The sequence below is a fragment of the Carcharodon carcharias genome, chromosome 8, assembly GCF_017639515.1.
Source record: "Carcharodon carcharias isolate sCarCar2 chromosome 8, sCarCar2.pri, whole genome shotgun sequence".
In the NCBI taxonomy this organism is placed as follows: domain Eukaryota; kingdom Metazoa; phylum Chordata; class Chondrichthyes; order Lamniformes; family Lamnidae; genus Carcharodon; species Carcharodon carcharias.
The window spans coordinates 103,851,415-103,995,593 of record NC_054474.1 but is presented as its reverse complement, the minus strand read 5'-3'; positions in this window follow the sequence as shown (position 1 = coordinate 103,995,593).

Here is a 144,179-nt window from a genome sequence, read left to right as displayed (position 1 = left end):
CCAACATCAATAATACCAACTCCAACATCAATAATATTAACTCCAACATCCACAATACAAATCCCAACATCAATAATACAAACCCCAACATCAGTAATACCAACCCCAACATCAATAATATTAACTCCAACATCAATAAAACCAACCCCAACATCAATAATACCAACCCTAACATCAATAATATTAACTCCAACATCAATAAAACCAACCCCAACATCAATAATACTTCCCCCAAAATCATTAATATTAAATCCAACATCAGTAATACCAAACGCAACAAAATAATACAAACCCCAACATCAATAATACCAACCGCAAGATCAATAACATTAATTCCAACAACAATAATACCAACCCCAACATCAATAATACCAACAACAACATCAATAATATTAAACCCACATCAATAACATTAAACTCCAAAATCAATAATACCAACTCCAACATCAATAATATTTACTCCAACATCAAAAATACCAACCCCAACATCAATAGTATTAACTCCAAAATCAATAATACCAACCCCAACATCAATAATACCAACCCCAACATCCATAATACTAACTCCAACATCACCAGTACCAACTCCAACATCAATAATATTTACTCCAACATCAATAATACAAACCCCAACATTAATAATACCAACCCCAAAATCAATAATACCAACCCCAACATCAATAATACCAACCCCAACATCAATAATACCAACCCCAACATCAATAATATTAACTCCATCGTCAATAATACCAACACCAACATCAATAATACCAACTCCAACGTCAATAATATTAACTCCAACATCAATAATATTAACTCCAACATCAATAATACAAATCCTACATCAATAATACAATCCCCAACATCAATAATACAAACCCCAACAACAATATTACCATGCCCAAAATCAATAATACCAACCCCAACATCAGTCACTCCAACCCCAACATCAATAATATTAACTCCAACATCAATAATACCAAGCCCAACATCAATAATACCAACCCCAACATCAATAATACCAACCACAACATCAATAATACCAACCACAACATCAATAATACCAACTCCAACATCATTAATATTAACTCCAACATCAATAATACAACCCCAACATCAATAATGCAAACCACAACATCAATAATACAAAACCCAACATCAATAATACCAACCCCAAAATCAATAATAACAACCCCAACATCAGTCATTCCAACCCCAACATCAATAATATTGACTCCAACATCAATAATACCAACCCCAACATCAATAATACCAACCACAACATCTATAATACCAACCACAACATCAATAATACCAACTCCAACATCATTAATATTAACTCCAACATCAATAATACAACCCCAACATCCATAATACAAACCACAACATCAATAATAAAAAACCCAACATCAATAATAACATGCCCAAAATAAATAATACCAACCCCAACCTCAATAATTATGACTCCAACATCAATAATACCACCCCCAACAACAATAATACCAACACCTACATCAATAATACCAACCCGAACATCAATAATATTAACCCCAACATCAATAATATTAACTCCAACATCAATAATACCAACCCCAATATTAATAATACCAACCCCAACATCAAAAATACCCACCCCAACATCAATAATATTAACTCCAACATCAATAATACCCATCCCCAACATCAATAATGCCACATCCAACATCAATAATACCAACCCCAACATCAATAATATTATCCCAACATCAATAATACTAACCCCAACATCAATAATACCAACCGCAACATCAATAATATTAACTCCAACATCAATAATACCAACCCCAACATCAATAATACCAACACCAACATCAAAAATATTAACCCCACATCAATAATATTAAAGTCCAAAATCAATATTACCAGCTCCAACATCAATAATATTTACTCCAACATCAATAATAGCAGCCCCAACATCATTAATACCAACCCCAACATCAATAGTACCAACCACATCATCAATAGTACCAATGCCAACATCAATAATACCAACCCCAACATCAATAATAATAACTCCAAAATCAATAATACCAACCCCAACATCAATAATACCAACCCCAACATCATTAATACCAACCCCAACATCAATAATACCAACCCCAAAATCAATAATACCAACCCCAACATCAAAAATACCAAAACCAACATCAAAAATAGCAACCCCAACATCAAAAATACCAACCCCAACATCAAAATACCAACCACAACATCAAAAATACCAACGCCAACATCAATAATATTAACTCCAACATCAATAATTCGAACGCCAACATCAATAATACTAACTCCAACATCAATAATACCAACCCCAACATCAATAATACAAACCACAACATCAATAATACAAACCCAAACATCAATAATACAAACCCCAACACCAATAATACTAACCCCAACATCAATAATATTAACCCCAACATCAATAATACCAACCCCAACATCAATAATATTAACTCCATCGTCAATAATACCAACACCAACATCAATAATACCAACTCCAACGTCAATAATATTAACTCCAACATCAATAATATTAACTCCAACATCAATAATACAAATCCTACATCAATAATACAATCCCCAACATCAATAATACAAACCCCAACAACAATAATACCATGCCCAAAATCAATAATACCAACCCAAACATCAGTCACTCCAACCCCAACATCAATAATATTAACTCCAACATCAATAATACCAACCACAACATCAATAATACCAACCCCAACATCAATAATACCAACCCCAACATCAATAATACCAACCACAACATCAATAATACCATCCACAACATCAATAATACCAACTCCAACATCATTAATATTAACTCCAACATCAATAATACAACCCCAACATCAATAATGCAAACCACAACATCAATAATACAAAACCCAACATCAATAATACCAACCTCAAAATCAATAATACCAACCCCAACATCAGTCATTCCAACCCCAACATCAATAATATTAACTCCAACATCAATAATACCAACCCCAACATCAATAATACCAACCCCAACATCAATAATACCAACCCCAACATCAATAATACCAACCACAACATCTATAATACCAACCACAACATCTATAATACCAACCACAACATCAATAATACCAACTCCAACATCATTAATATTAACTCCAACATCAATAATACAACCCCAACATCAATAATACAAACCACAACATCAATAATAAAAAACCCAACATCAATAATAACATGCCCAAAATAAATAATACCAACCCCAACCTCAATAATTATGACTCCAACATCAATAATACCACCCCCAACAACAATAATACCAACACCTACATCAATAATACCAACCCGAACATCAATAATATTAACCCCAACATCAATAATATTAACTCCAACATCAATAATACCAACCCCAATATTAATAATACCAACCCCAACATCAAAAATACCCACCCCAACATCAATAATATTAACTCCAACATCAATAATACCCATCCCCAACATCAATAATGCCACATCCAACATCAATAATACCAACCCCAACATCAATAATATTATCCCAACATCAATAATACTAACCCCAACATCAATAATACCAACCGCAACATCAATAATATTAACTCCAACATCAATAATACCAACCCCAACATCAATAATACCAACACCAACATCAAAAATATTAACCCCACATCAATAATATTAAACTCCAAAATCAATATTACCAGCTCCAACATCAATAATATTTACTCCAACATCAATAATAGCAGCCCCAACATCATTAATACCAACCCCAACATCAATAGTACCAACCACATCATCAATAGTACCAATGCCAACATCAATAATACCAACCCCAACATCAATAATAATAACTCCAAAATCAATAATACCAACCCCAACATCAATAATACCAACCCCAACATCATTAATACCAACCCCAACATCAATAATACCAACCCCAAAATCAATAATACCAACCCCAACATCAAAAATACCAAAACCAACATCAAAAATAGCAACCCCAACATCAAAAATACCAACCCCAACATCAAAATACCAACCACAACATCAAAAATACCAACGCCAACATCAATAATATTAACTCCAACATCAATAATTCGAACGCCAACATCAATAATACTAACTCCAACATCAATAATACCAACCCCAACATCAATAATACAAACCACAACATCAATAATACAAACCCCAACATCAATAATACAAACCCCAACACCAATAATACTAACCCCAACATCAATAATATTAACCCCAACATCAATAATACCAACCCCAACATCAATAATATTAACTCCATCGTCAATAATACCAACACCAACATCAATAATACCAACTCCAACGTCAATAATATTAACTCCAACATCAATAATATTAACTCCAACATCAATAATACAAATCCTACATCAATAATACAATCCCCAACATCAATAATACAAACCCCAACAACAATAATACCATGCCCAAAATCAATAATACCAACCCAAACATCAGTCACTCCAACCCCAACATCAATAATATTAACTCCAACATCAATAATACCAACCACAACATCAATAATACCAACCCCAACATCAATAATACCAACCCCAACATCAATAATACCAACCCCAACATCAATAATACCAACCACAACATCAATAATACCATCCACAACATCAATAATACGAACTCCAACATCATTAATATTAACTCCAACATCAATAATACAACCCCAACATCAATAATGCAAACCACAACATCAATAATACAAAACCCAACATCAATAATACCAACCCCAAAATCAATAATACCAACCCCAACATCAGTCATTCCAACCCCAACATCAATAATATTAACTCCAACATCAATAATACCAACCCCAACATCAATAATACCAACCCCAACATCAATAATACAAAACCCAACATCAATAATACCAACCCCAACATCAGTAATACCAACCACAACATCTATAATACCAACCACAACATCAATAATACCAACTCCAACATCATTAATATTAACTCCAACATCAATAATACAACCCCAACATCAATAATACAAACCACAACATCAATAATAAAAAACCCAACATCAATAATAACATGCCCAAAATAAATAATACCAACCCCAACCTCAATAATTATGACTCCAACATCAATAATACCATCCCCAACAACAATAATACCAACACCTACATCAATAATACCAACCCGAACATCAATAATATTAACTCCAACATCAATAATACCAACCCCAATATTAATAATACCAACCCCAACATCAAAAATACCAACCCCAACATCAATAATATTAACTCCAACATCAATAATACCAAACCCCACCATCAATAATGCCAACTCCAACATCAATAATACCAACCCCAACATCAATAATATTATCCCAACATCAATAATACTAACCCCAACATCAATAATACCAACCGCAACATCAATAATATTAACTCCAACATCAATAATACCAAGCCCAACATCAATAATACCAACACCAACATCAATAATATTAACCCCACATCAATAATATTAAACACCAAAATCAATATTACCAGCTCCAACATCAATAATATTTACTCCAACATCAATAATAGCAGCCCCAACATCATTAATACCAACCCCAACATCAATAGTACCAACCACATCATCAATAGTACCAATGCCAACATCAATAATACCAACCCCAACATCAATAATAATAACTCCAAAATCAATAATACCAACCCCAACATCAATAATACCAACCCCAACATCATTAATACCAACCCCAACATCAATAATACCAACCCCAAAATCAATAATACCAACCCCAACATCAAAAATACCAACCCCAACATCAACAATAGCAACCCCAACATCAAAAATACCAACCCCAACATCAAAATACCAACCACAACATCAAAAATACCAACGCCAACATCAATAATATTAACTCCAACATCAATAATTCGAACGCCAACATCAATAATACCAACTCCAACATCAATAATACCAACCCCAACATCAATAATACAAACCACAACATCAATAATACAAACCCCAACATCAATAATACTAACCCCAACACCAATAATACTAACCCCAACATCAATAATATTAACCCCAACATCAATAATACCAACCCCAACATCAATAATATTAACTCCATCGTCAATAATACCAACACCAACATCAATAATACCAACTCCAACGTCAATAATATTAACTCCAACATCAATAATATTAACTCCAACATCAATAATATTAACTCCAACATCAATAATATTAACTCCAACATCAATAATACAAATCCTACATCAATAATACAATCCCCAACATCAATAATACAAACCCCAACAACAATAATACCATGCCCAAAATCAATAAAACCAACCCCAACATCAGTCATTCCAACCCAAACATCAATAATATTAACTCCAACATCAATAATACCAACCCCAACATCAATAATACCAACCCCAACATCAATAATACCAACCCCAACATCAATAATACCAACCACAACATCAATAATACCATCCACAACATCAATAATACCAACTCCAACATCATTAATATTAACTCCAACATCAATAATACAACCCCAACATCAATAATGCAAACCACAACATCAATAATACAAAACCCAAGATCAATAATACCAACCCCAAAATCAATAATACCAACCCCAACATCAGTCATTCCAACCCCAACATCATTAATATTAACTCCAACATCAATAATACCAACCCCAACATCAATAATACCAACCCCAACATCAATAATACCAACCCCAACATCAATAATACCAACCCCAACATCAATAATACCAACCCCAACATCAATAATACCAACCACAACATCTATAATACCAACCACAACATCAATAATACCAACTCCAACATCATTAATATTAACTCCAACATCAATAATACAACCCCAACATCAATAATACAAACCACAACATCAATAATAAAAAACCCAACATCAATAATAACATGCCCAAAATAAATAATACCAACCCCAACCTCAATAATTATGACTCCAACATCAATAATACCACCCCCAACAACAATAATACCAACACCTACATCAATAATACCAACCCGAACATCAATAATATTAACTCCAACATCAATAATACCAACCCCAATATTAATAATACCAACCCCAACATCAAAAATACCAACCCCAACATCAATAATATTAACTCCAACATCAATAATACCCAACTCCAACATCAATAATGCCAACTCCAACATCAATAATACCAATCCCAACATCAATAATATTATCCCAACATCAATAATACTAACCACAACATCAATAATACCAACCGCAACATAAATAATATTAACTCCAACATCAATAATACCAACCCCACCATCAATAATACCAACACCAACATCAATAATATTAACCCCACATCAATAATATTAAACTCCAAAATCAATATTACCAGCTCCAACATCAATAATATTTACTCCAACATCAATAATACCAGCCCCAACATCATTAATACCAACCCCAACATCAATAGTACCAACCACATCATCAATAGTACCAATGCCAACATCAATAATACCAACCCCAACATCAATAATAATAACTACAAAATCAATAATACCAACCCCAACATCAATAATACCAACCCCAACATCATTAATGCCAACCCCTACATCAATAATACCAACCCCAACATCAATAATACCAACCCCAACATCAATAATACCAACCCCAACATCAAAAATACCAACCCCAACATCAAAAATAGCAACCCCAACATCAAAAATACCAACCCCAACATCAAAATACCAACCACAACATCAAAAATACCAACGCCAACAGCAATAATATTAACTCCAACATCAATAATTCGAACGCCAACATCAATAATACCAACTCCAACATCAATAATACCAACCCCAACATCAATAATACAAACCACAACATCAATAATACAAACCCCAACATCAATAATACTAACCCCAACACCAATAATACTAACCCCAACATCAATAATATTAACACCAACATCAATAATACCAACTCCAACATCAATAATACCAATTAAAACATCAATAATACTAACTCCAACATCAATAATACCAACCCCAACATCAATAATACCAACTCCAACGTCAATAATACCAACCACAACATCAATAATACCAACCCCAACATTAATAATACCAACCACAAAATCAATAATATTAACTCCAACATTAATAATACCAACCCCAACATCAATAATACCAACCCCTTATCAATAAAATTAACTCCAACATCAAAAATATTAACTCCAACATCAATAATAACAACCCCAAAATCAATAATACCAACACCAACATCAATAATACTAACCCCAACACCAATAATACTAACCCCAACATCAATAATATTAACACCAACATCAATAATACCAACTCCAACATCAATAATACCAATTAAAACATCAATAATACTAACTCCAACATCAATAATACCAGCCCCAACATCAATAATACCAACTCCAACGTCAATAATACCAACCACAACATCAATAATACCAACCCCAACATTAATAATACCAACCACAAAATCAATAATATTAACTCCAACATTAATAATACCAACCCCAACATCAATAATACCAACCCCTTATCAATAAAATTAACTCCAACATCAAAAATATTAACTCCAACATCAATAATAAAAACCCCAAAATCAATAATACCAACACCAACATCAATAATATTAACCCCACATCAATAACATTAATTCCAACATCAATAATACCAACTCAAACATCAATAATATTTACTCCAACATCAATAATATTTACTCCAACTTCAATAATACCAACCCCAACATCAATAGTACCAACCCCAACATCAATAGTACCAAAGCCAACATCAATAATACCAACCCCAACATCAATAATACCAACAACAACATCAATAATATTAAACCCACATCAATAACATTAAACTCCAAAATCAATAATACCAACTCCAACATCAATAATACTTACTCCAACATCAATAATACCAACCCCAACATCAATAATATTAACTCCAAAATCAATAATACCAAACCCAACATCAATAATACCAACCCCAACATCCATAATACTAACTCCAACATCACCAGTACCAACTCCAACATCAATAATATTTACTCCAACATCAATAGTACAAACCCCAACATTAATAATACCAACCCCAACATCAATAATACCAACCCCAACATCAATAATACCAACCCCAACATCAATAATACCAACCCCAACATCAATAATATTAACACCATCGTCAATAATACCAACACCAACATCAATAATACCAACTCCAACGTCAATAATATTAACTCCAACATCATTAATATTAACTCCAACATCAATAATACAAATCCTACATCAATAATCCAATCCCCAACATCAATAATACCAACCCCAACATCAATAATACTATGCCCAAAATCAATAATACCAACCCCAACATCATTAATATTAACTCCAACATCAATAATACCAACCCCAACCTCAATAATGCCAACCCGAACATCAACTATACAAACCCCAACATCAATAATATTAACTGCAACATCAATAATACCAAACCCAACATCAATAATACCAACCCCAACATCCATAATACTAACTCCAACATCACCAGTACCAACTCCAACATCAATAATATTTACTCCAACATCAATAGTACAAACCCCAACATTAATAATATTAACTCCAACATCAATAATACCAACCCCAACATCAATAATGCAAACCCCAACATCAATAATACCAACCCCAACATCAATAATACCAACCCCAACATCAATAATACAATCCGCAACATCAATAATATTAACTCCAACATCAATAATTCCCAACCCCAACATCAATAATACCAACTCCAACATCAATAATATTAACTCCAACATCCACAATACAAATCCCAACATCAATAATACAAACCCCAACATCAGTAATACCAACCCCAACATCAATAATATTAACTCCAACATCAATAAAACCAACCCCAACATCAATAATACCAACCCCAACATCAATAATACTTCCCCCAAAATCATTAATATTAAATCCAACATCAATAATACCAAACGCAACAAAATAATACAAACCCCAACATCAATAATACCAACCGCAAGATCAATAACATTAATTCCAACAACAATAATACCAACCCCAACATCAATAATACCAACAACAACATCAATAATATTAAACCCACATCAATAACATTAAACTCCAAAATCAATAATACCAACTCCAACATCAATAATATTTACTCCAACATCAAAAATACCAACCCCAACATCAATAGTATTAACTCCAAAATCAATAATACCAACCCCAACATCAATAATACCAACCCCAACATCCATAATACTAACTCCAACATCACCAGTACCAACTCCAACATCAATAATATTTACTCCAACATCAATAATACAAACCCCAACATTAATAATACCAACCCCAACATCAATAATACCAACCCCAACATCAATAATACCAACCCCAACATCAATAATACCATGCCCAAAATCAATAATACCAACCCCAACATCATTAATATTAACTCCAACATCAATAATACCAACCCCAACCTCAATAATCCCAACCCGAACATCAACTATACAAACCCCAACATCAATAATATTAACTGCAACATCAATAATACCAAACCCAACATCAATAATACCAACCCCAACATCCATAATACTAACTCCAACATCACCAGTACCAACTCCAACATCAATAATATTTACTCCAACATCAATAGTACAAACCCCAACATTAATAATATTAACTCCAACATCAATAATATTTACTCCAACATCAATAATACAAACCCCAACATTAATAATACCAACCCCAACATCAATAATACCAACCCCAACATCAATAATACCAACCCCAACATCAATAATATTAACTCCATCGTCAATAATACCAACACCAACATCAATAATACCAACTCCAACGTCAATAATATTAACTCCAACATCATTAATATTAACTCCAACATCAATAATACAAATCCTACATCAATAATCCAATCCCCAACATCAATAATACCAACCCCAACATCAATAATACCATGCCCAAAATCAATAATACCAACCCCAACATCATTAATATTAACTCCAACATCAATAATACCAACCCCAACCTCAATAATCCCAACCCGAACATCAACTATACAAACCCCAACATCAATAATATTAACTGCAACATCAATAATACCAAACCCAACATCAATAATACCAAACCCAACATCCAAAATACTAACTCCAACATCACCAGTACCAATTCCAACATCAATAATATTTACTCCAACATCAATAGTACAAACCCCAACATTAATAATATTAACTCCAACATCAATAATACCAACCCCAACATCAATAATGCAAACCCCAACATCAATAATACCAACCCCAACATCAATAATACCAACCCCAACATCAATAATACAATCCGCAACATCAATAATATTAACTCCAACATCAATAATTCCCAACCCCAACATCAATAATACCAACTCCAACATCAATAATATTAACTCCAACATCCACAATACAAATCCCAACATCAATAATACAAACCCCAACATCAATAATACCATGCCCAAAATCAATAATACCAACCCCAACATCATTAATATTAACTCCAACATCAATAATACCAACCCCAACCTCAATAATCCCAACCCGAACATCAACTATACAAACCCCAACATCAATAATATTAACTGCAACATCAATAATACCAAACCCAACATCAATAATACAACCCCAACATCCAAAATACTAACTCCAACATCACCAGTACCAACTCCAACATCAATAATATTTACTCCAACATCAATAATACAAACCCCAACATTAATAATACCAACCCCAAAATCAATAATACCAACCCCAACATCAATAATACCAACCCCAACATCAATAATACCAACCCCAACATCAATAATACCAATTAAAACATCAATAATACTAACTCCAACATCAATACTACCAACCCCAACATCAATAATACCAACTCCAACGTCAATAATACCAACCACAACATCAATAATACCAACCCCAACATTAATAATACCAACCACAAAATCAATAATATTAACTCCAACATTAATAATACCAACCCCAACATCAATAATACCAACCCCTTATCAATAAAATTAACTCCAACATCAAAAATATTAACTCCAACATCAATAATAACAACCCCAAAATCAATAATACCAACACCAACATCAATAATACTAACCCCAACACCAATAATACTAACCCCAACATCAATAATATTAACACCAACATCAATAATACCAACTCCAACATCAATAATACCAATTAAAACATCAATAATACTAACTCCAACATCAATAATACCAGCCCCAACATCAATAATACCAACTCCAACGTCAATAATACCAACCACAACATCAATAATACCAACCCCAACATTAATAATACCAACCACAAAATCAATAATATTAACTCCAACATTAATAATACCAACCCCAACATCAATAATACCAACCCCTTATCAATAAAATTAACTCCAACATCAAAAATATTAACTCCAACATCAATAATAAAAACCCCAAAATCAATAATACCAACACCAACATCAATAATATTAACCCCACATCAATAACATTAATTCCAACATCAATAATACCAACTCAAACATCAATAATATTTACTCCAACATCAATAATATTTACTCCAACTTCAATAATACCAACCCCAACATCAATAGTACCAACCCCAACATCAATAGTACCAAAGCCAACATCAATAATACCAACCCCAACATCAATAATACCAACAACAACATCAATAATATTAAACCCACATCAATAACATTAAACTCCAAAATCAATAATACCAACTCCAACATCAATAATACTTACTCCAACATCAATAATACCAACCCCAACATCAATAATATTAACTCCAAAATCAATAATACCAAACCCAACATCAATAATACCAACCCCAACATCCATAATACTAACTCCAACATCACCAGTACCAACTCCAACATCAATAATATTTACTCCAACATCAATAGTACAAACCCCAACATTAATAATACCAACCCCAACATCAATAATACCAACCCCAACATCAATAATACCAACCCCAACATCAATAATACCAACCCCAACATCAATAATATTAACACCATCGTCAATAATACCAACACCAACATCAATAATACCAACTCCAACGTCAATAATATTAACTCCAACATCATTAATATTAACTCCAACATCAATAATACAAATCCTACATCAATAATCCAATCCCCAACATCAATAATACCAACCCCAACATCAATAATACTATGCCCAAAATCAATAATACCAACCCCAACATCATTAATATTAACTCCAACATCAATAATACCAACCCCAACCTCAATAATGCCAACCCGAACATCAACTATACAAACCCCAACATCAATAATATTAACTGCAACATCAATAATACCAAACCCAACATCAATAATACCAACCCCAACATCCATAATACTAACTCCAACATCACCAGTACCAACTCCAACATCAATAATATTTACTCCAACATCAATAGTACAAACCCCAACATTAATAATATTAACTCCAACATCAATAATACCAACCCCAACATCAATAATGCAAACCCCAACATCAATAATACCAACCCCAACATCAATAATACCAACCCCAACATCAATAATACAATCCGCAACATCAATAATATTAACTCCAACATCAATAATTCCCAACCCCAACATCAATAATACCAACTCCAACATCAATAATATTAACTCCAACATCCACAATACAAATCCCAACATCAATAATACAAACCCCAACATCAGTAATACCAACCCCAACATCAATAATATTAACTCCAACATCAATAAAACCAACCCCAACATCAATAATACCAACCCCAACATCAATAATACTTCCCCCAAAATCATTAATATTAAATCCAACATCAATAATACCAAACGCAACAAAATAATACAAACCCCAACATCAATAATACCAACCGCAAGATCAATAACATTAATTCCAACAACAATAATACCAACCCCAACATCAATAATACCAACAACAACATCAATAATATTAAACCCACATCAATAACATTAAACTCCAAAATCAATAATACCAACTCCAACATCAATAATATTTACTCCAACATCAAAAATACCAACCCCAACATCAATAGTATTAACTCCAAAATCAATAATACCAACCCCAACATCAATAATACCAACCCCAACATCCATAATACCAACCCCAACATCCATAATACTAACTCCAACATCACCAGTACCAACTCCAACATCAATAATATTTACTCCAACATCAATAATACAAACCCCAACATTAATAATACCAACCCCAACATCAATAATACCAACCCCAACATCAATAATACCAACCCCAACATCAATAATACCATGCCCAAAATCAATAATACCAACCCCAACATCATTAATATTAACTCCAACATCAATAATACCAACCCCAACCTCAATAATCCCAACCCGAACATCAACTATACAAACCCCAACATCAATAATATTAACTGCAACATCAATAATACCAAACCCAACATCAATAATACCAACCCCAACATCCATAATACTAACTCCAACATCACCAGTACCAACTCCAACATCAATAATATTTACTCCAACATCAATAGTACAAACCCCAACATTAATAATATTAACTCCAACATCAATAATATTTACTCCAACATCAATAATACAAACCCCAACATTAATAATACCAACCCCAACATCAATAATACCAACCCCAACATCAATAATACCAACCCCAACATCAATAATATTAACTCCATCGTCAATAATACCAACACCAACATCAATAATACCAACTCCAACGTCAATAATATTAACTCCAACATCATTAATATTAACTCCAACATCAATAATACAAATCCTACATCAATAATCCAATCCCCAACATCAATAATACCAACCCCAACATCAATAATACCATGCCCAAAATCAATAATACCAACCCCAACATCATTAATATTAACTCCAACATCAATAATACCAACCCCAACCTCAATAATCCCAACCCGAACATCAACTATACAAACCCCAACATCAATAATATTAACTGCAACATCAATAATACCAAACCCAACATCAATAATACCAAACCCAACATCCAAAATACTAACTCCAACATCACCAGTACCAATTCCAACATCAATAATATTTACTCCAACATCAATAGTACAAACCCCAACATTAATAATATTAACTCCAACATCAATAATACCAACCCCAACATCAATAATGCAAACCCCAACATCAATAATACCAACCCCAACATCAATAATACCAACCCCAACATCAATAATACAATCCGCAACATCAATAATATTAACTCCAACATCAATAATTCCCAACCCCAACATCAATAATACCAACTCCAACATCAATAATATTAACTCAAACATCCACAATACAAATCCCAACATCAATAATACAAACCCCAACATCAATAATACCATGCCCAAAATCAATAATACCAACCCCAACATCATTAATATTAACTCCAACATCAATAATACCAACCCCAACCTCAATAATCCCAACCCGAACATCAACTATACAAACCCCAACATCAATAATATTAACTGCAACATAAATAATACCAAACCCAACATCAATAATACAACCCCAACATCCAAAATACTAACTCCAACATCACCAGTACCAACTCCAACATCAATAATATTTACTCCAACATCAATAGTACAAACCCCAACATTAATAATATTAACTCCAACATCAATAATACCAACCCCAACATCAATAATGCAAACCCCAACATCAATAATACCAACCCCAACATCAATAATACCAACCCCAACATCAATAATACAATCCGCAACATCAATAATATTAACTCCAACATCAATAATTCCCAACCCCAACATCAATAATACCAACTCCAACATCAATAATATTAACTCCAACATCCACAATACAAATCCCAACATCAATAATACAAACCCCAACATCAATAATACCAACCCCAACATCAATAATATTAACTCCAACATCAATAAAACCAACCCCAACATCAATAATACCAACCCTAACATCAATAATATTAACTCCAACATCAATAATACCAACCCCAACATCAATAATACTTCCCCCAAAATCATTAATATTAAATCCAACATCAATAATACCAAATGCAACAAAATAATACAAACCCCAACATCAATAATACCAACCGCAAGATCAATAACATTAATTCCAACAACAATAATACCAACCCCAACATCAATAATACCAACAACAACATCAATAATATTAAACCCACATCAATAACATTAAACTCCAAAATCAATAATACCAACTCCAACATCAATAATATTTACTCCAACATCAAAAATACCAAACCAACATCAATAGTATTAACTCCAAAATCAATAATACCAACCCCAACATCAATAATACCAACCCCAACATCCATAATACCAACACCAACATCAATAATATTACCCCCACATCAATAATATTAAACTCCAAAATCAATATTACCAGCTCCAACACCAACATCAATAATATTTACTCCAACATCAATAATACCAGCCCCAACATCAATAATACCAACCCCAACATCAACAGTACCAACCACAACAGCAATAGTACCAACCCCAACATCAATAATAATAACTCCAAAATCAATAATACCAACCCCAACATCAATAATACCAACACCAACATCATTAATACCTACCCCAACATCAATAATACCAACCCCAACATCAATAATACCAACCCCAACATCAAAAATACCAACCCCAACATCAAAAATACCAAAGCCAACATCAAAAATAGCAACCCCAACATCAAAAATACCAACCCCAACATCAAAATACCAACCCCAACATCAAAAATACCAATGCCAACATCAATAATATTAACTCCAACATCAATAATTCGAACCCCAACATCAATAATATTAACCCCAACATCAATAATATTAACACCAACATCAATAATACCAACCCCAACATCAATAATACCAATTAAAACATCAATAATAATAACTCCAACATCAATAATACCAACCCCAACATCAATAATACCAACTCCAACATCAATAATACCAACCCCAACATCAATAATACCAACCCCAACATCAATAATACCAAACCCAAATCTATAAAATTAACTCCAACATCAATAATATTAACTCCAACATCAATAATACCAACCCCAAAATCAATAATACCAACACCAACATCAATAATATTAACCCCACATCAATAACATTAATTCCAACATCAATAATACCAACTCCAACATCAATAATATTTACTCCAACATCAATAATATTTACTCCAACTTCAATAATACCAACCCCAACATCAATAGTACCAACCCCAACATCAATAGTACCAAAGCCAACATCAATAAAACCAACCCCAACATCAATAATAATAACTCCTAAATCAATAATACCAACCCCAACATCAATAATACCAACCACAACATCATTAATACCAACCCCAACATGAATAATAACAACCCCAACATCAATAATACCAACCGCAACATCAATAATACCAACCCCAACATCAAAAATACCAACCCCAACATCAAAAATACCAACCCCAACATCAAAAATACCAACCCCAACATTAAAATACCAACCACAACATCAAAACTACCAACGCCAACATCAATAATATTAACTCCAACATCAATAATTCGAACACCAACATCAATAATACCAAATGCAACATCAATAATACCAACCCCAACATCAATAATACAAAACCCAACATCAATAATACAAACCCCAACATCAGTAATACTAACTCCAACACCAATAATACTAACCCCAACATCAATAATATTAAACCCAACATCAATAGTACCAACCCCAACATCAATAATACCAACCCCAAATCAATAAAATTAACTCCAACATCAATAATATTAACTCCAACATCAATAATACCAACCCCAACATCAATAATACCAGCACCAACATCAATAATATTAACCCCACATCAATAACATTAACTCCAACATCAATAATACCAACTCCAACATCAATAATATTTACTCCAACTTCAATAATACCAACCCCAACATCAATAATACCAACCCCAACATCAATAATACCAACCCCAACATCAATAATACCAACCCCAACATCATTAATATTAACTCCAACATCAATACTACCAACCCCAACCTCAATAATACCAACCCGAACATCAACTATAGTTCTGTCGAAGGGTCATGAGGACTCGAAACGTCAACTCTTTTCTTCTCCGCCGATGCTGCCAGACCTGCTGAGTTTTTCCAGGTAATTCTGTTTTTGTTTTGGATTTCCAGCATCCGCAGTTTTTTTGTTTTTATCAACTATACAAACCCCAACATCAATAATATTAACTGCAACATCAATAATACCAACCCCAATATTAATAATACCAACCCCATCATCAATAATACAAACCCCAACATCAATAATAATAACTCCTAAATCAATAATACCAACCCCAACATCAATAATACCAACCACAACATCATTAATACCAACCCCAACATGAATAATAACAACCCCAACATCAATAATACCAACCGCAACATCAATAATACCAACCCCAACATCAAAAATACCAACCCCAACATCAAAAATACCAACCCCAACATCAAAATTACCAACCCCAACATTAAAATACCAACCACAACATCAAAACTACCAACGCCAACATCAATAATATTAACTCCAACATCAATTATATTAACACCGACATCAATAATACCAACCCCAACATCAATAATACCAACCTCAACATCAATAATAAAATCCCCAACATCAATAATATTAACTCAAATATCAATAATACCAACTCCAATATTAATAATACCAACCCCAAAATTAATAATACCAACCCCAACATCAATACTACCAACACCAACATCACTAATATTAACTCCAACACCAATAATTCAAACCACAACATCAATAATACCAACCCCAACATCAATAATACAATCCGCAACATCAATAATATTAACTCCAACATCAATAAAACCAACCCCAACATCAATAATACCAACCCTAACATCAATAATACCAACCCTAACATCAATAATATTAACTCCAACATCAATAATACCAACCCCAACATCAATAATACTAACCCCAAAATCATTAATATTAATTCCAACATCAATAATACCAAACGCAACATCAATAATAACAAGCCCAACATCAATAATACCAACCGCAACATCAACAACATTAATTCCAACATCAATAATACCAACCCCAACATCAATAATACCAACAACAACATCAATAATATTAAACCCACATCAATAATATTAAACTCCAAAATCAATAATACCAACTCCAACATCAATAATACCAACCCCAACATCAATAATATTAACTCCAACATCAATAATATCAACACCGACATCAATAATACCAACCCCAACATCAATAATACCAACCTCAACATCAATAATAAAATCCCCAACATCAATAATATTAACTCAAATATCAATAATACCAACCCCAATATTAATAATACCAACCCCAAAATTAATAATACCAACCCCAACATCCATACTACCAACACCAACATCACTAATATTAACTCCAACACCAATAATTCAAACCACAACATCAATAATACCAACCTCAACATCAATAATACAATCCGCAACATCAATAATATTAACTCCAACATCAATAATTCCCAACCCCAACATCAATAATACCAACTCCAACGTCAATAATATTAACACCAACATCCACAATACAAATCCCAACATCAATAATACAATCCCCAACATCAACAATACCAACCCCAACATCAATAATATTAACTCCAACATCAATAAAACCAACCCCAACATGAATAATACCAACCCTAACATCAATAATACCAACCCTAACATCAATAATATTAACTCCAACATCAATAATACCAACCCCAACATCAATAATACTAACCCCAAAATCATTAATATTAATTCCAACATCAATAATACCAAACGCAACATCAATAATAAAAACCCCAACATCAATAATACCAACCGCAACATCAACAACATTAATTCCAACATCAATAATACCAACCCCAACATCAATAATACCAACAACAACATCAATAATATTAAACCCACATCAATAATATTAAACTCCAAAATTAATAATACCAACTCCAACATCAATAATATTTACTCCAACATCAATAATACCAACCCCAACATCAATAATATTAACTCCAAAATCAATAATACCAACCCCAACATTAATAATACCGAACCCAACATCAATAATACCAACCCCAACATCAATAATATTAACTCCATCGTCAATAATACCAACCCCAACATCAATAATACCAATTCCAACGTCAATAATACCAACTCCAACGTCAATAATATTAACTCCAACATCAATAATACAAATCCAACATCAATAATACAATCCCCAAAATCAATAATACCAACCCCAACATCAGTAATTTAATCCCCAACATCAATAATATTAACTCCAACATCAATAATACCAACCCCAACATCAATAATACCAAACCCAACATCAATAATACCAACTCCAACAACATTAATATTAACTCCAACATCAATAATACAACCCCAACATCAATAATACAAACCCCAACATCAATAATACAAAACCCAACATCAATAATACCATGCCCAAAATCAATAATACCAACCCCAAACTCAATAATATTGAGTCCAACATCAATAATACCACCCCCAACAACAATAATACCAACACCTACATCAATAATACCAACCCGAACATCAATAATACAAACCCCAACATCAATAATATTAACTCCAACATCAATAATATTAACTCCAACATCAATAATACCAACCCCAATATTAATAATACCAACCCAACATCAATAATACCAACCCCAACATCAATAATATTAACTCCAACATCAATAATACCCAACCCCAACATCAATAATGCCAACTCCAACATCAATAATACAAAAACCAACATCAATAATAGTAACCCCAACATCAATAATACTAACCCCAACATCAATAATACCAACCGCAACATCAATAATATTAACTCCAACATCAATAATACCAACCCCAACATCAATAATACCAACACCAACATCAATAATACCAACACCAACATCAATAATATTAACCCCACATCAATAATATTAAACTCCAAAATCAATAATACCAGCTCCAACATCAATAATATTTACTCCAACATCAATAATACCAGCCCCAACATCAATAATACCAACCCCAACATCAATAATACCAACCCCAACATCAATAGTACCAACACAAAGATCAATAGTACCAACGCCAACATCAATAATACCAACCCCAACATCAATAATAATAACTCCAAAATCAATAATAGCAACCCCAACATCAATAATATTAATTCCAACATCAATAATACCAACCCCAACATCAATAATACCAACCCCAACATCAATAATACCAACCCCAACATCAAAAATACCAACCCCAACATCAAAAATACCAACCCCATCATCAAAAATACCAACCCCAACATCAAAATACCATCCCCAACATCAAAATACCAACCCCAACATCAAAAATACCAACGCCAACATCAATAATATTAACTCCAACATCAATAATACAAACCCCAACATCAATAATACCAACCCCAACATCAATAATACCAACCCCAACATCAATAATACCAACCACAACATCAATAATACCAACCACAACATCAATAATACCAACTCCAACATCATTAATATTAACTCCAACATCAATAATACAACCCCAACATCAATAATACAAACCACAACATCAATAATACAAAACCCAACATCAATAATACCATGCCCAAAATAAATAATACCAACCCCAACCTCAATAATTATGACTCCAACATCAATAATACCACCCCCAACAACAATAATACCAACAAATACATCAATAATACCAACCCGAACATCAATAATACCAACCCCAACATCAAAAATACCAAACCCAACGTCAATAATATTAACTCCAACATCATTAATACCCAACTCCAACATCAATAATGCCAACTCCAACATTAATAATATGAACCCCAACATCAATAATATTATCCAAACATCAATAATACTAAGATAAAAACAAAAAAACTGCGGATGCTGGAAATCCAAAACAAAAACAGAATTACCTGGAAAAACTCAGCAGGTCTGGCAGCATCGGAAACTGGGCGACCGCTTTGCAGAACACCTGCGGTCTGTCCGCAAGAATGACCCAAACCTCCCTGTCGCTTGCCATTTTAACACTCCACCCTGCTCTCTTGCCCACATGTCTGTCCTTGGCTTGCTGCATTGTTCCAGTGAAGCCCAACGCAAACTGGAGGAACAACACCTCATCTTCCGACTAGGGACTTTACAGCCTTCCGGACTGAATATTGAATTCAACAACTTTAGGTCGTGAGTCCCCTCCCCCATCCCCACCCCCTTTCTGTTTCCCCCTTCTCTTTTTTTTCCCAATAAATTATAAAGATTTTCCTTTTCCCACCTATTTCCATTATATAAAATAAAAAAAAAAAACCCACTAGAGCTATACCTTGAGTGCCCTACCATCCATTCTTAATTAGCACATTCGTTTAGATAATATCACCAACTTTATCTTTAACACCTATGTGTTCTATTGTACTATTGTTGTTGACATCTTTTGATATTCTGCTTCTATCACTGCTTGTTTGTCGCTACAACCACACCAACCCCCTCCACCTCTCTGTCTCTCTATCTCTCCGCCCCCCACACACACACCTTAAACCAGCTTATATTTCAGCTCTTTCCTGGACTCGAACTCAAGTTCTGTCGAAGGGTCATGAGGACTCGAAACGTCAACTCTTTTCTTCTCCGCAGATGCTGCCAGACCTGCTGAGTTTTTCCAGGTAATTCTGTTTTTGTTATCAATAATACTAACCCCAACATCAATAATACCAACCGCAACATCAATAATATTAACTCCAACATCAATAATACCAACCCCAACATCAATAATACCAACACCAACATCAACAATATTAACCCCATATCAATAATATTAAACTCCAAAATCAATATTACCAGCTCCAACACCAACATCAATAATATTTACTCCAACATCAATAATACCAGCCCCAACATCAATAATACCAACCCCAACATCAATAGTACCAACCACAACATCAATAGTACCAATGCCAACATCAATAATACCAACACCAACATCAATAATAATAACACCAAAATCAATAATACCAACCCCAACATCAATAATACCAACACCAACATCATTAATACCAACCCCAACATCAATAATACCAACCCCAACATCAATAATACCAACCCCAACATCAAAATTACCAACCCCAACATCCAAAATACCAACCCCAACATCAAAAATAGCAACCCCAACATCAAAAATACCAACCCCAACATCAAAATACCAACCCCAACATCAAAAATACCAATGCCAACATCAATAATATTAACTCCAACATCAATAATTCGAACCCCAACATCAATAATACCAACTCCAACATCAATAATACCAACCCCAACATCAATAATACAAACCCCAACATCAATAATACAAACCCCAACATCAATAATACTAACCCCAACATCAATAATACTAACCCCAACACCAATAATACTAACCCCAACATCAATAATATTAACCCCAACATCAATAATACCAACCCCAACATCAATAATACCAATTAAAACATCAATAATACTAACTCCAACATCAATATTACCAACCCCAACATCAATAATACCAACTCCAACATCAATAATACCAACCCCAACATCAATAATACCAACCCCAACATCAATAATACCAACCCCAAATCTATAAAATTAACTCCAACATCAATAATATTAACTCCAACATCAATAATACCAACCCCAAAATCAATAATACCAACACCAACATCAATAATATTAACCCCACATCAATAACATTAATTCCAACATCAATAATACCAACTCCAACATCAATAATATTTACTCCAACATCAATAATATTTACTCCAACTTCAATAATACCAACCCCAACATCAATAGTACCAACCCCAACATCAATAGTACCAAAGCCAACATCAATAGAACCAACCCCAACATCAATAATAATAACTCCTAAATCAATAATACCAACCCCAACATCAATAATACCAACCACAACATCATTAATACCAACCCCAACAACAATAATACCAACCCCAACATCAATAATACCAACCGCAACATCAATAATACCAACCCCAACATCAAAAATACCAACCCCAACATCAAAAATACCAACCCCAACATCAAAAATACCAACCCCAACATCAAAAATACCAACCCCAACATCAAAATACCAACCACAACATCAAAAATACCAACGCCAACATCAATATTATTAACTCCAACATCAATAATTCGAACACCAACATCAATAATACCAACTGCAACATCAATAATACCAACCCCAACGTCAATAATACAAACCCCAACATCAATAATACAAACCCCAACATCAATAATACTAACCCCAACACCAATAATACTAACCCCAACATCAATAATATTAACCCCAACATCAATAGTACCAACCCCAACATCAATAATACCAACCCCAAATCAATAAAATTAACTCCAACATCAATAATATTAACTCCAACATCAATAATACCAACCCCAACATCAATAATACCAACACCAACATCAATAATATTAACCCCACATCAATAACATTAACTCCAACATCAATAATACCAACTCCAACATCAATAATATTTACTCCAACTTCAATAATACCAACCCCAACATCAATAATACCAACCCCAACATCAATAATACCAACCCCAACATCATTAATATTAACTCCAACATCAATACTACCAACCCCAACCTCAATAATACCAACCCGAACATCAACTATACAAACCCCAACATCAATAATATTAACTGCAACATCAATAATACCAACCCCAATATTAATAATACCAACCCCATCATCAATAATACAAACACCAACATCAATATTATTAACTCCAATATCAATAAAACCAACCCCAACATCAATAATACCAACCCCAACATCAATAATATTAACTCCAACATCCATAATACCAACACCAACATCAATAATACCAACCCCAACATCAATAATATTATCTCCAACATCAATATTACCAACCCCAACATCAATAATACCATCTCCAATATAAATAATTTTAACTCCAACATCATTAATACCTACCCTAACATCAATAATACCAAACCCAACATCAATAATGCCAACCACCACATCAATAATATTAACCCCAACATCAATAATACCAACCCCAACATCAACAATATTAACTCCAACTTCAATAACACCAACCCCAACATCAATAATACCAACCCCAACATCAATAATACCAACCACAACATCAATAATATTAACCCCAACATCAATAATACCAACCCCAACATCAATAATACCAACCACAACATCAATAATATTAACCCCAACATCAAAAATACCTACCCCAACATCAATAATATTAACTCCAACATCAATAATACCAACCCCATCATCAATAATACCAACTCCAACATCCATAATATTAACTCCAACCTCAATAATACCAACCCCAACATCAATAATATAAACCCAACATCATTTATAGCAACCCCAACATCAATAATATTAACCCCAACATCAATAATATTAACTCCAACATCAATAATACCAACCGCAACATAAATCATGAGAATAGAAGAAAGAGAAGCAGTAGTTGGCTATTGAGCCCATCGATCCTGCTTTGCATTTCTATAACATTATGGCTGATCTGTTTGTGGCCTTAACTCCACTTTCCTGCCTGCCTCCCATAGCTGTCAACTCCCTTGTCGATCAAAAATCTGTCTAACTTGCCCTTGAATATATTCAATGACCCAGCCCCCACTGCTCTCTGTGGAAGTGAACTCCACAGGCTAACAACCCTCTGAGAGAAAACATTTCTCCTCCTCTTACTCTTAAAAGAAACTGTGTCCCCCAGTTCTAGATTTCCCCCCAAGGAGAAACATCCTCTCAGCATCCACCCTGTCCAGCCCTCTCAAAATCCAATATGTTTCAATAAGATCACCCTTCGTTCTTCTAAACTCCAATAAGCACAGGCCTGATCTGCTTTGCCTTTCCTCATAGGTCAACCACTTCAAGCCAGGAAACATTAAAACCTCCCCAGAAAAGAAAGCCAGCAATTGTTTGAACTCAGAGGCATGCCAGTGATCATCAAATAACTAGCAGTTAACTCGCAGCCGAAATCTCTTGGACAGGCAACAGTATTGGAAAAACACGGACAACTGTTGTTTGGAAATGGTACATCATGCTAACAAAACCAATTCATGAGGTGACTGAAGACTTCCTGGCCAGGAGTTTGCTGTGGCAGACCAACCATCAGTTTAGTTAGACTCAGCTCTGCTGGTTTTATAGCAACACTATTTTGCACTGCAAGTTGCTGTGAGAGATGGAAAAAGCACAGTGGCTTCTGAGGAGTATCTGGGTTCTGAATAAATAAACATATGTGCCTGTTTAAGCAATCAGACTGAAGCATTGTGACGTATTGAATAGGAAGTGTAAATTAGAGTGGACGAACTCAACATCAAATCTGACAGAAGGAGAAATAAAGAGAAAGAAAGATTGGATTGAGAGACAAGAGAGACTAAAAGGAAAAGTAGGACAAAAATGACATTTTTAAAATCTCCATGAACAATTGAAACTTGAAAACATGGGATTCCACAATTATAATGGTTAATTTTCAGTGTCAAAGAGGTTGATTGGCAATAATTAACACATATCATATTAAAAGGTACTTTGACCTGAAATGACAACTTTCTGTGCTAAGCTGAGTTTGCATCTAATTTGCAAGTACAGTAACTTCAATCTGCTCTATATGGAACAGTGAAACAGACAGCCAGATGTTGATTTTGCATAGCTCAGATGCAACTTTGCAATTTTTTGTCTATAACTACATATCTGCCTGAAGTTGCTGTATGATTTGTATCTAAAGTTGAGCAGTATTTGGAAGTGCCACTTCACACGCTGTTCATTGGCTGTATTCATCAGCAAGGGCACACGATATTGCTCGTGGCTAGCAATAATTAAAAGCAACATGCACCACTTAAAGGGGAGATACTTTATGGCAACAAAAGATGGTGAGTATGTTTTGAACATTGAATGTGTGGCGTGCCATTTTTGAGGAATGGCTGAACACGTGTATAAGAGAAGATACACTGGAGCTTCTGATGTAAGGGATGAGGAGGAGAGGTCCTGCATCCACAGGAGAGCAGGAGGCCCTGCATGCTCAGGGAGCGATGAGAACAGCAGTAAAACACAAGTAAAACAATCATAGCAAACTGGAAAAAACATGTTTAAAATATGTCTCAATGCAGACACCTGGATGACATATTGGGATCAGAGACAAATAGAGAAATAGAAATTAAAGAAATTATCATCCACAACCACCAACCCTCAATTAAACACGAAGGCACAATGCACAGAGGCAGTGTCAACTTCCTCAATACTACAGGATTTCAACTGTCACAAAAAAAAACAGCAGCCATGTTAACAGTATTGGAATATATCAAAGACATGCACGCACACACACATACCCACACACACAGAGATGCACACACATACATGCACACACACGCGCACACGTACCCACACACACAGAGATGCACACACAGACATGCACACACATGCGCACACGCACCCACACACACACAGATGCACACATAGACTTCCACGCACACACACATACACCTACACACACAGATAGGCACAAACACACCCACCCATGCAGAGATGCACACACACTCACACACACACACACACATACACAGAGAAATGCACATGCACAAACCTAGACGCACACAAACAGGTATGTTCACACACACACACTTCCACAAACATAAGGTTGTGGATTCAAGTCCCACTCTAGAACTTGAGCACAAAAATCTAGGCTAACATTCCAGTGCAGTGCTGAGGGAGCGCTGCACTGCTGGAGGAGCTGACCTCATAGATGAGGTGTTAAACCAAGGACCCACCTGCATTCTCAGGTGGAAAGAAAAGATCCCATGGCATGATTTTGAAGAAGAGCAGGGAGTTCTCCTTACTGTCCTGACCAATATTTAATCCCTAAATCAACATCACAAAAATCAGATGATCTGGGATGTGGGAACTTGCAGTGCACAAATTGCCTGGCATGTATTACAATGCTGACTTTACTTGTTTCTCTCCCCACAGATGCTGTTAGACCTGCTGAGTATTTTCAATTTTCTGTTTTCATTTCCAAATAGAACATCTTTGTCTGTCAAGCACTTTGGAGCGTCCTGAGTTTGTGAAAGATGCAATAGAATTACAAGTCTTCCTTTCTCAAAAAATAACATCACGTCACACAAGTGTCAGGCAATGACCATCTCCAACAAGAGAGAATCCAACCACCGCCCCTTGACATTCAATGGCATTACCATCACTGAATCCCCCACTATCAACATCCTGGGTTACCATTGACCTGAAACGGAACTGAACTAGCCATATAAATACTATGGCTACAAGAGCAGGTGAGAGGCTGGGAATCCTGCGATGTGAAACTCACCTCCTGACTCCCCAAAGCCTGTCCACCATCTACAAGGCACAAGTGTGATGGAATACTCTCCATTTATCTGGATGAGTGCAGCTCCAACAACACTTAAGAAGTTCAGCCTCATCCAGGACGAAGCAGCCGCTTGATTGGCACCACATCCATAAACATTCACTCCCTCCACCACCAACGCACAGTGGCAGCAGTGTGTACTATCTACAGGATGCACTGCAGGAGTTCACCTGCGCCTTCCAAACCCACAACCACTATCATCTAGAAAGACAAGGGCAGCCGATAGATGGGAACACAACCACCCGGAAGTTCCCCTCCAAGTCACTCACCATCCTGACTTGGAAACATATCACCGGTCCTTCACTGTCGCTGGGTCAAAATCCTGGAACTCTCTCCCTAACAGCACCATGTACCTACACCACATGGACTGCAGAGGCTCAAGAAGGCAGCTCATCACCACCTTCTCAAGGGCAATTAGGAATGGGCTTGCCAGCGATGTTTTTATCCAATGAAAGAATGAAAAAGTATTTTCTGAAACAGCAGTTTAAATTTTATGTTATTGACCCTCTACCCCACATGATCCCGTGTAGGTGTCCCCAATTCATAAGGTCCATTGATATCCAATTCTAACAGGTTCCTGTTCCAAATTTCCAATTCCCCTTGTCAGTCTACCTTGGCTTAGGTTTGCGAGACCACTTCATACTCTCCCAGACCATATTCCCAGTGCTCAACAAATCTAGAATGGGCCCTACATCTCACAGGATCTCAATGTCCCTCTCCAACTCTCCAGGATATTAGAACCTCACATTGCAGCTCTCCTATAAACTAAGAAGATCCACACAAACAATTGCTGACCCTGACCCCTCCCTTTCCATCTCTCCCTGGCCCTTCCCTCTCCAACACTCCCTGACCCTAACCCCTCCCTCACCAACACTCCCTGACTGACCCCTCCCTCTCCAACACTCCCTGACCCTGACCCCTCCCTCTCCAACACTCCCTGACCCTGACCCCTCCCTCTCCAACACTCCCTGACCCTGACCCCTCCCTCTCCAACACTCCTTGAGACCTCCTTCTCCAATACTCCCTGAGCCCTTCCTCTCCAACACTCCTTGGGCCCTCCTTCTCTAACACTCCTTGGGCCCTCCTTCTCTAACACTCCCTAAACCCTCCCTCTCCAACATTTCCAGACCCCGACCTCTCCAAGCTTAGGATATGATTCCTATTCACTCCAGTTTTGCTTAGGCTCCTTGGTGTTCTGCTCGGTGAAATGCTGCCTTTCTGTCAAGGGCAGTCACTCTCACCTCAACCTCTGTCCATGTTTGAACCAAGGCTGCAATGAGGTCAGGAGTTGAGTGACCCTGGTGGAACTCAAACTGAGCATCAGTGAGCAGGTTATTGCTAAGCAAGTGCCACTTGATAGCACTGTTGATAACCCCTTCCATTATTTCACTGATGATCGAGAGTAGACAGATGGGGTGGTGATTGGCCGGGTTCGAATTGTCCTGCTTTTTGTGTACAGGACGTATCTGGGCAATTTCCCACATGTCTGGGTAGATGCCAGTGTTGCAGCTATACTGGAACAACTTGTCTAGGAGTGCAGCAAGTTGTGGAAGACAAGCCCCCAGTACCACAGTCAGGGCCCGTAGCCTTTGCAGTGACCAATGTCTTCAGCTGCTTCTTGATATTACGTGGAGTGAATCAAATTGGCTAAAGACTGGCACCTGAGCTTCAGTGACGTTTCACTATTACCATGCTTTCTCATCTTCCCGAGCCTTGAGGAAGCTTTGTTCCCTTTGGACAGACTTGAGATTGTTGGTATAGTTTAACTTCAAACAATTTATTGAGAATAATATACAAAGACCTCAGAGTAAGCACACAGTATTCAGGACACTGTAGTGATTGTAAGTTGTAAGTAAAACCTTTCATACTGTTTCGGGGATTATGTGACTATACAGACGAATCAGCCCTAAGTGCAGGTAACATTAGGGGTGGAGCTTTCTAACCTTGGTCTTGGTTTAAGTATGTAACTTCATCAGGAGCTCTGTAATTAAAGTTTACTATTTCTAACAAGAAACCTGCCCAGTACTCCAAGTTTATTACAATTGGCGATGAAGATAAATAGCTCTGACACTGTACCTCGCCTCATGAAGTGAGTATTTTGATTCTTAAAGGAAAAAAGAAAAGTATACGCACCAGTCATGCCACTCTTCAGCAGAATCGACCCATATGTCTCATCCATGGAAAACTGGAGGCAGTACATAGACTGCCTAGGTTCCTACTTTGTGGCAAACGAAATAACGGTGGAGGAGAAACAGAAAGCAATTCTTCTAAGTGTCTGTGGCAGCAACGCAAATAACCTCATCCGTGGTCTGCCAGCCCTGAACACACCAAATCCCAGATCCTTTAATGAGCTAGTAAACCTCATGAAGGTACATTTTCAGCCTAAGCCATTGGTGATCATATCAAGATTCAAGTTTAACTCTAGAGTAAGGGCCCCAGGTGAGTCAATCACAATGAAAACTGTGAATTTAAAACAGCTAATGGAGCACTGTGACTTCGGAGATACTCTCAATGACGTGTTGCAAGATCAGTTGGTTTGCGGTGTACACGATGGTGCTATTCAGCGCTGGTTACTTGCAGAAGTTAATAGTGACTTGAAGAGTGCCATGGAAATAGCACTAGCAATGGAGAGTGGTGAGAGCGACTTGCAGGCTTTGCAGAGTGTGCAACATGGCACTTTTCTCTAGTTGGGGTGGGAACCTACTGTCGGGCATGGTGCAAAAAACCAGGGAAACAACTGCAAAATGGGACACAGTCCCTACCACTCGAAACATAAAAAGAAATAATGGAAGCAGCTCACCAGTGATTCAGAAATTAATTTGTCACCGATGTGGGGGTAAACATGTATCAGAAACCTCCAGATTTAAAGAGGCAGAATGCCACCACTGTCACAAAAAGGGATGTGTTATAAAACAATGCAGGGTGAAATCAAGACAGCCAATCAGACAGCAGGCTAAGTTGAATGAAGTGCACAATATAAATTAACCAGAAGCTGCTGATAATGATCTATTCCCTATACAATCTCAAGGCCAGGAAAACTGACCCAATCACTGTTACCCTTCAAGTAAATGGGAAGTCATGGAGGTTGACACAGGAGCATTGACCACAGTGGTGGGGGAACACACCTTTAAATACCTCAGAGCCATTGAATCTGGAGCAAACCACAGCTCAGCTGAAAATGTACACTGGAGAGGGAACACAGGTGAAAGGCATTGCCTCTGTACCTGTATCCACCAGGCAACAGGCAGCCCAGCTGCCAGTGAGTGTTGTAACAGGTGAAGGACCTAGCTTTCTAGGCCGTGATTGGATGAAAGAAATTAAACTCAACTGGTCAGAAATTTTTCAAGTCAGAACAGGAGGAATTCCTGAGTTGTTAAAAAAAGTATGACAGAGTATTCCGAGCTGAGTTGGGGAAAATAAAAGGCCTGCAAGCTAAAATACACATGGATTCGGAGGCATCACCCCAGTTTTTAAGGCCAGACCTGTGTCATATGCCCTGAAGGAGAAGGTGGATTGGAATTGTGCTGTTTGGAGAAGTTAGGAATAATCCAGCTGGTCCAATTTTCAGAATGGGCAGCACCCATAGTCCCTGTGATGAAACCAGATCAAACCATTTGCATCTGTGGCGATTACCAATTAACTGTGAACAAGGCTGTGAAATTAGGCAAATACCCAATTCCAAGGATTGAAAATCTGTACGTTAAACCTGCAGGAGGAAAATCCTACACCAAACTGAACATGAGCCATGCATACCAACAGCTAGAGCTAGACAGCACAGCTAGAGAGTATTTAACCATCCACACGCACAAGGGCCTATACCAATATACACCCCTACCTTTTGGTGTGTCATCTGCCTGTGTGATTTTCCAAAGAACCATGGAAAGCCTACTACATGGACTTCCCCTAGTTATTGTGTACCTGGATGATGTCCTGATCACAGGATCAATGGAAGCTGAACCTAGAAGAGGTTTTGGGGAGATTTTTGGAGACTGGTGTACGTTTGAAAAAAGAGGAGTGTACTTTCCAAGCGGCTGAAGTCATGTATTTGGGTCATCAAGTGGATGCCCAGGGACTGCATCCATTAGAGGAGAAAGTCAGGGCAATCAAGGAAGCTCCCTCTCTTACCAACGTCACAGAGCTCAAGTCTTTTTTAGTCATGGTAAATTATTACGGTTGCTTCTTGTATAATTTATCTACAGTGTTAGCCCCTTTACATTTATTATCGAAGAAGAACCACAGATGGTCCTGGAAGGCACAGCAAGAGAAAATCTTCATAAAAGTCAAGAAGCTTTTACACTTGTCAAGTCTGCTAGTGCACCATGACCCATCAAATGAATTAATACGCACTTGTGATGCATCTCCCTACAGAGTGCGGGCGGTATTCTCACACAGGATGGAGGATGGATCTGAAAGACCAATAGACTGTGTCTCCAGAGCCCTCGCTGTAGCCGAGAAGAGTTACTCACAAATTGAAAAAGAAGGTTTATCCGTAATATTTGAAGTAAAGATGTACCATCAATCTTTTGCATGGTGGATATTTCACCCTCGTGTCAGATCACAAATTACAAACAGGTTTGTTTAGTGAAGATAAGGCAAAGACGCCAATAACCTCTGCCAGAATTCAACGATGGGCTTTTATTTTGTCAGAATATGAGCACGCTTTTTGCACCGTCCAGGTGTGTATATGGCAAATGCAGATGCCCTCAGTCATGTTCCTTTGCCAGAATTTCTTGGACTCCTTGCCAGTCTGCGCAAAGCAAATATAGAATTGGACAAACTGAAATCTAATTTTATCAAGAGTCCGAGGCAGGCAGTGCAAGGATGGTCAAATGCCCAAGCCTCTGAAGTATTAAAACCATTCTATGCTTGTAAATCTGAATTAAGTTATTAAGATGGAATCTTGTTGTGGGGAGCAAGAGTCATCATCCCTACGCAAGGAACAGAACCACTATTTACAGAGCTTCACAGTGCGCATCCAGGCATTTCAAAATGAAGATGCTCACACAAAGTTATATCTGGTGACCAGGCATAGACAGTGATAAAGAAAAAAACGGTCAAGCACTGTCTCCAGTGTCAGCAACAACAGAAGTTGCTCGTTTCAGCTCCACTGCACCCCTGGCAGTGGCCTAGTTGACCCTGGGTTAGATTACATAGAGACTATGTTGGTCCTTTTCTAGATACCATGTCTTTAGTGATCATCGACGTGCTTTCTAAGTGGATGAATGTGTATAAAGTGAGATCACAAAATTATGTGCAACTACTGAAAAGCTGTGCCAATGGTTTAGTGTACATGGCCTACCAGAAATCATCATTTCAGATAATGGTACTGCTTTCACTAGTACAAAATTCCAGAAATTCATGAACTTAAATAGGATTAAACATGTCAAAACAGCACCATATCCTTTGTCATCCAATGGGTTAGCAGAAAGAGCAGTACAAACTCAGACATGAAGAAATTATCCTAAGGAATGTTAGAAACATGAATTTCACAATTTGTTATCGCATGGCTCCTCTTGTGACTACGGGTTCAACACCATCTGAATTATTAATGACAAGGTTAAGGTTAAGTCTAGTATCCCCTAACTTAGAGGGGAAGGTGAAGAATAACCAGAGTGGTCAGAAAGTGAAACAGGATGCTCGCAGTAAATGTTGAAAATTCACTCTGAGAGAGACAGTTTTTGTGCGAAATTTTAGAAATGGACCAAGATGGATCCCTGGTATAATTGTCTCTGAAACAGGATCTTTGTCATACCAAGCAGAAGTGGAAAACCAGATTGTTAGGAAACACATGGATCAACTCAGAAGTCGAGACACACTCCAACAAAGTTACTCCACCTGAAATTGAAATTGAGCCTTTGATCCAAGAGGTGCCAGATCGACAAAGAATAGACAAAGCTGATGTCTCTGTTGAAGTAAATAATTCTGAACTGCCATTGACTAAGGATGTCTCTGATGCTGAAGTTCCTGATCCAGTCAATCCAGTGGAAGAACCTCAAGTTGTAGAGTTACGTCGCTCTACCCGAATCAGAAAACCATCTCAAAGACTTAATCTATAATTGCATGAACTGTATATATTTGTATTATGTGATGGGTTAAGATATTCTTGTAAATATTCTTGCCGATTGTTATAAAAACCCATCTGGGTTGATGTCCTTTTGGGAAGGAAATCTGTCGTCCTTACCTGGTCTGGCCTACATGTAACTCCACACCCACAGCAGTGCGGTTGATTCTTAAATGCCCTCTGAACAAGCGCAATTAGGGATGGGCAATAAATGCTAGCCTAGCCAGTGATGCCCACATCCCATGAACAATTTTTTAAAAAGGGTGAAATATAATAAAAGGGGAGGAGTGTAGTGATTGTAAGTAAAACCTTTCATACTGTTTTGAGGATCACGTGACTGTACAGGCGAATCAGCCCTAAGCACAGGTAATCTTAGCAGCGGAGTTTTCTCGTCAAGGACCTGGTCCAAGCGTGTAGCTTCATGAGGGGCTCTGTAAATAAAGTTTACTGTTTCTAACAAAAAACCTGTCCAGTACACCAAGTTTATTCCAGACAAAGTCTGAGCTGAGCCTATCTCTTTCGGAACCTCTCAGTCATCATCTGATCTCTGCTGTCAGTTACATCATTGCCATTGTCATGGTCTTATTAACATATCCATTAACCCATTACTCGACCTCTCCCTCCAAGTATAATCTCAAACTGTTACGTTCACTTGTTAAACTATTTACATTACATTTCCCAATGCCTGTAACCCTTCTGTACTGTTTATAGTGTCCATTCAACCCCTACCTTTCCCCCCTCTCCAGGTCACTGTCATAGAATGCTTCAACCTCGAACAGTATTCTCAGCTCTCTCAGAGGATGCTGTGGACACATGCAACCACTTGTCTTTCTCCTGGAAGATAAGCACATTGGCAGAGTGGGATGGCAGTTGGTAGCTGGGCTGTGATCTCTATGGCGACTTGGCTGTAAAAGTTATGAAACCCATTCAAGAAAAAGCTGATCGAAAAGACAAAGCTTCAGGACATGGATGATCGTCCTCTCTTGAATAGGAAGAGAACAAGCCAACATTCTTTCTGGAATCTTCTGTTCCCTTTTTTGTTCACTGAGGAAAAGCCTGAGAAAATGAAGTGTCATCAAATTTGACGTATAATTCACTGCTGTATGGTCAACAAAAGAAATATTCAATACCTGAGATTTGAATAAATCTGGAAGACGAGAAGATGAATGTCAAACACCCTGAAGACATTGCAGGTTATGAAGAAAAGAATGACTTCCCTATTACATCTAGGGTACTCCTTGCGCTTTCTGTAGGCAGTAGTATCATTTCCATAATTGTTTCAGTATGAGACTGCTCCGCTGTCGACAATGGGATGACAATGTCAATGAAAAGATACAACTACACCATCTTCAACAATGGAATAAACTTCCAAACTTCCTTTATAGGATTCTTTAACTGTAGAGATTCTGCTGCTTGGGTCTCTGTTTTGTCACTGAAAGACAACTTAGGTGTACGCAGGAGTTGCTAATGAGGTTGAAGAGAGGACAGCAATTTACTTCTGCTCCAGAAAGTGAGCTCTGCACTATCTCTAATGGTATGATCCAACTTAGAATCAAGCATTTCATTCTCTCTGGATAGCTCACAGTGATCAGTCAACAATTTACAATGCATCTGACTGATGGGTCCAGTGGAAGAAATAGACAAACTCAGGCCTTCAGCAGCTTCTTCAACTGACTCCTCAAAAAAGACAACAAGAGAACTCATCTGGATCAACAGTGGAGTCAAAGAATGTAATGAGATCTAGAAGCTTGTCTTTCAATGGATCAACTGTTTCTGCCTCCTTCTTATGAATTTCGTCAAGAAAGAGTCAACTCAGGTCTAGAGGCTGCTCCAGCAGATGGTCATCATCTTATTCAGTGTCTTCTATTTCTTTGCCTTCTAGCCTGTTTGCAAAAGCAGTGAGATTTGCGATATCTTCCTGTGGTCCAGTGGATGGTGCTTCTACAATAAAAAATGACTCACTGCATAATGAACAACTTCAAATATTGCTGTGGAACTGAAGCCCAACATTTCTTTAACCAAAACAAAAACAGAATTACCTGGAAAAACTCAGCAGGTCTGGCAGCATCAGCGGAGAAGAAAAGAGTTGATGTTTCGAGTCCTCATGACCCTTCAACAGAACTAGTTTTGTTCCAATGGTCAAATCCCATTTTAATTGCAAATGTTCCAACAGTGTATCATCGAGCATGCTATCAATACTGTGATCGTGAATGAATTTGTGTTTTAAGGCTCTATAACTGCAGGTACTTTGCCAATCAATATAAATCATTAATAAAGAAATCATTGGGCTCCCCTGGCTTTGGCTCCTTAGATTGAATTTTGCTCTTTCTACAACCAAATTCTTTTTGGGGATGAAATGTTTCTCAAAGGCTCCAATTACTTCATTGTATGATGCCAAGGCTTCCTCAGTACCTTGCTGAGCAAGGATATCATCTGGTATATTTCCCACAGCATATAAAAGTGTAGAGACCTGGTGTTTTTGAATTTTCCCTTGTAGACCCGAAGTCGTTAGTACCTTTTGAACTGTCTTTTCCAGAGCTCCCATTGCTATCCTTGCTGCAGACCCTCGGTGTGTTGGAAAGGCAGTGCAAGTAGTGGTGGCTGCTCAGTGCCTATCGACATCATTTCTCTCACAGTTCCCTCATCGCAGTAATTTTTGGTTCTGATCTTCATCACCACAAATTCAATTTGTTCACTGGTTGTCACTTACAGGTTGCTGATCTGCAGCCGCAGTTTGCTAGGCTGTGGCTTCCAGCACTGTCACTATGTTTTGATGTGTTGCCGAGCTTCAGTGAGGTTTCACTATTACCAAGCTTTCTCATCTTACTGAGCCTTGATGAGGCTTTGCTCCCTTCAGACAGACTTAAGATAGTTGGTATAGTTTAACTTCAAACAATTTATTGAAAAAGATATACAAAGTCCTCAGGGTAAGCACATAATATTCTGGACACAGCCTGTGCTGTGTCTATCTCTCTCGGAGCCTCTCAGTCATCATCTGACTCCTGATGTCACACTTACATCATTACCACCTCCATGGTCTCACTGACTTATCCATTAACCCATTACTCAACATCTGTGATGCTGGAATCTCTGGAGGAGGCCGAGATAGATCATCCATTCACCACTTCTGTCTGAAGATTGTTGCGAGTGATTCAGCCTTATCTGTTGCATTGATGTGCTGGGCTCCTCCATTACTGAGGATGGGGGTATTTGTGGAGCCTCCTCCTCCAGTGAGTTGCTTAATTGTCCACCACCATTCATGACTGGATGTGGCAGGACTGCAGAGTTTAGATCTGGTGGTTGTGGAATCGCTTAGTTTTGTCTATCACTTGCTGCTTATGCTGTTTGACACACAAGTAGCCCTGTGTTATAGTTTCACCAGGTTGACATCTCATTTTTAGGTATGCCTGGTGCTGTTCCTGGCATGCCCTCCTGCACTCTTCATTGAATCAGGGTTGATCCCCTGGCTTGATGGTATTGGTAGAGTGGATATGCCGGGCCATGAGGTTACAGATTATGTTCAATTACAATTCTGCTGCTGCTGATGGCCCTCAGCGCCTCATGGATGCCCAGTTTTGACTTGAATGGCCTGTTTGAAATCTAACCCATTTAGCACGGTGGTAGTGCCACACAACATGGTGGAGGGTGTCCTCAATGTGAAGGCAGGACTTCATCTCCACAGATGCAGTGGGCACTCCAGTCGATACATCTATGACAGGCAGATTGGGGAGGATGAGGTCAATTATGTTTTTCCCTCTTGCTGGTTCCGTCACCACCTGCCACAGATCCAGTCTAGCAGCTATGTTCACGTTGTGTCCTTGTTTCAATTAAAATGTTGCTTTACTGATCAAAGATGGTTTACAGAGCATTTTAATTGCATTTTCATTCCTTTTTGGGGGAAAATAATCCATACTCGTGAAGCAATCTTTGTCCCTGGAACCAAACCATAACTGGCGCTGATCAGAGTGCTGTGAGGAGTTGGCCATGTCAGTGAACGAATGTTTCACGGGAGAAGAATTATTCATAGCTTAAATGAGAGCAGCTTCAGAATCACAGAATGACACAGTGCAGAAGAGGCCATCCGGCCCATTGAGTCTGCACCGACACATGAGAAACAACTGACCTACCTGCCTAATCCCATTTACCAGCACTTGGCCCGTAGCCTTGAACGCTATGATGTGCCAAGTGCTCATCAAGGTACTTTTTAAAGGATGTGAGGCAACCCGCCTCAACCACCCTCCCAGACAGCGCATTCCAGACCGTCACAACCCTCTGGGTAAAAGAGTTTTTCCTCACATCCCCCCTAAACTTCCTGCCCCTCACTTGGAACTTATGTCCCCTTGTGACTGACCCTTCAACTAAGTGGAACGGCTGCTCCTATCCACCCTGTCTATGCCCTTCATAATCTTGTACACCTAGATCAGGTCACCCCTCAGTCTTCTCTGCTCCAATGAAAATAACCCAGATCTATTCAACCTTTCTTCATAACTTAAATGTTTAATCCCAGGCAACATCCTGGTGAATCTCCTCTGCACCCCCTCCAGTGCAATCACATCCTTCCTATAATGTGGTGACCAGAACTGCACATAGTACTCCAGTTGTGGCCTCACCAAGGTTCTATACAACTCCAACATGATCTCCCTACTTTTGTAAGCTGTGTCTCGATTGATAAAGGCAAGTGTCCCATATGCCTTTTTCACCACCCGACTAACATGCCCCTCCGCCTTCAGAGATCTATGGACACATACGCCAAGGTCCCTTTGTTCCTCAGAACTTCCTAGTGCCATACCGCTCATTGAATACATCCTTGTCAAATTACTCCTTCCAAAGTGTACTCCCTCACACTTTTCAGGGTTAAATTTCATCTGCCACTTATCTGCCCATTTGACCATCCCATCTATATCTTCCTGTAGCCCAAGACACTCAACCTCACTGTTAACCACCCAGCCAATTTTAGTGTCATCTGCAAACTTACTAATCCTACCCCCCACATAGTCATCTATGTCATTTATATGAATGACAAATAACAGGGGACCCAGCACAGATCCCTGTGGTACGCCACTGGACACTGGCTTCCAGTCACTAAAGCATCCTTCTGTCATCGCCTCTGCCTCCTACAACTAAGCCAATTTTGAATCCACCTTATCAAATTACACTGTATCCCATGTGCATTTTCCTTCTTTATAAGTCTCCCATGTGGGACCTTGTCCAAGCCTATGCTGAAATCCATAGAAACTACATCAGCTGCACAACCCTCATCTATACTCCAGGTCAAATTCAAAACCATGCTGACTATCCTTGATCAAACCTTGCATCTCCAAGTGGAGATAGATTCTCTCCTTCAAAGTTTTCTCCAATAGTTTCCTTACCACTGACATGAGACTAACTGGCCACTAATGCCTCTGCTGATTTGCTTCCCTTGTACCTGCTAAAAATCTCTCTTTTCCTTCTCATCGTATCCTGAATATCTCTGGTCATCCAGTTCTCTGGGCTTGTTACTCGTTCCTATCACCCCACGGGAAAATGTTGAGCCTGTACTCTCCTCATTTCCTTTTTGAACACCCCCTACTGTTCCTCTGTAGAGTTCCCCACGGTAACTGTTCCCAGTCTAGCTTGGCCAGATCCTGCCTTGTTTTACTAAAATTCACTCTCCCCCAATCCAAAACATTGGGGGAACAGGTCTCTGAGAATTTACCCTTCAGCTTGAAAAATCTTTTGGAGAAACCTCTTAAACCCCTTCACCCCGCACCGCCCCCACCCCTCTTAAATTCGCGAAACCATGCTGAATCACCAAAACAAAAACCGAAACAGAAATAACTGTTTCAGTTTTTGTTTTGGATTTCCAGCATCCGCAGTTTTTTGTTTTTATCATGCTGAGTTACCCCTTCACACTCCATGTGATTGGAAGCTACCTGAATTTTGTTTTGTCACAACTTGTAATGTAATTATGTGTCAGGCCGGGTATTTATAACTTAAAGTCAACACATGGTAATTAATAATCATATAATATTTGTCCAGTGAATTGTGGCACCAATCCCTCTGTTGAACAGAACATTCATAACTATACAAGGCATCAACATTCACAACTCAGCAAATCATCAGGAGAGCGGGTTAATCACGAGGTACTGACCACAGTTATTTACACATGGACAGAATTTTCTGCCTGTCAGGTGGGTGGGCACAGGTGGATAAAACTGTGCCAACAAAGACACTGGCTTTCCAACTTTTATCCCTACTTCTCATTATTCTGGAATTCCTTATTTGGAAATAGTCCAAATTCATCTCTCCCATTGGCTTAGGGTACAGATCATCTGGTGTCATCCAGCCTCTGTAACTATAGTCATGGGGAAGCATTTTCCCGTCGGTGAGCAGGGGGCTGGGCCTGCTCACCGACTCGTAAAATGGCGGTGCAACCTCGAGCGGGAGTGCCGATCAGGTTCACGCCCGCACCCACCCCGCCCCCGCCCACCCCTGCACAATTCCCCCAATGGGGGGAAATTTCTGGCCATGTAGACTGAAGACAAATGTCCATCCTTTGTTCCCTGGCCTCTCAGAGTTTACATTCCATTGTGAACAAATGACATATACTTGTAGATGCAGAACAGTTACAAAGTTACATGCTCTTCACTGTATTTTAAACCCAAATCCCACGGATACTTGAGGAAGGAAGGGAACAGGTGACCACCAGGCAGCCCAAGAGAAACAGGCAGGTAGTTCAGGAGTCCCCTGGGATCCTGGTCACAAATCGGTATTCCATTTTGGAGGCTGATGAGGGTGCTGGTTCCTCCAGGGAGTGCAGACAGAGCCAAGCTTCTGGCAGCACAAGCAGCCTATCTGTACAGGAGGGGAAGAAGAGAGGAAGAGCAATAGTAGTAGGGGATTCTATAGTCAGTGGAACAGATGGGCGCTACTGTGGCTGTCAACGTGACTCCAGGATGGTATGTTGCCTCCCTGGTGCCAGGGTCCAGGAGTCACTGAACGGCTGCAGGGCATCCTGAAGGGGGAGGGTGATATGGCAGAGGTCATGGTACATGTTGATACCAATGACAAAGGTAGAAAGAGGGATGAGGTCTTGCATCAAGAATTCAGGGACTTAGGCAGTAGACTAAAAAGCAAGACCTCTCGGGTTGTAATCTCTGGATTACTCCCAGTGCCAAGTGCTAGCGAGCTCAGAAATAGGAGAATAGCGCAGATGAATATGTGGCTTAACAGTTGGTGCAGGAGGGAGGGTTTTAGATTCCTGGATCACTGGGAATGTTTCTGGGGAAGGTGGGACCTGTACAAGTGGGACAGTCTACATCTGAACCAGAGTGGGACTAACTTCCTTGCAGGTGGGTTTGCTAGTGCTGTTCGGAGGAGTTTAAAACTAATTCGGCAGGGGAGGGGACACAGAATGTTAGCAGAATAGGGACACATCATAATATAGTAAAACAATCAAGTAAGAGAGAAAACAGCTGCATTAAGCTTCAAGGGAGTAAGGAAAGGCTGGATGGCCTCTACTTTAATGCCAGGAGTATTACAAGTAAAACGGATGAGTTAAGGGTGAGGATTTACATGTGGAATTGTGATATAGTAGCCATCACTGAGACATGGTTGAGGGAGGGGCAGGATTGGCAGCTTAACATTCTGGAATATAGAATCTTCAGGCAAAACAGGGGAGGGGGTAAAAGAGGAGGAGGCATTGCATTATTAGTTAAGAAGTCAGTTACTGCAGTAAGGAGAGATGATATCTTGGAGGGGGCATCGAATGAAGTTTTGTGGGTATAGGAATAAAAAAGGGGCATCCACATTATTAGGTGTTTATTATAGACCCCCAGATAGTCAGCAGGAAATTGAGGAGCAAATATGTGCACAATTTGTGGAGGTGTGTATAAACAAGAACAATAGGGTAATTATATTAGGCGATTTCAAATTTCCCAACATTAATTGGAATAGACATAGTGTTAAGGACTTGGATGGAGTGGATTTCTTGAAATGGGTACAGGAGAACTTTTTAGGTCAATATGTAGAGGGTCCAACAAGGGACAGTGCAGTGCTGGACCTAATTCTGGGGAATGAAGCCGGTCAGGTAGCTGAGGTGGTGGTGGGGGAGCATTTTAATGATAGCGACCACAACATGGTACAGTTTAAGTTTGTTATGGACAAAGAAATCAACAAGTTACAAAAAATTGTTTTGGATTGAGGGAGAGTGGATTTTAGTAAAATAAGGTAGGATGTGGCCAAGGTAGACTGGGAACAGCTACTTGTGGGGAAATCTACAGAGGAACAGTGGGGTGTGCTCAGAAAGGAAATGGGGAGGGTCAGGCTCAACATGTTCCCTCTAGGGTGACAGGAAGGAGTAACAAGCCCAGGGAACCATGGATAACCAGAGATATTCAGGTTACAATCAGAGGAAAAGAGAGGCTTTCAGCAGGTACAAGGGAAGTAAATCAGCAGAGGCATTAGTGGAGTACAGACAGTGCGGGTTGAGCTTAAGAAAGCAATTAGGAGAGCAAAGAGGGGATATAAGAATGCTCTGGCTGGTAAACATAGGGAAAATCCCAAGATATTTTATAAGTATATCAATGGGAAGAGGATAACCAGGGAAAGAGTAGGGCCCATAAGGGACCAAGGGGGCAATCTATGGGTGGAGCCAGAGGACATTGCTAGAGTGTTGAATGAATACTTCACGTCCATCTTCAACCAAGAGAATGAGGATGAAGGTGTTGAACTCGGGGAGAGAGACTGCGAGGTTCTTAAGCAAATTGATATAGGGAGTAACAAGGTATTGGAGGTGTTGGCAGGTTTAAAAGTGGACAAATCTCCAGGTCCGGATGATTTGTGTCCCAGAATGCTGATGGAGGCAAGGGAGAAGATCACAGGGGCTCTGAACCAAATTTTTAATTCCTCTCTGGCCACGGGGGAGGTGCCAGAGGACTGGAGAACAGCTAATGTGGTTCCGCTATTTAAGAAGGGTTGTAAAGATAAGCCAGGAACTACAGGCCAGTGAAACCCACATCAGTGGTAGGGAAACTATTGGAGAAATTTCTGAAGGAGAGTATCTATCTCCACTGGGAGAGCAAGGTTTGATCAGGGATAGTCAGCATGGCTTTGTCAGAGGGAGGTCATGCCTAACAAATTTGATTGAATTTTTTGAGGAGGTGACCAGGTGTGTAGATGAGGGTAGTGCAGTTGATGTAGTTTATTTGGATTTCAGCAAAGCCTTTGACAAGGTCCCACATGGGAGACTTATAAAGAAGGCAAAGGCACATGGATACAGTGTAATTTGATAAGGTGGATTCAAAATTGGCTTAGTTGTAGGAGGCAGAGGGCGATGACAGAAGGATGCTTTTATGACTGGAAGCCAGTGTCCAGTGGCGTACCACAGGGATCTGTGCTGGGTCCCCTGTTATTTGTCATTTATATAAATGACATAGATGACTATGTGGGGGGTAGGATTAGTAAGTTTGCGGATGACACAAAGATTGGCCGGGTGGTTAACAGTGAGGTTGAGTGTCATGGGCTACAGGAAGATATGGATGAGATGGTCAAATGGGCAAATAAGTGGCAGATGGAATTTAACCCTGAAAAGTGTGAGGTGATACACTTTGGAAGGAGTAATTTGGTAAGGAAGTATTCAATGAACGGCATGACACTAGGAAGTTCTGAGGAACAAAGGGACCTTGGCCTGTGTGTCCATAGATCCCTGAAGGAGGAGGGGCATGTTAGTGGGGTGGTGAAAAAGGCATATGGGACACTTGCCTTTATCAATCAAGGCATAGATTACAAAAGTAGGGAGGTCATGTTGGAGTTCTATAGAACCTTGGTGAGGCTGCAGCTGGAGTACTGTGTGCAGTTCTGGTCACCACATTATAGGAAGGATGTGATTGCACTGGAGGGGAGCAGAGGAGATTCACCAGGATGTTGCCTGGGATGAAACATTTAAGTTACGAAGAGAGGTTGGACAGACTTGGGTTGTTTTCGTTGGAGCAGAGAAGACTGAGGGGCGACCTGATCGAGGTGTACAAGATTATGAGGGGCATGGACAGGGTGGATAGGGAGCGGCTGTTCCCCTTAGTTGAAAAGTCAGTCACAAGGGGGTATAAGTTCAAAGTGAGGTGCAGGAGGTTTAGGGGGGATGTGAGGAAAACCTTTTTTACCCAGAGGGTGGTGACGGTCTGGAATGCGCTGCCTGGGAGGGTGATGGAGGCGGGTTGCCTCACATCCTTTAAAAAGTATCTTGATGAGCACTTGGCATGTCGTAACATTCAAGGCTATGGGCCAAGTGCTGGTAAATGGGATTAGGCAGGTAGGTAAGGTGTTTCTCATGTGTCGTTGCAGACTCGATGGGCCGAAGGGCCTCTTCTGCACTGTAATTCTGTGATTCTGTGATTAAGAACAAATGCTAAAAACACTTCCTACCATAATGTTAAAAAAGGAATGTTTTCCTCTAATACAGATGATGTGTCCTGCAGATATGGTTATTCAATTAAACTAATAGATGGGGCTGAATCTTCTGACTCTCACTCGAGTGGAGGTGCCCGCATACCAGTGCTTAAAATGTCACGTGCTGACGTCGCGCGAGCGTCCCAATGTCAGCACGTGGCATCGCACTATTTCAGTTGGCGGGTATGCTATGTAGCGGGACGCGCGCCCGCCATTAATTAAAGGCCTTGACCAGGGTTTTGAGGGGCCCGTGCGAACTTCAGGTCGGCGCACAGGCCCAATGGGCAGGTGGGTAAGTGATTTTTTTACAAAACATATCCAGTGGTGGGATGAGGTTTGACAGCGTTTTTAAAAACGTTTAATAAAGTGTTTGCATTCTTCACTAACATGTCCCATCTCGTGTGACATGTTAATGATTTTTTAATTTCTCTATTTCTAGAGTTTCACAGCCTTTCCATGATCTCTCTGAGGCAACACTTTGCCTCAGAGAGATGTGTGCTCTTTCGTGCGCATATGCGTAGAAGCGCACTCTGACAGTTGGGGAATCCCTCCCCCCCTCACACAGGGAGCGCATAGTGCTTCCTGTCGGGCAGCCCACTGGGCAGGCCTTAATTGGCCCGCACACTCAAAATGGCAGTAGGGCCTGTTTCGGCAGTGGCGATTGGCTGCCTGCCCACCGTTGAGCTGTTGGAGTCCGCCCGCCCATCAATGGCAAAATTTTGCCCATGGTTTTGTTTAAAGATAAGGTGTCATCCTATTAAGTTCAACCCTTTTAATTATTCCTTCAAAGCTGACATAAAAGCTCTTAATTGCACCTTTAAAGTCATAAAATTCACTATGTGTAGTTTCTCACAAGTAACAGCCTTCCTGTTCCCTGCCTTAACTGTAAAGTGTCTCACTAGCAGAAATTCAAACTGAACTATTTTAAAAATGGTTAAAATAAAATCTATAGATGTTACTTCAGACCAACATAGAACCCCAAGTTAATTGAAATCTCAGATCTTCAATGTCTTTTTAATCTTCAAAACAGCAGTCGATGACACAGCCGTGAAAGTCTTCCCTGGAGTTGAAGATCATTCCTCTTCTGAAGCTTCTTCCCAGAGTCCTTCGAGGGAGCAACAAGTTTCCTGATTCTTTTCTTCTAGTCCCAAAGAGTCTAAAGGTTGCTTCTCTTCAGTCTTCTCTTTTGGGTCAGTCTTTTGTTGTAAAGTCTTTGTTGTCCTTGTAGTTCAGACATCCTACAACCTATTCTCAGCTTCCCAGCCATGCTGACAGCAATGCTGATAAACTGCTGTCCTATTCTGCAGATCATGATGTCCTACCAGATGCTGGGAAAAGCCCTCAAGTCACCAAGATGTCTTCACAAAGGGCTGAGAATACTGAAGGAGATTGAATCCCCCAGGACTGTGACTCGGGGAGGGGAAGAGTAGGAGTTGGAGTTGGGTAGAATCGTAGTTGTGAAAAGGGAGGTACAGAAATGCAATGTAAATCATTAAAACCATAGTTTTATGTTGTTGAAAATAGGATAGCATACTTGGGGGGTGGGGGGGAGGTGTAGTATAAGGTGTTGACAGCTGGGATATGCTAATGTATGATGTAGATGATGATGTATCACTAACCCACTGACACTAGTCAGTCATGTGTTAGACTCTTAAGAGAGAGGTTGGAATCATGCTTAAGAGCGACATGCCTACTCAGTGACCTGTTTAGATGTAGTACTAATAAACAAGTGTTAAGCAGATACCAGAGTATATCTACAGTCTAAGAACCAAGTCCAACATCTAGAGTCCAGGACAGAAGGACCCAAAGTCAGAACATGTGCCAGGGACTATGGTATCAGTAATAGCTGGACTTGTCTGAATTATATTGCGAGAGTTTTCTGCAGTTGGTGTGCATGATAGATGGTTCTCTCATTCTGCACGAGTTGTCTCCCTAAAGGCAAGATTTAGGTGATTATTCACTGAGCCACTTCAGAGTGCTGTAGTTTTAAACTAGGGGTAAGATGTGAAGGCAGGCCTGGTGGCTACCTCAGCCAGAACGGGGAAACTGAACCACATGCTGTTGCCCTTAATCTGACCCACACATTAACCATTTGGCCAACTGAGCGAACTTCATCCTCCCCCCTCCTTTCACTCTACAGCTAAACAAATATATTGAAGTTACTGATCCTGTCAGCCAGTTGGAGGGATGGAGCAGAGTAAAGGATACAGCTCGGACTCACACAGTAAGAAATAGCAGTGAGAATATAGCCACTCAATCACACCTGAACCCTGCAAGGCTCAACACATGTAATAACAACGCATTTTAAACTACTGCAACTCCTTGAAAGTAATACAATGTGTGTTTGGGATCGCAACAGGGCTTAAGGCCAGAGTATATTAAGAGGTCTTGAAATGCTAGCTGCGCAGGTTAGTGAGAGGCTCTTGTTAGGAATGCATTGCTGATGATATTACCATCAGCAATTTAAGGTGGTAGGGCAGACTCCTTCCAATCGATATGTGCAAACTCCCTATTCAAACAATTCTACTCAGTGCACATCAAGTGACAAGGGTAGGAACTGGCCATTATCTCAGGTACTAGGGAACAAACCCAACGTGAACTCATGACAAAATCACAGGAGGACAGACATGGGTAGAAAAGACATGCCGTAATCCAAGTATATTCCTCAGACATCACAATTCAACTCTTAGAAATTCAACTGCCTAAGCCAGGCAATGGAAAATTAATAAATGGTAGACAGGTGCAGCTAGTACTATTGCCCTAGGGATTGCTGCTGGAACTGTGCAGCCGGAGCTTGAATCTGTACATTCGGAGCCCGAGGCCAACTGCTGCTCAAAATCTCATTCATGCTTCTGTCAGAGAGATGAATAATCAGGAAAACCTCATTGCTGCAAAGCACCATGGAAGAACTGATACCACGAAAAGGACAATATCAATACAAATGCTTTTATTTTCTAACATTTCCATACACTGGCGACCTTTTAATAAATTGTGCTCACACAAAAATATTGATGGCGAAAAGAAAATTACTGGAAGGTGAGACAGCCACACAAGAGGAGTCAGTTAAATCAATGGGAGTCAGACTGAGAACAAATTGTAATATTGATGGGAGTTAGCATGAGAATAGTCTGTTATACTGATGGGAATTAGAGTGAGAATAATCCATAATATCAATGAGAGTTAGAGTGAGAATAGTCTGTTAGATCAATGGGAGTTAGATTGAGAATAATCCATAATGTCATTGGGAGTTAGAGTGAGAATAATCTGTTGCATCGATGGGAGTTAGAGAGAAAATAATCTGTTATATTGCTGGGATTAGAGTGAGATTAAACTGTTACATTGATGGAAGCCAGACTAAGAATAGTCCATTATATCGATGGGATTTAGAGTGATAATAATCCATTTATTGATGGGCATTTGAGTGAGAATAACCTGTTATATCAATGGGAGTTAAAGTGAGAATAATCTGTTTATTCATGGGAGTTAGAGTGAGAATACTCTGTTATACTGATGGCAGTTAGACTGAGAATAATTTGTTACATCAATGGGAAATAGACTGAGAATAATCTGTTATATGGATGGGAGATGGACTGCGGATAATCTGTTATATCGATGGGAGTTAGATTAAGAATAATCTGTTATTTTGATGGGAGTTAGAGTGAGAATAATCTGTTATATCGATGGGAGATAGACTGAGAATAGTCTGTTATATCGATTATTAATTCACAGAATGAATTGTTGAGAATTTTGCACTATTTTGGGTGACACTGGAAGAACGGTTTAGATGCCAAGGCCAGAATTTTCTGCTTTTCAATTATTCCCCCAAATCAAGCTCAAAATTCTATCCTGTTTTATTTGTATAATTGAAACTTCTAAAGTCAGAGAATGCTTCAGAATGTTGACTGTTGTAAAAACCCACCTGGATCACTAATGTCCTTTAGGGAAGGAAATCTACCGTCCTTACCTGGTCTGGCCTACATGTGATTCCAGGCCCACAGCAATGTGGTTGACTCTAACATGCCCTAATAAAATAGGATGGCCCACCCAGCATCAACCTAGGCACCATAAATTTGATATCAAGAAATGGCTGAAGACACTGGAAGTGTCAAAGGTTATGGGCCCTGGCAATATTCCAGCAATAGTACTGAAGCCCTGCACTCAAGGACTTGCTGCACCTCTAGCCAAGCTGTTCCAGTACAGCTACAACACTAGCATCTACCCGGCAATGTTGGAAGTTGGCGTCATACCTATCACAAAGGAAGATGGTTGTGGCTGTTGGAGGTCAGTTATCTCAGTCCCACTGCATCGCTGCAGGAGTTCCTCAGGATAGTGTCCTCAGCCCAACCATCTTCAGTTGCTTCATCAATGACCTTCCTTCCATCTTAAGGTCAGAAGTGGGGATGTTCACTGATGATTGCACAATGTTCAGCACCATCGCGAGTCCTCACATACTGAAGCAGTCCATGTCCAAATGCAGCAAGACTTGGACAAATGGCAAGTAACATTCTCACCGCACAAGTGTCAGGCAATGACCATCTCCAAAAAGTGAGAATCAAACCATCACCCCTTGATGTTCAATGACATTAACATCACTGAATCCCCCACTATCAACATCCTGGGGGTTACCATTGACCAGAAACTGAATAATGAAAATACTGTGGCTTCAAGAGCAGGTCAGAGGCTAGGAATCCTGCGGAGTAACTCACCTCCTGACTCCCCAAAGCCTGTCCACCATCTACAAGGCACAAGTCAGGAATGTGATGGAATACTCCCCACTTGCCTGGATGAGTGCAGCTCCCACAGTACTCAAGAAAGGCCTGACACCATCCAGGACAAAGCAGCCCGCTTGATCGGCACCACATCCACATTCACTCCCTCCACCACCGACGCACTGCAGCAGCAGTGTGTACCATCCACAAGATGCACTGTAGGAATTCACCAAGGCTCCTTTGACAGCACCTTCCAAACCCACAATCACTATCATCTAGAAGGACAAGGGCAGCAGATAGATGGAAACATAACCACCTGGAAGTTCCCCTCCAAATCACTTGCCATCATCACTTGGAAATATATCGTTGTTCCTTCACTATCGCTGGGTCAAAATCCTGGAACTCCCTCCCTAACAGCACTGTGGGTGTACCTATACCACATGGACTGCAGTGGTTCAAGAAGGCAGCTCATCACCACCTTCTCAAGGGCAATTAGGGATGGGCAATAAATGCTGGCCCAGCCAGTGAAGCCTGCATCCCTGGATGAATAAAAAAAATTATTTTGTCTGTCCCTCTGCTCACTCCTGCTGCACATCCCCTGTTATTTACACCCTCCCGGAGAGGTGGCACCCACACTCTGTTCAAACCAAGAATTATTTCATCATCTCAGACTTTCAGAACTTCAACAGTATGCCTTTGCTCACCTCCTCAATCATCAGATATAATATTAAAGCAAGTCTGGATACATGCACCTTCCATTGTTTTAAGTTATTCAGTGCTTTCAAGGTGATTCTTGTAACACACTGATCTGTTCCGGACCAAATGGAACTCAGTGCAGGCCAATGCAAAGCACTCATTCTGGGAGCAAAACCAGGAGGGGATCCACTCTGGATGTGGGATAGAATTTATCAAAAAGAGAGAGAGAAAGAGCTAAGTGTCAGCCACCGTTCATTGTGAAACAGCAGGTGTGTGTTCAGCCCCAATCCACAAGACTTCAACACAGAATCCAGGTTGAAACTTCCAGTGCAGTATTGAGGGAGAGCTGCACTCTCAGAGATGCTGGCTTTCAGATGAGACATTTTACTGAGGCCCTCTCTGCCCTCTCCGGTAGATGTCAAAGATCCCCCGGCACTACTAAGAGCAGGGCAACACTCTCCAGTGCCCCAGCCAATTGATCTTTAAACAGAGTTCCCCTCACACCATGTCTGGTAGCATCGGCGGAGAAGAAAAGAGTTGAGGTTTCGAGTCCTCATAACCCGTCAACAGAACTAGGTGAATCCAAGGAAGGGGTGAAATATAAGCTGGTTTAAGGTGTGTATGGGGGGGGGGGGTGGGTGGTGGTGGGGTTGGATGGGGGGAGAGAAGTGGAGGGGGGTGGTGTGGTTGTAGGGACAAGCAAGCAGTGATAGAAGCAGATCATCAAAAGATGTCACAGACAAAAGAACAAAAGAACACATAGGTGTTGAAGTTGGTGATATTATCTAAACGAATGTGCTAATTAAGAATGGATGCTAGGGCACTCAAGGTATAGCTCTAGTGGAGGTGGGGGGAGCATAAAAGATTTAAAAATATTTTAAAATAATGGAAATAAGTGGGAAAAGAAAAATCTATATTATTTATTGGAAAAAACAAAAGGAAGGGGGTCCCCCCTGTCCTCACTTATCACCCCACCAGCCTCCGCATTCAAAGGATCATCCTCCGCCATTTCCGCCAACTCCAGCATGATGCCACCACCAAACACATTTTCCCTTCACCCCTCCCTGTCGGCATTCCATAGGGATCGTTCCCTCCTGGACACCCTGGTCCACTCCTCCATCACCCCCTACTCCTCAACCCCCACATATGGCACCTCCCCATGCCCACGCAAAAGATGTAACACCTGCCCCTTCACTTCCTCTCTCCTCACCGTCCAAGGGCCCAAACACTCCTTTCAAGTGAAGCAGCATTTCACTTGCATTTCTCCCAACTTAGTCTACTGTATTCGTTGCTCCCAATGCGGTCTCCTCTACATTGGAGAGACCAAACGTAAACTGGGCGACCGCTTTGCAGAACAACTGCGGTCTGTCCGCAAGAATGACCCAAACCTCCCTGTCGCTTGCCATTTTAACACTCCACCCTGCTCTCTTGCCCACATGTCTGTCCTTGGCTTGCTGCATTGTTCCAGTGAATCCCAACGCAAACTGGAGGAACAGCACCTCATCTTCCGACTAGGCACTTTACAGCCTTCCGGACTGGATATTGAATCCAACAACTTTAGGTCTTGAGTTCTCTCCTCCATCCCCACCTCCTTTCTGTTCCTTCCCCCTTCCTTTTGTTTTTTCCAATAAATTATATAGATTTTTCTTTTCCCACCTATTTCCATCATTTTTAAATATTTTTAAATCTTTTATGCTCCCCCCGCCCCCACTAGAGCTATACCTTGAGCGCCCTACCATCCATTCTTAATTAGCACATTCATTTAGATATATATCACCAACTTCAACACCTATGTGTTCTTTTGTTCTTTTGTCTGTGACATCTTTTGATGATCTGCTTCTATCACTGCTTGCTTGTCCCTACAACCACACCACCCCCCTCCACTTCTCTCCCCCCACCCAACCCCCCCCCACCCTCCACCTTCACCCCCCCACACACACCTTAAACCAGCTTATATTTCACCCCTTCCTTGGATTCACCTAGTTCTGTTGAAGGGTCATGAGGACTCAAAACGTCAACTCTTTTCTTCTCCGCCGATGCTGCCAGACCTGCTGAGTTTTTCCAGGTAATTCTGTTTTTGTTTTGGATTTCCAGCATCCGCAATTTTTTGTTTTTATCCTCTCACACCATTGCTGTTCCACTGGAGGTCACATCAAACACTGTACTCAATGGCAATATACAATCTGCCAAGTTGAACTGTGTTCAGTGACTGTTCAACAGGGATGTGCAGATACTCTGAAACTGTAAGAGGAGCAAAAGCTAACCTCCCCTTTCCAAGCCAAATGAAGCACCACTTCACCATACACCCCAGCAGCATTCATCAGCAGGGCCTGTGCTTTAACTTCCCGATGAATGAGCAATGTGCAGTGTGGACGTGTCCACCAGTGGTGGGGATGGGCCAGGGTTGGGAGTGCTGATGTTCACTAGAAAACATCTCGCGGGATCCTTGTGATCGGGGAGAGACTCGGCTTGTGGGATTCCAGTGATGGGTCGATCCTGAGCTCCCACCTGCTAACCCTTGGTAACAAGACACACATGTCCACACTGCACATTGCTCATTCATCGGGAAGTTAAAGCACAGGCCCTGCTGATGACTGATGCTGGAGTGTATGGTGAAGTGGAGCTTTGTGTTTAATACAGAGGTTTCCTGATTAATTAAAACCTATGGGATGCAGCAGGCTAATTAGAACATTCCCTCTGTGCCTTAATACATGGAGTAATAATCATTACAAACTAATCCTCTCTCTTCCCGGAAATAAATCCTTTCCTCTCCTGCATTCCCAGGAGTCCAGGCATCTGGAGGTTGTGAGTTTTCATACTGCCTACTTCAAACAGTTCTCCCTATGCACAGTCAGTGTGGCTGTTTGCAGCCCGAAGCAAGGAAAGCCACGATGGGAACCACCTAGTCCTAGTGCCCCATAGTTCCTATGCATATTCAGTAAGAATGTGTGTTTGACTGGGCTCCAGGGGACATCTGGGAATCAGGTACCCCCATGGCTGAACCCCATTGGTCACCCTCTGCTGGAGAGGGGGTCAGTGAGGTAAGCAGCATATCATTATTTCAGCTGATGGGCCCTAGCTTTACTTCATCATGTGTCAGATGACCATCAACCAGGGAAGAAGCCAGCCCTATCAGGGATGGGTCTGTTCAGGACAAACCCTACCCTTCATTGACTCCAACCCTGTAGCTCTCAATGACTTTGTGCGAAAGATCTAGGCGGAACTGTTTCCCCACTCTGGCCTTGATTAGAAATGTAGAGTCCACATCCACCAACAAGCACTCTGCAGCGCCACAGGTCACTCATGCAGAGTGTTTAACCACGCACTACTGTCCACACAGAGTGAGGATCACAGATCATTCTACACACTGGACACCACAGTCCACACAGAGTGAGGATGACAGGTCACTCTACACACTCAACACCACTGTACACAGAGAGTGAGGGTCATAGGTCACTCTATACATCGGACACCACTGTCCACACAGAGTGAGGATAACGGTCACTCTACACAATCTACAACACTGTCCAGGAGAGTGTGGGTCACAGGTCATCCTACACAGCGGACACCACTGACTACACAGAATATCTCAGCTCAGTCTACACACCAGGCACCACTGTCCGCACAGAGTGAGGATCACAGCTCACTCATCACACTGGTTACCACTGTTCACACAGGGTGACAACCACAGGTCACTCTACACACCGGCAACACTGTCCACACAGAATGAGGATCACAGTTCACTCTAAACAACAGAAACAATGTCCACAGAGAGTGAGGGTCACAGGTCACTCTACACACTGAAAACCACTGTCCACACAGAGTGAGGATCACAGCTCACTCTACACAATGGACACCACTATCCACACAGATTGAGGGTAACAGGTCAAACTACACACAGCACACCGCTGTCCACATAGAGTGAGGATCACATGTCACTCTACACACTCAACACCACTGTCCACAGACAGTGAGGGTCACAGTTCACTCTACAAAGTAGAAACAACTATTCACACAGAGTGAGGATCACAGTTACTCTACACACCAGACATCACTGTCCACACAAAGTGAAGATCTCAGGTCACTCTACACACCAGGCACCACTTCTCAGACAGTGTGAGGGTCACAGGTCACTCTAAACATCAGAAACAATGTCCACAGAGAGTGAGGGTGACAGGCCACTCTACACACTGGAAACCACTGTCCACACAGAGTGAAGATGACAGGTCACTCTACACACTCAACACCCCTGCACACAGATAGTGAGGGTCACAGGTCACACTAGACATCGGACACCACTGTCCACACAGAGTGAGGATCACAGGTCACTCTAAACTATCTACACCACTGTCCACAGCGTGTGTGGCCCACAGGTCATTCTGAACAGAGGAAACCACTATTCAAAGAGAGTGAGAATCACAGGTCACTTGACGCACTGGGCACCACTGTCCACACAGAGGGAGGATCACAGGGAACTCTACACACCAGACACCACTGTCCACACAGAGTGAGGGTCACAGGTCACACATCACACCGGACACTAATGACCACACAGAGTGAGGGTAACAGGTCAAACTACACACAGCACACCGCAGTCCACAAAGAGTGAGGGTCACAGGTCACTCTACACACCTTAGACTAATGACCACATAGAGTGTGGGTAACAGGGCACACTACAAACCGCACTCCGCTGTTCACACAGTGTGAGGGTCACAGGTCATTCTACACACCGGACACCACTGATCACACAGAATGAGGATCACAGGTCATTCTACACACTGGGCACCACTGTCCACACAGAGTGAGGATCACAGGTCACTCTACACGTGGGACACTACTGTCCACACAGAGTGAGGATCACAGATCGTTCTACACACTGGACACCACAGTCCACACAGAGTGAGGATGACAGGTCACTCTACACACCGGGCACCATGGTCCACACAGAGTGAGGATCACAGGTCACTCTACACACCGGGCACCACGGTCCACACAGAGTGAGGATCACAGGTCACTCTACACACCGGGCACCACGGTCCACACAGAGTGAGGATCACAGGTTACTCTACACACCAGACATCACTGTCCACACAAAGTGAAGATCTCAGGTCACTCTACACACCAGGCACCACTTCTCAGACAGTGTGAGGGTCACAGGTCACTCTAAACATCAGAAACAATGTCCACAGAGAGTGAGGGTGACAGGCCACTCTACACACTGGAAACCACTGTCCACACAGAGTGAAGATGACAGGTCACTCTACACACTCAACACCCCTGCACACAGATAGTGAGGGTCACAGGTCACACTAGACATCGGACACCACTGTCCACACAGAGTGAGGATCACAGGTCACTCTAAACTATCTACACCACTGTCCACAGCGTGTGTGGCCCACAGGTCATTCTGAACAGAGGAAACCACTATTCAAAGAGAGTGAGAATCACAGGTCACTTGACGCACTGGGCACCACTGTCCACACAGAGGGAGGATCACAGGGAACTCTACACACCAGACACCACTGTCCACACAGAGTGAGGGTCACAGGTCACACATCACACCGGACACCAATGACCACACAGAGTGAGGGTAACAGGTCAAACTACACACAGCACACCGCAGTCCACAAAGAGTGAGGGTCACAGGTCACTCTACACACCTTAGACTAATGACCACATAGAGTGTGGGTAACAGGGCACACTACAAACCGCACTCCGCTGTTCACACAGTGTGAGGGTCACAGGTCATTCTACACACCGGACACCACTGATCACACAGAATGAGGATCACAGGTCATTCTACACACTGGGCACCACTGTCCACACAGAGTGAGGATCACAGGTCACTCTACACGTGGGACACTACTGTCCACACAGAGTGAGGATCACAGATCGTTCTACACACTGGACACCACAGTCCACACAGAGTGAGGATGACAGGTCACTCTACACACCGGGCACCATGGTCCACACAGAGTGAGGATCACAGGTCACTCTACACACCGGGCACCACGGTCCACACAGAGTGAGGATCACAGGTCACTCTACACACCGGGCACCACGGTCCACACAGAGTGAGGATCACAGGTGACTCTACACACCGGACACCACTGTCCACACAGAGTGAGGATCACAGGTTACTCTACACACCGGGCACAACTATGCACACAGAGTGAGGATAAAAGTTCACTATCCATACTGGACACAACTGTCCACGCAGAGTGAGGATCACAGATCACTCTACAAACCTGAAACCACTGTCCACACAGAGTGAGGGTCACAGGTCCCTCCTCACACTGGAAACCAATTTTCAAACAGAGTGAAGATTACAGGTCACTCTACACACCAGACACCACTGTCCACACAGAGTGAGGATCACAGGTCACACTACACACTAGGAACAACTGAGCACACAGAATGAGGATCATAGGACATTCTTCACACTGGATGCCACATTACACACAGAGTGAGGATCACAGTTCACTCTACACTCTGGACACCACTGCCCACACAGAATGAGGATTACAGGTCACTCTACACACTCAACAGCACTGTCCACATTGAGTGAGGGTCACAGGTCACTCTACAAAGTGGACACCACTGTCCACACAGAGAGAGGATGACAGGTCACTCTACACATGGAACACAAATGACCACACAGAGTGAGGGTCACAGGTCACTCTAAACATCAGAAACAATGTCCACAGAGAGAGAGGATGACAGGTCACTTTACACAACGGACACCACTGTACACACAGAGTATGGATCACTAGGTTACTATACACACCGGAAACCACTGTCCAAATAGAGTGAGGATCACAGGTCACTCTACAAACTGGACAGCACTGCCCACACAGAGAGAGGATCATATGTCACTCTACACACTCAACACCACCGTCCAAAAGAGAGTGAGGGTCACAGGTCACTCCTCACAGTGGAAACCAATTTTCAAACAGAGTGAAGATTACAGGTCACTCTACACACCGGGCTACACTGCCCACACAGAGTGAGGATCACAGGACACTCTACACTCCGGAGACCAATGTCCACATAGAGTGTGGGTAACAGGTCACACTGCAAACCGCACACCGCTGGCCACACAGAGAGAGAATCACAGGTCACTGTACACAATGGGCAACACTGTCCACATAGAGTGAGGAACACAGGTCACTATAAACACCAGAAACAATGTGCACACAGAGTGGGGTTCACAGGTCACTTTTCACACTGGATACCACTGTTCACACAGAGTGAGGATCACCGGGCACTGTACTCACCGGGCACCACGGTCCACACAGAGTGAGGATCACAGGTCACTCTACACGGCAGACACCACTGTCCACACTTGGTGAGGGTCATAAGTCACTCTACACATGGGACCCACTGTACACACAGAGTGAGGACCTCAGATCACTCTAAACACTGGACATCACTGTCCACACAGAGTGAAGATCGCAGGTCACTCTAACATCAGGCAACACTGTCCACATAGAGTGAGGAACACAGGTCAATCTAAGCACCAGAAACAATGTCCACACAGAGTGAGGATGACAGGTCACTTTACACAACGGACACCACTGTCCACACAGAGTGAAGATCACAGGTCACTCTACACTCTAGGAACAACTGTCCACACAGAGTGAGGATCATATGTCATTCTTCACACTGGATGCCACAGTACACACAGAGTGAGGATCACAGTTCACTCTACACTCTGGACAACACCGTCCACACAGAATGAGGATCAAAGGTCACTCTACTCACTCAACACCACTGTCCTCAGAGAGCGAGGGTCACAGGTCACTCTACAAAGTGGAAACCACTGTTCACACAGAGTGAGGATCAGAGGTCACTCTACACACCGGGCACCACAGTCCACACAGAGAGAGGATGACAGGTCACTCTACACATGGAACACAAATGACCACACAGAGTGAGGGTCACAGGTCACTCTAAACATCAAAAACAATGTCCACAGAGAGTGAGGGTCACAGACCACTCTGCACACCGGAAACCACTGTCCACACAGAGTGAGAAACACAGATCACTTTACACAATGGACACCACTGACCACACAGAATGAGGATCACAGGTCACTCAACACACTGGACACCAATGTCGACACAGAATGAGGATCACAGGTCACTCTAATCACTGGACACCACTGTCCACACAGAGTGAGGATCATAGTTCACTCTACACAACGGACACCACTGTCCACGCAGAGGGAAGATCTCAGGTCACTCTACACACCAGGGACCACTTCTCAGACAGAGTGAGAATCATAGGTCACTCTACAAACCGGGCAACATAGAGTGAGGAACACAGGTCAGTCTAAGCACCAGAAGCAATGTCCACAGAGAGTTGGGTTCAAAGGTCATTCTTCACACTGGATACCACGAACCACACAGAGTCAGGATCACAGCTTACTCTACACACCGGGCACAACTATCCACACAGGGTGAGGATCAAAACTCACTATCCACACTGGACACAGCTGTACACGCAGAGTGAGGATCACAGGTCACTCTAAACACCGGACACCAGTGTCCACAGGGTGAGGATCAAAGGCCACTCTACAAACTGGACAACATGCCCACACAGACTGACAATTACAGGTCACTCTACACACTCAACACCACTGTCCAGAGAGAGTGAAGGTCACAGGTCACTCTACACACCGGACACCTCTGACCACACTGAGTGAGGATCACAGGTCACACTACACACCAGGCGCCCCTGCCCACACAGAATGAGGATCACAGGTCACACTACACACTCAACACCACTGTCCACAGAGAGTGAGGGTCACAGGTCACTCTCCAAAGTGGAAACCACTGTTCGCTCAGAGTAAGGATCACAGGTCACTCTACACACCGGGAACCACGGTCCACACAGAGTGAAGATCTCAGTTCAGACTACACACCAGGCACCACTGACCACACAGAGTGAGGATCACAGCTCACTCATCACACTGGATACCATTGTTCACACAGAGTAAGAATCACAGGTCACTATGCACACCGGGCAACACTGTCCACATAGAGTGAGGAAAACAGGTCACCCAAAACATCATAAAAATTGTCCACAGAGAGTGAGGGTCACAAGCCAATCAACACAATGGAAAGCACTGTCCACACAGAGAGATGATCACAGGTCACTCTACACACCAGGCACCACTGTCCACGCAGAGTGAGTATCATTTGTCACTCTACAAAGCGGAGATCACTGTTGTCAGAGAGTGTCAGTCACATGTCAGTCTACACACTGAAAGCCCCTGTTCAGACAGATTGAGGATCACAGTTTACTCTAACCACCAGACACCATTGCCCACACAGAATGAGGATCAAAGGTCAATCTGCACACTGGACACCAATGTCCACAAAGAGTGTGGGTCACAGGTCACAGTATGCCTCGTGAACCGCTGTCCACACACAGTGAGGTTCATAGGACACTCTACACACCGGACACCACTGACCACACAAAGTGAGGATCACCTGTCACTCTACACACCCGGCACCACTGTACACACAGAGTGAGGACAACAGGTCACTCTAGACACTGAATACCACTCGACACATAGAGTGAGGATCACAGGTCACCCTACACACCGGGAACCACTGTCCACACAGAGTGAAGATCTCAGTTCACACTGCACACCAGGCACCACTGACCACGCAGAGTGAAGAAAATAGCTCACTCATCACACTGGATACCACTGTTCACACAGAGTGAGAATCACAGGTCACTATACACACCGGGCAACACTCACCACTTAGAGTGAGGAATACAGATCACTCTAAACATCAGAAAAAATGTCCACAGAGAGTGAGGGTCACAAGCCAATCAACTCAGTGGAAAGCACTGTCCTCACAGAGTGAGGATCACAGGTCACTCTACACACAGGACACCACTGTCCACACAGAGTGAGGATAACAGGTCACTCTACACACCGGGCACCACTTTCCATGCCGAATGAGTATCACAGGTCACTCAACACACCGGACACCACTGTTCTCAGAGAGTGTGGGTCACATGTCAGTCTACACACTGAAAGCCACTGTTCAGAGAGATTCAGGATCACACTTCACTCTAAACACCAGACACCACGGCCCAAGCAGAATGAGGATCAAAGGTCAATCTACAAACTGGACACCACTGTCCAAGAAGAGTGAGGGTCGCAGATCACACTACGCATAGCACACCGCTGTCCACACAGAGTGAGGGTCACAGGTCACTCTACACACCGGACACCACGGTCTAAACAGAGTGAGGATCACAGGTCACTCTCCACACTGGACACAGTTGTCCACGCAGGGTGAGTATCCAAGGTGGCTCTATAAAATGGACACCACTGTACACACACAGTGAAGATTACAGGTCACTTTATACAATGGACACCAATGTCCACAGACAGTGTGCATCACAGGTCAGTCTACAATGTAGAAACCAATGTTCACACAGAGTGAGGATCACAGGCCACTCTACACACCAGGCACCACTGTCAACACAGAGTGACGATGACAGGCCACTCTACACACCGGGCACCACTGCCAACACAGAGTGAGGATCACAGCTTACTCTTCACACTGGACACCAGTATCCACACAGAACGAGCATCACAGTTCACTCTACACACTCAACACCACTGTCCACAGAGAGTGAGGTTCACAGGTCACTCTACAAAGCGGAAAAAATTGTGCACTCGGTGTGAGGATCACAGGTCACTCCACATGCCGGGCACGACTGTCCACAGAGAGAGAGGATCACAGGTCAATCTACACATGGGACATCACTACCAACAGCGATTGAGGGTCACAGTTCACTCCACAAACCGGACACCAATGTCCACGCAGAGTAGGGGTAACAGGTTACACTTCAAACCGCACACCGCTGTCCACATACAGTGAGGTTCATAGGACACTCTACACACTGGACACCACTGACAACACAAAGTGAGGATCACCTGTCACTCTACACACCCGGCACCACTGTACACACAGAGTGAGGACCACAGGTCACTCTAGACACTGAATACCACTCGACACACAGAGTGAGGATCACAGGTCACTCTACACACCGGGAACCACTGTCCACACAGAGTGAAGATCTCAGTTCACACTGCACACCAGGCACCACTGACCACGCAGAGTGAGGATCATAGCTCACTCATCACACTGGATACCACTGTTCACACAGAGTGAGAATCACAGGTCACTATACACACCGGGCAACACTCACCACACAGAGTGAGGAACACAGATCACTCTAAACATCAGAAAAATTGTCCACAGAGAGTGAGGATCACAAGCCAATCAACTCAGTGGAAAGCACTGTCCTCACAGAGTGAGGATCACAGGTCACTCTACACACAGGACACCACTGTCCACACAGAGTGAGGATAACAGGTCACTCTACACACCGGGCACCACTTTCCATGCAGAATGAGTATCACAGGTCACTCAACACACCAGACACCACTGTTCTCAGAGAGTGTGGGTCACATGTCAGTCTACACACTGAAAGCCACTGTTCAGAGAGATTCAGGATCACACTTCACTCTAAACACCAGACACCACTGCCCAAGCAGAATGAGGATCAAAGGTCAATCTACACACCGGACACCACTGTCCACACAGAGTGAGGGTCACAGGTCACTCTACACACCGGACACCACTGTCCAAACAGAGTGAGGATCACAGGTCACTCTCCACACTGGACACAGCTGTCCACGCAGGGTGCGTATCCAAGGTGGCTCTATAAAATGGACACCACTGTACACACACAGTGAAGATTACAGGTCACTTTATACACTGGACACCAATGTCCACAGACAGTGTGCATCACAGGTCAGTCTACAATGTAGAAACCAATGTTCACACAGAGTGAGGATCACAGGCCACTCTACACACCAGGCACCACTGTCAACACAGAGTGATGATGACAGGCCACTCTACACACCGGGCACCACTGCCAACACAGAGTGTGGATCACAGCTCATTCTTCACATTGGACACCACTTTCCACACAGAATGAGGATCACAGGTCACCCTACACACTCAACACCAGTGTCCACAGAGAGTGAGGGTCACAGGTCACTCTGCAAAGTGGAAAACACTGTTCACTCGGATAGAGGATCAAAGGTCAGGCTACACACTGGGCACCACTGCCCACACAGAGCAAGGATCACAGCTCATTCCTCACACTAGACACCGCTGAGCACACAGAGTGAGGATCACAGCTCACTCTTCACACTGGACACCACTTTCCACACAGAATGAGGATCACAGGTCACTCTACACACTCAACACCAGTGTCCACAGAGAGTGAGGGTCACAGGTCACTCTCCAAAGTGGAAAACACTGTTCGCTCAGAGTGAGGATCACAGGTAACTCTACACACCGGGAACTACGGTCCACACAGAGTGAAGATCTCAGTTCAGACTACACACCAGGCACCACTGACCACACAGAGTGAGGATCACAGCTCACTCATCACACTGGATACCATTGTTCACACAGAGTGAGAATCACAGGTCACTATGCACACAGGGCAACACTGTCCACATAGAGTGAGGAAAACAGGTCACCCAAAACATCATAAAAATTGTCCACAGAGAGTGGGGGTCACAAGCCAATCAACACAATGGAAAGCACTGTCCACACAGAGAGATGATCACAGGTCACTCTACACACCAGTCAACACTGTCCACGCAGAGTGAGTATCATTTGTCACTCTACACAACTGAGATCACTGTTGTAAGAGAGTGTTGGTCACATGTCAGTCTACACACTGAAAGCCCCTGTTCAGACAGATTGAAGATCACAGTTCACTCTAAACACCAGACACCATTGCCCACACAGAATGAGGATCAAAGTTCAATCTACACACTGGACACCAATGTCCACAAAGAGTGAGGGTCACAGGTCACAGTATGCCTTGCACACCGCTGTCCACACACAGTAAGGTTCATAGGACACTCTCCACACCGGACACCACTGACCACACAAAGTGAGGATCACTGGTCACTCTAGACACTGAATACCACTCGACACACAGAGTGAGGATCACAGGTCACTCTACACACCGGGAACCACTGTCCACACAGAGTGAAGACCTCAGTTCACACTACACACCAGGCAGCACTGACCACACAGAGTGAGGATCATAGCTCACTCATCACACTGGATACCACTGTTCACACAGAGTGAGAATCACAGGTCACTATACACACCGGGCAACACATAAAGTGAGGAATACAGATCACTCTAAACATCAGAAAAAATGTCCACAGAGAGTGAGGGTCACAAGCCAATCAACTCAGTGGAAAGCACTGTCCACACAGAGTGAGGATCACAGGTCACTCTACACACAGAACACCACAGTCCACACAGAGTGAGGAAAACAGGTCGCTCTACACACCGGGCACCACTTTCCATGCCGAATGAGTATCACAGATCACTCAACACACCGGACACCACTGTTCTCAGAGAGTGTGGGTCACATGTCAGTCTACACACTGAAAGCCACTGTTCAGAGAGATTCAGGATCACACTTCACTCTAAACACCAGACACCACTGCCCACGCAGAATTAGGATCAAAGGTCAATCAACAAACTGGACACCACTGTCCATGAAGAGTGAGGGTCACAGATCACACTACGCATAGCACACCGCTGTCCACACAGAGTGAGGGTCACAGGTCACTCTACACACCGGACACCACTGTCCACACAGAGTGAGGGTCACAAGTCACTCGACAAACCGGACACCACTGTCCAAACAGAGTGAGGATCACAGGTCACTCTCCACACTGGACACAGTTGTCCACGCAGGGTGAGTATCCAAGGTGGCTCTATAAAATGGACACCACTGTACACACACAGTGAAGATTACAGGTCACTTTATACACTGGACACCAATGTCCACAGACAGTGTGCATTACAGGTCAGTCTACAATGTAGAAACCAATGTTCACACAGAGTGAGGATCACAGGCCACTCTACACACCAGGCACCACTGTCAACACAGAGTGACGATGACAGGCCACTCTACACACCGGGAACCACTGCCAACACAGAGTGAGGATCACAGCTCATTCTTCACATTGGACATCACTTTCCACACAGAATGTGGATCACAGGTCACCCTACACACTCAACACCAGTGTCCACAGAGAGTGAGGGTCACAGGTCACTCTGCAAAGTGGAAAACACTGTTCACTCGGATTGAGGATCAAAGGTCAGGCTACACACCGGGCACCACTGCCCACACAGAGCAAGGATCACAGCTCATTCCTCACACTAGACACCGCTGTCCACACAGAGTGAGGATCACAGCTCACTCTTCACACTGGACACCACTTTCCACACAGAATGAGGATCACAGGTCACTCTACACACTCAACACCAGTGTCCACAGAGAGTGAGGGTCACAGGTCACTCTCCAAAGTGGAAAACACTGTTCGCTCAGAGTGGGGATCACAGGGCACTCTACACACCGGGAACCACGGTCCACACAGAGTGAAGATCTCAGTTCAGACTACACACCAGGCACCACTGACCACACAGAGTGAGGATCATAGCTCACTCATCACACTGGATACCACTGTTCAAACTGAGTGAGAATCACAGGTCACTATGCACACAGGGCAACACTGTCCACATAGAGTGAGGAAAACAGGTCACCCAAAACATCATAAAAATTGTCCACAGAGAGTGAGGGTCACAAGCCAATCAACACAATTGAAAGCACTGTCCACACAGAGAGACGATCACAGGTCACTCTACACACCAGGCACCACTGTCCACGCAGAGTGAGTATCACATGTCACTCTACACAACGGAGATCACTGTTGTCAGAGAGTGTCGGTCACATGTCAGTCTACACACTGAAAGCCCCTGTTCAGACAGATTGAAGATCACAGTTCACTCTAAACACCAGACACCATTGCCCACACAGAATGAGGATCAAAGTTCAATCTACACACTGGACACCAAAGTCCACAACGAGTATGGGTCAAAGTATGCATCGCACACCGCTGTCCACACACAGTGAGGTTCATAGGACACTCTACACACTGGACACCACTGACCACACAAAGTGAGGATCACCTGTCACTCTACACACCCGGCACCACTGTACACACAGAGTGAGGACAACAGGTCACTCTAGACAGTGAATAACACTCGACACACAGAGTGAGGATCACAGGTCACTCTACACACCGGGAACCACTGTCCACACAGAGTGAAGATCTCAGTTCACACTACACATCAGGCACAACTGACCACACAGAGTGAGGATCATAGCTCACTCATCACACTGGATACCACTGTTCACACAGAGTGAGAATCACAGGTCACTATACACACCGGGCAACACATAAAGTGAGGAATACAGATCACTCTAAACATCAGAAAAAATGTCCACAAAGAGTGAGGGTCACAAGCCAATCAACTCAGTGGAAAGCACTGTCCGCACAGAGTGAGGATCACAGGTCACTCTACACACAGAACACCACAGTCCACACAGAGTGAGGAAAACAGGTCGCTCTACACACCGGGCACCACTTTCCATGCCGAATGAGTATCACAGATCACTCAACACACCGGACACCACTGTTCTCAGAGAGTGTGGGTCACATGTCAGTCTACACACTGAAAGCCACTGTTCAGAGAGATTCAGGATCACACTTCACTCTAAACACCAGACACCACTGCCCACGCAGAATTAGGATCAAAGGTCAATCTACAAACTGGACACCACTGTCCATGAAGAGTGAGGGTCACAGATCACACTACGCATAGCACACCGCTGTCCACACAGAGTGAGGGTCACAGGTCACTCTACACACCGGACACCACTGTCCACACAGAGTGAGGGTCACAAGTCACTCGACAAACCGGACACCACTGTCCAAACAGAGTGAGGATCACAGGTCACTCTCCACACTGGACACAGTTGTCCACGCAGGGTGAGTATCCAAGGTGGCTCTATAAAATGGACACCACTGTACACACACAGTGAAGATTACAGGTCACTTTATACACTGGACACCAATGTCCACAGACAGTGTGCATTACAGGTCAGTCTACAATGTAGAAACCAATGTTCACACAGAGTGAGGATCACAGGCCACTCTACACACCAGGCACCACTGTCAACACAGAGTGACGATGACAGGCCACTCTACACACCGGGAGCCACTGCCAACACAGAGTGAGGATCACAGCTCATTCTTCACATTGGACATCACTTTCCACACAGAATGTGGATCACAGGTTACCCTACACACTCAACACCAGTGTCCACAGAGAGTGAGGGTCACAGGTCACTCTGCAAAGTGGAAAACACTGTTCACTCGGATTGAGGATCAAAGGTCAGGCTACACACCGGGCACCACTGCCCACACAGAGCAAGGATCACAGCTCATTCCTCACACTAGACACCGCTGTCCACACAGAGTGAGGATCACAGCTCACTCTTCACACAGGACACCACTTTCCACACAGAATGAGGATCACAGGTCACTCTACACACTCAACACCAGTGTCCACAGAGAGTGAGGGTCACAGGTCACTCTCCAAAGTGGAAAACACTGTTCGCTCAGAGTGGGGATCACAGGGCACTCTACACACCGGGAACCACGGTCCACACAGAGTGAAGATCTCAGTTCAGACTACACACCAGGCACCACTGACCACACAGAGTGAGGATCATAGCTCACTCATCACACTGGATACCACTGTTCAAACTGAGTGAGAATCACAGGTCACTATGCACACAGGGCAACACTGTCCACATAGAGTGAGGAAAACAGGTCACCCAAAACATCATAAAAATTGTCCACAGAGAGTGAGGGTCACAAGCCAATCAACACAATTGAAAGCACTGTCCACACAGAGAGACGATCACAGGTCACTCTACACACCAGGCACCACTGTCCACGCAGAGTGAGTATCACATGTCACTCTACACAACGGAGATCACTGTTGTCAGAGAGTGTCGGTCACATGTCAGTCTACACACTGAAAGCCCCTGTTCAGACAGATTGAAGATCACAGTTCACTCTAAACACCAGACACCATTGCCCACACAGAATGAGGATCAAAGTTCAATCTACACACTGGACACCAAAGTCCACAACGAGTATGGGTCAAAGTATGCATCGCACACCGCTGTCCACACACAGTGAGGTTCATAGGACACTCTACACACTGGACACCACTGACCACACAAAGTGAGGATCACCTGTCACTCTACACACCCGGCACCACTGTACACACAGAGTGAGGACAACAGGTCACTCTAGACAGTGAATAACACTCGACACACAGAGTGAGGATCACAGGTCACTCTACACACCGGGAACCACTGTCCACACAGAGTGAAGATCTCAGTTCACACTACACATCAGGCACAACTGACCACACAGAGTGAGGATCATAGCTTACTCATCACACTGTATACCACTTTTCACACAGAGTGAGAATCACAGGTCACTATACACACCGGGCAACACTCTCCACATAGAGTGAGGAACACAGATCACTCTAAACATCAGAAAAAATGTACACAGAGAGTGAGGGTCACAAGCCAATCAACTCAGTGGAAAGCACTGTCCTCACAGAGTGAGGATCACAGGTCACTCTACACACTGGACACCACTGTCCACACAGAGTGAGGATAACAGGTCACTCTACACACCGGGCACCACTTTCCAGGCAGAACGAGTATCACAGGTCACTCAACACACCGGACACCACTGTTCTCAGAAAGTGTGGGTCACATGTCAGTTTACACACTGAAAGCCACTGTTTGGAGAGATTCAGGATCACACTTCACTCTAAACACCGGACACCACTGCCCACACAGAATGAGGATCAAAGGTCAATCTACAAACTGGACACCACTGTCCATGAAGAGTGAGGGTCACAGGTCACACTACGCATAGCACACCGCTGTCCACACAGAGTGAGGGTTACAGGTCACTCTACACACCGGACACCACTGTCCACACAGAATGAGGGTCACAAGTCACTCCACACACCAGACACCACTGTCCAAACAGAGTGAGGATCACAGGTCACTCTCCACACTGGACACAGCTGTCCAAGCAGGGTGAGTCTCCAAGGTGGCTCTATAAAATGGACACCACAGTACACACACAGTGAAGATTACAGGTCACTTTATACACTGGACACCAATGTCCACAGACAGTGTGCATCACAGGTCAGTCTACAATGTAGAAACCAATGTTCACACAGAGTGAGGATCACGGGCCACTCTACACACCAGGCACCACTGTCAACACAGAGTGACGATGACAGGCCACTCTACACACCGGGCACCACTGCCAACACAGAGTGAGGATCACAGCTCATTCTTCACATTGGACACCAGTATCCACACAGAATGTGGATCATAGGTCACCCTGCACACTCAACACCAGTGTCCACAGAGAGTGAGGGTCACAGGTCACTCTGCAAAGTAGAAAACACTGTTCACTCGGATTGAGGATCAAAGGTCAGGCTACACACCGGGCACCACTGCCCACACAGATCAAGGATCACAGCTCATTTCTCACACTAGACCCCGCTGTCCACACAGAGTGAGGATCACAGCTCACACTTCACACTGGACACCACTTTCCACACAGAATGAGGATCACAGGTCACTCTACACACTCAACATCGGTGTCCACAGAGAGTGAGGGTCACAGGTCACTCTCCAATGTGGAAAACACTGTTCGCTCAGAGTGAGGATCACAGGTCACTCTACACACCGGGAACTACGGTCCACACAGAGTGAAGATCTCAGTTCAGACTACACACCAGGCACCACTGACCACACAGAGTGAGGATCACAGCTCACTCATCACACTGGATACCATTGTTCACACAGAGTGAGAATCACAGGTCACTATGCACACAGGGCAACACTGTCCACATAGAGTGAGGAAAACAGGTCACCCAAAACATCATAAAAATTGTCCACAGAGAGTGAGGGTCACAAGCCAATCAACACAATTGAAAGCACTGTCCACACAGAGAGATGATCACAGGTCACTCTACACACCAGGCACCACTCTCCACGCAGAGTGAGTATCACATGTCACTCTACACAACGGAGATCACTGTTGTAAGAGAGTGTCGGTCACATGTCAGTCTACACACTGAAAGCCCCTGTTCAGACAGATTGAAGATCACAGTTCACTCTAAACACCAGACACCATTGCCCACACAGAATGAGGATCAAATTTCAATCTACACACTGGACACCAAAGTCCACAAAGAGTGTGGGTCACACTATGCATCGCACACCACTGTCCACACACAGTGAGGTTCATAGGACACTCTACACACTGGACACCACTGACCACACAAAGTGAGGATCACCTGTCACTCTTCACACCCGGCACCACTGTACACACAGAGTGAGGACAACAGGTCACTCTAGACAGTGAATAACACTCGACACACAGAGTGAGGATCACAGGTCACTCTACACACTGGGAACCACTGTCCACACAGAGTGAAGATCTCAGTTCACACTACACACCAGGCACCACTGACCACACAGAGTGAGGATCATATCTCACTCATCACACTGGATACCACTGTTCACACAGAGTGAGAATCACAGGTCACTCACTATAAACACCGGGCAACACTCTCCACATAGAGTGAGGAACACAGATCACTCTAAACATCAGAAAAAATGTCCACAGAGAGTGAGAGTCACAAGCCAATCAACTCAGTGGAAAGCACTGTCCACACAGAGTGAGGATCACAAGTGACTCTACACACAGGACACCACTGTCCACACAGAGTGAGGATAACAGGTCACTCTACACACCGGACACCACTCCCCATGCAGAATGAGTATCACAGGTCACTCAACACATCGGACACCACTGTTGTCAGAGAGTGTGGGTCACATGTCAGTCTACACACTGAAAGCCACTGTTCAGAGAGATTCAGGATCACACTTCACTCTAAACACCAGACACCACTGCCCAAGCAGAATGAGGATCAAAGGTCAATCTACACACCGGACACCACTGTCCACACAGAGTGAGGGTCACAGGTCACTCGACACACCGGACACCACTGTCCAAACAGAGTGAGGGTCACAGGTCACTCTCCACACTGGACACAGCTGTCCACGCAGGGTGAGTATCCAAGGTGGCTCTATACAATGGACACCGCTGTACACACACAGTGAAGATTACAGGTCACTTTATACACTGGACACCAATGTCCACAGACAGTGTGCATTACAGGTCAGTCTACAATGTGGAAACCAATGTTCACACAGAGTGAGGATCACGGGCCACTCTACACACCAGGCACCACTGTCAACACAGAGTGACGATGACAGGCCACTATACACACCGGGCACCACTGCCAACACAGAGTGAGGATCACAGCTCATTCTTCACATTGGACATCACTTTCCACACAGAATGTGGATCACAGGTCACCCTACACACTCAACACCAGTGTCCACAGAGAGTGAGGGTCACAGGTCACTCTGCAAAGTGGAAAACACTGTTCACTCGGATTGAGGATCAAAGGTCAGGCTACACACCGGGCACCACTGCCCACACAGAGCAAGGATCACAGCTCATTCCTCACACTAGACACCGCTGTCCACACAGAGTGAGGATCACAGCTCACTCTTCACACTGGACACCACTTTCCACACAGAATGAGGATCACAGGTCACTCTACACACTCAACACCAGTGTCCACAGAGAGTGAGGGTCACAGGTCACTCTCCAAAGTGGAAAACACTGTTCGCTCAGAGTGAGGATCACAGGTCACTCTACACACCGGGAACTACGGTCCACACAGAGTGAAGATCTCAGTTCAGACTACACACCAGGCACCACTGACCACACAGAGTGAGGATCACAGCTCACTCATCACACTGGATACCATTGTTCACACAGAGTTAGAATCACAGGTCACTATGCACACAGGGCAACACTGTCCACATAGAGTGAGGAAAACAGGTCACCCAAAACATCATAAAAATTGTCCACAGAGAGTGAGGGTCACAAGCCAATCAACACAATTGAAAGCACTGTCCACACAGAGAGACGATCACAGGTCACTCTACACACCAGGCACCACTGTCCACGCAGAGTGAGTATCACATGTCACTCTACACAACGGAGATCACTGTTGTCAGAGAGTGTCGGTCACATGTCAGTCTACACACTGAAAGCCCCTGTTCAGACAGATTGAAGATCACAGTTCACTCTAAACACCAGACACCATTGCCCACACAGAATGAGGATCAAAGTTCAATCTACACACTGGACACCAAAGTCCACAACGAGTATGGGTCAAAGTATGCATCGCACACCGCTGTCCACACACAGTGAGGTTCATAGGACACTCTACACACTGGACACCACTGACCACACAAAGTGAGGATCACCTGTCACTCTACACACCCGGCACCACTGTACACACAGAGTGAGGACAACAGGTCACTCTAGACAGTGAATAACACTCGACACACAGAGTGAGGATCACAGGTCACTCTACACACCGGGAACCACTGTCCACACAGAGTGAAGATCTCAGTTCACACTACACATCAGGCACAACTGACCACACAGAGTGAGGATCATAGCTTACTCATCACACTGTATACCACTTTTCACACAGAGTGAGAATCACAGGTCACTATACACACCGGGCAACACTCTCCACATAGAGTGAGGAACACAGATCACTCTAAACATCAGAAAAAATGTACACAGAGAGTGAGGGTCACAAGCCAATCAACTTAGTGGAAAGCACTGTCCTCACAGAGTGAGGATCACAGGTCACTCTACACACTGGACACCACTGTCCACACAGAGTGAGGATAACAGGTCACTCTACACACCGGGCACCACTTTCCAGGCAGAACGAGTATCACAGGTCACTCAACACACCGGACACCACTGTTCTCAGAAAGTGTGGGTCACATGTCAGTCTACACACTGAAAGCCACTGTTTGGAGAGATTCAGGATCACACTTCACTCTAAACACCGGACACCACTGCCCACACAGAATGAGGATCAAAGGTCAATCTACAAACTGGACACCACTGTCCATGAAGAGTGAGGGTCACAGGTCACACTACGCATAGCACACCGCTGTCCACACAGAGTGAGGGTTACAGGTCACTCTACACACCGGACACCACTGTCCACACAGAGTGAGGGTCACAAGTCACTCCACACACCAGACACCACTGTCCAAACAGAGTGAGGATCACAGGTCACTCTCCACACTGGACACAGCTGTCCAAGCAGGGTGAGTCTCCAAGGTGGCTCTATAAAATGGACACCACAGTACACACACAGTGAAGATTACAGGTCACTTTATACACTGGACACCAATGTCCACAGACAGTGTGCATCACAGGTCAGTCTACAATGTAGAAACCAATGTTCACACAGAGTGAGGATCACGGGCCACTCTACACACCAGGCACCACTGTCAACACAGAGTGACGATGACAGGCCACTCTACACACCGGGCACCACTGCCAACACAGAGTGAGGATCACAGCTCATTCTTCACATTGGACACCAGTATCCACACAGAATGTGGATCATAGGTCACCCTGCACACTCAACACCAGTGTCCACAGAGAGTGAGGGTCACAGGTCACTCTGCAAAGTGGAAAACACTGTTCACTCGGATTGAGGATCAAAGGTCAGGCTACACACCGGGCACCACTGCCCACACAGATCAAGGATCACAGCTCATTTCTCACACTAGACCCCGCTGTCCACACAGAGTGAGGATCACAGCTCACACTTCACACTGGACACCACTTTCCACACAGAATGAGGATCACAGGTCACTCTACACACTCAACATCGGTGTCCACAGAGAGTGAGGGTCACAGGTCACTCTCCAATGTGGAAAACACTGTTCGCTCAGAGTGAGGATCACAGGTCACTCTACACACCGGGAACTACGGTCCACACAGAGTGAAGATCTCAGTTCAGACTACACACCAGGCACCACTGACCACACAGAGTGAGGATCACAGCTCACTCATCACACTGGATACCATTGTTCACACAGAGTGAGAATCACAGGTCACTATGCACACAGGGCAACACTGTCCACATAGAGTGAGGAAAACAGGTCACCCAAAACATCATAAAAATTGTCCACAGAGAGTGAGGGTCACAAGCCAATCAACACAATTGAAAGCACTGTCCACACAGAGAGATGATCACAGGTCACTCTACACACCAGGCACCACTCTCCACGCAGAGTGAGTATCACATGTCACTCTACACAACGGAGATCACTGTTGTAAGAGAGTGTCGGTCACATGTCAGTCTACACACTGAAAGCCCCTGTTCAGACAGATTGAAGATCACAGTTCACTCTAAACACCAGACACCATTGCCCACACAGAATGAGGATCAAATTTCAATCTACACACTGGACACCAAAGTCCACAAAGAGTGTGGGTCACACTATGCATCGCACACCACTGTCCACACACAGTGAGGTTCATAGGACACTCTACACACTGGACACCACTGACCACACAAAGTGAGGATCACCTGTCACTCTTCACACCCGGCACCACTGTACACACAGAGTGAGGACAACAGGTCACTCTAGACAGTGAATAACACTCGACACACAGAGTGAGGATCACAGGTCACTCTACACACTGGGAACCACTGTCCACACAGAGTGAAGATCTCAGTTCACACTACACACCAGGCACCACTGACCACACAGAGTGAGGATCATATCTCACTCATCACACTGGATACCACTGTTCACACAGAGTGAGAATCACAGGTCACTCACTATAAACACCGGGCAACACTCTCCACATAGAGTGAGGAACACAGATCACTCTAAACATCAGAAAAAATGTCCACAGAGAGTGAGAGTCACAAGCCAATCAACTCAGTGGAAAGCACTGTCCACACAGAGTGAGGATCACAAGTGACTCTACACACAGGACACCACTGTCCACACAGAGTGAGGATAACAGGTCACTCTACACACCGGACACCACTCTCCATGCAGAATGAGTATCACAGGTCACTCAACACACCGGACACCACTGTTGTCAGAGAGTGTGGGTCACATGTCAGTCTACACACTGAAAGCCACTGTTCAGAGAGATTCAGGATCACACTTCACTCTAAACACCAGACACCACTGCCCAAGCAGAATGAGGATCAAAGGTCAATCTACACACCGGACACCACTGTCCACACAGAGTGAGGGTCACAGGTCACTCGACACACCGGACACCACTGTCCAAACAGAGTGAGGGTCACAGGTCACTCTCCACACTGGACACAGCTGTCCACGCAGGGTGAGTATCCAAGGTGGCTCTATACAATGGACACCGCTGTACACACACAGTGAAGATTACAGGTCACTTTATACACTGGACACCAATGTCCACAGACAGTGTGCATTACAGGTCAGTCTACAATGTGGAAACCAATGTTCACACAGAGTGAGGATCACGGGCCACTCTACACACCAGGCACCACTGTCAACACAGAGTGACGATGACAGGCCACTATACACACCGGGCACCACTGCCAACACAGAGTGAGGATCACAGCTCATTCTTCACATTGGACATCACTTTCCACACAGAATGTGGATCACAGGTCACCCTACACACTCAACACCAGTGTCCACAGAGAGTGAGGGTCACAGGTCACTCTGCAAAGTGGAAAACACTGTTCACTCGGATTGAGGATCAAAGGTCAGGCTACACACCGGGCACCACTGCCCACACAGAGCAAGGATCACAGCTCATTCCTCACACTAGACACCGCTGTCCACACAGAGTGAGGATCACAGCTCACTCTTCACACTGGACACCACTTTCCACACAGAATGAGGATCACAGGTCACTCTACACACTCAACACCAGTGTCCACAGAGAGTGAGGGTCACAGGTCACTCTCCAAAGTGGAAAACACTGTTCGCTCAGAGTGAGGATCACAGGTCACTCTACACACCGGGAACTACGGTCCACACAGAGTGAAGATCTCAGTTCAGACTACACACCAGGCACCACTGACCACACAGAGTGAGGATCACAGCTCACTCATCACACTGGATACCATTGTTCACACAGAGTTAGAATCACAGGTCACTATGCACACAGGGCAACACTGTCCACATAGAGTGAGGAAAACAGGTCACCCAAAACATCATAAAAATTGTCCACAGAGAGTGAGGGTCACAAGCCAATCAACACAATTGAAAGCACTGTCCACACAGAGAGATGATCACAGGTCACTCTACACATTCAACACCACTATCCAAACAGAGTGATGGTCACAGGTCACTCTCCAGAGTGGAAACCACTGTCCACACAGAGAGAGGATCAATGGTCACTCTACACATGGGATATCACTGTCCACAATGAGTGAGGTTCACAGGTCACTCTCCACAATGGACACAGCTCTCCACGCAGGGTGAGTATCACAGGTGACTCTACGCAATGGAAACCTCTGTTCACAAAGAGTGAGGATCACAGATCACTCTAAATATCAGAAAAAATTTCCACATAGAGTAAGGGTCACAAGCCAATCAACAAAATGGAAACCACTGTCCACACAGAGTGAGGATCACAGGTCACTCTACACACCGGACACCACTGTTCTCAGAGTGTGCGTCACAGGTCAGTCTACACAGTGGAAACCACTGTTCACATAGAGTGAGGATCACAGATCACTCTACACCCCGGGCACCCCTGTCCACACAGAGAGAAGATCACAGGTCACTCTACACACCGGACACCACTGTCCAAACAGAGTGAGGATCACAGGTCACTCTTCACAATGGACACAGCTGTCCATGCAGGGTGAGGATCACAGGTCACTATACACAATGGACACCACTGTCCAAACAGAGTGAAGATCACAGGTCACTCTACACACCGGGCATCACTGTCCACACAGAGTGAGGATGACAGGTCACTCTACATACGGGACATCACTCCCCACACAGAGTGAGGGTCACAGGTCACTCTTCACACTGGACACCGCTATCCACACAGAGTGCGTGTCATAGGACACTATACACACCGGACACCTCTGTACACACAGAGTGAGGATCACAGCTCACTCATCACACTGGATATCACTGTCCACACAGAGAGATGATCAAAGGTCACTCTACACACCGGACATCATTGTTCTCAGATAGTGTCGGTCACATGTCAGGCTACACACTGAAAACCACTGTTGACACAGATTGAGGATCATAGTTCACTCTATTCACCAAACACCACTGCCCACACAGAATAAGGAACAAAGATCAATCTACACAGTGGAAACCACTGCCCACGAAGAGTGAGGGTCAAATGTCACACTACGCATCGCACACTGCAGTCCATACAGAGTGAGGGTCACAGGTCACTCTACACACCGGACACCACTGTCCAACCAGAGTGAAGATCATAGGTCACCCTTCACAATGGACACAACTGTCCACAGAGAGTGTGCGTCACAGATCAGTCTGCGCAGTGTAAACCACTGTTCACACAGAGTGAGGATGACAGATCACTCTACACACTGGGCACCACTGTCCACAAAAAGTGAGGTTCACAGGTCACTCTACAGACCAAGAACAACTGTCCACCCAGAGTCAGGAACACAGTCCACTCTACAGACCAGGAACAACTGTCCACCCAGAGTCAGGAACACAGTTCACTCTACACACCGAACATCACTGTCGACACAGAGTGAGGATCCCAGATCGCTGTGCACCCTGGACACCAATGTACACACAGAGTGAGGGTAACAGGTCACTCTACACACTGGACACCGCAGTCCACACAGAGTGAGGTTCACAGGTCACTCTACAGACCAGAAACAACTGTCCAACCAGAGTCAGGAACACAGGTCACTCTACACACCGAACACCACTGTCGACACGGACTGAGGATCCCAGGTCACTGTACACCCCGGACACCAATGTCCGCACAGAGTGAGGGTCACAGGTCACTCTACACACCGGACACCACTGTTCACACAGAGTGAGGACCACAGGTCACTCTCCACAATGGACACAGCTCTCCACGCAGGCTGAGGATCACAGGTGACTCTAAGCAATGGACACCACTGTTCACACAGATTGTTGATCACAGATCACTCTAAACATGAGAAAAAATGTCCACAGAGAGTAAGGGTCACAAGGCAGTCAACAAAATGGAAACCACTGTCCACAGAGAGTGAGGATCACAGCTCACTCTACACACAGGACACCACTGTCCACGCAGGGGGAGGATCACAGGTCACTCTACACACTGGACACCACTGTCCACAGAGAGTGTGCGTCACAGGTCAGTCTACAAAGTGGAAACCACAGTTCACACAGAGTGAGGATAACAGATCACTCTACACACCGGGCACCACTGTCCACACAGAGAGAGGATCACAGTTCACTTTACACACCGGACACCGCAGTCCACACAGAGTGAGGGTCACAGGTCACACTACACACCGGACACCACTGTCCAACCAGAGTGAAGATCACAGGTCACTCTTCACACTGGACACTGCTGTCTATGCAGGGTGAGGATTACAGGTCACTCTACACAATGGACACAACTGTCCACAGAGAGTGTGGGTCACAGGTCAGTCTATGCAGTGTAAACCACTGTTCACACAGAGTGAGGATCACAGATCACTCTACACACTGGGCACCACTGTCCACACAGAGTGAGGTTCACAGGTCACTCTACAGACCAGGAACAACTGTCCACCCAGAGTCAGGAACACAGTTCACTCTACAGACCAGGAACAACTGTCCACCCAGAGTCAGGAACACAGTTCACTCTACACACCGAACACCACTGTCGACACAGAGTGAGGATCCCAGATCGCTGTACACCCCGGACACCAATTTACACACAGAGTGAGGGTAACAGGTCACTCTACACACCGGAAACCGCTGTCCACACAGAGTGAGGATCACTGGTCTCACGACACACCGCACACCACTGTCCACACTAAGTGCAGGTCATAGGGCACTCTACACACCGGACACCACTGTTCTTAGAAAATGTCAGTCACATGTCAGTCTACACACTGAAAACCACTCTTCACATAGATTGAGGATCATACAACACTCTAATCACCAGACACTACTGCCCAAACAGAATGAGGATCAAAGGTCAATCCACACACTGGAAACCACTGTCCACAAAGAGTGAGGGTCAAAGGTTATACTACGCATTGCACACCAAAGTCCACACAGAGTGAGTGTTACAGGTCACTCTTCACACCGGACACCACTGTCCAAACAGAGTGAGGATCACAGGTCACTCTTCACAATGGACACAGCTGTCCATGCAGGGTGAGGATCACAGGTCACTCTACACAATGGACACCACTGCCCACAGAGAGTGTGCGTCACAGGTCAATCTACAAAGTGGAAACGACTGTTCACTCGGAGTGAAGATCACAGGTCACTCTACACACGGGACATCACTCCCCACACAGAGTGAGGGTCACAGGTCACTCTACAAACCAGATACCAATGTCCAAACATGGTGTGGGTAACAGGTTACACTTCAAACTGCACACTGCTGTCCAACAGAGTGAGAGTCACAGGTCACTCTACACACCGAACACCACTGTCGACAGACAGTGAGGATCCCAGGTCACTCTACATCCCAGACACCAATGTCCACACAGAGTGAGGGTAACAGGTTACTCTACACACCGCACACCGCTATCCACACAGAGTGCGTGTCATAGGACACTATACACACCGGACACCTCTGTCCACACAGAGTGAGGGTCATAGGACAATCTACAAACAGTACACCACTGTCCACACAGAGTGAGGATCAATGGTCACTCTACACACCGGACATCATTGTCCACACAGAGTGAGGACCACAGGTAACTCTACACAACGGAAACCACGTTCTACACAGAGAGAAGATCTCAGTTCACACTACACACCAGGCACCACTGCCCACACAGAGTGAGGATCACAGCTCACACATCACACTGGATACCAATGTTCACACAGAGTGAGAATCACAGGTCACTATACACACCGAGCAACACTGTCCATATAGAGTGAGGAACACAGGTCACTTTAAACATCAGAAAAAATGTCCACAGAGAGTGAGGATCACAAGCCAATCAACACAATGGAAGCACTGTCCACACAGAGTGAGAATCACAGGTCACATTACACACAGGACACCAATGTCCACACAGAGAGATGATCACAGGTCACTCTACACTCCGGACACCCCTGTTCTCAGAGAGTGTCGGTCACATGTCAGTCTACACACTGAAAACTAAAGTTCAGACAGATTGAGGATCACAGTTCACTCTAAACACCGGACACCAGTGCCCACACAGAATCAGGATCAAAGATCAATCTACACACAGGACATCACTGTCCACACAGAGTGAACATCTGAGGTCACCCTACACACCAGGCACCATTGCCCACACAGAGTGAGGACCACAGCTCACACATCATACTGGATACCACTGTTCACACAGAGTGAAGATCACAGGTCTCCCTACACACAGGACACCACTGTCCACACAGAGAGATGATCATAGGTCACTCTGCACATCGGGCACCACTGTCCACGCAGAGCGAGGATCACAGGTCATTCTACACACCGGACACCACTGTTCTCAGAGAGTGTCGGTCACATGTCAGTCTACACTCTGAAATCCACTGTTCACACAGATTGAGGTTCACAGTTCACTCTAAACACCAGACAGCACTGCCCACACAAAATGAGGATCACAGGTCAATCTACACACTGGAAACACTGTCCACAAAGAATGAGAGACACAGGTCACACTACGCATCGCACACCGCTGTCCACACAGTGTGAGGATCACAGGTCACTCTACACACCGGACACCGCTGTCCAAACAGCCTGAGGATCTCACACTGGACACATCTGGACATGCAGGGTGAGTATCAAAGTTGACTCTAAACAAAGGACACCATTGTACACACAGAGTAAGGATCCCAGGTCACTCTACACACCGGACACCACTGTTCTCAGAGAGTGTCGGTCACATGTCACTACACACTGAAAACCACTGTTCTCACAAATTGAGGATCACAGTTGACTCTAAACACCAGACACCACGGCCCACACAGAATGAGGATCAAAGGTTAATCTGCACACTGGACACCACTATCCATAAAGGGTGAGGGTCACAGGTCACGCTATACATCGCACACCGTTGTCCACGGAGGGTGAGTATCACAGGTGACTCTACACAATTGATACCACTGTACAAACAGATTGAGGATCACAGGTCACTTTATACACCGGACACCACTGTCCACAGAGAGTGTGAGTCACAGGTCAGTCTACACAGTGGAAACCACTGTTCACACAGAGTGAGGATCAAAGATCACTCTACACACCGGGCACCACTGTCCACACAGAAAGAGGATCACGGATCACTCTATACACCGGACATCGCCTTCCCCACAAATCGAGGGTCACAGGTCACACTACACACCAGACAACACTGTCCACATAGAGTGATGATCACTGTGTCACTCTACAGACTAGTAACAATTGTCCACACGGAGTCAGGATCACAGTTCACTCTTCACACTGGACACCACTTTCCACACAGAATGAGGAACACAGGTCACTCTACACACTCAACACCACTGTCCACAGAGAGTGAGGATCACCAGTCACTCTACAAAGTGGAAACCACTGTTCACTCGGAGTGAGGATCACAGGTCACTCTACACACGGGACATCACTGCCCACACAGAGTGAGGGTCACAAGTCACTCTACAAACCGGACACCAATGTCCACACAGATTGTGGATAACTGGTTACACTTCAAACTGCACACCGCTGTCCAACAGAGTGAGGGTCAAAGGTCACTCTACACACTGGACACTATTGTCCACACAGAGTGGTGTTCACAAGTCACTGTTCACACTTGATACCACTGTTCACACAGAGTGAGGATCACAGGTCACTCTACACACTGGACACTATTGTCCACACAGAGTGGTGTTCACAAGTCACTGTTCACACTTGATACCACTGTTCACACAGAGTGAGGATCACAGGTCACTCTACACACTGGAAACTATTGTCCACACAGAGTGGTGTTCACAAGTCACTGTTCACACTTGATACCACTGTTCACACAGAGTGAGGATCACAGGACACTCTACACACAAGAAACCACAACTGTCCGACCAGAGTCAGGAACACAGGTCACTCTACACACCGAAAACCACTGTCGACACGGAGTGAGGATCCCAGGTCCCTGTACACCCCGGACACCAATGTCCGCACAGAGTGAGGGTAACAGGTCACTCTACACACCGGAAACTTGCTGTCCACACAGAGTGAGGATCACAGAGTGAGGATCACAGGTCTCACGACACCGCACACCGCTGTCCACACAAAGTGTGGGTCATAGGTCACTCTACATACCGGACACCACTATCCACACAGAGTGAGGATCAAAGGTCACGCTACACACCGGACACCACTGACCACACAGAGTGCGGTTCATAGGACATTCTTCACACTGGACACCGCTGTCCACGCAGGGTGAGGATCACAGGTCACTCTACTCAATAGATACCATCCACAGAGAGTGTGCATCACAGGTCAGTCTACACAGTGGAAACCACTGTTCACACGGAGTGAGGAACACAGATCACTCGACACACCGGACACCACTGTCCACACAGAATGAGGATCACAGGTCAGTCTACACACCAGACACCACTGTCCACAGAGAGTGTGCGTCACAGGTCAGTCTACACACTGGAAACAACTGTTCACACAGAGTGAGGATCACAGATCACTCTACACACCAGGCACCACTGTCAACACAGTGACGATGACAGGCCACTCTACACACCGGACACAACTGTCCACAGAGAATGCGCGTCACAGGTCAATCTACACACTTGAAACCACTGTCCACACAGAGTGAGGGTCACAGGTCCATCTCCAGAGTGGAAACCACTGTCCACACAGAGAGAGGGTCACAGGTCATTCTACACACCGAGCACCACTGTTCACACGGAGTGAGGATCACAGATCACTCTCCACAATGGACACAGCTCTCCACGCAGGCTGAGGATCACAGGTGACTCTAAGCAATGGACACCACTGTTCACACAGAATGAGGATCACAGATCACTCTAAACATGAGAAAAATTGTCCACAGAGAGTAAGGGTCACAAGCCAATCAACAAAATGGAAACCACTGTCCACAGAGAGTGAGGATCACAGCTCACTCTACACACAGGACACCACTGTCCACGCAGGGGGAGGATCACAGGTCACTCTACACACTGGACACCACTGTCCACAGAGAGTGTGCGTCACAGGTCAGTCTACAAAGTGGAAACCACAGTTCACACAGAGTGAGGATAACAGATCACTCTACACACCGGGCACCACTGTCCACACAGAGAGAGGATCACAGGTCACTCTACACTCCAGACACCGCAGTCCACACAGAGTGAGGTTCACAGGTCACTCTACAGACCAGGAACAACTGTCCAACCAGAGTCAGGAACACAGGTCACTCTACACACCGGGTAGCACTGTCCACACAGTGTGAGGATCACAGCTCACTCTATACACCAGGCAACACTGTCCACACAGAGTGAGGATCACGGGTCCCTCTACACACTGGACACCACTGTCCACTCAGTGTGAGGATCACAGCTCACTCTACACACCGGACAACACTTTCCGGCCAGAGCGAGGATCACGGGTCGCTATACACATGGGACACCACTGTCCACACAGAGTAAGGAGTATGGGTCACTCTACACACTGGACACCACTGTCCGCATAGAGTGAGGATCACGGGTCACTCTACACATGGGACACCACTGTCCACACAGAGTAAGGAGTACAGGTCACTCTACACACTGGACACCACTGTCAACACAGAGTGACGATGCCAGGTGATCTAAAAACCGGACACCACAGTCCACACAGAGTATCACTGGTCACTGTACCCACTCAAAATTTCTGTCCACAGATAGTGAGGATCACAGGTCACTCTACACACTGGAGAAAATTGTCCACGTAGAGTGAGGATCACAGGCCAGTCTTCACAAAGGATACAACTTTTCACACAGAGTGAGGATCACAGGTCACTCTACACACCAGACGCTACTGACAACACAGAGTGAGGATCACAGGTCAATCTACACACTCGGCACCACTGTCCACAGAGAGTGAGGGTTAGAGGTCACTCTACACACTTGACACCAATGTCCACAAAGTGTGAGGGTCACAGGTCACTCTACACATCGGACACCACTGCACACACAGTGTGATGATCTCAGGTCACTCTACCTACCAGTTACCACTCTCCACAAAGAGTGAGGATCACAAGTCACTTTTCACACTGGATACCACTTTCCACACAGAGTGAGGAGGACTGGCCAGTCTACACACATGTCAGAACTATCCACACAGAGTGAGGATCACTGGTCACACTATGCATTCAACACCCCTGTCCACACAGAGTGAGAGTCGCAGGTTGTTCTAGAAACTGGAAGCCACTGCTCACACAGAGAAAGGATCACAGATCACTCTACACACCGGACACCACTGTCCACACAGAGTGAGGATCACATGTCACTACAAATACCAGACACCACTGTCCAAAGTGAGTGACGATCACAGGTAACTCTACACACCAGACACCACTGTCCACACAGAGTAAGGAGTACAGTTCACTCTACACACTGGACACCACTGTCCACATAGTGTGAGGATCACAGCTCACTCTACATAATGGACACCACTGTCCACACAGAGTGAGGATCACAGGCCAGTCTACAAACTAGGTACAGCTGTGCACACAGAATGAGGAGTACAGCTTACTCTACACACTGGACAACACTGTCCACACAGATTGAAGATCACAGGTCACATTACACATGGGACACCACTGTCCACTCAGAGTAAGGAGTACAGGTGACTCTACACACCGGATACCACTGTACACACAGAGTGAGGATTACAGGTCACTCTGCACACTGGACACCACTGTCCACACTGTGTGAGGATCACAGCTCACTCTACACACCGGAAAACAATGTCCACACAGAGTGAGGATCACAGGCCACTCTACAAATTAGGCACTGCTGCCCACACAGAATGAGGAGCAATTGTCACTCTACACACTTGACAACACTCTCCACACAGAATGAGGATCACAGCTCACTCTACACACTATAAACAACTGTCCACACAGAGTGAGGATCGCAGGTCAATCTACACATCGGACACCACTGTCCACACTGAGTGAGGATCACAGATCACTCTACAAACTAGGCACTGCTGCCCACACAGAATGAGGAGTAAAGCTCACTCTACACACCGGACAACACTGTCCACACAGAGTGAGGATCACGGGTCAATCTACACACCGGACAACACTGTCCACACAGAGTGAGGATCACGGGTCACTCTACACATGGGACACCACTGTCCAATCAGAGTAAGGAGAACAGGTCACTCTACACACTGGACACCACTCTCCACACAGTGTGAGGATCACAGCTCACTCTACACACCGGACACCACTGTCCACACAGAGTGAGGATTACAGGTCACTCTACACACCGGACACAACTGTCCACACAGAGTGAGAAATACAGGTGACTGTATACACCGGGTACCACTGTCCACACAGGGTGACGATCACGGGTCACTCTACACACTGGACACCACTGCCCACTCAGTGTGAGGATCACAGTACACTCTAAACACCGGACAATACTGTCCACACAGAGTAAGGATCACAGGTCACTCTACAAAGTGGCACAGCTGCCCACACAGAGTAAGGAGTACAGGTCACTCTACACACTGGACACCACTCTCCACACAGTGTGAGGATCACAGCTCACTCTACACACCGGACAACACTGTCCACACAGAGTGAGGATCAAAGGCCACTCTACAAATTAGGCACTGCTGCCCACACAAAATGAGGAGCACAGCTCACTCTACACACTTGACACCACTCCCCACACAGAATGAGGATCACAGCTCACTCTACACACTCTAAACAACTGTCTACATAGAGTGTGTGTCAAAGGTCACTATACACAGTGGAAACCACTGTTCACCCAGAGTAAGGACCACAGGTCACTCTACACACCGGACACCACTATCCTTACAGAGTGCAGACCACAGGTCACTCTACACACCAGACACCACTGTCCACAAAGAGTTTGATCACCGGTCAGTCTACACGCTGGAAACTACTGTTCACACAGAGTGAGGATCACAGGTCACTCTATACACAACTGTCCACATACTGTGAATATCACAGGTCACTCTAGACACAAGACACCACTGTCCACACATATTGTGGATCATTGGTCACTCTACAGACCAGACCACCATTGTCCACACAGAGTGAGGATCATTGGTCTCTCATCTCACTGGATACCACAGTCCACACAGAGTGAAGATCACAGCTCACTACACATACCAAACAACACTGTCCACAGTGAGTGAGGATCACAGGTAACTCTAAACACCGGACACCAATTCCACACACAGTGAGGATAACAGGTCACTCTACACACCGCACACCGCTCTCCACACAGTTAGGATCACCGGTCACTCTACACATAGCACACCCCTCTCCATACAGCGTGAGGTCCACAGGTCACTCTACAAATTCGGCACAACTCTCCAAACAGAGTGAGGACCACAGTCGACTCTACACACCAGACACCACTGTCCACAAAGAGTTAGATCACCGTTCACTCTACACGGTGGAAACCACTGTTCACACAGAGTGAGGATCACAGGTCACTCTAAACACTGGACACCACTGTCCACATACAGTGAATATCACAGGTCACTCTAGACACCAAACCCCACTGTCCACAGATAGTGAGGATCATTGGTCACTCTGCACACCAGACAACACTGTCCACACAGAGTGAGGATCACAAGTCACTCAACAAACTAGGCACAGCTGCCATCACAGAAAGGGGAGTACAGTTCACTCTACACACCAGACAATACTGTCCACACAGAGTGAGGATCACGGGTCACTCTACACATGGGACACCACTATCCACACAGAGTGAGGATCACAGGTCACACTACACAATGGACGCCACTGTCCGCTCAGAGTAAGAAGTACAGGTGACACTACAGACTGGACACCACTGTCCACTCAGTGTGAGGATCACAGTACACTCTAAACACTGGACAACACAGTCCACACAGAGTAAGGATCACAGGTCACTCTACAAAGTGGCACAGCTGCCCACACAGAAAGAGGATCACGGTTCTCTCTACACATGGGACACCACTGTCCACACAGAGTGAGGATCACAGGTCACTCTACATTCCGGGCACCACTGTCCACACAGAGTGAGGATCTCAGCTCACTGTACACACCGGACAACACTGTTTACGCAGAGTGAGGTTCACGGGTCACTCTACACACTGGACACCACTGTCCACTCAGAGTGAGGATCACAGGTCACTCTACACAACGAGTACCACTGTCCACACAGAGTGAGGATTACAGGTCACTCTACACACTGGACACCACTGTCCACAAAGAGTTTGATCACCGGTCAGTCTACACGCTGGAAACTACTGTTCACACAGAGTGAGGATCACAGGTCACTCTATACACAACTGTCCACATACTGTGAATATCACAGGTCACTCTAGACACAAGACACCACTGTCCACACATATTGTGGATCATTGGTCACTCTACAGACCAGACCACCATTGTCCACACAGAGTGAGGATCATTGGTCTCTCATCTCACTGGATACCACAGTCCACACAGAGTGAAGATCACAGCTCACTACACATACCAAACAACACTGTCCACAGTGAGTGAGGATCACAGGTAACTCTAAACACCGGACACCAATTCCACACACAGTGAGGATAACAGGTCACTCTACACACCGCACACCGCTCTCCACACAGTTAGGATCACCGGTCACTCTACACATAGCACACCACTATCCATACAGCGTGAGGTCCACAGGTCACTCTACAAATTCGGCACAACTCTCCAAACAGAGTGAGGACCACAGTCGACTCTACACACCAGACACCACTGTCCACAAAGAGTTAGATCACCGTTCACTCTACACGGTGGAAACCACTGTTCACACAGAGTGAGGATCACAGGTCACTCTAAACACTGGACACCACTGTCCACATACAGTGAATATCACAGGTCACTCTAGACACCAAACCCCACTGTCCACAGATAGTGAGGATCATTGGTCACTCTGCACACCAGACAACACTGTCCACACAGAGTGAGGATCACAAGTCACTCAACAAACTAGGCACAGCTGCCATCACAGAAAGGGGAGTACAGTTCACTCTACACACCAGACAATACTGTCCACACAGAGTGAGGATCACGGGTCACTCTACACATGGGACACCACTATCCACACAGAGTGAGGATCACAGGTCACACTACACAATGGACGCCACTGTCCGCTCAGAGTAAGAAGTACAGGTGACACTACAGACTGGACACCACTGTCCACTCAGTGTGAGGATCACAGTACACTCTAAACACTGGACAACACAGTCCACACAGAGTAAGGATCACAGGTCACTCTACAAAGTGGCACAGCTGCCCACACAGAAAGAGGATCACGGTTCTCTCTACACATGGGACACCACTGTCCACACAGAGTGAGGATCACAGGTCACTCTACATTCCGGGCACCACTGTCCACACAGAGTGAGGATCTCAGCTCACTGTACACACCGGACAACACTGTTTACGCAGAGTGAGGTTCACGGGTCACTCTACACACTGGACACCACTGTCCACTCAGAGTGAGGATCACAGGTCACTCTACACAACGAGTACCACTGTCCACACAGAGTGAGGATTACAGGTCACTCTACACACTGGACACCACTGTCCACACAGTGTGAGGATCACAGGTCACACTACACAATGGACACCACTGTCCACTCAGATTAAGGAGTACAGATGACACTACACTCTGGACACCACTGTCCACATCATGAGAGGATCACAGCTCACTCTACACACTGGACAACACTGTCCACACAGAGTGAGGATCACGGGTCACTCTACACATGGGACACCACTGTCCACACAGAGTAAAGAGTACAGGTCACTCTACACACTGGACACCACTGTCCACACATTGTGAGGATTACAGCTCACTCCACACACTGGACACCACTGTTCACACAGAGTGAGGTTCACAGGCCACTCTACAAATTAGGCACTGCTGCCCACACAGAATGAGGAGCAATGGTCACTCTACAAACTTGACACCACTCTCCACACAGAGTGAGGATCACAATTGACACCACTCTCCACAAAGAATGAGAATCACAGCTCACTCTACACACTCTAAACGACTGTCCACAAAGAGTGTGCGTCAAAGGTCACTATACACAGTGGAAACCACGGTTCACCCAGAGTAAGCATCAAAGGTCACTCTAGACACTGGGCACAACTCTCCACACAGAGAGAGGATCACCGGTCACTCTACACCTGGGACAGCACTATCCACACAGAGTGAGGATCAAAGGTCACTCTACACACCAGTTACCACTCTCCACAAACAATGAGGATCACAAGTCACTTTTCGCACTGGATACCAATTTTCACATAGAGTAAGGATGACTAGCCAGTCTACACACATACCATAACTATCCTCACAGAGTGAGGATCACAGGTCAATCTACACACTCGACACCACATTCCACAGACAGTGAGGGTCACAGTTCACTCGACGCACTGGACATATCTCTCCAAACAGAGTGAGGACCACAGGTCATTCTACACACCGGACACCACTGTCCTTACAGAGTGCAGACCACAGGTCACTCTGCACAACAGACACCACTGTCCACAAAGAGTTTGATCACCGGTCACTCTACACGCTGGAAACCACTGTTCACACAGAGTGAGGATCACAGGTCACTCTATACACAACTGTCCACATACAGTGAATATCACAGGTCACTCTAGACACCAGACACCACTGTCCACACATAGTGAGGATCATTGGTCACTCTACAGACCAGACCACCATTGTCCACACAGAGTGAGGATCATTGGTCACTCATCTCACTGGATACCACAGTCCACACAGAGTGAAGATCACAGCTCACTACAGATATGAAACACCACTGTCCACAGTGATTGAGGATCACAGGTAACTCTAAACACTGGACAACAATTCCACACACAGTGAGGATCATTGGTCACTCTTCACAATGGATGCCACTGTTCACACAGAGTGAGGATCACAGTCACTCTACACACCGGGCACCATATCAACACAGAGTGACGATCACAGGTGATCTAAAAACCGGACACTACAGAACACACAGAGTATCACTGGTCACTGTACCCACTCAAAACTTATGTCCACAGATAGTGAGGGTCACAGGTCACTCTACACACTGGAAAACACTGTCCACATAGAGTGAGGATCACAGGCCAGTCTTCACAAAAGATACGACTTTTCACACAGAGTGAGGATCACAGGTCACTCTACACACTGGACACTACTGACCACACAGAGTGAGGATCACAGGTCAATCTACACACTCGGCACCACTGTCCACAGTGAGTGGGGGTTGGAGGTCACTCTACACACTGGACACCAATGTCTACACAGTGTGAAGGTCACAGGTCACTCTACACACTGGAAACCACCGTACACACAGTGTGATGATCTCAGGTCACTCTACCCACCAGTTACCACTCTCCACAAAGAGTGAGGATCACAAGTCATGTTTCATACTGGATACCACTTTTCACACAGAGTGAGGATAACTGGCCAGTCTACACACATGTCATAACTATCCACACAGAGTGAGGATCATAGGTCACTCTACACATTCAACACCTCTGTCCACACAGAGTGAGAGTCGCAGGTTGCTCTAGACACTGGAAGCCACTGTTCACACAGAAAAAGAATCGCAGATCACTCTACACACCGGACACCACTGTCCACACAGAGTGAGGATCACAGCTCACTCTACACACCGGACACCACTGTCCACACAGAGTGAGGATCACAGCTCACTCTACACACCGGGTACCACTGTCCACACAGTGTGAGGATCACAGGTCACTCTACGTTCCGGGCACCACTGTCCACTCTGTGTGAGGATCACAGCTTACTCTACACATCAGACAACACTGTTCACACAGAGTGAGCATCACAGGTCACTCTACACACTGGACACCAAAGTCCACTCTGTGTGAGGATCACAGCTTACTCTACACGCCGGACAACACTGTCCACACAGAGTGAGGATCACGGGTCACTCTACAAATTAAGCACTGCTGCCCACACAGAATGAGGAGCAATGGTCACTCTGCACACTTGACACAACTCTCCACACAGAATGAGGATCACAGCTCACTTAACACACTATAAAACACTGTCCACAGAGAGTGTGGGTCAAAGGTCACTATACACAGTGGAAACCACTGTTCACCCAGAGTAAGGATCAAAGGTCACTCTAGACACTGTGCATAACTCTCCACGCAGAGTGAGGATCAAATGTCACTCAACACACCATTTACCACTCTCCACAAAGAATGAGGATCACAAGTCACTTTTCACACTGGATACCAATTTTCACACAGAGTGAGGATCACAGGTCACTCTACACACTCGACACCACATTCCACAGACAGTTAGGGTCACATTTCACTCGACGCCCTGGACACATCTCTCCAAACAGAGTGAGGACCACAGGTCACTCTACACACTGGACACCACTGTCCACAAAGAGTTTGATCACCGGTCACTCTACACGCACGAAACCACTGTTCACACAGAGTGAGGATCACAGGTCACTCTATACACAACTGTCCACATACAGTGAAGATCACAGGTCACTCTAGATTCCAGACCCAACTGTCCACACATAGTGAGGATCATTGGTCACTCTACAGACCAGACCACCATTGTCCACACAGAGTGAAGATCACAGCTCACTACAGATATGAAACACCACTGTCTACAGTGAGTGAGGATCATTGGTCACTCTAAACACCAGACAACAATTCCACACACAGTGAGGATCATGGGTCACACTGGATGCCACTGTTCACACAAAATGAGGATCACAGTCAATCTACACACCGGGCACCACTCCCAACACAGAGTGACGATCACAGGTGATCTAAAAACTGGACACCACAGTCCACACAGAGTATCACTGGTCACTGTGCCCACTCAAAACTTCTGTCCACAGATAGTGAGGGTCACAGGTCACTCTACACACTGGAAAACATTGTCCACATAGAGTGAGGATCACAGGCCCGTCTTCACAAAAGATATGACTTTTCATACAGAGTGAGGATCACAGGTCACTCTACACACTGGACGCTACTGACCACACAGAGTGAGGATCACAGGTCAATCTACACACTCGGCACCACTGTCCACAGAGAGTGAGGGTTAGAGGTCACTCTACACACTGGACACCAATATCTACACAGTGTGAAGGTCACAGGTCACTCTACACACCGGAAACCACTGTACACACAGTGTGATGATCTCAGGTCATTCTACCCACCAGTTACCACTCTCCACAAAGTGTGAGGATCACAAGTCACGTTTCATACTGGATACCACTTTTCACACAGAGTGAGGATGACTGGCCAGTCTACACACATGTCATAACTATCCACACAGAGTGAGGATCACAGGTCACTCTACACTTTCAACACCACTGTCCACACAGAGTGAGAGTCGCAGGTTGCTCTAGACACTGGCAGCCACTGTTCACACAGAGAAAAGAGCGCAGATCACTCTACACACGGGCACCACTGTCCATACAGCGTGAGGATCACAGGTCACTCTACAAACCAGGCACCACTGTCCAAACATTGTGAGGATCACAGCTCACCCTACACACTGGACAACACTGTCCACACAGTGTGGGGATCACAGCTCACTCTACACACCGGACAACACTGTCCACACAGAGTGAGGTACACAGGTCACTCTACAAACTAGGCACAGCTGCCATCACAGAATGAGGAGTACAGCTCACTCTACACACCAGAAAATACTGTCCACACAGAGTGACGATCAGGGGTCACTCTACACAATGGACACCACTGTCCACTCAGAGTAAGGAATACAGGTCACTCTACACACTGGACACCACTGTCCACTTAGTGTGAGAATCACAGCTTACTCTACACACCGGACAACACTGTCCACATAGAGTGAGGATCACTGGTCACTCAGCACATTGGATACCACTTTCCACACAGAGTAAAGAGTACAGGTCACTCTGCACACTGGACACCACTGTTCACACATTGTGAGGATCACAGCTCACTCTTCACACTGGACACCACTGTCCACACAGAGTGAGGATCACGGGTCAGTCTACCCATGGGACACGACTGTCCACACAGAGTAAGGAGTACAGGTCAATCTGCACACTGGACACCACTGTCCATGTAGTGTGAGGATCACAGCTCACTCTATACACCGGACACCACTGTCCACACACTGTGAGGATCACAGCTCACTCTACACACCGGATAATACTGACCCACAGAGTGAGGATCAAAGGTCACTCTACAAATTAGGCACAGCTGCCCACACAGAATGAGGAGTACATGTCACTCTACACAGTGGACAACACTGTCCACACAGAGTGAGGTTCACAGGTCATTCTACACACTTGAAAGCACTCTCCACATAGAATGAGGATCACAGGTCACTCTACACACTCTAAACAACTGTCCACAGAGAGTGTGGGTCAAAGGTCACTATAAACACTGGAAACCACTGTTCACCCAAAGTGAGGATCAAAGGTCACTCTAGACATCGGGCACAACTCTCCACACAGAGAGAGGATCACCGGTCACTCTACACACAGGACACCACTGTACACACAGTGTGATCATCGTTGTTCACTCTACCCACTAGTTACCACTCTCCACAAAGAGTGAGGATCACAAGTCACTTTTCACACTGGATACCACTTTTCACATAGAGTGAGAATGACTGTTTAGTCTATACAAATGTCATAACTATCCACACTGTGTGAGGATCACAGCTCACTCTACACACCGGAAAACAATGTCAACACAGATTAAGCATCACAGGTCACTCTACAAATTATGCACTGCTGCCCGCACAGAATGAGGAGCAATGGTCACTCTACACACTTGACACCACTCTCCACACAGAATGAGGATCACAGCTCACTCTACACACTATAAACCACTGTCCGCAGAGAGTGTGGGTCAAAGGACACTATACACAGTGGAAACCACTGTTCACCCAGAGTGAGTATCAAAGGTCACTCTACCCACCATTTACCACGCTGCACAAAGAATGAGGATCACAAGTCACTTTTCACACTGGATACCAATTTTCACACAGAGTGAGGATGACTGGCCAGTCTACACACATGTCATAACTATCCACACAGAGTGAGGATCACAGGTCACTCTACACACTCGACACCATATTCCATAGACAGTGAGGGTCACATTTCACTCGACGCACTGGACACATCTCTCCAAACAGAGTGAGGACCACAGGTCACTCTGCACACCGGACACCACTGTCCACAAAGAGTTTGATCACCGGTCACTCTACACGCACGAAACCACTGTTCACACAGAGTGAGGATCACAGGTCACTCTATACATAACTGTCCACATACAGTGAATATCACAGGTCACCATAGACTCCAGACCCCACTGTCCACACATAGTGAGGATCATTGGTCACTCTACACACTCGACACCACATTCCACAGACAGTGAGGGTAACATTTCACTCGACGCACTGGACAATACTGTCCACACGGACTGAGGATTACGGGTCACTCTACAGATGGGACACCACTATCCACACAGAGTGAGGATCACAGGTCACACTACACAATGGACGCCACTGTCCACACAGAGTAAGGAGTACAGGTGACACAACACTCTGGACACGACTTTCCACATCGTGTGAGGATCACATCTCACTCTACACACCGGACAACACTGTCCACACAGAGTGAGGATCACGGGTCACTCTACACATGGGACACCACTGTCCACACAGAGTAAGGACTACAGGTCATTCTACACACTGGAAACCACTGTCCACACACTGTGAGGATCACAGCTCACTTTACAGACTGGACACCACTGTTCACACAGAGTGAGGATCACAAGCCACTCTACAAATTAGGCACAGCTGCCCACACAGAATGAGGAGCAATGGTCACTCTACACACTTGACACCTCTCTCGATACAAAAAGAGGATCGTAGCTCCCTCTACACACTATAAACCACTGCCACAGAGATTGTGGGTCAAAGGTCACTATACACAGTGGAAAACAATGTGCACCCAGAGTAAGGATCAAAGGTCACTCTAGACACCGGGCACAACTCTCCACACAGAGAGAGGATCACAGGTCACTCTATACCTGGGACAGCACTATCCACACAGAGTGAGGATCAAAGGTCACTCTAAACACCAGTTACCACTCTCCACAAAGAATGAGGATCACAAGTCACTTTTTACACTGGATACCAATTTTCACGCAGAGTGAGGATGACTGGCCAGTCTACACACATGTAATAACTATCCACACAGAATGAGGAACACAGGTCACTCTAAACACTCGACACCACATTCCACAGACAGTGAGGGTCACAGTTCACTCGACGCACTGGACACATCTCTCCAAACAGAGTGAGGACCACAGGTCACACTACACACCAGACACCACTGTCCTTACAGAGTGCAGACCACAGGTCACTCTGCACAACAGACACCACTGTCCACAAAGAGTTTGATCACCGGTCACTCTGCACGCACGAAATCACTGTTCACACAGAGTGAGGATCACAGGTCACTCTATACACAACTGTCCACATACAGTGAATATCACAGGTCACTATAGACTCCAGACCCCACTGTCCACAAATAGTGAGGATCATTGGTCACTCTACAGACCAGACCACCATTGTCCACACAGAGCGAGGATCATTGGTCACTCATCTCACTGGATACCACAGTCCACACAGGGTGAAGATCACAGGTCACTACACAGACCAAACACCACTGTCCACAGTGAGTGAGGATCACAGGTAACTCTAAACACCGGAAAACAATTCCACACACAGTGAGGATCATTGGTCACTCTTCACACTGGATGCCACTGTTCAAACAGAGTGAGGATCACAGTCGATCTACACACCGGGCACCACTCCCAACACAGAGTGACGATCACAGGTGATCTAAAAACCGGACACCACAGTCCACACAGAGTATCACTGGTCACTGTGCCCACTCAAAACTTCTGTCCACAGATAGTGAGGGTCACAGGTCACTCTACACACTGGAGAAAATTGTCCACATAGAGTGAGGATCACAGGCCATTCTTCACAAAGGATACGACTTTTCACACAGAGTGAGGATCACAGGTCACTCTACACACTGGACACTACTGACCACACAGAGTGAGGATCACAGGTCAGACTACACACCCGGCACCACTGTCCACAGAGAGTGAGGGTTAGAGGTCACTCTACACACTGGACACCAATGTCTACACAGTGAGAAGGTCACAGGTCACTCAACACACTGGACACCACTGTACACACAGTGTGATGATCTCAGGTCACTCTACCCACCAGTTACCACTCTCCACAAAGAGTGAGGATCACAAGTCATGTGTCACACTGGATACCACTTTTCACACAGAGTGAGGATGACTGGCCAGTCTACACACATGTCATAACTATCCACACAGAATGAGGATCACAGGTCACTCTAAACACTCGACACCACATTCCACAGACAGTGAGGGTCACAGTTCACTCGACGCACTGGACACCACTGTCCTTACAGAGTGCAGACCACAGGTCACTCTACACAACAGACACCACTGTCCACAAAGAGTTTGATCACCGGTCACTCTGCACGCACGAAACCACTGTTCACAGAGAGTGAGGATCACAGGTCACTCTATACACAACTGTCCACATACAGTGAATATCACAGGTCACTATAGACTCCAGACCCCACTGTCCACAAATAGTGAGGATCATTGGTCACTCTACAGACCAGACCACCATTGTCCACACAGAGTGAGGATCATTGGTCACTCATCTCACTGGATACCACAGTCCACACAGAGTGAAGATCACACCTCACTACACATACCAAACACCACTGTCCACAGTGAGTGAGGATCACAGGTCACTCTACACACCGGACACTACTGACCACAGAGAGTGAGGATCACAGGTCAGTCCACACACTCGGCACCACTGTCCACAGAGAGTGAGGGTTAGAGGTCACTTACACACTGGACACCAATGTCTACACAGTGTGAAGGTCACAGGTCGCTCAACACACTGGACACCACTGTACACACAGTGTGATGATCTCAGGTCACTCTACCCACCAGTTACCACTCTCCACAAAGAGTGAGGATCACAAGTCACTTTTCATACTGGATACCACTTTTCACATAGAGTGAGAATGACTGTTTAGTCTATACAAATGTCATAACTATCCACACAGAGTGAGGATCACAGGTCACAATACACATTCAACACCACTGTCCACACAGAGTGAGAGTCGCAGGTTGCTCTGGACACTGGAAGCCACTGTTCACACAGAGAAAGTATCGCAGATCTCTCAACACACCGGGCACCACTGTCCACACAGAGTGAGGATCACAGGTCACTCTACACACTGGAAAACACTGTCCACATAGAGTGAGGATCACAGTCCAGTCTTCACAAAGGTTACAATTTCTCACACAGAGTGAGGATCACAGGTCACTCTACACACCGGACACTACTGACCACAGAGAGTGAGGATCACAGGTCAATCTATACACTCGGCACCACTGTCCACAGAGAGTGAGGGTTAGAGGTCAATCTACACACGGTACACCAATGTCTACACAGTGTGAAGGTCACAAGTCACTCTACACACCGGACACCACTGTACACACAGTGTGATGATCTCAGGTCACTCAACCCACCAGTTACCACTCTCCACAAAGAGTGAGGATCACAAATCACGTTTCACACTGGATACCACTTTTCACACAGAGTGAGGATAACTGGCCAGTCTACACACATGTCATAACTATCCACACAGAGTGAGGAACACAGGTCACACTACACATTCAATACCACTGCCCACACAGAGTGAGAGTCTCAGGTTGCTCTAGACACTGGAAGCCACTATTAAGACAGAGAAAGAATCGCAGATCACTCTACACACCGGGCACCACTGTCCACACAGCGTGAGGATCACAGGTCACTCTACACAATTGACAGCACTGTCCACGCAGAGTGAGGATCACAGCTCATTCTACACACTCTAAAACACTGTCCACAGACAGTGTTGGTCAAAGGTCACTATACACAGTGCAAACCACTGTTCACCCAGAGTGAGGATCAAAGGTCACTCTAGACACCGGGCACAACTGTCCACACAGAGAGAGGATCACTCGTCACCCTACACACAGGACACCACCGTACACATAGTGTGATCATCGTTGTTCACTCTACCCACCAGTTACCACTCTCCAAAAAGAGTGAGGATCACAAGTCACTTTTCACACTGGATACCACTTTTCACAAAGAGTGAGGTTGACTGGCCAGTCTACACACATGTCATAACTATCCACACAGAGTGAGGATCAGAGGTCACACTACACATTCAACAACACTGTCCACACAGAGTGAGAGTCGCAATTTGCTCTAGACACTGGAAGCCACTGTTCACACAGAGAATGAATCGCAGATCATTCTACACACCGGACACCACTGTCCACACAGAGTGAGGATCACGGGTCACTCTTCACACCGGACAACACTGCCCACACAGAATGAGGATCACGGGTCACTCTACACATGGGACACCACTGTCCACACAGAGTGAGGATTACAGGTCAATCTATACACCGGGCACAGCTGACCACACAGAATGAGAAGTACAGCTCACTCTATACACCGGACAACACTGTCCACACAGAGTGAGGATCACAGCTCACTCTACAAACTAGACACCACTCTCCACACTGAGTGAGGATCACAGGTCACTCTACATTCCTGGCACCACTGTCCACACAGGATGAGGATCACAGCTCACCCTACACATTGGATAACACTGTCAACTCAGTGTGAAGATCACAGGTCACTCTACAAACCAGGCACAGCTGCCCACACAGAATGAGGAGTAAAGCTCACTCTACACACCGGACAACACTTTCCAAAAGGAGTGAGGATCACAGGTCACTCTACACATGGGTCACCACTGTCCACTCGAGTAAGGAGTACAGGTCACTCTACACACAGGAAACCACTGTCTGCATAGTGTGAGGATCACAGCTCACTCTACACACCGGACACCACTGTCTACACAGAGTGAGGATCACAGGTCAGTCTAAACACCGGGTACCACTGTCCACACAGAGTGAGGATCACAGGTCACTCTACACTTGGGTCACCACTGTCCACAAAGTGTGAGGTTCACAGCTCACTCTACACACCGGACACCACTGTCCACACTGAGTGAGGATCACAGGTCACTCTACAAACTCGGCACAGCTGCCCACACAGAATGAGGAGTAAAGCTCACTCTACACACAGGACAACACTGTCCACAAAGAGTGAGGATCACAGGTCATTCTACACACTTGACACCACTCTCCACACAGAATGAGGATCACAGCTCACTCTACACACTCTAAAACACTGTCCACAGAGAGTGTGGGTCAAAGGTCACTATACACAGTGGAAACCACTGTTCACACAGAGTGAGGATCAAAGATCACTCTAGACACCGGGCACAACTGTCCACACAGAGAGACGATCACCGGTCACTCTACACACAGGACACCACTGTACACACAATGTGATGATCGTTGTTCACTCTACCCACCAGTTACCACTCTCCAAAAAGAGTGAGGATCACAAGTCACTTTTCACACTGGATAACACTTTTCACACAGAGTGAGGATGACTGGCCAGTCTACATACATGTCATAACTATCAACACAGAGTGAGGATCAGAGGTCACACTACACATTCAACACCACTGTCCACACAGAGTGAGAGTCGCAGGTTGCTCTAGACAATGGAAGCCACTGTTCACACAGAGAAAGAATCGCAGATCACTCTACACACTGGACACCACTGTCCACACAGTGTGAGGATCACAGGTCCCTCTACACACCGGACAACACTGTCCACACAGATTGAGGATCATAGGTCACTCTACAAACTAGGCACAGCTGCCCACACAGAATGAGGAGTAAAGCTCACTCTACACACCGGACAACACTGTCCACACAGAGTGAGGATCACAGGTCACTCTACACATGGGACCACTATCCACACAGAGTGAGTGTCACAGGTCACTCTACACATGGGACACAACTCTCCACTCTGATTAAGGAGTACAGGTCACTCTACACACTGGACAACACGGGCCACACAGAGTGAGGAACATAGATCACTCTACACACCGGACACCACAGTCCACACAGAGTGAGGATTACATGTCACTCTATACACCGGGTACCACTGTCCACACAGAGTGAGGATCACAGCTCACTCTACACTCCGGACAACACTGTCCACACAGAGTGAGGATTACAGGTCACTCTATACACAGGGCACAGCTGCCCACACAGAATGATGAGTACAGCTCACTCTACACACAGGACAACTCTGTCCACACAGAGTGAGGATCACGGGTCACACTAAACATGGGACACCATTATCCACACAGAGTGAGGATCACAGGTCACTCTACACAATGGACACCACTGTCCACTCACAATAAGGAGTACAGGTCACCCTACACACTGGAGACCACTGTCCACATAGAGTGAGGATCACAGCTCATTCGACACACTGGACAACACTGTACACACAGTGTGAGGATCGCAGCTTACTCTTAACACCGGACAACACTGTCCACACAGAGTGAGGATCACAGTTCACTCTACACATTAGGCAGAGCTGCGCACACAGAATGAGGAGTACAGGTCACTCTACACACAGGACAACACTGTCCACACAGAGTGAGGATCACAGGTCATTCTACACACCGGACCCCACTCTCCACACAGAATGAGGATCACAGCTCACTCTATACACTCTAAAACACTGTCCACAGAGAGTGTGGGTCAAATGTCACTATACACAGTGGAAACCACTGTTCACACAGAGTGAGGATCAAAGTCACTCTAGACACCGGGCACAACTCTCCCCACAGAGGGAGGATCACTGATCATACTACACACAGGACACCACTGTACACACAATGTGATAATCGTTGTTCACTCTACCCACCAGTTACCACTCTCCACAAAGAGTGAGGATCACAAGTCACTTTTCACACTGGATAACACTTTTCACACAGAGTGAGGATGACTGGCCAGTCTACACACATGTCATAACTACCAACACAGATTGATGATCTCAGGTCACATTACACATTCAACACCACTGTCCACACAGAGTGAGAGTCTCAGGTTGCTCTAGACACTGGACGCCACTGTTCACACAGAGAAAGTATCGCAGATCACTCTACACATCGGACACCACTGTCCACACAGAGTGAAGATCAGGGGTCACTCTACACCCTGGACACCACTGTCCACTCAGTGTGAGGATCACAGCTCAATCTACACACCGGACAACACTGTCCTCACAGATTGAGGATCATAGGTCACTCTACAAACTAGGCACAGCTGCCCACACAGAATGAGGAGTAAAGCTCACTCTACACACCGGGCAGCACTATCCACACAGAGTGAGTGTCACAGGTCACTCTACACATGGGACACCACTGTCCACTCCGAGTAAGGAGTACAGGTCACTCTACACACTGGACACCACGGTCCACACAGAGTGAGGAACACAGATCACTCTACACACCGGACACCACTGTCCACACAGTGTGAGGATCACAGCTCACTCTTCACACCGGACAACTCTGCCCACACAGAGTGAGGATCACAGGTCACTCTACAAACTAGGAACAGCTGCACTCACAGAATGAGGATCACGGGTCACTCTACACATGGGACACCACTGTCAACACAGAGTGAGGACTACAGGTCACTCTGTAAACCAGGCACAGCTGCCCACACAGAATGAGGAGTACAGCTCACTCTACACACTCTAAAACACTGTCCACAGAGAGTGTGGGTCAAAGGTCACTATACACAGTGGAAACCACTATTCACACAGACTGAGGATCAAAGGTCACTCTAGACACCGGGCGCAACTGTCCACACAGAGAGAGGATCACCGGTCACTCTACACACAGGACACCACTGTACACACAGTGTGATCATCGTTGTTCACTCTACCCACCATTTACCACTCTCCACAAAGTGTGAGGATCACAAGTCACTTTTCACACTGGATACCACTTTTCACACAGAGTGAGGATGACTCACAGTGAGTCAGGATCACACATCACTCTACACATCGTACACAACTGTCAACAGAGTGAGGATCACAGGCAACTCTACAAACTGGACACCACTGTCCACGCCGAGTGAGTATCATTGGTCACGGTACACATTCAAAAACACTGCCCACAGATAGTGAGGCGCACAGGTTACTCTACACACTGGAAAACACTGTTCACACTGAGTGAGTCTCACAGGTCACTCTAAAAACTGGACATCACTGTCCACACAGAGTGAGCATCACAGGTCAATCTACACGCCATAGAGCAGTGTCCACACATAGTGAGGATCTCAGGTCACTCTTCACAATGGATACCACTGTTCACACAGAGTGAGGATCAAAGGTCAGTCTTCACAGTGGATATCAGTCTTCACAAAGAGTGTGAATCACAGTTCACTCTACACACCGGGCAACACAGTCCATGCAGAGTGAGGATCACAGGTCACTCTACATGTTCTAAACCACTGTCCACAGAGAGTGTGGGTCAAAGGTCACTATACACAGTGAACACCACTGTTCATCCAGAGTGAGGATCAAAGTCACTCTTGACACCAGGCACAACTGTCCAAACAGAGAGAGGATCACCGGTCACTCTACACATGGCAAAGAACTATCCACACAGAGTTAGGATCACCGGTCACTCTACACATGGGACACACTATTCACACAGAGTGAGGATCAAAGGCCACTCTACACACTCGGCACAACTGTCCACACAGAGTGAGGATCACAGGTCACTCTACACACTGGAAACCATGGTTCAAACAGAGTTAAGATCACAGGTCACTCTAAACACCTGGAACCATTGCCCACACAGAGTAACGATCACAGGTCACACTAAACACCGGGTACCACTGTCCACACAGAGTGAATATCACAGGTCACTCAAGACACAAGACACCACTGTCCACACAGTGTGAGGATCACAGCTCACTCTACACACCGGACAACACTGTCCACACAGAGTGAGGATCATGGGTCACTCTACACATGGGACACCACTGTCCACACAGAGTAAGGAGTACAGGTCACTCTAGACGCTGGACACCACTGTCCACACAGTGTGAGAATCACAGCTCACTCTACACACCGGACATCACTGTCCACACAGAGTGCGGACCCACAGGTCACTCTGCAAATTAGGCACAGCTGCCAACACAGAGTGAGGAGCGCAGTTCACTCTACACAGCGGACAACACGTCCACACAGAGTGAGGATCAAAGGTCCTTCTACACACCGTGTGTGAGGATCACAGCTCACTCTACACACCGAAGAATACTGTCCACACAGAGTGAGGAGTACAGGTCACTCTACAAATGGGACACCACTATCCACACAGAGTAAGGTACACAGGTAACTCTACACATCGGACAACACTGTCCACACAGAGTGAGTGTCACAAGTCACTCTACACATGGGACACCACTATCCACACAGAGTAAGGTACACAGGTAACTCTACACACCGGATAACACTGTCCACACAGTGTGAGGATCACAGCTCAGTCTACACAGCGGACAACACGTCCACACAGAGAGAGGATCAAAGGTCCTTCTACACACCGTGTGTGAGGATCACAGCTCACTTTACAAACCGGAGAATACTGTCCACACAGAGTGAGGATCACAGCTCACTCTACACACTGGATAACACTGTCCACACAGAGTGCGGATCACAGGTCATTCTACACACTTGACACCACTCTCCATTCAAAATGAGGATCACAGGTCACGCTACGCACTCTAAACCACTGTCCACAGATTTTGAGGGTCAAAGGTCACTATACACATTGGAAACCACTATTCATTCAGAGTGAGGATCAAAGGTCACTCTAACCACCGGGCATAACTCTCCACACAGAGAGAGGATCTCCGGTCACTCTACACATGGGACAGCACTATCCACACAGAGTTAGTATCAAACGTCACTCTACACACCGTACACCACTGTCAACAGAGTGAGGATCAAAGGCCACTCTACAATCTGGACAGCACACTACACACAGAGCGAGTATCAGTGGTCACTGTGCACACTCAAAACCAATGTCCACAGATAGAGAGGCTCACAGGTCACACTCCACACTGAAAAACACTGTCCACACAGAGTGAGGATCACAGGTCACTCTACACATGGGACCACTATCCACACAGAGTGAGTGTCACAGGTCACTCTACACATGGGACACAACTCTCCACTCTGATTAAGGAGTACAGGTCACTCTACACACTGGACAACACGGGCCACACAGAGTGAGGAACATAGATCACTCTACACACCGGACACCACAGTCCACACAGAGTGAGGATTACATGTCACTCTATACACCGGGTACCACTGTCCACACAGAGTGAGGATCACAGTTCACTCTACACACCGGGCACCACTGTCAACACAGAGTGAGGATCACAGGTGATTTAAAAACCGGACACCACTGTCCACACAGAGTCAGGATCACACGACTCTCTACACACGTACACCACTGTTAACAGAGTGAGGATCACAGGCCACTCTACAAACTGGACACCACGCTCCACACAGAGTAAGTATCATTGGTCACTGTACACACTCAAAACCACTGTCCACAGATAGTGAGGCTCACAGGTCACTCTAAACACTGGACACTACTGTCCACACAGAGTGAGCATCACAAGTCAATCTACACGCAAGACAGCACTGTCCACATATAGTGAGGATCACAGGACAGTCTTCACAATGGATACCACTGTTCACACAGAGTGAGGATCACCGGTCACTCTACACGCTGGACACCACTGTCCACAGAGAGTGAGGATCACAGGTCGCTCTGCAAAGTAGGCACAGCTGCCCACACAGAATGAGGATCACAGGTCATTCTACACACTTGACACCACTCTCCATAGAGAATGAGGATCACAGGTCACTCTACACACTCTAAACCACTGTCCACAGAGAGTGAGGGTTAAAGGTCACTATACACAGTGGAAACCACTATTCACCCAGAGTGAGGATGACTGGCCAGTCTACACACAGGTCATAACTATCCGCACAGAGTGAGGATCACAGGTCACTCTACACACCGGAGAACCCTGTCCACACAAAGTGAGGATCATGGATCACTCTACACATGGGACACCACTGTCCACACAGAGTAAGGAGTACAGGTTACTCTACATGCTGGACACCACTGTCCACACAGTGTGAGGATCACAGCTCACTCTACACAGCGGACAACACGTCCACACAGAGTGAGGATCAAAGGTCCTTCTACACACCGTGTGTGAGGATCACGGCTCATACTACACACCGGACAACACTGTCCACACAGAGTGAGGATCACCGGTCACTCTACACATGCGACACCTCTGTCCACACAGAGTAATGAGTACATGTCACTCTACACGCTGGACACCACTATCCACACAGTGTGAGGATCACAGCTCACTCTACACACCGGACACCACTGTCCACACTGAGTGAGGAGTACAGGTCACTCTACACATGGGACACCACTATCCACACAGAGTAAGGTACACAGGGAACTCTAAACACTGGATAACACTCTCCACACAGAGTTAGGATCACAGGTCACTCTGCAAAGTAGGCACAGCTGCCCACACAGAAGGAGGAGTACAGGTCACTCTACATAGCGGACAACACTTACACACAGAGTGAGGATCACAGGTCATTCTAAACACTTGACACCACTCTCCACACTGAATGAGGATCACAGGTCATTCTACATTCCAGGCAGCACTGTCCACACAGAGTGAGGATCACCTGTCACTACAAATACCAGACACCACTATCCAAAGTGAGTGACGATCACAAGGAACACTACACAACAGACATGACTGTCCACACAGAGTAAGGAGTACAGGTTACTCTACACACTGGACACCACTGTCCACACAGTGTGAGAATCACAGCTCACTCTACACACCGGACAACACTGTCCACACAAAGTGAGGATCAGGTGTCACACTACACATGGGACACCACTGTCCACACGGTGTGATGATCACAGTCACTCTACACATCGGATAACACTGTCCACACTAAGTGAGTATCACAGCTCACTCTACAAACCGGACAACACTGTCCACACAGAGTGAGGATCAGGTGTCACTCTACACACCGTACACCACTGTCAACAGAGTGAGGATCACAGGCCATTCTACAATCTATACAGCATGCTCCACACAGAGCGAGTATCATTGGTCACTGTGCACACTCAAAACCAATGTCCACAGATAGTGAGGCTCACAGGTCACTCTACACACTGGAAAACACTGTTCACCCAGAGTAAGGATCACAGGTCAGTCCTCACAGTGGATATCACTCTTCACAAAGAGTGAGGATCACAGTCCACTCTACACACTTGACACCACTGTCCACACAGAGTGAGGATCACAGGTCACTCTACATTCCAGGCACCACTGTCCACACAGAGTGAGGATAATATGTCACTACAAATACTAGACACCACTGTCCAAAGTGAGTGACGAAGACAGGTAACTCTACACACCAGACACCACCGTTCACACAGAGTAAGGAGTACAGGTCACTCAACACAATGGACACCACTGTCCACACAGTGTGAGGAAAACAGCTCACTCTGCACACCGGACAATACTGTCCACACAGAGTGAGGATCACAGGTCACTCTACAAATGGGACACCACTATCCACAAAGAGTGAGGACCACAGTCACTCTACACATGGGACACCACTGTCCACAAAGAATAAGGAGTAGAGGTCACTCTACACGTAGGACACAACTGTACACACAGTGTGAGGATCACAGCTCACTCTACACCTCGGACAACACTATCCACACAGAGTGCGTCTCACAGGTCATTCTACACACTTGACACCACTCTCCATACAGAATGAGGATCACAGGTCACTCTACGCACTCTAAACCACTGTCCACAGAGATTGAGGGTCAAAGGTCACTATACACATTGGAAACCACTATTCACCCAGAGTGAGGATCAAAGGTCATTCTAACCACCGGGCATAACTCTCCACACAGAGTGAGGATCACCGGTCACTCTACACATGGGACAGCACTAATCACACAGAATTAGTATCACACGTCACTCTACACACCGTACACCACACACAACAGAGTGAGAATCACAGACCACTCTACAATCTGGACAGCACACTCCACACAGAGCGAGTATCATTGGTCACTGTGCACACTCAAAACCAATGTCCACAGATAGAGAGGCTCACGGTCACACTACACACTGAAAAACACTGTTCAGACAGAGTGAGGATCACAGTTCACTCTACACATCGGGCACCACTGTCAAGCACAGAGTGAGGATCACAGGTGATTTAAAAACCGAACACCACTGTCCACACAGAGTCAGGATCACACGACACTCTACAAACCGTACACCACTGTTAACAGAGTGAGGTTCACAGGCCACTCTACAAACTGGACACCACGCTCCACACAGAGTAAGTATCATTGGTCACTGTACACACTCAAAACCACTGTCCACAGATAGTGAGCCTCACAGGTCACTCTAAACACTGGACACTACTGTCCACACAGAGTGAGCATCACAGGACAGTCTTCACAATGGATACCACTGTTCACACAGTGTGAGGATCACAGCGCACTCTACACACCGGAAAACACTGTCCACACAGTGTGAGGATCACGGGTCACTCTACACATGGGACACCAAAATCCACACAGAGTGAGGATCACAGTCACTCTACACATGGGACACCCCTGTCCACACAGAGTAAGGAGTACATGTCATTCTTCTACACACTGGATACCACTGTCCACACAGTGTGAAGCTCATAGCTCACTCTACACACCGGACAACACAGTCCACACAGAGTGAGAATCACCATTCACTCTACACATGCGACACCACTGTCCACACAGAGTAAGGAGTACAAGTCACTCTACACGCTGGACACCACTGTCCACACAATGTGAGGATCACAGGTCACTCTACGCACCAGACACTACTGTCCACACATAGTGAGGATCAATATTCCTTCTACAGGTCGTACACCATTATACGCACAGCGTGAGGGTCAGATGTCAATTTACACACCGGACACCACTGCCCACTCAGAGCCTGGATCAGAGTTCACTCACCACACCAGACACAACTGTCCACACAGAGTAAGGAGTACAGATCACTCTACGCACTGGACACCACTCTCCGCACAGTGCGAGGATCACAGCTCACTCTACACACCCGAAAACACTGTCCACACAGTGTGAGGATCACGGGTCACTCTACACATGGGACACCACTGTCCACACAGAGTAAGGAGTACAGATCACTCTTCTACACACTGGATACCACTGTCCACGCAGTGTGAGGTTCATAGCTCACTCTACATACCGGACAGCACTGTCCACAAACAGTGGGGATCACAGGTCCCGCTGCAAATTAGGCACAGCTGCCCACACAGAGTGAGGAGTGCAGGTAACTCTACACAGCGGACAACAAATCCACACAGGATGAGGATCACAGGTCACTCTACATTCCAGGCAGCTCTGTCCACACAGAGTGAGGATCACCTATTACTACAAATACCAGACACCACTGTCCAAAGTGAGTGACGATCACAGGTAACTCTACACACCAGACACGACTGTCTACACAGAGTAAGGAGTACAGGTCACTCTACACACCGGACAACACTGTCCACACAATTTGAGGATCACAGGTCACTCTACAAACTAGGCATAGCTGCCCACACAGAATGAGGAGTACAGGTCACTCTACACAGTGGACAACATTGTCCACACAGAGTGAGGATCACACGTGACACCACTCTCCACACAGAGTGAGGATCACAGGTCACTCGACACACCGGACACCACTGTCCACACAGAGTGAGGAGTACAGGTCACTCTACACATGGGACACCACTATCCACACAGAGTAAGGTACACTTGGAACTCTACACACCAGGTAACACTGTCCACACAGAGTGAGGATCACAGGTGACTCTGCAAAGTAGGCACAGCTTCCCGCACAGAATGAGGAGTACAGGTCACTCTACACAGCGGACAACACTTCCACAAAGAGTGAGGATCACAGGTCATTCTACACACTTGACACCACTCTCCACACAGAATGAGGATCACAGGTCACTCTACATTCCAGGCAGCACTGTCCACACAGAGTGAGGATCACCTGTCTCTACAAATAACAGACACCACTGTCCAAAGTGTGTGACGATCACAGGGAACTCTACACAACAGACATGACTGTCCAGACAGTGTAAGGAGTACAGGTCACTCTACACACTGGACACCACTGTCCACACAGTGTGAGGATGACAGCTCAGTCTACACACCGGACAACACTGTCCACATAGAGTGAGGATCAGGAGTCACACTACACATGGGATACCACTGTCCACACAGTGTGAGGATCACAGTCACTCTACACACCGGATAACACTGTCAACAGTGTGAGGATCACAGGCCACTCTACAATCTGGACAGCATGCTCCACACAGAGCGAGTATCATTGGCCACTGTGCACACTCAAAACCAATGTCCACAGGTAGTGAGGCTCACAGGTCACTCTACACACTGGATAACACTGTTCACGCAGAGTAAGGATCACAGGTCAGCCTTCACAGTGGATATCACTCTTCACAAAGAGTGAGGATCAGAGATCTCTCTATACACTGGACACCACTGTCCACACAGAGTGAGAGTCACAGGTAACTCTACAATCCAGGCAACACTGTCCACACAGAGTGAGGATCACATGTCACTACAAATACTAGACACCACTGTCCAAAGTGAGTGACGAACACAGGTAACTCTACACACCAGACACCACTGTCCACACAAAGTAAGGAGTACAGGTCACTCTACACACCGGACACCACTGTCCACACGGTGTGAGGAAAACAGCTCACTCTACACACCGGACAACACTGTCCACACAGAGTGAGGATCACAGGTCACTTTACACATGGGACACCACTATCCACACAGAGTAAGGTACACAGGTAACTCTACACAACGGATAACACTGTCCACACAGAGTGAGGACCACAGGTCACTCTGCAAAGTAGGCACAGCTGCCCACACAGAATGAGGAGTACAGGTCACTCTACACAGCAGACAACACTTCCACATAGACTGAGGATCACAGGTCATTCTACACACTTGACACCACTCTCCACACAGAATGAGGATCACAGGTCACTCTACATTCCAGGCAGCACTGTCCACACAGAGTGAGGATCACAGGACAGTCTTCACAATGGATACCACTGTTCACACAGAGTGAGCAGCACAGGTCAATCTACACGCCAGACAGCACTGTCCACACATAGTGAGGATCACAGGACATGCTTCACAATGGATACCACTGTTCACACAGAGTGAGGAGCACAGGTCACTCTACACACCGGACACGACTGTCCACAAACTGTGAAGATCACAAGTCACTTTTCACAATGGATACCACTTTCACACAGAGTGAGGATGACTGGCCAGTCTACACACAGGTTATAACTATCCGCACAGAGTGAGGATCACAGGTCACTCTAAACACAAGGCACAGCTGTCCACACAGATTGTGGATCACATGTCATTCTACACACCGGACAACCCAGTCCACACAGTGTGAGGATCACAGTTCACTCTACACACCGGACACCACTGTCCACACAGAGTAAGGAGTACAGGTCACTCTGCACGCGGGACACCACTGTCCACAAAGTGTGAGGATCACAGCTCACTCTACACAAAGGACAACACTGTCCACACAGAGTGTGGATCACAGGTCACTCTGCAAATTAGGCACAGCTGCCCACACAGAGTGTGGAGTGCAGGTCACTCTACACAGCGGACAACACGTCCACACAGAGTGAGGATCACAGCTTAGTCTTCACAATGGATACCACTGTTCACACAGAGTGAGAATCACACGTCACTCTACACACCGGACACCACTGTACACACAGTGTGATGATCTCAGGCCACTCTACCCCCCAGTTACCACTATCCATAAAGTGTGAGGATCACAAGTCACGTTTCACACTGGATACCACTTTCACACAGAGTGAGGATGACTGGCCAGTCTACACACAGGTCATAACTATCCACACAGAGTGAGGATCACAGGTCACTCTACACACAAGGTACAGCTGTCCACACAGAGTGTGGATCACATGTCACTCAACAAACCGGGCTACACTGTCCACACAGAGCGAGGATCACAGGTCACTCTACACACAAGGCACAGCTGTCCACACAGAGTGTGGATCACATGTCACTCTACACACCGGACAACTCAGCCCACACAGTGTGAGGATCACAGTTCACTCTACACACCGGACACCACTGTCCACACAGAGTAAACAGTATAGGTCACTCAACACACTGGACACCACTGTCCACACAGTGCGAGGTTCAAAGCTCACTTTACACACCGGAAAACACTGTCCACACAGTGTGAGGATCAGGGGTCACTCTACACACCGGACAACCCTGTCCACACAGAGTGAGGATCACCGGTCACTCTACATGCTGGACACCACTGTCCACACAGAGTGAGGATCACAGGTCACTCTGCAAAGTAGGCACAGCTGCCCACACAGAGTGAGGATCACAGGTCATTCTACACACTTGACACCACTCTCCATAGAGAATGAGGATCACAGGTCACTCTACATACTCTACACACTCACCACACCAGACACCACTGTCCACACAGAGTAAGGAGTACAGGTCACTCTACACACTGGACACCACTGTCCACACCGTGCGAGGAACACAGCTCACTCTACACACCGGAAAACACTGTCCACACAGTGTGAGGATCACTGGTCACGCTACACATGGGACACCACTATCCACACAGAGTGAGGATCAGTCTCTCTACACATGGGACACCACTGTCCACACAGATTAAGGAGTACAGGTTAATCTTCTACACACTGGATACCACTGTCCACACAGTGTGAAGTTCATAGCTCACTCTACACACCGGACAACCCTGTCCACACAGAGTGAGAATCACCGCTCACTCAATACATGTGACACCACTGTCCACACAGAGTAAGGAGGACAGGTCACTCTACACGCTGGACACCACTGTTCACACAGAGTGAGGATCACCGGTCACTCTACACAACGGACAACACTGTCCACACAGAGTGCGGATCACAGGTCACTCTGCAAAGTAGGCACAGCTGCCCAGGCAGAGTGAGGATCATAGGTCATTCTACACACTTGACACCACTCTCCACACAGAATGAGGATCACAGGTCACTCTACACACTCTAAACTACTGTCCACAGAGAGTGAGGGTCAAAGGTCACTATACACAATGGAAACCACTATTCACCCAGAGTGAGGATCAAAGGACACTCTACCCACCGGGCATAACTCTCCACACAGAGAGAGGATCTCCGGTCACTCAACACATGGGATAGCACTATCCACACAGAGTTAGTATCACATGTCACTCTACACACCGTACATCAGTGTCAACAGAGTGAGGATCACAGGCCACTCTACAAACTGGACACCACGCTCCACACAGAGTGAGTAACATTGGTCACTGTGCACACTCAAAACCAATGTCCACAGATAGTGAGGCTCACAGGTCACTCCACACACTGGAAAACACTGTTCACACAGAGTGTGGATCACAAGTCAGTCTTCATAGTGGATATCATTCTTCACACAGAGTGAGGATCACATTTCACTCTACACACCGGGCACCACTGTCAACACAGAGTGAGGATCACAGGTGATCTAAAAACCGGACACTACTGTCCACACAGAGTCAGGATCACACGACTCTCTACACACGTACACCACTGTTAACAGAGTGAGGATCACAGGCCACTCTACAAACTGGACACCACGCTCCACACAGAGTAAGTATCATTGGTCGCTGTACACACTCAAAACCACTGTCCACAGATAGTGAGTCTCCCAGGTCACTCTAAACACTGGACACTACTGTCCACACAAAGTGAGCATCAAAGGTCAATCTATACGCCAGACAGCACTGTCCACACATAGTGAGGATCACAGGACATGCTTCACAATGGATACCACTGTTCACACAGAGTGAGGAGCACAGGTCACTCTACACACCGGACACAACTGTCCACAAACTGTGAGGATCACAAGTCACTTTTCACAATGGATACCACTTTCACACAGAGTGAGGATGACTGGCCAATCTACACACAGGTTATAACTATCCGCACAGAGTGAGGATCACAGGTCACTCTACACACAAGGCACAGCTGTCCACACAGAGTGTGGATCACATGTCACTCTAAACACTGGACAACCCTGTCCACACAGTGTGAGGATCACAGGTCAATCTACACACCAGACACCACTGTCCACACAGAGTAAGGAGTACAGGTCACTCTGCACGCTGGACACCACTGTCCACACAGTATGAGGATCACAGCACACTCTACACACCGGAAAACACTGTCCACACGGAGTGCGGATCACAGGTCACTCTGCAAATTAGGCACAGCTGCCCACACAGAGTGTGGAGTGCAGGTGAATCTACACAGCGGACAACACGTCCACTCAGAGTGAGGATCACAGGTGAGTCTTCACAATGGATACCACTGTTCACACATAGTGAGAATCACAGGTCACTCTACACACCGGACACCACTGTACACACAGGGTGATGATCTCAGGCCAATCTACACCCCAGTTACCACTATGCACAAAGTGTGAGGATCACAAGTCACTTTTCACACTGGATAACACTTTTCACACAGAGTGAGGATGACTGGCCAGTCTACACACATGTCATAACTATCCACACAGAGTGTGGATCACATGTCACTCAACAAACCGGGCTACACTCTCCACACAGAGCGAGGATCACAGGTCACTCTACACACCGGACAACACTGTCCACACAGAGTAAGGAGTACAGGTCACTCAACACACTGGACACCACTGTCCACACAGTGTGAGGATCAAAGCTCACTCTACACACCGGAAAACACTGTCCACACAGTGTGAGGATCATGGGTAACTCTACACATGGGACACCACTATCCACACAGAGTGCGGATCACAGGTCACTTTGCAAAGTAGGCACAGCTGCCCACACAGAGTGAGGATCACAGGTCATTCTACACACTTGACACCACTCTCCATACAGAATGATGATCACAGGACACTCTACACACTCTAAACCACTGTCCACAGAGAGTGAGGGTCAAAGGTCACTATACACAGTAGAAAACACTATTCACCCAAAGTGAGGATCAAAGGTCACTCTACCCACCGGGCATAACTCTCCACACAGAGAGAGGATCATCGGTCACTCTACACATGGGACAGCACTATCTACACAGAGTGAGGATCACAGTCACACTACACATGGGACACCACTGTCCACACAGAATAAGGAGTACAGGTCACTCTACACGCTGGACACCACTGTCCACACCGAGTGCGGATCACAGGTCACTCTGCAAAGTAGGCACAGCTGCCCACACAGAGTGAGGATCACAGGTCATTCTACACACTTGACACCACTTTCCATACAGAATGAGGAACACAGGTCACTCTACACACTCTAAACCACTGTCCACAGAGAGTGAGGGTCAAAGGTCACTATACACAGTAGAAAACACTATTCACCCAAAGTGAGGATCAAAGGTCACTCTACCCACCGGGCATAACTCTCCACACAGAGAGAGGGTCATCGGTCACTCTACACATGGGACAGCACTATCTACACAGACTTAGTATCACACGTCACTCTACACACCGAACACCACTGTCCATACAGAGTAAGGAAGATAGGCTAATCTACACACCGGTCACCACTATGCACACAGAGCTTGGATCAGAGTTCACTCACCACACCAGACAACACTGTCCACACAGAGTAAGGAGTACAGGTCACGCTACACACTGGACACCACTGTCCACACCGTGTGAGGATCACAGCTCACTCTACACACCGGAAAACACTGTCCACACAGTGTGAGGATCATGGGTCACTCTACACATGTGACACCACTATCCACACAGAGTGAGGATCACAGTCACGCTACACAGGGGACACCACTGTCCACACAGATTAAGGAGTACAGGTCACTGTTCTACACGCTGGACACCACTGTCCACACAGTGTGAGGTTCACAGATCACTCTACACACCGGAAAACACTGTCCACACAGAGTGAGGATCACAGGTCACTATGCAAATCAGGCACAGCTGCCACACAGAGTGAGGAGTGCAGCTCTCTCTACACAGCGGACAACATGTCCACACAGACTGTGGATCACATGTCACTCAACAAACCGGACACCACTGTCCACACAGTGCGAGGATCAAAGCTCACTCTACACACCGGAAAACACTGTCCACACAGTGTGAGGATCACGGGTCACTCTACACATGGGACACCACTATACACACAGAGTAAGGAGTACAGGTCACTCTATACGCTGGACACCACTGTCCACACAGTGTGAGGATCACATCTCACTCTACACACCGGACAACACTGCCCACACAGAGTGCGGATCACAGGTCACTTTGCAAAGTAGGCACAGCTGCCCACACAGAGTGAGGATCACAGGTCATTCTACACACTTGACACCACTCTCCATACAGAATGATGATCACAGGACACTCTACACACTCTAAACCACTGTCCACAGAGAGTGGGGGTCAAAGGTCACTATACACAGTGGAAACCACTATTCACCCAGAGTGAGGATCAAAGGTCATTCTACCCACTGGGCAAAACTCTCCACACAGAGAGAGGATCACAGTTCACTCAACACATGGGACAGCACTGTCCACACAGAGTTAGTAGCACACGTCACTCTACACACCGTACACCACTGTCAACAGAGTGAGGATCACAGGCCACTCTACAATCTGGACAGCACGCTCCAGACAGAGCGAGTATCATTGGTCACTGTACACACTCAAAACCAATGTCCCCAGATAGTGAGGCTCACAGGTCACTCTACACACTGGAAAAAACTGTTCACACAGAGTGTGGATCACAGGTCAGTCTTCACAGTGGATATCATTCTTCACACAGAGTGAGGATCACAGTTCACTCTACACACCGGCACCACTGTCATCACAGAGTGAAGATCACAGGTGATCTAAAAACCGGACACCACTGTCCACACAGAGTCTGACCTGAGGCTCACAGGTCACTCTAAACACTGGACACTACAGAGTGAGGATCACAGGACAGTCTTCACAATGGATACCACTGTCCACACAGAGTAAGGAGTACAGGTCACTCTGCATGCTGGACAAAACTGTCCACACAGTGTGAGGATCACAGCTCACTCTACACACCGGACAACACTGTCCACACAGAGTGCATATCACAGGTCACTCTGCAAATTAGGCACAGTTGCCCACACAGAGTGTGGAGTGCAGGTCACTCTACACAGCGGACAACACGTCCACAGATTGAGGATCACAGGTCAGTCTTCACAATGGATACCACTGTTCACACAAAGTGAGAATCACAGGTCACTCTACACACCAGACACCACTATACACACAGGGGGATGATCTCAGGCCACTCTACCCCCCAGTTACCACTATCCACAAAGTGTGAGGATCACAAGTCACTTTTCACACTGGATACCACTTTCACACAGAGTGAGGATGACTGGCCAGTCTACACACAGGTCATAACTAACCGCACAGAGTGTGGATCACAGGTCACTCTACACACAAGGCACAGCTGTCCATACAGAGTGTGGATCACATGTCACTCAACAAACCGGGCTACACTGTCCACACAGAGCGAGAATCACAGGTCACTCTACACACCAGACACCACTGTCCATACAGAGTAAGGACCACAGGCTAATCTATACACCCGACACCACTGTCCACACAGAGTTTGGTCACCGATCATTCTACAAACTGGAAACCACTGTTCAAACAGAGTGAATATCACAGGTCACTCTACACACCAGTCACTACTGTCCACACATAGTGAGGATCAAAGGTCCTTCTACACAACGTTTGTGAAGATGACAGCTCACTCTACACACCGGACAAAACTGTCCACACAGAGTGACGATCACGGGTCACTCTACACATGCGACACCACTGTCCACACAGAGTAATGAGTACATGTCCACACATAGAAAGGAGTACAGATCACTCTACACGCTGAACACCACTGGCCACACAGTGTGAGGATCACAACTCACTATACACACCGGACACCACTGTCCACACAGATTGAGGATCACAGGTCACTCTACACATGGGACACCACTATCCACACAGAGTAAGGTACAAAGATAACTCTACACACCGGATATCGCTGTCCACACAGAGTGAGGATCAAAGGTCACTCTGCAAAGTAGGCACAGCTGCCCACACAGAATGAGGAGTAAAGGTCACTCTACACAGCGGAAAACACTTCCACAAAGAGTGAGGATCACAGGTCATTCTACACACTTGACACCATTCTCCACACAGAATGAGGATCACAGGTCACTCTACATTCCAGGCAGCACTGTCCACAAAGAGTGAGGATCACCTGTCACCACAAATACCAGACACCACTGTCCAAAGTGAGTGACGATCACAGGTAACTCTACATAACAGACAAGACTGTCCACACAGAGTAAGGAGTACAGGTCACTCTACACATTGGACACCACTGTCCACACAGTGTGAGGACCACAGTTCACTCTACACACCGGACAACACTGTCCACACAGAGTGAGATCAGGGGTCACACTACACATGGGACACCACTGTACACACAGTGTGAGGATCACAGTCACTCTACACACCGGATAACACTGTCCACACAGTGTGAGGATCACACGTCACTCTACAAACTAGGCACAGCTGCCCACACAGAATGAGGAGTACAGGTCAATCTACACAGCGGACAACACTGTCCACACAGAATGAGGATCACACTTGACACCACTCTGCACTCAGAATGAGGAGTACAGGTCACTCTACACACTCTAAACCACTGTCCACAGAGAGTGTGGATCAAAGGTCACTATACATAGTGGACACCACTGTTCATCCAGATTGAGGATCAAAGTCACGCTAGACACCGGGCACAACTCTCCACACAGAGTTAGGATCACCGGTTACTCTACACATGGGACACCACTATTCACACCGAGTGAGGATCAAATGTCACCCTACACACTGGAACCCATGGTTCACACAGAGTTAAGATCACAGGTCACTCTAAACATCTGGAACCATTGCCCACACAGAGTAACGATTACAGGTCACACTAAACAATGGATACCACTGTCCACACAGAGTGAATATCACAGGTCACTCTAGACACAAGACCACCACTTGCCACACATAGCGAGGATCATTGGACACACTACACACCGGACACCACCATCCACACACAGTGAGGATCATTGGTCACTCTTCACACTGGAAGCCACTGTTCAAACAGACTGAGGATCACAGGTCACTCTACACAATGGAAAACACTGTTCACACAGAGTGAGGATCACAGGTCAGTCTTTAAAGTGGATATCATTCTTCACAAAGTGTGAGGATCATAGTTCACTCTACACACCGGACACCACTGTCCACAAAGAGTGAGGATCACATGTTACTACAAATACCAGACATCACTGTCCAAAGTGAGTGACAATCACAGGTAACTCTACACATGCAACACCACTGTCCACACAGAGTAAGGAGTACAGGTCACTCTACACATGGGACTCCACTTCCCACACAGAGTGCGGATCACAGGTCACTCTGCAAAGTAGGCACAGCTGCCCACACAGAGTGAGGATCACAGGTCATTCTACACACTTGACACCACTCTCCACACAGAATGAGGATCACAGCTCACTCTACACACTCTAAACCACTGTCCACAGAGAGTGAGGGTCAAAGTTCACTATACACAGTGGAAACCACTATTCACCCAGAGTGACGATCAAAGGTCACTCTACACACCGGGCACAACTGTCCACAAAGAGAGAGGATCACCGGTCACTCTCCACATGGGACAGCACTATCCACAGACAGTTAGTGTCACACGTCACTCTACACACCGTACACCAGTGTCAACAGAGTGAGGATCACAGGCCACTCTACAAACTGGACACCACGCTCCACACAGAATGAGTATCATTGGTCACTGTACACACTCAAAACCAATGTGCACAGTTAGTGAGGCTCACAGGTGACTCTACACACTGGAAAACACAGTTCACACAGAGAGAGGATCACAGGTCAGTCTTCACAGTGGATATCACTCTTCACACAGAGTGAGCATCACAGTTCACTCTACACACCGGGCACCACTGTCCATACAGAGTAAGGTCCACAGGCTAATCTACACACCAGACACCACTGTCCACACAGAGTTTGATCACCGATCATTCTACACACTGGAAACCACTGTTCAAACAGAGTGAATATCACAGGTCACTCTACACACCAGACACTACTGTCCACACATAGTGAGGATCAAAGGTCCTTCTACAAACCGTACACCACTGTACGCACTGCGTGAGGGTCAGATGTCAATCTACACACCGGACACCACTGCCCACACAGAGTTTGGATCAGAGTTCACTCACCACACCAGACAGCACTGTCCGCACCGTTTAAGGAGTACAGGTCACTCTACACACTGGACACCACTGTCCACAAAGTGCGAGGATCACAGCTCACTCTACACACCGGACAACACTGTCCACACAGTGTGAAGATCACGGGTCACTCTACACATGGGACAACACTATCCACACAGAGTAAGGATCACAGTCACTCTACACATGCGACACCACTGTCCACAACGAGTAAGGAGTACAGGTCAATCTTCTACACACTGGATACCACTGTCCACACAGCGTGAGGATCACAGCTCACTCTACACACCGGACAACACTGACAACACAGAGTGAGGATCACCGATCACTCTATACATGTGACACCAATGTCCACACAGAGTTATGAGTACAGCTCACTCTTCACGCTTGACACCACTGTCCACACATAGTGAGGATCACAGGTTAGTCTTCACAATGGATACCAATGTTCACACAGAGTGAGGTTCACAGGTCACTCTACGCACCGGACACCACTGTACACACAGGGTGATGATCTCAGGCCACTCTACCCCCCAGTTACCACTATCCACAAAGTGTGAGGATCACAAGTCACTTTTCACACTGGATACCACTTTCACACAGAGTGAGGAAGACTGGCCAGTCTACACACAGGTCATAACTATCCACACAGAGTGAGGATCACAGGTCACTCTACACATGAGGCACAGCTGTCCACACAGAGTGTGGATCACATGTCACTCAACAAACCGGGCTACACTGTCCACACAGAGCGAGGATCACAGGTCACTCTACACACCGGACACCACTGTCTACACAGAGTAAGGACCACAGGCTAAACTACACACCAGACACCACTGTCCACACAGAGTCAGGATCACACGACACTCTACACACAGTAAACCACTGTTAACAGAGTGAGGATCACAGGCCACTCTACAAACTGAACACCACACACCACACAGAGTAAGTATCATTAGTCACTGTACACACTCAAAACCACTGTCCACAGATAGTGAGGCTCACAGGTCACTCTAAACACTGGACACCACTGTTCACACAGAGTGAGGTTCACAGGTCAGTCTACGCACCGGACACCACTGTACACACAGGGTGATGATCTCAGGCCACTCTAACCCCCAGTTACCACTGTCCACAAAGTGTGAGGATCACAAGTCACTTTTCACACTGGATACCACTTTCACACAGAGTGAGGATGACTGGCCAGTCTACACACAGGTCATAACTATCCACACAGAGTGAGGATCACAGGTCACTCTACACATGAGGCACAGCTGTCCACACAGAGTGTGGATCACATGTCACTCAACAAACCGGGCTACACTGTCCACACAGAGCGAGGATCACAGGTCACTCTACACACCGGACACCACTGTCTACACAGAGTAAGGACCACAGGCTAAACTACACACCAGACACCACTGTCCACACAGAGTCAGGATCACACGACACTCTACACACAGTAAACCATTGTTAACAGAGTGAGGATCACAGGCCACTCTACAAACTGAACACCACACTCCACACAGAGTAAGTATCATTAGTCACTGTACACACTCAAAACCACTGTCCACAGATAGTGAGGCTCACAGGTCACTCTAAACACTGGACACCACTGTTCACACAGAGTGAGGTTCACAGGTCAGTCTACGCACCGGACACCACTGTACACACAGGGTGATGATCTCAGGCCACTCTAACCCCCAGTTACCACTGTCCACAAAGTGTGAGGATCACAAGTCACTTTTCACACTGGATACCACTTTCACACAGAGTGAGGATGACTGGCCAGTCTACACACAGGTCATAACTATCCACACAGAGTGAGGATCACAGGTCACTCTACACATGAGGCACAGCTGTCCACACAGAGTGTGGATCACATGTCACTCAACAAACCGGGCTACACTGTCCACACAGAGCGAGGATCACAGGTCACTCTACACACCGGACACCACTGTCTACACAGAGTAAGGACCACAGGCTAAACTACACACCAGACACCACTGTCCACACAGAGTCAGGATCACACGACACTCTACACACAGTAAACCATTGTTAACAGAGTGAGGATCACAGGCCACTCTACAAACTGAACACCACACTCCACACAGAGTAAGTATCATTAGTCACTGTACACACTCAAAACCACTGTCCACAGATAGTGAGGCTCACAGGTCACTCTAAACACTGGACACCACTGTTCACACAGAGTGAGGTTCACAGGTCAGTCTACGCACCGGACACCACTGTACACACAGGGTGATGATCTCAGGCCACTCTAACCCCCAGTTACCACTGTCCACAAAGTGTGAGGATCACAAGTCACTTTTCACACTGGATACCACTTTCACACAGAGTGAGGATGACTGGCCAGTCTACACACAGGTCATAACTAACCGCACAGAGTGTGGATCACAGGTCACTCTACACACAAGGCACAGCTGTCCACACAGAGTGTGGATCACATGTCACTCAACAAACCGGGCTACACTCTTCACACAGAGCGAGGATAACAGGTCACTCTGCAAAGTAGGCACAGCTGCCAACACAGAGTGAGGATCACAGGTCATTCTACACACTTGACACCACTGTCCACACAAAGTGAGGATCACCTGTCATTACAAATACCAGACACCACTGTCCAAAGTGAGTGACGATCACAGGTAACTCTACACACCAGACACCACTGTCCACACAGAGTAAGGAGTACATTTCACTCTACACACTGGACACCACTGTGCACACAGAGTGAGGTTCACAGTTCACTCTACACACTGGACACCACTTTCCATACAGAGAAAGGACCACAGGTCAATCTAAACACCATACACAATTGTCCAGACAGAGTGAGGATCACAGGTCCCTCTAAACACCGTACACCACTGTACACACAGCGTGAGGGTCACATGTCAAACTACACAGCGCACACAACTGTCCACACAGAGAGTTGGTCACAGGTCACTCTACACACTGGACACCACTGTGCACACGGAGTGAGGATCACAGCTCACTCTACACACCGGACAACACTGTCCACACAGAGTAAGGATCAGGGGTCACTCTACAAACTAGGCACCACTGTCCACACAGATTTAGGATCACTGGTCACTCTACACATGGGACACAACTGTCCGCACAGAGTGTGGTTCACAGCTCACTCTACACATTGGATACCACTGTCCAGGGAAAGTGAGGTTCACAGTTCACTCTACACACCGGACACTGCTGTCCATACAGGTCAATCTAAACACCATACACAATTGTCCAGACAGAGTGAGGATCACAGGTCCCTCTAAACACCGTACACCACTGTACACACAGCGTGAGGGTCACATGTCAAACTACACATCGCACACCACTGTCCACACAGAGAGTTGGTCACAGGTCACTCTACACACTGGACACCACTGTGCACACAGAGTGAGGATCAAAGGTCACTTTACGCACCAGACACAACTGTCCACACAGAGTGAGGATCAAATTTCAATCTACAAACCAGGCAATACTGTCCACACAGAGTGAGGATCACAGGTTACTCTATACACCGGACACCATTGCAAACAAACAGTGAGGATCAGAGGTCACTCAGCACACTGGACACCACTATCCACACAGATTGAAGAACTCAGGTCATTCCACATACCAGGCACCTCTATTCACACAGAGTTAGGATATCAGGTCACGCTACACACCAGGCACCACTATGCACACAGAATGAGAATCAAAGGTCACTCTACACACTGGACACCACAGTCCACACATGTGAGGATCGCTGGTCACTCTACACTCCAGACACCACAGTCCACACAGCGCAAGGATCGCACGTAACTCTACACATTGGACACCACTGTCCAAACAGAGTGAGGATCATAGGTCACACTAGACTCCAGACACCACTATCGACACAGAATGAGGGTCAAAGTACTCTCTACACAGTTGACAGCACTGTCCACACAAAGTGAGAATCACAGCTCACTCGACACACTGGAAACCACCGTCCACAGAGTGAGCGTCACAGTTCACTCTAAACACCAGACACCATTGTCCACACAGAGTGCGGATCAAGACTCACTCTACACACAAAACACCACTGTGCACAGTCAGGTTTAGAGCTCACTCTATAAACTGGACACTGCTGTCAACACTGAGTGAGGAACTCGGGTCAGTCTACACACTGGACACCGATGTCCACACAGTGTGAGGGTCACAGGTCACTCTACACACCGGACACCACTGTACACACAGTGTGATGATCTCAGGTCACTCTACCCACCAGATACCACTCTTCACAAAGAGTCAGGATCACAAGCCACTTTTCACACTGGATACCACTTTTCACACAGAGTGAGGATGACTGGCCAGTCTACACACATGTCATAACTATCCACATAGAGTGAGGATCACAGGTCAAACTACACATTCAACACCACTGTCCACACAGAGTGAGAGTCGCAGGTTGCTCTAGACACTGGAAGCCACTGTTCACACAGAGAAAGGATTGCAGATCACTCCACACACCGGGCACCACTGTCCACACAGCGTGAGGATCACAGGTCACTCTACAAACCGGGTATCACTGTCCACACAGGTGAGCATCACAGGTCACTCTACACACCGGGCACCACTGTCCAAACAGAGTGAGGATCACAGGTCACTCTACGTTCCGGGAACCACTGTCCACACAGAATGAGGATCACCTGTCACTACAAATACCAGACACCACTGTCCAAAGTGAGTGACGATCACAGGTAACTCTACACACCAGACACCATTGTCCACACATAGTAAGGAGTACAGATCACGCTACACACTGGACACCACTGTCCACACAGTGTGAGGATCACAGCTCACTCTACACATGGGACACCACTGTCCACACAGAGTAAGGAGTACAGGTCACTCTACAACCTGTACACCATTGTCCACACAGTGTGAGGATCACAGCTCACTCTACACAGGGGAAACCACTGTCCACACAGAATGCGGATCACAGGTCACTCTGCAAAGTAGGCACAGATGCCCACACAGAATGAGGAGTACAGGTCACTCTACACAGCGGACAACACTTTCCACTCAGAGTGAGGATCACAGGTCATTCTACACATTTGCCACCACTCTCCACACAGAATGAGGATCACAGGTCACTCAACACACTATAAAGCACTGTCCACAGAGAGTGTGGGTCAAAGGTCACTATACACAGTGGAAACCATTGTTCACCCAGAGTGAGGATCAAAGAACACTGTAGACACCGGGCACAACTCTCCACACAGAGTTAGGATCACTGGCGACTCAACAATCTGGACACCACGCTCCATGCAGAGTGAGTGTCATTGGTCACTGTACACACTCAAAACCATTGTCCACAGATAGTGAGGCTCAGGTCACTCTACACACTGGAAAACACTGTTCACACAGAGTGAGGATCACAGGTCAGTCTTCACAGTGGATATCACTCTTCACACAGAGTGAGGAGCACAGTTCACTCTACACACCGGGCACCACTGTCAACACAGAATGAGGATCACATGTCACAGCAAATACCAGACACCACTGTCCTAAGTGAGGGACGATCACAGGTAACTCTACACACCAGACACGACTGTCCACACAGAGTAATAAGGCGTACAGGTCACCCTACACACTGGACACCACTGTCCACACAGTGTGAGCATCACAACTCACTCTACATATCGGACACCACTGTCCACACACAGAGAGGAGCACAGTTCGCTCTACAAACCAGACAACATTGTCCAAAAAAAATGAGGGTCACGTGACAATCTACACTCCGGACACCACTGTCCACGCAGAGTGAGGGTCACAGGTCGCTCTACACACTGGACAACACTGTCCACACAGAGGGATGATCACAGGTCACTCTGATTTCCGGGCACCACTGTCCACAAAGAGTGAGGATCACAGGTCACTCTACACAACAGGCACCACTGTCCACACATAGTGAGGATCACAGTTCGCTCCAAACACCGGACACCACCGTACACACGGAGTTAGGATCACATGTCTCACTACACACCAGATACCACTGTCCATACAGAGTTAGATTACAGGTCACTCTACACATCGGAAACCACTTTCTACACCGTGAGTGGGTCACATGTCACTCGACACATCGGACAGCACTGTCCACACAGAGTGAGGATCACTGGTAACTCTATACACCGGACAACACTTTCCACACAGTGAGGTTCACAGATCATTCTACAAACTAGACACCGCTGTCCACACAGAGTGTGGATCACATGTCACTCAACAAACCCGGCTACACTCTCCACACAGAGCGAGGATCACAGGTCACTCTACACACTGGACACCACTGTCCATATAGAGTAAGGACCACAAGCTAAACTACACACCCGACACCACTGTCCACACAGAGTTTGATCACCGATCATTCTACACAATGGAAACCACTGTTCAGAGTGAATATCACAGGTCACTCTACACACCAGACACTACTGTCCACACAAAGTGAGGATCAAAGGTCCTTCTACACACCGTGTGTGAAGATCACAGCTCACTCTACACACCGGACGACACTGTCCACACAGAGTGAGGATCACCGGTCACTCTACACATGTGACACCACTGTCCACACAGAATAATGAGTACATGACACTCTACACGCTGGACACCACTGTCCACACAGTGTGATGATCACAGCTCACTCTACACACCGGACACCACTGTCCACATAGAGTGAGGAGTACAGGTCACTCTACACATGGGACACCACTATCCACACAGAGTAAGGTACACAGGTAACTCTACATACCGGATAACACTGTCCACACAGAGTGAGGATCAGGGATCACACTACACATGGGACACCACTGTCCACACAGTGTGAGGATCACAGTCACTCTACACACCGGATAACACTGTCCACACAGAGTGAGGAACACAGGACACTCTGCAAAGTAGGCACAGCTGACAACACAGAAGGAGGAGTACAGGTCACTCTACACAGCGGACAACATTTCCACACAGAGTGAGGATCACAGGTCATTCTACACACCTGACACCATTCTCCACACAGAATGAGGATCACAGGTCACTCTAAATTCCAGGCAGCACTGCTGTCAACACTGAGTGAGGAACTCGGGTCAGTCTACACACTGGACACCAATGTCCACACAGTGTGAGGGTCACAGGTCACTCTACACACCGGACACCACTGTACACACAGTGTGAGGATCACAGGTCACTCTCCAAACTAGGCATAGCTGCCCACACAGAATGAGGAGTACAGGTCACTCTACGCAGAGGACAACACTGTCCACACAGAGCGAGGATCACACTTGACACCACTCTCCACGCAGAATGAGGATCACAGGTCACTCTACACACTCTAAACCACTGTCCACAGAGAGTGTGGGTCAAAGGTCACTATACACAGTGGACACCACTGTTCATCCAGCTTGAGGATCAAAGTCACGCTAGACACCGGGCACAACTCTCCACACAGAGTTAGGAACACCAGTTACTCTACACATGGGACACCACTATTCACACAGAGTGAGGATCAAAGGTCACTCTACACACTGGAAACCATGGTTCACACAGAGTTAAGAACACAGGTCACTCTAAAAATCTGGAACCATTGCCCATACAGAGTAATGATTACAGGTCACAATAAACCATGGATACCACTGTCCACACAGAGTGAATATCACAGGTCACTCTAGACACAAGACCACTGGCCACACATAGCGAGGATCATTGGACACACTACACACCGGACACCACTCTCCACACACAATGAGGATCATTGGTAACTCTTCACACTGGATGCCACTGTTCACACAGAGTGAGGATCACAAGTCACTCTACACACCGGACATCACTGTCAACGCAGAGGGAGGATCACAGGTGATCTAAAAAACGGACACCACTGTCCACAATCAGTCCGGATCACACGTCACTCTACACACCGTACACCACTGTCAACAGAGTGAGGATCACAGGCCACTCTACAATCTGGACAGCACCCTCCACACAGAGCAAGTATCATTGGTCACTGTGCACACTCAAAACCAATGTCCACAGACAGTGAGTCTCACAGGTCACTCTACAGACTGTAAAACACTGTTCACACAAAATGAGGATCACACGTCAGTCTTCACAGTGGATAACACTCTTCACAAAGAGTGAGGATCACAGTTCACTCTACACACCGGACACCACTGTCCACACAGAGTGAGGATCACAGCTGACTCTACACTCCAGACACCACTGTCCACACAGAGTGAGGATCACATGTGACTACAAATACCAGACACCACTGTCCAAAGTAAGTGACGATCACAGGTAACTCTATACATTCGACACCACTGTCCACACAGAGTACGGAGTACAGGACACTCTACACACTGGACACCACTGTCCACACAGTGTGAGGATCACAGCTCACTCTACACACCGGACAACACTGTCCACACAGAATGCGGATCACAGGTCACTCTGCAAAGTAGGCACAGCTGCCCACACAGAGTGAGGATCACAGGTCATTCTACACACTTGACACCACTCTCCACACAGAATGAGGATCACATGTCACTCTACACACTCTAAACCACTGTCCACAGAGAGTGAGGGTCAAAGGTCACTATACACATTGGAAACCGCTATTCACCCAGAGTGAGGATAAAAGGTCACTCTACACAGTGGTCACAACTGTCCACACGGAGAGATGATCACCGGTCACTCTCCACATGGGACAGCACTATCCACACAGAGTTAGTATCACACGTCACTCTACACACCGTACACCACTGTCAACAGAGTGAGGATCAGAGGCCACTCAACAATCTGGACAGCAAGCTCCACACAGAGCGAGTATCATTGGTCACTGTCCACATTCCAAACCAATGTCCACAGATAGTGAGGCTCACAGGTCACTCTACACACTGGATAACACTGTTCACACAGAGTGAGGATCATAGGTCAGTCTTCACAGTGGATATCACTCATCACAATGAGTGAGGATCACAGTTCACTCTACACACCGGACACCACTGTCCACACAGAGTGAGGATCACAGGTCACTCCACATTCCAGACACCACTGTCCACACAGAGTGTGGATCACATGTCACTACAAATACTAGACACCACTGTCCAAAGTGAGTGAGGAAAACAGGTAACTCTACACACCAGACACCACTGTCCACACAGAGAAAGGAGTACAAGTCACTCAACACAATGGACACCACTGTCCACACAATGTGAGGATCACAGCTCACTCTACACACCGGACAACACTGTCCACACAGAGTGAGGATCACAGGTCACTCTACCCTTGGGGTACCACTATCCACACAGAGTGAGGACCACAGTCACTCTACACATGGGACAGCACTGTCCATACAGAATGAGGATCACAGGTCACTCTACACACTCTAAACCACTGTCCACAGAGAGTGAGCGTCAAAGGTCACTATACACAGTAGTAACCACTATTCACCCAGAGTGAGGTTCAAAGGTTACTCTACCCACCGGGCATAACTCTCCACACAGAGAAAGGATCACAATTCACTCTACACATGGGACAGCACTATCCACACAGAGTTAGTATCACACGTCACTCTACACACTGTACACCACTGTCAACAGAGTGAGGATCACAGGCCACTCTACAATCCGGACAGCACGCTCCACACAGAGCGAGTATCATTGGTCACTGTGCACACTCAAAACCAATGTCCACAGATAGTGAGGCTCACAGGTCATTCTGCCCACTGGAAAACACTGTTCACACAGAGTGAGGATCACACGTCAGTCTTCACAGTGGATATCACTCCTCACACGGTGTGAGGATCACAGTTCACTCAACACATGGGACACCACTGTCCACAAAAAGTAAGGAGTACAGGTCACTCTACACGCTGGACACCACTGTCCACACAGTGTGAAGTTCATAGCTCACACTACACACCGGACACCACTGTCCACAGAGAGTGAGGATCAACATTCTCTCTACTCATGCGACACCACTGTCCACACAGTGTGAGGATCACAGGTCACTCTACACACCAGACACTACTGTCCACACTTAATGAGGATCAAAGGTCCTTCTACTCACTGTACACCATTGTACGCACAGCGTGAGTGTCATATGTCAATCTACACACCGGACACCTCTTCTCACAGAGAGTAAGGAGTACAGGTCACTCTACACACTAGACACCAATGTCCACACAGTGTGAGGAGTACAGGTCACTCTTCTACACACTGGATACCACTGTCCACGCAGTGTGAGGTTCAGAGCTCACTTTACACCCCGGCAACACTCTCCACACAGAGTGCGGATCACAGGTCACTCTGCAAATTAGGCACAGCTGCCCACACAGACTGAGGATCACAGGTCACTCTACACAACAGACATCACTGTCAACACAGAGGGAGGATCACAGGTGATCTAAAAAACGGACACCACTGTCCAAACACAGTCCGGATCACACGTCACTCTACACACCATACACCACTGTCAACAGAGTGAGGATCACAGGCCGCTCTACAATCTGGACAGCATGCTCCACACAGAGCAAGTAGCATTTGTCACTGTACACACTCAAAACCAATGTCCACAGATAGTGAGGCTCACAGGTCACTCTACAGACTGTAAAACACTGTTCACACAGAGTGAGGATCACAGGTCAGTCTTCACAGTGGATATCACTCTTCACAAAGAGTGAGGATCACAGTTCACTCTACACACCGGACACCACTGTCCACACAGAGTGAGGATCACATGTCACTACAAATACCAGACACCACTGTCCAAATTGAGAGACGATCACAGGTAAATCTACACACCAGACACCACTGTCCACACAGAGTAAGGAGTACAGGTCACTCAACACAATGGACACCACTCTCCACACAGTGTGAGGATCACAACTCACTCTACACACCGGACAACACTGTCCACACAGAGTGAGGATCACAGGTTACTCTACACACCGGACACCAATGCCCACACGGAGTGAGGATCAGAGGTCACTCAGCACACTGGACACCACTATCCACACAGATTGAAGAACTCAGGTCATGCCACATACCAGGCACCTCTATTCACACAGAGTTAGGATATCAGGTCACTCTACACACCAGGCACCACTATCCACACAGAATGAGGATCAAAGGTCATTCTACACACTGGACACCACAGTCCACACATGTGAGGATCGCTGGTCCCTCTACACCCCAGACACCACTGTCCACACAGTGCAAGGATCGCACGTAACTCTACACATTGGATACCACTGTCCAAAAAGAGTGAGGATCATAGGTCACTTTACACACCGGACATCACTGTCCACACAGAGTGAGGATCACAGTTCTCTCTACACAATTGACAGCACTGTCCACACAAAGTGAGAATCACAGCTCACTCTACACACTGGACACCACCGTCCACAGAGTGAGCGTCGCAGTTCACTCTACACACCAGACACCATTGTCCACACAGTTTGCGGATCATGGCTCACTCTACACACCAGACACCACTTTGCACACAGTCAGGGTTAGAGCTCACTCTATAAACTGGACACTGCTGTCAACACTGAGTGAGGAACTCGGGTCAGTCTACACACTGGACGCCAATGTCCACACAGTGTGAGGGTCACAGGTCACTCTACACACCGGACACCACTGTCCACACAGAGTGAGGATCACAGGTCACACTAGACACCAGACACCACTATCCACAGAGAATAAGGGTCAAAGTTCTCACTACACAGTTGACAGCACAGTCCACACAAAGTGAGAATCACAGCTCACTCGACACACTGGAAACCACCGTCCACAGAGTGAGCGTCGCAGTTCACTCTACACACCAGACACCATTGTCCACACAATTTGCCAATCAAGGCTCACTCTACACACCAGACACCACTGTGCACACAGTCAGGGTTAGAGCTCGCTTTATAAACTGGACACTGCTGTCAACACTGAGTGAGGAACTCGGGTCAGTCTACACACTGGACACCAATGTCCACATAATGTGAGGGTCACAGGTCACTCTACACACCGGACACCACTGTACACACAGTGTGAGGATCACAGGTCACTCTCCAAACTAGGCATATCTGCCCACACAGAATGAGGAGTACAGGTCACTCTACGCAGAGGACAACACTGTCCACACAGAGTGAGGATCACACTTGACACCACTCTCCACACAGAATGAGGATTACAGGTCACTCTACATACTCTAAACAACTGTCCACAGAGAGTGTGGGTCAAAGGTCACTATACACAGTGGACACCACTGTTCATCCAGAATGAGGATCAAAGTCACTCGAGACACCGGGCACAAATCTCCGCACAGAGTGAAGATCACCGATCACTCTACACATGGGACACCACTATTCACACAGAGTGAGGATCAAAGGTCACTCTACACATTCGGCACAACTGTCCACATAGAGTTAAGATCACAGGTCACACTATACACCTGGCACCTTTGCCCACACAGAAAAATGATTACAGGTCACACTAAACACTGGATACCACTGTCCACACAGAGTGAATATCACAGGACACTCCAGACACCAGACCACCACTGTCCACACATAGCGAGGATCATTGGACACACTACACACCGGACACCACTGTCCACACACAGTGAGGATTATTGGTCATTCTTCAAACTGCATGCCACTGTTCACACAGACTGAGGATCACAGGTCATTCTACACACCAGACATCACTGTCAACACAGAGGGAGGATCACAGGTGATCTAAAAAACGGACACCACTGTCCGAACACAGTCCGGATCACACGTCACTCTACACACCATACACCACTGTCAACAGAGTGAGGATCACAGGCCACTCTACAATCTGGACAGCATGCTCCACACAGAGCAAATAGCATTTGTCACTGTACACACTCAAAACCAATGTCCACAGATAGTGAGGCTCACAGGTCACTCAACAGACTGCAAAACACTGTTCACACAGAGTATGGATCACAGGTCAGTCTTCACAGTGGATATCACTCTTCACAAAGAGTGAGGATCACAGTTCACTCTACACACCGGACACCGCTGTCCACACAGAGTGAGCATCACATGTCACTACAAATACCAGACACCACTGTCCAAATTGAGAGACAATCACAGGTAAATCTACACACCAGACACCACTCTCCACACAGTGTGAGGATCACAACTCACTCTACACACCGGACAACACTGTCCACACAGAGTGAGGATCACAGGTCACACTACACACGGGACACCACTATCCAAACAGAGTGAGGACCACAGTCACTCTACACATGGGACACCACTGTCCACACAGATTAAGGACTACAGGTCACTCTTCTACACACTGGATACCACTATCCACACCGTGTGAGTATCACAGCACACTCTACACACCGGACATCACTGTCCACACAGAGTGCGGATCACAGGTCACTCTGCAAAGTAGGCACAGCTGCCCAGACAGAGGGCGGATCACAGGTCATTCAGCACACTTGACACCACTGCCCACACAGAATGAGGATCACCGGTCAATCTACACACTCTAAACCACTGTCCACAGAGAGTGAGGGTCAAAGGTCACTATAAACAGTGGAAACCACTATTCACCCAGAGTGAGTATCAAAGGTCACTCTACACACCGGGCACAATTGTCAACACAGAGAGAGGATCACCGGTCACTCTACACATGGGTCAGCACTATCCACACAGAGTTAGTATCAAACGTCATTCTACACACCTTAAACCACTATCAACAGAGTGAGGATCACAGGCCGCTCTACAAACTGGACACCACGCTCCACACAGAGTGAGTATCATTGGTCACTGTACACACTCAAAACCAATGTCCACAGATACTGAGGCTCACAGGTTACTCTACACACTGGAAGACACTGTTCACACAGTGAGAATCACAGGTCAGTCTTCACAGTGGATATCACTCTTCACACAGAGTGAGGATCACAGTTCACTCTACACACCGGGCACCACTGTCAACACAGAGTGAGGATCACAGGTGATCTAAACACCGGACACCACTGTCCATACAGAGTCAGGATCACACGACACTCTACACACAGTATACCACGGTCAACAGAGTGAGGTATCACAGGTGAGTCTTCACAATGGATACCACTGTCCACACAGACTGAGGATCACATGTCACTCTACACACCGGACACCACTGTACACACAGGGTGATGATCTCAGGCCACTCTACACCCCAGTTACCAATGTCCACAAAGTGTGAGGATCACAAGTCACTTTTCACACTGGATACCACTTTCAGACAGAGTGAGGAAGACTGGCCAGTCTACACACAGGTCATAACTATCCACACAGAGTGAGGATCACAGGTCACTCTACACACAAGGCACAGCTGTCCACACAGAGTGTGGATCACATGTCACTCAACAAACCGGGTTACATTCTCCACACAGAGCGAGGATCACAGGTCAACCTACACACTGGACACCACTGTCCATACAGAGTAAGGAACACAGGTTAATCTAAACACCAGACACCACTGTCCACACAGAGTTTGGTCACCGATCATTCTACACACTGGAAACCACTGTTCAAACAGAGTGAATATCACAGGTCACTCTACACACCAGACACTACTGTCCACACAGTGTGAGGATCACAGGTCACTCTACACACCGGACCCTACTTTCCACACATAGTGAGGATCAAAGGTCCTTCTACACACCGTACACCATTGTACGCACAGCGTGAGGGTCAGATGTCAGTCTACGCACCGGACACCACTGCCCACACAGAGCTTGGATCAGAGTTCACTCACCACACCAAACAGCACTGTCCTCACTGTTTAAGGAGTACAGCTCACTCTACACACCGGACAACACTGTCCACACACAGTGAGGATCACAGGTCATTCTACACACTTGACACCACCCTCCATACAGAATGAGGATCACAGGTCACTCTACATTCCAGGCAACACTGTCCACACAGAGTGAGGATCACATGTCACTACAAATACCAGACACCACTGTCCAAAGTGAGTGACAATCACAGGTAACTCTACACACCAGACACCACCTTCCACACATAGTAAGGAGTACAGTTCACTCTACACACTGGACACCACTGTCCACACAGTGTGAGGATCACAGCTCACTCTACACATCGGACAACACTGTCCACACACAGAGTGAGAATCAGGGGTCACTCTACAAACTAGGCACCACTGTCCACACAGGTTTAGGATCACTGGTCACTCTACACATAGGACACAACTGTCCACACAGAGTGAGGTTCACAGCTCACTTTACACACTGGATACCACTGTCCACAGAGGATGAGGTTCACAGTTCACTCTACACACCGGACACTGCTGTCCATACAGAGAGAGGACGACAGGTCAATCTACACACCATACACAACTGCCCAAACAAAGTGAGGATCACAGGTCCCTCTAAACACCATACACCACTGTACACACAGCGTGAGGGTCAGATGTCAAACTACACATCGCACACCACAGTCCACACAGAGAGTTGGTCACAGGTCACTCTACACACTGGACATCACTGTGCACACAGAGTGAGGATCAAAGGTCACTCTACGCACCAGACACAACTGTCCAAACAGTGTGAGGATCAAAGTTCAATCTACAAACCAGGCAACACTGTCCACACAGAGTGAGGATCACAGGTTACTCTACACACCGGACACCACTGCCCACACAGAGTGAGGATCAGAGGTCACTCAGCACACTGGACACCACTATCCACACAGTGCAAGGATCGCACGTAACTCTACACATTGGACACCACTGTCCAAAAAGAGTGAGGATCATAGGTCACTCTACACACCGGACATCACTGTCCACACAGAGTGAGGATCACAGTTCTCTCTACACAGTTGACAGCACTGTCCACACAAAGTGAGAATCACAGCTCACTCTACACACTGGACACCACCATCCACAGAATGAGCGTCGCAGTTCACTCTACACAGCAGACACCATTGTCCACACAGTTTGCGGATCAAGGCTCACTCTTCACACCAGACACCACTTTGCACACAGTCAGGGTTAGAGCTCACTCTATAAACTGGACACTGCTGTCAACACTGAGTGAGGAACTCGGGTCACTCTACACACCGGACACCACTGTACACACAGTGTGATGATCTCAGGTCACTCTACCCACCAGATACCACTCTTCACAAAGAGTCAGGATCACAAGTCACTTTTCACACTGGATACCACTTTTCACACAGAGTGAGGAGGATTGGCCAGTCTACAAACATCTCATAACTATCCACACAGAGTGCGATTCACAGGTCACACTACACATTCAACACCACTGTCCACACAGAGTGAGAGTCGCAGGTTGCTATAGACACTGGAAGCCACTGTTCACACAGAAAAAGGATCGCAGATCACTCTACACACCGGACACCACTGTCCACACAATGTGAGGATCACAGGTCCCTCTACAAACCGGTTACCACTGTCCACACAGAGTGAGCATCACAGGTCACCCTACACACCGGGCACCACTGTCCACACAGTGTGAGGATCACAGCTCACTCTACACACCGGACAACACTGTCCACACAAAGTGAGGATCATAGTTCACTCTACACATGGGACACCACTGTCCACACAGAGTAAGGAGTACAGGTCACTCTACAACCTGTACACCACCGTCCACACAGTGTGAGGATCACAGCACACTCGACACAGGGGACACCACTGTCCACACAGAGTGAGGATCACAGGTCACTCTGCAAAGTAGGCACAGATGCCCACACAGAATGAGGAGTACAGGTCACTCTACACAGCGGACAACACTTTCCACACAGAGTGAGGTTCACAGGTCATTCTACACACTTGCCACCACTCTCCACACAGAATGAGGATCACAGGTCACTCAACACACTATAAAGCACTGTCCACAGAGAGTGTGGGTCAAAGGTCACTATACACAGTGGATATCACTCTTCACTCAGAGTGAGGAGCACAGTTCACTCTACACACCGGGCACCACTGTCCAAACAGAGTGAGGATCACAGGTCACTTTACATTCCAGGCACCACTGTCCACACAGAGTGAGGATCACATGTCACTACAAATACCAGACACCACTGCCCAAAGTGAGTAACGATCACAGGTAACTCTACACACCAGACACAACTGTCCACACAGAGTAAGGCGTACAGGTCACTCTACACACTGGACACCACTGTCCACACAGAGTGAGCATCACAGCTCACTCTACACATCGGACAGCACTGTCCACACAGAGTGAGGATCACATGCCTCACTACACACCAGATGCCACTGTCCATACAGAGTTAGATTACAGGTCACTCTACACATCAGAAACCACTTTCTACACCGTGTGTGGGTCACATGTCACTCTACACATCGGACAGCACTGTCCACACAGAGTGAGGATCACTGGTAACTCTATACACCGGACAACACTTTCCACACAGTGAGGTTCACAGATCATTCTACACACTAGACACCGCTGTCCACACAGAGTGAAGATCAAAGTTCAATCTACAAACCAGGCAAGTCTCCACATGGACTGAGCATCACAGGTTACTGTACACACCAGACACTACTGCCCACACAGTGCTTGGATCAGAGGTCACTCACCACACTGGACACCACTACCACGCAAATTGAAGAACTCAGGTCACTCTACATACCGGGCAACACTATCCACACAGAGTGAGGATCAAAGGTCACTCTCCACACTGGACACCACAGTCCACACAGAGTGAGGATCACACGTAGCTCTACACATTGGACACCAATGTCCACACAGAGTGTGGCTACCAGGTCACACTACACACCGGACCCCGCTGTCCACACAGAGTGAGGTTCACAGATCACTCTACACACCAGGCACCACTGTCCACACAGAGTTAGGATCACTGGTCACTCTACACATGAGACACATCTGTCCACACAGAGTGAGGTTCACAGCTCACTCTACACACTGGATACCACTGACCACAAAGAATGAGGATCACAGGTCACTCTACACACTCGTCACCACTGTCCATAGACAGTGAGGGTCACAGTTCACTCTATACACCAGACACCACTGTCCATACAGAGAAAGGACCACAGGTCAATCTATACACCAGACACCACTGTCCACAGAGAGTTTGATCACGATCACTCTACACACCGTACACCACTGTACACACAGCGTGAGGGTCAGATGTCAATCTACACATCGGACACCACTGTCCACACAGAGAGTTGGTCACAGGTCACGCTACACACTGGACACAATTGTCCACACAAAGTGAGGATCACAGGTCATTCTACGCACCAGACACAACTGTCCAAACAGAGTGAGGATCAAAGTTCAATCTACAAACCGGGCAATACTGTCCACACAGACTGAGGATCACAGGTTACTCTACACACCGGACACCACTGCCCACACAGAGTGAGGATCAGAGGTCACTCACCACACTGGACACCACTATCCACACAGATTGAAGAACGCAGGTCACTCCATACACCAGGCACCACTGTACACACAGAGTTAGGATAACAGGTCACGCTACACAGCGGGCACTACTGTCCGCACAAAACGAGGATCAAAGGTCACTCTACACACTGGACACCACAGTCCACACAGAGTGAGGATCACTGGTCACTGCACACACTCACAACCACTGTCCACAGATAGTGAGGGTCACAGGTCACTCTACACACTGGAAAACACTTTTCACACGGAGTGAGGATTACAGATCACTCTACACACCGGACACCACTGTACACACAGAGTGAGGGTCACAGGTCACTCTACACACTGGATACTGCTATCCACGCAGAGTGAGGGACACAGGTCACTCTAAACACTGGACACCACTGTCCATGGAGAGGGAGGAATACCGGTCACTCTACACACTCGACACCACTGTCCACAGAGAGTGAGGGTTAGAGGTTACTCTAAACACTGGAGACCACCGTCGACACAGACTGAGGATCACAGGTCACTCTAAACACCGGACACCACTGTCCACACAGATTGAGCATCATAGGTCAATCTACACACCTGACAGCACTGTCCACACATAGTGAGGATCACAGGTTAGTCTTCACAATGGATACCACTGTTCACACAGCGTGAGGATCACAGGTCATCCTATGCAACGGGCACCACTGTCCACACAGAGTGAGGATCATAGGTCACTCAACACACCGGACCCCACTTTCCACACAGAGATGGGAGCACAATTCACGCTACACACTCGACACCACTGTCCACAAAAAGTGAGGGTCACATGACACTCTACACTCCGGACACGACTGTCCACACAGAGTGAGGGTCACAGGTCACTCTACACACTGGACACTGCTATCCACGTGGAGTGAGGGTCAGAGGTCACTCTACACACTGGACACCACTGTCCACACAGAGTGAGGATCACAGTTCACTCAAAACACTCGACACTACTGTCCACAGACAATGAGGTTTAGAAGTCATTGTACACACTGGACACCACTGTCCACACATACGAAGATCACAGGTCATTCTACACACCGTCACTTCTGTCCGCACAGAGTGAGGATCGCAGTTCACTCTACACACTGGGCACCACTGTATACACAGAGTGAAGATCACAGGTCACTCTACACATCGGGCACTACTCTCCACGCAGAGTGAGGATCACAGATCACTCTACACATTGGCACCACAGTCCACATAGAGCGGGGATCACAAGTCAATCTACACACCAGACAGCACTGTCCACACAAAGTGAGGATCACAGGTCACTCTACATTTCGGAGACTACTATCCCCACAGAATGAGTGTCACACTGGGAAATACACTCTCTTGGATGGTGTGCCCGTGTTCATCCACACTGGGAAAATCGCCCACCTGCATGATGTTTCCGCACCCGGCCACACAGGGAAAATCATGCTCCTGCTTTGTGTGTCCTTGTTCAGACAAATTGGAAAAATCGCCCTCCAGGATGGTGTCTCCGTGATCAGCTTCAGTGGGAAATTCAAACTCTTGGATGATATGTCCTTGACCGGCAACACTGGTAAAATCACCCTCCTTGATAGTAGGTCCCTGTTCAGCCACACTGGGAAAATGACCCTCCTGGAGGTTGTATCCGTATCTAGCCACACTGGGAAAATCCTCCTCCAGGATGGTTTATCCCTGTTCAGGCATGATGGGAAAATCACCCTCATGGATGGTTGTCCGTATTCAGACAAAATGGCAAAAACTGACTACTGGTTGGTGTGTCCGCATTCAGTCACACGGGGAAAATCGCCCTCCTGGATGGTGCGTCCCTGTTCAGTCACATTGGGAAATCATCTTCCTGGATGGTGTGTCCGTGTTAATCCACACTGGGAAAAATGCCCTCCTGCATGTTATTTCCGCACCCGGCCACACAGGGAAAATCATCCTCTAGGATGGTGTGTCCTCGTTCAGACAAACTGGGAAAATCCATCTCCTGGATGGTGCGTCCTTGTTCAGTTTAATTGGGAAAATAACCATCCCGGATGGTGTTTCCATGCCCAGTGACACTGGGAAATTCACCCTCCTGGATGGTGTCTCCATGTTCAGTCTCACAGGGACAATCACTCTCCTTGATGGTGTGTCCCTGTTCAGTCACACTGGGAAAATCGCGCTTCTGGGCGGCGAGTCCGTGTTCATCCAGACTGGGAAAATCATGCTCCAGGATGGTGTGGCCCTGTTTAGTCACAAGGGGAAAATCACCCTCGTGGATGGTGTTTCCGTGTTCATTCACATTGGTAATATCGCTCCCCTTGATGGTTTATTCGTGAACAGTCACACTGGGAAAATTGCCCTCCTGGAAGGTGTGTCCCAGCCAGGCCACACTGGGAAATTCGCCCTCCTGGATGGTGAGTCCGTGTTCATCCACACTGGGAAAATCGCCCTCCTGCATGATATTTCTGCACCTAGACACACAGGGAAAATCATCCTCTTGGATGGTGCGTCCTCGTTCAGTCAAACTGGGAAAATCACCCTCCTGGATGGTGTTTCCATTTTCAATCACAATGGGAAAATCACCCTCCCGGATGGGATGTCCATGTTCAGTTACAGAAGGAAAATTGACCTCGTAGAAGGTGTGTCTGTTTCATCCACCCTGGGAAAATCACCCCCCTGCATGGTGTGTCCTTGTACAATCACACTGGGAAATTCACCCTCCTGGATGGTATGTCCTTGACTGACAGCATTTGAAAATCACCCTCCTGGATGGTGTGTCTGTGTTCAGTCACACTGGGAAAATCACCTTCTGGTTGGCGAGTCCGTGTTCATCCAGACTGGGAAAATCGTGCTTCAGGATGGTGTGTCCCTGTTTAGTCACAAGGGGTAAATCACCCTCGTGGATGGTGTGTCCGTGTTCAGACAAAATGGGAAAATCACACAACTGGTTGGTGTGTCCGCGTTCAGTCACACAGGGAAACTCACCCTCCTGGATGGTGTTTCCGTGTTCAGTCACAGTGGGAAAATCGCCCTCCTGGAAGGTGGGTCCCAGCCCGGCCACACTGGGAAACTCGCCCTCCTGGAAGGTGTGTCCGTGTTCAGTCACACTGGGAAAATCGCCCTCCTGGCTGGTGATTCCATGTTCAGTCACAATAGTAATATCGCCCCCTTGATGGTGTGTCCGTGCCAATGCAAATTGGGAAAATCACCCTCCTGGATGGAGTGTCCGTAATCGGCCACACTGGGAAAATTGCCCTCCTGGATGCTGTATCCGTGTTCAGTCACACTGGGAAACTCACCCTCCTGGATGGTATGTCCTTCACCGGCAACACTGGGAAAATAACCCTCCACGATGGTGTTTCAGGGTTCAGTCACACTGGGAAAATTCTCATCCAGGATGGTTTGCCCCTGTTCAGCACAATGGGAAAATCACCCTCGTGGATGGTGTGTCCGTGTTAATCCACACTGGGAAAAATGCCCTCCTGCACGTTATTTCCTTACCTGGCCACACAGGGAAAATCATCCTCTAGGATGGTGCGTCCTCGTTCAGACAAAGTGGGAAAATCCATCTCCTGGATAGTGTGTCCGTTTTCAATCACAATTGGCAAATCACCTTCCTGGATGCAGTGTCCTTGTTCACTTCAACTGGGAAAATAACCCTCCTGGATGGTGTATCTGTGTTCAGTCACACTGGGAAATTCACCCTCCTGGATGTTATGTCCTTGACCGGCAACACTGGGAATATCATCCTCCTGAATGATGTGCCCAGCCACACTGGGAAAATCGTCCAACTGGCGCTGCATCCGTGTTCAGTCTCACTGGGAAAATCACCCTTCTGGGTGGCGAGTCCATGTTCATCCAGATTGGGAAAATCGTGCTCCAGAATGGTTTGTCCCTGTTTAGTCACAAGGGGAAAGTCACTATTGTGGATGGTGTGTCCATGTTCAGACAAAATGGGAAAATCACACTACTGGTTGGTGTGTCCGCGTTCAGTCACACAGGGAAACTCGCCCTCCTGGATGGTGTTTCCGTGTTCAGTCACAATGGTAATATCAACCCCTTGATGGTGTATCCGTGTTCAGTCACAGTGGGAAAATCGCCCTCCTGGAAGGTGGGTCCCAGCCCGGCCACACTGGGAAACTCGCCCTCCTGGAAGGTGTGTCCATGCTCAGTCACACTGAGAAATTCACTCTCTTGGATGCTGTGCCCATGCCCGGACACTCTGGGAAAATCACCGTCCTGGATGGTGTGTCCTGGTTCATCCACACAGGGAAAATTGCCATCCTGCATGGTGTGTCCGTTCCTCTCCACACTGGGAAAATTGCCTTCCTGGATGGTGTGTCCCTCTTCCGCTACACTGGGAAAATCATCCTCCTGGATGGTGAGCCCGTGTTCATCCACACTGGGAAAATCGCCCTCCTGCATGGTGTTTCTGCATCTGGCCACACAGGGAAAATCATCCTCTTTGATGGTGCTTCCTCGTTCAGTCAAACTGGGAAAATTACCCTCCAGGAGGTGTGTCTGTGTTCAGTCACAATGGGAAAATTACCATCCTGGATGGTGTTTCCGTTTTCAATCAGAATGGGAAAATCACTCTCCTGGATGGGATGTCCATGTTCAGTTATGCAGGGAAAATTGTCTGTTTCATCCACCTTCGGAAAATCACCCCCCTGCATGGTGTGTCCTTGTACAGTCACACTGGGAAATTCACCCTCCTAGATGGTATGTCCTTGACCGGCAACACTAGGAAAAACACCCTCCAGGATGGGGTGTCCGTGTTCAGTCGCACTGGGAAAATCACCCTTCAGAATGGCAAGTCCGTGTTCATCCAGACTGGGAAAATCATGCTCCAGGATGGTGTGACCCTGTTTAGTCACAAGAGGAAAATCACCCTCGTGGACGGGGTGTCCGCGTTCAGACAAAATGGGAAAATTTGACTACAGGTTGGTGTGTCCGCATTCAGTCACACGGGGAAAATTGCCCTCCTGGATGGTGCGTCCCTGTTCAATCACATGGGGAAAATCATCCTCCTGGATGGTGTGTCCGTGTTAATCCACACTGGGAAAAATGCCCTCCTGCCCGTTATTTCTGTTCCCGGCCACACAGGGAAAATCATCCTCTAGGATGTTGCGTCCTCGTTCAGACAAACTGGGAAAATCCATATCCTGGATAGTGTGTCCGTTTTCAATTACAATTGGCAAATCACCTTCCTGGATGCTGTGCCCTTGTTCAGTTCAACTGGGAAAATAACCCTCCTGGATGGTGTATCTGTGTTCAGTCACACTGGGAAATTCACCCTCCTGGATGTTATGTCCTTAACCGGCAACACTGGGAAAATCATCCTCCTGTATGATGTGCCCAGCCACACTGAGAAAATCGTCCAACTGGAGGTGCATCTGTGTTCAGTCTCACTGAGAAAATCACTCACCTCGATGGTGTGTTCCTGTTCAGTCACAATGGGAAAATCAGCCTCCGGGATGGTGTCTCCGTGTTCAGTCACACTAGGAAAATCACCCTTCTGGGTGGCGAGTCCATGTTCATCTAGATTGGGAAAATCATGCTTCAGGATGGTTTGTCCCTGTTTAGTCACAAGGGGAAAGTCACCATTGTGGATGGTGCGTCCATGTTCAGACAAAATGGGAAAATCACACTACTGGTTGGTGTGTCCTCATTCAGTCACACAGGGAAACTCGCCCTCCTGGATGGTGTTTCCGAGTTCAGTCACAATGGTAATATCTCTCCCCTTGATGGTGTATCTGTATTCAGTCACAGTGGGAAAATCGCCCTCCTGGAAGGTGGGTCCAGGCCC